The sequence below is a fragment of the Leopardus geoffroyi genome, chromosome D1 (assembly GCF_018350155.1).
Source record: "Leopardus geoffroyi isolate Oge1 chromosome D1, O.geoffroyi_Oge1_pat1.0, whole genome shotgun sequence".
NCBI classification, from domain to species: Eukaryota; Metazoa; Chordata; class Mammalia; order Carnivora; family Felidae; genus Leopardus; species Leopardus geoffroyi.
In genome coordinates, this window is record NC_059329.1 from 55,669,824 (window position 1) to 55,809,066 (window position 139,243).

Below are 139,243 nucleotides of genomic sequence, written 5' to 3' on the forward strand. Positions count from 1 at the left end.
CTCCTCACATCCTCCTCTAGCTTTTGTCCCCAGCTCCATCAAAATTGCTCTTTCCAACATCACCAATGACTTTACGTGAGTAAAGTCCTCCTGACCCTTATGTGCTTGACTGCACAGGGATTAGAATCTTGAACCCCTCTTCTACCTACCTAACTTGACTTCTCCACTTGATGTCTAATAGGAGTCTTTAATTTATCCCAAACTGAGCCCTTGATATTCTCCTTCAAAATTAGATCCTCCCACAGTCTTTCCTATGTCAGTTAATGGCTAGTGTACTCTTCCAAATTGCTCAGGACAAAACCTTAGTGTTGAGAATCATGTCAGCAAAATGGCAGAGTAGAGAGCTCCAAGCTCCTACCCTACCCACAGAAACTGAAATACAAGCAGAAACTGTCAGAACCAACTTTGTCAGAACTCTGGAGAACAGTCAAAGATTTATAGCAACAACCAAATGCTGAATCAAGAAAAAGACAACTTCAAAAGTGTAGGGTGGTTAGTAGGGACTGGGGGAAGGTGGAAAGGGAGAATTATTGTATTATGGCTACACAGTCTCAGTTTGGGATGATGAAAAGGTTCTGGAAATGGACAGTGGTGATGTTTGCACAACAAGATGAATGCACATAATGCCACTGAAGTGTGTGCTTAAAAATAGTTAAAATGGTAGGTTTTATCTTACGTATATTTTACCACATTAAAAAAATGAGACAGAAAAAAAACTACAGAAAAGCTTTGTGGCATTTCTACTAGCCTTCACCCTACCCTCTCCCCGGCTAAGCAATGATCTTAAAGATGCCTGTGTTGCCAGGGTAGGGCCCTGGTTCCTGCCTTTGAAAGGAACATGGCAGTTATTTGCAAATCATTGTGTACATTTATTCTAACTTACCTCAGGGCTATTTGAAGGACTGAAGCAAGGCAATCATCTCTGTTTCACCTAACTCAGAACTCAGTCAGGCTGGAAATGCCAGAATACATTGCTTGAAAACATGGTAAGGCTGACAAACAACCTGCAGACAGCTAAGGCAAAAGATTACGGTTGGGACAAAATAGACCACTTAAAGCCTGGGAGAAAAAGCTGAGGAGTTTCTTTGGGAAATTAGGGCATTCAAAAGCACTTGTATATGAAAAAGGAATTTGGAAAGCCATATACATGCTTAGAAAAGAACTGAGAGGACTTCAAGCTTTCACCTCAGGTCAGTCCCTAGGCTCAGTGGAAGTCTGGGTGATGCTGAAAGACCACAGAACAAGACCAAGAGGTGTGAGTGTATGTATGTGTATGTTTGCTTAGCTCCTGGGGTTCAAGGAGATCTCTGTCAAAACACTAGTTGAACACATGCTGAGGAATAGAGACTTCAGTGACCACATATGAAAAGGAATACAGTCTTGGGCGGGGGGCAGGGAACAGTGAGGAGGCATCAGTAGACAAATGAACCACAACAGCCTTTAACGGTCAGAAAAGAAGAAAAGAAAAAAGAAAAAAGAAAAAAACTGCAGCAAACCCTGCAGGGAAGGGAAAATCGGATTTCCAGTTACCATACCATAATATTCAAAGGTTCACTTTTCAACAAATCACAAAGTATACACATGAGAAAAATGAGTCATTAAAAGGAACTAAATCAATTGACTCACACAGTCCCCAAGAAAAGCCAGACATTGGACTTACTACACAATGACTTTAAAATAACTGCTTTAGGGGCGCCTGGGTGGCGCAGTCGGTTAAGCGTCCAACTTCAGCCAGGTCACGATCTCGCGGTCCGTGAGTTCGAGCCCCGCGTCAGGCTCTGGGCTGATGGCTCGGAGCCTGGAGCCTGTTTCCGATTCTGTGTCTCCCTCTCTCTCTGCCCCTCCCCCGTTCATGCTCTGTCTCTCTCTGTCCCAAAAATAAATAAACATTGCAAAAAAAAATTTATTAAAAAAAATAAATAAATAAAATAAAATAAAATAACTGCTTTATATGCACTCAACGAGCCAAAGGATAACATGGAAATACGGAAAAAAGAATAAAGGAAATACGGAAGGTGATATATGAACAAAATGAGGATATCAATAAAGATAAATTATAAAAAGGAACCAAAAAGGGGCGCCTGGGTGGCTCAGTCAGTTAAGTGTCCAACTTCGGCTCAGGTCATGATCTCATGGTTTGTGAGTTTGAGCCTTGCATCGGGCTGTGTGCTGACAGCTCAGAGCCTGGAGCCTGCTTCGGATTCTGTCTCCGCCTCTCTCTTTCTGCCCCTCCCCCACTCACGCTCTCTTTCTCTCAAAAATAAACATTAAAAAAATTAAAATTATATAAAAAGGAACCAAATGAAAAATCTAGACATGAAATGTATAATTATTGAAATGAAAACTTCACAGAAAAGAGTATAGAACCTCCTCAGGTAAATGAAGAAAAGAACTAGCATATCATCCAGCAATCCCACTTCTGGGTATATATTTATAGGAAATTAAATCAGCATCTCAAAGAGCTATCTGCACTCCCATGCTCACTGCAGCATTATTCATAATAGCCAAAATACAGAAGCAACCTGTCTGTCAATGGATTAATGGATAAAGAAAATATGGTATGTATATATAAAATGCAATATTACTCAGCCTTTAAAAAACAAGAAAATTGTGTCATTTCCAACAACATAGATGAATGTGGAGGACACCATGCTAAATGAAATAAGCTAGACACAGAAGACAAATACTGCATTATCTCACTTGTATGTGAAATCTTAAAAAGTGAAACTCACAGAAGAGAGTAGAATAGGTTGCCAAGGGCTGGAGAAATGAGGAGATGTTGGTAAATAAATTAAGAAAAAAACTTTACTACTACTAAAGGGGTTAAACAAAAAACTTGAGCATGCAGAAGACAGAATTCATGAACCTAAAGATAAGACAACTGAAATTATGCAGTCGAAGGAATAGGAAAAAATAAAGGAAGAAAAATTAACAGAACCTACGGAACCTGTCAGATACTATAAAAAGATCAATATATGCATTATGAGAATGCCAGAAGGAAAAGAGAGAAAGGGGCAGAAAGAATACTTGAAGAAACAATAACTGAAAACTTTCCAAGTTTGATGAAAGACATAAATCTACACATTCAATGAACTCCAGGTAGAATAAACTTATACACTGAGACACATTATAGTCAAACTGTCAAAAGATAAAAAGAGAATCTTGACAGAAGAGGGAAGCAAGCTGCCAGGTACCAGTGCTCCTCAATAAGGTAAACAGATATTTTCTCATCAGAAACCATGAAACTTAGAAGGCAGTGAGATGACATATTTAAAGTGTTGAAAGGGAAAAAAAAAAACAAAAACCTGTCAATCAAGAATTCAATACCCAGCAAAACTGTCCTTCAAATCTGAGGGAAAAATTAAGACATTCTCAGATAAACAAAAGCTCAGGGAGTTCATTACAACTAGATCTTCCCATAAAGAAATACTAAAAGGAGTCCTTCAGATTGAAACAAAAGGCCACTCAACAGTAAGTTGAAGCCATATGAAGAAATAAAGATCTCCAGTAAAGTTACCTACATGGGAAAATATAAGAGCCAATATTATTTGTAATTCCATTTTTTTAATTTCCTACATAACTGAAAAGACAAATGCATAAAAATAACTATAAATCTATTACTGGACACACAATGTCTAAAGATGCAATTTGTGATGACAACAACATAAAGAGGGATAAAGCTACATTGGGGCAAAGTTTTGTATGCTACTGAAGTTGACTGGTATCAATTCAAACTAGACTGCTATAAATTTAGGATGATAAATGTAATCTCCATGGTACCACAAATATCTAAATACAGAAAAACATTGGTTTGGGAGCATAATTTGCTTGTAACCCAAAGCACTGCACTTGTAATATCAAAGCATATTTCAAGAATCATTGGCTCAGTTGTGATCATGTACTACTCATATGGCAAGACACCACTTGTTTATCAAATTAAAATTTATTAGAAATGTTTGTTTGTCTTGTGGAACACTCAGAGACCAAGTTACTCGCAATCCAAAGTTTTACTGTACCTAAAAAATGTGCACAAAGGAAATGAGAAGGAAATCAAATATTTAAATAAAAAAAATCAATTAAACACAAAAGAAGGCTGTAATAGGGGAAATGAGGATTAAAAAGTATTAGACATGTAAAACAAATACCAAATGACATAAGTAAATCTTCCTTATTACTAGTTACAAGAATGAAACTCTCCAATCAAAAAGCAGAGACTGTCAGGGCACCTGGGTGGCTCAGTTGATTAAGCATCCGATTTTGTCTCAGGTCATAATCTCATGATTTGTGAGTTTGAGCCCCATGTTGGGCTCTGTGCTGACAGCTCGGAGCCTGAAGCCTGCTTCTGATTCTGTATCTCCCTCTCTCTGCCCCTCCCCTGCTTGCACTCTCTCTCTAAAAAATAATAAACATTAAAAAAAAATCTAAAAAAAAGCAGAAACTGCCAGATTGGATTAAAAAAAAAATCCAGTATGTTCTCCATAAGAGTTCATTTTAGATCCAAAGACATAGGTTGTAGGTTAGAGGATGGGAAAATATATTCCATGCAAATGGTAACCAAAAGAGAGCTGGGGTGACTGTACTAGTATCAGACAAAATAGTTTCAGTCAAAAACTGTTACAAGACACAAGGGACTATATACTGATAAAGGGGTTGATTCATCAAATAATAACAATTATAAACATGCATGTACCAAACAAAGCTCCAAAATATATGAGCCAGATATTAATAGGATTGAAGGGAGAAATGGCTCACAATAATAGGGACTTTTGGAGACTTCAGTACGCCACTTGCAATCATAGATAGAACATCCACAATGGAATGAAAATAGAAATCTGTAACAGAAGGAAAACTGGACATCTCACAAATGTGTGGAAATTAAACAACGAACTCTTAAACAACCAGTGATTGAAGAATCAATCATAAGAAAAACTAGAAAATACTGTGAGATGAGTCAAAAATAACACAAGATACCAAAATTTACGGGATGCAGCAAAAGCAGTGCTCAGAGGGAAATTTATAGATGTAAATGCCTACATTTTTAAAAAAGGAGAAAGACCTCAAATCAGTAACCTAACTTTACACCTTGAGGAACTAAAAAAAGGAAAACCACAAAAAACAAAAACCCGAACCCCAGAGCTAGCAAAAGGAAGAAAATAATAAAGAATAGAATGGAGGGGCGCCTGGGTAGCTCAGTTAGTTCAGCATCCGACTTCAGCTCAGGTCATGATCTCACAGTCCATGAGTTCCAGCCCCGCGTCAGGCTCTCTGCTGACAGCTCAGAGCCTGGATCCTCCTTTGGATTCTGTGTCTCCCTCTCTCTCTGCCCCTCCCCTGCTCATGCTCTGTCTCTCTCTGTCTCAAAAATAAATAAAAACATTAAAAAAGAAAAAGAATAGAATGGAGATAAATGAAATAGAGAATAGAAAAACAATAGAGAGAATCAATGAAACCAAAAGTCAGTTCTTGGAAAAGATCATCAAACTGATAACCCTTTAGGTACCAACAAAGAAAAGAGCAAGACACAAATATCTAAAATTAGAAATGAAAGTGGGGGACATTACTGTTGTCCTTGCAGAAATAAGAGGATTATAAGAATATTGTGAACAATTGTAGACCAACAAATAAGATTACCTAAGTGAAATGGACAAATTCCTAGAAACATACAAATTACCTAAACTGACTTAAGAGGAAATAGAAAATCTCAACAGATCTGTAAAAAGAAAAGAGACTGAATCAATAATCAAAAACTTCTCAACAAAGAAAAGTCAAGGACTTCACTGGTGAATTCTACAACATTTAAAGAATGAAGAGCAATCCTTCTCAAACTCTTCCAAAAAATAAGAGGGAACACTTTTTAACTCATTTTGTAATGCATTACCCTAATGCCAAAGCCAGCTAAAGACATCCTAAGAAAATTACAGACCAATATCCTTCATGAATATAGACACAAGAATCCTTAACAAAATACTAGCAAATTGAATCCAATAGCACATTAAAAGGATTATATACCATAACCAAGTGGGAATTATAACAGCACTGTAAGAGTGGTTCAACATAAGAAAGTCAATCAATTTACACATTTATAGAACAAAGGGGGAAAACCTACATAATCATCTCAATTGGTGCATAAAAAGCATTTCACAAAATCCAACACTTTCATAATAAAAACATTCAGAAAAGTAGGAATAGCTTCCAGTTCTCTTATCTGACCTTATATCCTACTACTACTCCCTACCTGCCTCCCCCTTCACTCTGACCCTATCTCACTATTCTCTTCACTGTTCTTTGAATATGCCAGGCACAGATCTCAGGGCCTTTGTACTTGCTGTCCCTTCCACTTTGAACACTTTCTGTAGACATCAGTCTGGCTGACTCCCTCACTTCCTGCAGTTTTTTTTTCCAATTCACCTTCTCAGTGGGAAATAGAACTTCATATTCTCCTTCCCCACTGGTTTTTAGTCTTAATTATCACTAAGATACCATTTATTTTTAATTTGTATTCATTGTCCACTTAGAATGTATGCTTCATATCACAGGTTGTTTTATTTTTCCATTATTTTGTTCACTGCTATATCCCTCGTAGCTAGAACAGTGCCTGGGTCAAAATAGCTGCTTAATATTTATCCAATGACTTAATTAATTAATCCACATATAGTGGAGGTCAAAGCAAGAGCATAAATTATAGACCCTGGTGAACTCTACCATGCAAGGAGATAGCAGTTGATTCTGTGGAGAACCAAATAGGATGCTACTGTCTTGAATATGAGAGTGAATCTTACCAAGATTATCAACAATCTCACTAAACTCTGGCAAATTTGAATACTAAGCCTTGATGTTCAAGGGCATAAGAGAAAAAAACAGAAATCTCAGCACGTCTTACTTTAGGCTGAAAGAATTTAGGACTCCTCAGAATACTGCATTTCAAGGATACTCTCTCTTGAGAGGCGCATTGTGAGAAACTACAAAGAATTCACAGTAGATAATTAATGTTAAGTAAACATGTGTTTGTACCCAAATGCTAGAGGAATGCAGCAGTGAGGTGGGATGAGTTTCTCTTGAACAGATCTGAGCAGTCCTGATGAAGGAGGTGGTTTTCAAACTGGGCTTTGAGGAATGAATAAGCTTTCTAAATGCAGAGCATAAACTGCGTGCATGGTGGGGGAGACATGCAGTAGGTCAGGGCAGTGAAATGGGTTATAAATCTAGAAATGTAGGTTGAAGCTTTGGCTAAGACCCTTGAATGCGATTCATACCACAGTATTAGGGAACCAGTGAAGATGTTTGAGAAAAGGACATAAGGAGAGGAGACTGGCATCAAAAAAGGAAATGTTAAACACATTTTTCCGTTCTAATGGGCCAACATACCTCCAGTATTTTGGAAATGTATTAATTCCTGTACATTCAGGTCCAGTGGCTTAAAACTTTTCAATGACTTCTCATTGTTCTAAGAATAAAACCTCAGGCGCGTCTGGGTGGTCAGTAGGTTAAGCATCCGACTTCGGCCCAGGTCATGATCTCACAGTTCGGAGTTGGAGCCCCATGTCGGGCTCTGTGCGAGCAAAAAATTCCTCTCTGAGCAAAACCTCCCTATGTATGTACGATCATGGCACTCCTTATTTCTCCATCATAGCACTTAGCAATGAATATGTTTAGTTGTAATCTTTAATTAATATATCTCCTACTAGGCTGAAGCTCCATGAGCACAGGGGCTTCTTTCCCTGGCTGGCAGTTATATCCCCAGTGTCCACACGTAGAAAGTACCCAGTAACTATTTGTTGGAAGGAAAAGAAAAAGGACACCAGAAAAACCCATGGTGGGGCTGGGGGAGGTGGTGGGGGGAGGAATTTGCTTATCTATTAGTCTTTTTTTTTTTTTTTTAATTTTTTTTTTTTTCCCAACGTTTTTATTTATTTTTGGGACAGAGAGAGACAGAGCATGAATGGGGGAGGGGCAGAGAGAGAGGGAGACACAGAATCGGAAACAGGCTCCAGGCTCTGAGCCATCAGCCCAGAGCCCGACGTGGGGCTCAAACTCACGGACCGTGAGATCGTGACCTGGCTGAAGTCGGACGCTTAACCGACTGCGCCACCCAGGCGCCCCACTCTATTAGTCTTTTTAAAAGTGGGAATTAGATAGGGGCACCTGGGTGGTTCAGTTGGTTAAGCACTGGACTCTTGGTTTCAACTCAGGGCATGATCTCTTGGTTCATGAGTTTGAGCCCCACATTGGGCTCTGTGCTGACAATGTGGAGCCTGCTTGGGATTCTCTCTCTCTGACCCTCTCCTGCTGGCACTTGCTCTCTACCTCTTAAAATAAATAACCTTAAAAAAACTCTTTTTAAAAAGGTAGGCATTAGATAACATAGCGTTATAAATCATCTGTCTTGTGCTATCCAAAGCCTCTTAGATCTTGCCTAATTCACATGGCTTGTCAGGATTCAAACCTAGGCTTATTTTTCTTGTTTTTTAAAAGTAAGCACCATGTTCCATTACAGTGTGTACATGTGAGCAAAGAAGAGGGAAGAAAACAGAGCAAGACTTCACACAAGCACAAATCTGATCCTATGGCATTTCAATCCTTTTTTCAATATATAGGTAGATCATCAAGCTTCACTTAAAGGCTTATAAACCTGTAAGCAGAGTCAGCAGACTGTTTTCGCACTATTTTCTTGGAAAGGCCTTGCTTATATGGTGCTTTGTCGCTCTACTTCCTGTTATCTGGGATTTGTGACACATAATTGAACTCAAAAAATAATCCTGTGTGTGAGCACCTGTGTGAAGGCACCTATGATTGGCAAAGAGATCAGGTTATGGGCCAATGCCAAGCTCCCCCATCTTTCCAAAGGCCAATCCTGTGTTTGGTGGCAAAAACATACTCCTGTATGGAAAATAGCAACTTGGGGATCAGCATGATGCCTATTAGCATTTAATCTGTGAGTTTGGATGCTTCATTTGTCTCGGAGCCCTCAGTTGCCTATGTATGTAGAGGGAATGATATAAATACTAGACTTAAAAAAATAGAGCCCCTAACTCTGTGCCTGGCATTTTTACAGGCACTATTTCATCCAGTCTTCACAATGATCCCATGGGGGTCAGAAACACTCACTTTGTATCATGGGGAATGGTAAAGTTCATACGATCCATTAACAGAGGAGCCTGGGTCCCAAATCCAGACCACTTAGCCACTACTTCCTTGTACTATGTCTCCTATTCTAGCAGGCCATTGAGAGAGCCTCAGAAAGAAATGTATTTAAAAGAACATGATAAAATTCTATGCAGTTTTAAGAGTTAAGCACTTCGTTACATTAGAGATGAAGAAGTAAAACCTGATTAAGATTTTAAGGGTGATGAATTAATTACCAGGGAACAGGTGACTTTTCTCTCAAGAGTGGTATTCTTTCCTATATTTGAAAAGTTCTCCATTTAAATAACAAAGTAGAAAAGAATTCCATTTAAAAATGGGCAAAGGACATTTCTCCAAAGATCTATGAATGGCCAATGAGCACATGAAAAGATTATCATCAGCCATCAGTGAAATGTAAATCAGAACCACAAGGAGGTACCACTAGGTAGTTTATAATAAAAAAAAAACAAAAAACAGATAATAGCAAGCATTGAGGAGGATGTAGAGAAACTGGGACTCTCCTATATTGCTGTAAAATTGCAATCCCTGTAGAAAAGAGTTTGGTAGTTTCTCACATCCTTAAACATAGTGACTGTATGCCCCAGCAATGACACTCCTAGATACATATCAAAGAGAACTGAAAACAGATGTGAAAACCATACACAAACGCTCACAGGGGTACTGTTCATAATAGTCAAAAAGTAGGAACAACCCAAACGCCCATCGACTAATGAATGGATAAATAAAATGTAGCCTCTCCATGCAATGAAATATTACTGAGCCATAAAAAGGAATGGAGGACTGAAACATGTTACAACCTTGAAAATACTATGTTAAGTGAAAGAAGCCAGTAACAGAAGACCACATATTATAGGATTCTATTTATATGAAATGTCCAGAAGAGGCGAATGAATCCATAAAGACAGAATGAATCCATAAAGAATGTAGTTTAGTGGTTGCCTAGGGCTAAGGTGGTGGGGTGGATTTCCAGGGTAATAGCTAAGAGCACAGGGTTCTTCAGGGTTATGCAAATGTTCTAAACTTGGCTGTAGTGATGGCTGCCCAACTACAGTGAAAACCACCGAACTGCACACTTTAAATGGGTGAATTGTATGGCGTGTGAATTGACTTCAATAAAGTGGGTTTTTAAGTTCTCTAAGTTCACCACAAACTGCATCTGCAATACAAAGCATCTATCAAAGTTTGCTTTAAACCAAATGGGTTTTTCTTATCACTGCCTGTAAGAGTTGTTAGGATCCTAATAATTTTGTAGCATTTGCAGCATAATCTCTGATATCCTTCACAAGGATTGACTTAAAATCACATTTAATTTGTGGACTTAAACATAGGTAATACCAATAGATAGAATGCTGAGACTTTCAGGAAAAGGATACTTGGAGATCCAAATATGGCATCACCACGCATCCACTGAATCAAGAAACCCAAGCGTGGCTCGTGTTTCCTCCTGCCTTTGGCCCTTGCACCCATTCCATCAGCAGGAAGCTCTGTTTGTAAACTCCGTAAGGGTAGGATTTTCTGTTTATTTACTATGGGATCCCTGGTGCTTAGAACAGCACCTGACACACAGTAGATGCTTAATTAATATTTGCTGAATAAACAGAAGAATTCATGCTCTCCTTTAAACGAATCCCTTTTAAAGAAAAAAAAAAGTTAAATCCCTCACTTGATAATTTGTGGGTTGTTTTTTTTTTTTTTTTAAGTACAGACTGTGGACGTTTTGTCTGCTATGCCAGTTGCTGAAACATATTAAGGCTAAATTCTCAAAAGGACACAGGTATGCTATGCTGCCAGAATATGTAGAAGTAGAACATAATAACTTTATTCAAGTTTGCTCCTGTTACCTGATCCATGAATATTTAAAAGATATTTTATTTTATAAAAACTTACATCTGTAAGTAATGGACTGACCATAACAGAGGGCTTAACCTTGAATACATGGATAGGCTTAGGGGCCCATGAACCCCTAAAATTGTATGCAAAATCTAACATGTATGTTGGCATATGTATCTTTTTGGTGAGAGTTCATAGTGTAATCATATTTTCAAAGAAGCCTATGACTGGAGAGGTTAAAAAAATTACTTAACTAGAAACAATCACAAGTCTTTTAAACATGAATTTGTACAAGAAAATAAAATCCAACAGCTCCATCTATGGGTAAGTCGTTACCGCTTAGGAGAAATAATGACAACTACCAGAGATCAGTGCATCTTATGAATGCTTGTGTTTAAATCTTCAGTGTCACTCTAGTGGGAATTTATTAACTACAGTATCACAGTTTTTTTTTCCTAGATATAGATGCAAAAGTTAGGAGACTGTTGATGAATTCTACTTACAGTACTTCAGCACCAAAAAATTGGGCAGTTATGCTGATATATGTATGTACAGTTCAACATCTGTCAGTCTTAAAATGCTTATTTATAGTGAAATCTATATAAAACCGTTAAAAACTTCTCTATTTACATTTTTTTAAAAACAAAAAGAATTGCTTCCTTTGCCACAACTTGTCAAAACTGTTGCCCTCCCCACCCTCTTACCCCTTGCTCTACTTGTGACAGACAGTGATCACAAGACCCAAACATATTGCTTAAACAAACTGTGTCCTAAAAGGCAGAATGCTTAAAAACATTACATTTAGAACTGTAAATGAATTTTTATACATTTCAAAGGGTGTTAAACGAAACTATGTAAAAGTTATTTTCAAAGTCTCAGTCCAACATGAATGTGCAATTTCAATGTTAAGATAGCATCATATGAATAATTTTTCCTGAACATAACTGAACAAAAGCTTCCTTTGGGCCAGAAAATGTTTCTTTTCCTCTCCTTCACAATGAAACATTTTCTCTTAACTTCTCTTTAAGTTTTCTTAAAGGTGCTGGGCAGAGTGGGAGGTGGAAAGGGCAGGCAATCCTGGTTTACAGGAAATTTGTCAGAAAGAATACGGCCTGCTTTGAAATGTTTACATTTAAATAAATAGAAGGCAAGTGTGCTGCCTTGAGCACAAAGGAACAACGACACAATAAATTAGCATACAATTGGTGAGAATGTACAAGCCATCCAAAAAGCACTTTCCCACTGGTTAGGGATCTGATTTCCACCATCTAAACAAGGATTCTTTAATGCCAGTATTTTTCTAGTTATTTTATAAACTATAAACTGAGCAAATGTAAAATGTTAATCAATTCAACACTTCCAGGGATTTGCAAAAACATACAAGATTTTTTAAAAAACCTGTTCCTGACACACCGTTTCAAAATATGAACTATTCACATTCTCCTTTTCTGATGGTGTTTTGCTCAGTAGAAACCAGTTGAGGAACATTCACAGGAAAAGTCTCTTTCCACTGCACGACAAACTTTTCCATCAGCCGTGGTCCAACGGAGAAATATCAGGTCTTACACGTCACTGTAGATGTGCATCTTTCCTTTTTTTTTTTTTTTTTTTTTTTCCTTTTTCTTTTAAAAGTACATTCCCCTGTGAGTTTTATCTTGTTTTAAAACGCTGCTCCTGCAGCAGTTTTGTTGAAACACTGCTATTTTGGGGTCCACAGCCTAAGCATGGGCAAAGTGCTCTCTTTAGACATCAAAAATCAAGGGCTTCCCTGGACACTTGGTAACCAAGTAGGTTTTAAAGTGCACTCCTGTGTCCAAAACACTTAGGACCGTTCAGCAGAACTCTGAGAGGGGCTGGGCTCGGTTCCATCTTCTGTGCTACTGTCTATGTCTTGCTCCATTGCCGTCTCATCGTCATCCAACTGCTGGCTAGTGAAGTTGTTGAGCTCAAGAAGCCCACTGGGCTCTACAACCACGTTGGAACTAGAGTGACAAGGAATAGCATACTGGGGAATGGCCTGGAAGAGAAGACAGGAGAGAGGCTTTACGGTAAGAAAAAGAACCAGAAGGATGTCCCCAACATCACTAAGGAAGGATAAGAGGAAACTGACATTTACTGGACAACTACTTCACATCAGGCGCTGTGCTGGGTGCTCTCACATATAATATTCTACTAAATCCCTTCAAGAACACTATAAGGAAAATAGGATTCCCATTTACAAATGAGGAAACTAAGAGGGTAAGTGACTTAATTGAGGTCGCACAGTTGGTCAAGGTTAAAGTGCCAGGATTCAAATCCAAGTTTTGTACAATTTAAAGTGATCTTTCCACTTCTTGATGGCACCACTTCTAGTAAAGGAGGCTGAAGTCTGTGCCTAATTCAAGAGACAGACATTAAAGGACATTTTCACTCGACCATTAAGCAAATTTTAAATGTAAATGTAGTCAGATTTCACTCATTATTATCTGCAAGATGAAGAATTAATTTGCTGACACCACAAAAAATTTTAAAACCTTCGGTAACCCTCTACTAGTTCAAAAGGAAGTTATTTATCTGGGTCACATAGTAATACTTTCTTGAAAATGAGAGAGGACAATACTGTCTTTTAAACAATAAAAACACCAGTAGACAAACACATATTATGGCCATATTCTTCTTTCTCAACTTTATTACCTTTTTAAAAGGTCTACCTGTTTATATCATACCCCTGCTTAAAGTTCTGCAATCGTTTCCTGTCGTACTTGCTATATAATATCAAACTTCTGATCGTGGCTCCAGGCATATGCCAAACTCACTTGTACCCTGGGCCTTCCCACTAGCTCTTCCCTTCTTCCTGGAGTACTTTTCTTCCAAGTCTCTCCATGGCTGGTTCCATGTTCTCATCTGCATCTTAGCTCCAATGCTTAGGGTAAAAGGCTTTGAGAAGCCTTGCTTCTATGACCATGCAACCAGATCACTGGGTAGGTCCCACCCCACCTCTATTACATTGTTAATTTTTCTTCATTGCATTTACTGTGTTTGTTAATCTTTCTTCTCGCTTTTAGAACGTAAACTCCATGAGAATATGTATCAGAGCACATATCTTGACTATCTTTTTCCATTGTTAGATGCCCAGAGCTCTGAACAGGGCTGTCATGCATTAGATGCTCAATAAACATTTGCCAAATGAATAACCTATCTTTAACATTAAAAGTCCCAGAGCAAAATTGAATATCATCATTTTAAAAATATACCTGACCAAAACAATCTTCTTTTGAGGGGGGATGTAAATTTAGTTTTAACATTGTCAAGAAAATATTGCAAGATGTCAAGGCACTGAATCTAGGATAGTGGAGTTTTGTGTTATTTGTTTTTCCTCACTCTGTCCCAGGGGAGTCAGAAAACCTGGATTTTAGTTCAGCTTTGGTTCAGACTTGCTGTGGACCTCTGAATAAGTCACTTCACCTCACTGAGTTTTAGTTTAACCTCGTGTAAAAGGAGATAGAGAAGATACACTCTAAAGATCCTCAAGATTCTAAAATTCTATTAATTCCACACATTCAGACTCCTTCAGAACAGAAGATACATTCATCTTATTTATTCTTCTAGTCTCTGCACCTAGCACAGTGCCTAGAACACAGAGGTTAAATAATACATGTGGCATGAATGAATGAATGAATGAACAAATGAATGAAATACAGATTACATGTCTACAAAGAACAATGCTTTTCACTCAAAGCACTTATTATTAAACATGTTGAATTTTTATAAAACATTTTTCAAGGGATCAAAGCACTTCTGCAGACTTCTTTCATTCATCCCCATGCTATTTTACCGAAACAGTAAAATCAATACTTCAGGTCAAAGCTAAGTATAATTAGTAAGATCTGAAAATATTCTAACAATATATTAATGATGATTATAGTAACAGGAGCTATCTTTACGGAGTATTCCTCTATAGCAGACACTTAACAAGCTGCATTATATACATTTTCCCACTTGATCCTCAAAACAACCTTGTGCGGTAATTGATATTGTTTCCATTTCATAGGCAATGAAATTGAAATACAGAGGTTAACTCCAAACCACAATGCTGGTAAGGGGGAGCATAGGTGAGATTCAAATCCAGGTATTTTTGACTCCAAAAGCTTGATTCTTAACCACTATACCACTGTCCCCTTCTCTCTGACATAGCTACCTAGCACATGGTATATGCTAAAAGTTAGTTGGCATATTCTGTAGAGAGCCCACTCATTAGGTACCATCCTTGATACATGAAGTATATTTTTAGCTGTGTTCATAAAGTGCAGAAAATCATTTCCAAATAAGCAATCCCAAATAATTTCCGATTTAGTGAGTATTCCAATTTAAACCCTCAGGAGCCACAGAAAATTTTAGCAGAAATAGTAATAAATAACTACCATGTATGGGGCAATCACTAAGAGCCAGGTACTGTGCTAGGCGCTTCATCTCACTTTGGTGTAATCCTTCCATCAGTGATGTAGAATAGGCATTCCTTATTTCCGTTTTACTGATGAGGAAACTGAGGCACAGCAGGGTTAAGCAGCCCTGCCCAAAGTTAAACAGTGAGTGGGGAAGCTAGGAACTCCCTCCTTTTCCACCACACTCTAACTTCTTCAGGGGAAAAAAACCCAACAAATCCTTTGTCAAGAATTCCTTAAGGTGTGCCTGGGTGGCTCAGCGAGTGAAGTGTCTGACTCTTGATTTCAGCCCAGGTCATGATCTCATGGTTCTTGAGATGCAGCCCCGAGTCAGGCTCCACGCTGACAGCATAGAGCCTGCTTGGGATTCTGTCTCTCCCTTTCTTTCTGCCCCTCCCCACCCCCTCAAAATAAACAAATAAATAAATAAATAAAAAGAATTACTTAATTCACTAACAACTATTTTTACAGGAGGAACAAATCATTTAATAATTCAACGGTCAGTTCTTTTTGCCTTTAAGCATTTCCCCCCTATATTTATATCATATTTGGATGAATATTGGTCGGTTTGCATTCTCTCATAGCCTGGCATCACGGCAAAGGGAAAGTTTGCCACAGAAACTTCCAAGTCACACAACAGTGAATTTATGGCAAGAAAACAACCCGATACCCTAACAAAGAGAAAAGGAAGTAAAACACAACTGCTAAGGGCTAGTCTGGACTCAATAATTCTTCAGTCTTGATCTATTATGCATGATGACAGATGAGTTTTAGAATGAGGGGAATGTGAGGCATAGGAAGACCTATTGCCAATGCATAATTCGTTACATTCACTTACCAAGGCAGGACAGTAACCATAACAAGATTTCTCAATAACAATGATTGAAATAAAAAAGCAAAACTTTATGGCTAATCCCAACTTAAATATAAAATTAAATCATATAGAAACATTTTCTTACAACATGTTTCTCCAGATACTGCAGTTAATTAAAGTTTTATTGTCCTGAAAACCATAAATCTGAATCAAGATAAAGAAGTGTGTTTTTCAAAGAAAAGGATCTCTAAAATTAACTTGAGATAAAATACAATCCAGTTATATCTTAGGAGTTTTTGAGCAAAGACCGGGGAGCCCAAAGTTTGACCCCATCAAGTTGCTGATCTTCTGGGCTGACTTTACTGAGTTAACACTGGCAAGTATGTTTTGAATCTATAATAACCAAGCTGACATATGGGCTTAGGGCTCTTGATTGTCTCTAAGGTGTGCCGTGATAATAGCCACCAATTTTCTAGGATTCTCTACCAGAAAATATACATTTTTATATTTGTAATAGGTATTAAACCAAATTTGTCAAATGCCATCTCAAAAATAATCACTTTGTCTTTTGCCATCTTGGCTTGACTCTTCCTGTGACATTCCCAAACATGCCAAACCCACAACCCCCAAGATGCCCAATGTTTCTCATGTTCCTTCCAATTCTTACCTGGATGATAATTTCTGCTGGGCTCTCTTCAGCTTTCTTTTGGCCTACATTCTGAATACGCATGAACTGGCCTGTTGTAGGCACTCCTGGTGCATCGATTTTCCTTGTCGTTAAGGGAGGGCCAACAGCAGATGGACTTGAACAGGACTCTCTACATTTCTGTTGCTGGGGAGTGGAATTCGCCATCCCTGCCACCACCACGTGGGTGGAGGGTAATGATCCTGCTTCACCAGTGAGCATACTAGTGGCAAGAGCCTTCTTTGGGGGATCCACTACCATATGCTCTACATTTGTATCAATCTGAGCTTCCATCAAAGACATTTTCAAAATGTCTGACACAGCTGTCTTCTCAGAAGCCTGAATGGGAGATATGCTTGTAACTGGTGATGTCAGCTTAGGCACAGAACTGCCACCAGTTATCTTTGTAACTGTGGGAGGCTGGCGCCCCTCAAAAGTTATCTTTGTAACAGAGGATCCTTGGGTTATAATTGGCTGCTCCACCTGAAAACAAATTGGGGTTGTGTGTGTTACAGCTACATCTCTTTGAGAAAACCTATCAAACACCCCAGATAATATGGCAAAAGAAACATTCGTGCGGTATACTAGGAGGACATTTTGAAGCTTGGTGTTTTAATACAAGGGCTGGATGGGAAAGTATCTGGTTACTTTTAAGAAACCTAGGGAAAGAGAAGGGGTTGAAAGAACCTCTGTCAAGCCAGCCAAGGTTCATAACATAAAGGAAAAAAAAGTCGCAGCAGCCTTGCTTCCCTTTGGGATTTATATCCCCATACAGTATACCTTCAACCCATTCTCAAATTATTTGTATCATCTTCAGCTTTTAAAAATAAAAAGCAGGGTTTTTCAATTTTTTTTTGCTTCCAATACATCTTACAAATATATTCTCTATATATGTATTTATAATATATACACACATATATACATTACTCTAAAGCCACTGGTTTTCCCTAATATAATTTTTCTTTCGAATATCCAGATAATTCCTCTGCAATCTAGAAGATAAATCTAGAAGATAAATTTATTAACTAGAGAGTGATGATGTAAACTGCAAAGGAAGATGTTCAATGAAGCTCCTTAAAAGACTGCGTTGTTTACTTAGCATTACTACCACAGATAAAAGAGTTTACAAGCATAGGAAAAAAAATTTTGTACCTAAAAAATAACAAATAACTTAGGGATCTTGCTTCTACGTGCTGCTGATCAATGCTGAAGTGATTTCATTTAAAAACTGCCTAGAAAATCAAGTTCTCAGTGCTACACTTTATTTGTCCTCCCTATATTAATGCGTGCATTTCTTCCCTAATGTCAACCTTCTGACGGGGTAAAGTAATACCAGCATAAATGAGGCTTTTGAGTTTCCTCTTGCCAGGAGAAAGCACTGCTAATCACGATAGGATCGTAATGTTCTCATTTTTTCCATCAACAGAGAAGCTTAACTTTGCATGCTACCAATATTCCGTTACCTGGCTTGCCGGCTGTTTCTCTGATGAGGCTGGGAGCGGCATTTGGCTCTGGGGGGTTTGGGGTTGCACGTAGATTTTTGGTTGGTTCGGAGCCTGCTGCAGTTTAGGGAGCTGCTGCGTGGTTTTCACTGCAAGCACCTGTACTACAGTTTGCGGGGGCTGTGCCATTAAGGTAGGAAGCTGCCTGTCTTTGGCCACCATGGGATGCTGTGTGTGCTGTACATCTGGCTTGGGCTGTGCTTGTTCTTGCTGGAGAGGGGTGAGTTTCTGATGCCTGATGGAAAGCTGGGGCATTTGCGGGAGTTTGTGCTGGAGCTGGTCTGCCTGCAGGTGGATGGTCTGCTTCTGTTTAGTCTGGAAGCACTGCAGAGTTTTCACTTGCAGCTGAGTCTGTTCCAGCTGGGGCTGGCTAAGTTTCTGCTGCTTAGCTGACTGTGACTGAGTCAGGGCAGATCGGTAAAACAGACCTGTCTGAGGGTCTAAAGTGTCCATCTCTTCAACCTCGCCCTCCTCAGTTCCAAGTTCCTCGCTGTGTTTGGTAAAAGCAGTGTGACTGCTTAATGCCTGAGTAAAAAAGGCACAAAGTAAGAATAAAGTAAAGGCACCTACATTGCTACATTTTCCTCAAACTGGAAAAGACTTGGTTATGAGATTCATTCAAAAATTTTCAGAAGAAAGAGCTTAAAAAGACCATGAAACCTCAAGTTTTCTAAATCTAAAGGGGGCTTTAAATTGAGACTCTTGTAATTTCAACTCTTAGAAATTAAGTACTGCAACAACTGGTCTATTCTTTTCTATAAGAAAAGTGGACCCAGAATTTATAGGTAAGAGGAATAAGGTTACCCTGTAAGCACAGCCCAACACAGAAAAAGAACAGGCTCCCTGACTCAGGACACAGCTGTCTAGCCTGGTCATCAGCGATACTGAGCCACCCAAAGAAAGAACACAGCCACCCAGCTATGAGGTGCCCAGAGAAAAGTCAAAGTTCAGAGAAGCCCACTTTGGCCATGCTGTCCAGTAAGTCAGAGTCGCTGTCTGAGGGACATGCCCATCCAGGTCCCCACAGAGGGCCTCTCCGGTCAGAGTGAAAACGGTTCATCAGGCTTCACCAAACCCGTGTGAACCACCCTCTGTACTAGTCCTCCTTGCCCCTTTGGTCATATTCCAGGCCCAGCAGGCAACAGTTTCCCAGAGGCTCGGCTGCCAGGAGGGAAGGAGACTGGGGAGGGACAAGAGCACTCCTGTCAGCGGCAAAGGAGACTCTCCCGTGTCAGTTTTAACAGCGAGGGGAGGAGGTATTGATCTTGAGCGACATGGTGAGAGCCAGTCTGTTTGACCTCTCTGGGTGCCTTGAAAAAGGTCAATGTCAGGACTGGCCAGGTGAGGGCCAGACTCCAGGCTGAGATCTGGTACCCACTTAAACCTCTGGCCACCTGGCTTCCCTCAGTGACACAAAGTCCACCCCAACCTCACCCTTCCCACTTCCTTGTCACGTTATTCCTTCATTCTAAACTTTAAACCTTTTTGAGGTTCCACTGAAACCCTCCCTTATCTCAGAACGACCTTGCACATACAGGTTTTTAATTCAACAATTTCTTTATTGCCTTTCAGGTTAATTTGCTTACAATTAGGATCAACTGCTACCAGTCAAACTGATGGTGATTTATGTGACAACTAAATGATACGTCACGCTTAAATCTGGTATCTATGATAATCACTTTGTATAGAGGCAGGATGCTTTGGGTTTAAATCCTAGCTCTGCCACCCAGAATAAGTTACTTATTTTTACTTAACTTCTGTGAACAGAGTTTCCTCATTTGTAAGAGGGATAATATACCCACCTTACAGGATCACAGTGAGATTTAAACAAATGAATGTATTTAAAGCTCAAAGCACAGTAGCTGACATAAAATTAGCTTATCCCCATTACCCTTGGTACCAGACCTTCTGTTTTATATTAACTCTTTCTCCTTCCCATTGGGTCTCTTCCTCCTATTTAATTGGTCACATATAATAAAAGTCAGATATTTATACCTACTTATTTGTAATGTTTCCCCATGAGAATTCATCATAAAAGCAAAAACCCAAGCAACAAACAGCTAAAGAAGCCAACTTCTATTTCATTTACAAAAATCTCACCTACGTGATAAATTCTTCTGTAACAATAAATATACAGAAACAGTGGCCACTTTTGAAGTCACAGATTCATCTAGAAAGTGCCACCCTTTGGAAATGTTCCAAGTTTGCAGAAGATCCAAGAATATGGTTTCTTAATTACTTTCCAGTGTTGAGACTCTCAATTCATTCCCTCTCCTCAGTCCCCACAGATGAAAGAACGACACAAATACTCTTCTTCAATTCAGTTATTTCCTTTCTTACAATAGATGAAACTAAACCTTATTTCAAAAAGGAGCAGTTATAGAAGGTAGGGAGAGAAAGAAGAGATACAACCTGCTGCATAATGTGGGTGATCGCTCCAGGGGAAGATGCCGGGATGGACTTCACCACCACCGAAGTCTGTGTTGCGGTCTGTGACTGAGCCACATGCTGGAGCAGGGTCCGCTGGGGCTGGGAGGGCTGTTGGGGCTGGGAGCGATGGCTGACTGAAAATAGAGGAGGTGATGATATTTCTCCAGAAATCACCACAGCATCTGTAACCAGTAGTCATTTTAAACAAATGTCTGTGAGATTGCGTCACAGAGAGAAAGTGTGGTACTGTGAACTAGGAGGCAGAAGACCAGAGTCTGCCCATCTATGAGCTGTGTGACTCTGAGAAAGTCACTTATCTTCTCTGAGACTCTGTGTTCTCATCTGTAAAATGGGAATAACAGAGCTATTATAAGGATGAGATGAGAAATGTGGAAGCACTTTGAAAACTGTCATCACAAAGGAGGAACAAACCCCTTAAAGTTACATCCTCCTGTGAGCCGCACTTACTTTCTCCAAGAACCTTCACCCCATTAAGGTAACAAAAACAATAATGAATTTCTGGAATCAAATCCCAGATTAGTATCTTTAAGGATACTAAGATAATACTTAAGTTACTAAGATGGTATTGTAATTTCTTGGTCCCAGTTCCAAATGCAATACAAAACCCAGAAACATTCGTTCTTTTACATGAAGTAGACACTGTCTTGCAGCCTTACAGTTCCTAAAGATATGAGAGGTCAAAATGATACTGCAGAAAGAACCGGACCAAGAGTCACACCTGGATTCTGTCCCACTCTGCCACCAACCAGCTATGCGAACTTGAAGAGGTCACTCAAATTCTATGAACCTCTAAAAAAACAAAACAAAATTCCATTAACCTCTAAAACTCAGAGGTTTTGCTTTTGTTTGTTTAATGGGACAATAAATTTTTTCTGCCTAGAAGAGGATCAAATGAAGTAACAAGCTGAAAATGTTAAGTATCAAAATATAAATTTAATTAAATTATTAAGTATTAAATTGTTAACTATCACAATATAAAGTTAACAAAAGAACAGAAAAATCGCTCTTCTCTCATCTTCTCCAACTTAGCTCATCTGACATAAACGGGTGAGAATTCAGTAAGGAAAATAACCCCATTTCTTATTCTCTTACAAAGGTACAAAGGTCCTTCTCTGGTACATAGGGCAAGTGGGGGTAAACTATACACTTATGTTTATATTGATAGATAGATGTAAAATGATACATCGACATTGGTGCCAATCTATCATCTTTTACCAGCCTCAACTTCAACTTTTTAAACAGTAAAACATTCACCACCTCTTAGTCTACAGAGCTTTAGAAATGCTTATGGTTACTGGGAAACAAACTTTCTGAAACAAGAACAGAGTACAATAAATCTGTAAAATTAGCTAAGGTTTTTGAGAATATAAAAATCCTCTCAATGACCCATGATTCCAGTGCTCATATATCTTGATCTGCAATTTCAAGTAGCTCCATATTCAAGTGGTTCCAGGTTTAGAAAAATCATAGTGGAATGTCCAAGGGTAAGATGATCACTACAGAAATCAATGTCAAAGTGCTACTTAGGTATTATGAGTACAGAACTAAAACTACCCAGTGAAATATAAATAAGCTTTATTTATTTTTTAACTCATTCTATCTATATTCTCAAACACAGTTTTTCTACTGTTGCTTATACACACGCCTACAGGTGATATAAGAGATTCTAGGCAGCATCACTGGTAAAAATGTAATGCAGTATCTTACTACTGCGTTTCACAGTATGCTTTATATGTACATTTTAAATTATATGAGTTAACCAAATCTTCCGTATGTGCTCAACCAAACGGAAAAAAAGGGCGTCAGTGTTGACATTAAAACAACTACTGCTGAAATCATTTATAATGTGACTGAGTAGGAGAAAAACAAATCACATAATATTAAAATTGAACAAGCAAATTCATAAAGTTTTTTACTGATGGAAGCATCATCAGAAATGAATGACACTTGAAAGATAATAAATAAAGAGAATTTCTCATGAAATTATCAGATTATATGGAACATTTCTGCTGTCCATACTCATCTTCATAATTATGACATTAGAATCTTATTAAGAAATGAAATGGATTTAACAGACGATCAACTAAAATCATTTAAAAATAATCCTCACTCAAGATACTACAAATCTCTTCACAGTAATTCCCCAGCATGCAGAAACGTCAGAGAAGACTAATACCCACTCCCGAATAATACAAGAGGTCAGGGCTAGGGAGCTGGGTTCGAAGTCAAAGAAAATGCTTAATGTGGCTGAGGATATGATGGGGAGAAGATCATGGAAGGAGGTCACAGAGTGAACATTCAGAAAACAGCTAAATTGACCTTAACTGGGCCATAAAAACAGGATAAAACAGTCATTTATTTCTGTAAACAACTTTTATTTTTTCCAATGTCAAACTGCTCACTTCTGAGAAAGGATCCCACTCTCCTGCAAAAGGAAAGTCTCCTTTTCACTGAGCGGAGCTTACCTTTCCTCTACCAGATCAGAGTAGAGCGCATCCATTTAACTGGTTCCCCCCCAAACAACAATATTTTACCTTCAGTTATGCTACAAATGGATGCACACCACTTACCTAGAAGGGGAAAAGCAACCTCTGTCCCCTCATCAGTGCGTTCTGAAAAGGATAAGTAAGGGAAGAAATCATAGGTCTTTTCTTCTATTTACCATCTGATAATCTAGTCTATCCCCAGAAGTTAATACTGATTTCCCCAACATACTGCCCTCTGCTTTATTTAGCTTTTTGCTAAGTATCTCTGAAGAAAGATGCTAGATGGCTTTCCATAGTCTTTAACTGGATTTTCCCTTTTGGCAATTTTAACCCGTTAGTCTTAAAAATATCTCCAAAAATGATACCATACAGTCCCTCTTCTGCTTTGGTATTTACATCCTTTAAGTATCTGTAACTTTATGTTCTCTTTTTTAATTACTGAAAACTAACTCAAGACAGGCATTCTTTATATATTGCCTTGTAAGTCATTTCTTCTAACCCCTAATTATTCGCATTACTATTCTCTGAACTATTTCAAATCTCAAGGTAACGAAGTGTCCAAAACAGAAGGCAGTATTCCAGGTGTGGTCTCGCCAGAACACGAGAGAAAGAATCTATTATCCTTCCTGTTCCACTTTTCTATCCATGCCATCCAAAACTCTCATTAGTGTTTTGCTGCCAGACCACATTTGAAACAAATGCCTAATTTGCCTTCCACCAGAACTCCTAAGTATTTACAGGGACTTAAAGTTTCCCACATTTTTTTTCTTTACATCAAAAAAGGTATTGAATTTTATACCTCCTTTCTCCCTTGACCCATCTCCCCTCCCCTCTCCCCTCCAAAACTAAAAAATTTAGATGCATCAAAATATTTATTCTTCTGTAAAAGGTATTTTATCCTCTCTCTACAACTGTCACCCTATATTCACAGACGTTATTTATGGCCAACTTGAAATTTTTTATTAGCTGCCAGTTTGTAACAACTGATTGGTTTTCTTCCCTAGTCATTAAAGACAGGGTTAAGTCCCAAGGACAATGAAAATTTGCTTTCAGAGCAAACTGGAAAAAGATCTAGAAATATAAAAACTATATTCTCCCCAAACAACCATCCCATCAAATCCAGAAAGGTAGCTCTCCTACCTTAATACTACTTTTTAAGAGGACACCTACCAGTAGTGATGTATTCAGCAACTAGTTCTGACTCTACCACAGCAATGGATGGACTCTCAGGAGAATGTCTCTTTTCCTGGGTCATCTGAATAGGCACTGCCATCTGACTCAAGTCAATAGTGGGTTGTCTTGGTTTAGATTCCAATTTTTCCTTTACTGCACAGAAAAGGCAGGGGAAAAGTTAACTTTTGTTACAAACAAGTATCAAAACCAGAGTTGTCCATGGGAATAACGAGCCAGACCTCTGGGGTGCCATGACTGGCAGTGACTAAGGAGACAGTGAATTGAAATGAAAAAAGCAGACTGCTCTATATGGTTGTATGGGCACAACTTATGCAACCATAACCAACAGCCTAGCAAGAAGGACATATGCAATCAGACTAAAATTCCCCATTATGACTAGGCTAAAAAATCGGTTTCCCTTGTACACACTCCTTTTAGAACTACCCTTCTTCAAGGTAGTTCCCGGTATTCTGGAGTTTACCAACCTGAAAACAAAGGGTGAATAGGCAGTATACAGCATGATTTGCTCTAGATCATACCTACCCAGAACAGACAATACAATGACTAGTTTAATGTGATCTATTAAAAATTTAAGATAATCCCCAAAGAAATGTTACCAAGTATTCAATGGCTCTTAAAGAACAAAAATCTTCAGTGTTAGGAAAAAATGACCTCTCTGTTCCTACAAAAATGTTTTATGGAGTGGTCTGGGATCAAGAATGGGTTCCATGGATAAATTTACTTTCTATCTTGTCATTTTTTCTATAAAATCTACTTACTCGGTTTTCACCCTCTGTGAGACATTAATGGAAATGGCTGAGTATGTCAAAAACAAGAAACTAAGGAAATGCCTAAGGCCAAAAGTAACACCAATAGAAAGATTAACCAAAGATACTAAGTGCGCATATTCTTTGGCTAGTGTAAGGTGGATGTTACAACAAATAGTTAGTTACCAGTAATTAAGTCCACTGAGTGATCATTCAGATTATTCCCACGAAGCATATAAAGTGACAAAATCAAGATAATCATTTAAACAAAGAAAGCAAAACCAAACCAAAATAATACCACAGTCACCCCACAAGTAGAGAGGACACTGAATTAGGAATCAAAAGACATGGAGTCTCACTCTGCCACTAACCAACTGGGTAACTTCTCTGGATCTCAGTTTACTTATGCATAAAATGAAAGGCTTGGATGAGATCATTGCTAAGGTCCCTTAAATACTCTAACAATCTTTGACTTATTGTAATAGAAAAGTCAGTAATAACTAACATGGGTTTTGCCTAGTTTATTGAAGATATTTAGTAACTAGAAATACTAGTGGGATCTTGTTAAATGAGGGCAGCTTTGCATGGAAGCTCAAGTGGTTAAATGATACAATGAAAATATAAAGATAAAACCAATTAGAATGCTAGCAAGGGCCATTAATGGTGTTTTATGACCACAAAATTGCCCCACCAATATCAAGGAGGATGGCAGGGGCCCTTCAATCTGCCTCCTACTCTTCTCAAATGGAACTGACATCTATGCTACATCTATCCTTGTGCTTAGAAATGATAGAAACTACTCCCTTCTGGTCAAAGAGGCAACAGGATTGCCCATTTCAAGCAGGAGACAGAAAAGAAAGGGCTCTGCCATTTTTTTTCCTCCCTAACTAGTCTATCCTTTAGTACTCCTGTGCACATCTTATTGAACTGACAAGTAAACAGACTGCAGCAATGATTATAGACCAGTCCAGAGGGGGGAAATGTGCTCAAATAATAACAAAGAAAATATAGCAGTGGTAGTATTTTAGCACAACCCATCTCTAGAGAAAACATGCTTCATTCAATTGAGCATGTGAATTCATACCTGTTGTCTGTTGGAGTTCTAATAGAGCTTTGATTGTTGAAGTAGCTGATTGTGATTCACTGGATACATCCTGATAAATTATGGTGGGGCTAGTCTCCATTGCAATCTCATGTTCTGACCAATCCTGACGCCGGGAAGCAATTACATGAACTACAGGCTGGGAATCTGTTTTATATTAGTTAAAAAAAAAAAAAACCCTATAAACAAAGTTTCTCTTAAAAAAAAACAATTTGTTTTTTTTTTTTTTTTAATCTTTGTATTTATTGTAAACTTCATGCTTTATCTCCCCAAGAGGAATGTAAGCCCCCACAGGGCATATCTTTCATGTCTGTATTCACTTACTCATTCATTCATTCACTGACTCAACAAACTGGGCACCTATATGCAGGAGTCTATATTTGGCATTGAGGATATAAAGGAGCTTACAGAGTAATCAGAGGATGCTCAAGAAGCACACAATCTGGTTGGGGAGACAGACATGTAAAAAGACAAATTACAATTCAATGTGATAATTGCTATAATAAATAGGTGTGCATTTGTCTAAGTAGATGTATGTTTGTGTATAGTAAGAACAAAATGCTGTAGGAGTCTTTATTTTCCCCAATGCATCTGAAAATGTGTTTTGTATTACAACCTGAGCATCCAGTCAACATTACTTATTTTTGGATGGCTGAACTACTGAAAAGAAATCCTGTCCGCCAATAACAAGAATGGATAGATGATCTAGAAGCAGGATGATATAATAGCACACGTATAACATCAGAGTTCAAAGTCTTAGGTTACAGCCCCAGCTCTATCAATTATTCGCAGGTTGAGTCCTTGGGTTTTAGTGTCATTATTTCTAAGTTGGCAATGATAAAATTACCTATCTACCTCACAGGACTTCTTGAGGATATAATGAAATAATATATGTAAAAGAGCTTCATAAACTATGAAGGACAACAGAAATGTTATTGTTGTTGTGTCCTAAAAGTTCTCGATTCTGAGATGTTGTGTTAGTTTCAAAATAAATTAAGGCCCTAATTCAAGGCTTATTATATTTATGCTAAAGGTAGGCAAGTAAATACTAAATGTGCATCAAACGAAGCAACAAATTATTGAGTTTTCCATCTGCAGAATAATCAGGTTGGACTAGACTATTATTAAGCTCCTAAACTCCTTTGTCCAGGACACCATACAGGACAAAAATTATGGAGGATATAGAGGCACAATCCCCACCGCCAAGTTTAGATTACAATGGAGGAGACCTAGAACAAACATACATATTGCTTTGTATTCTTGAGAAAAATCAAATGACTAGGGCAAACAAGACAAATATATAGAAAGAAAAAGACTGCTTTGAATTGGATTAGTCAGTGAAAGCATCACAGAAGAATGAAAAAAATTCATATAAACGAGAATAAATTCAACAGAAGTTCAACCTTCTTTGAACCTTATATTTTTGAAAACCACAAAGCTGTCCAAACAGATTGGGGAAGGCAAAATGACTCTTAAAAAGAAAAAAGCCTTCCCAAAGAAAACAAAATCAATATACAATAGCACTGGAATTTTTAATTACCATTAACAAACTGTATTCTCTGCCCCTCAAACACTGAGTAGAATATATGCCACACCAGGGAGGTATACCCTCCCCCCAAATTCTAGAAGACTGAAGGACACTATCCTACAATGCCAAATGTCATGTGATGCACATAACAATTTTTCTTTACTCATTCTAAGTAGACAATAGAACTTACACCTAAAAGAACTAATTTTATTAGGGAATCATTCTTTTTATAAAACCTACGTTCTCAAATTTAAGAAATTCTCATGGCAATGTAAGTATTCCTTGGCTAGGTGAGAGAACCTACAGGCACGGAATGACTGCAACCCAATACTGTAACATTCACTGAAAATCCAAAAGAAAGCAAGAATTGCATCTGTAGAGAGATAAGGTAGAAATAGACTGAGAAAGGAAAACAAATTTCCACATGGGAGCACCTGTCAGAGACATCAGCGCACATAACATTATCCTGTGGGGAGGGACTGGGGAGATGGTTCACTCTTTCTGCCCACACCCAGAGAATAGCCAACCATCACACAGTATCACTGCGGCAACTTTAACAGCTGAGACAAAGAATGAGTGTGTGAACCTAGATGTGAAAACCATTCCTTGAGTGATTTTCCTCTCTACTCTTGGCTTCTTCTTAGACTAGATAAATCTACGGCCTATTGAGTCTGATGCTGAGGTCAGGGTGCAAAAACCGAGACACCAAGAGCCTGATCTCACAGTACCATTTGATCATGAGGATGGTGGCCCGCTAACCCTCACATGTCTTTCCCCATGGGTCATTTAACAAATATTTCCTGGACATCTACTACCTGTTAGGTACCAGAAATACACACTGTACTGTTATATGCAGAGGCAGATCAGGCATCTCTGTGGAAGAATGCCTCCTGTGACTTTACCATAAAAGGCCTATAACACACTTTCATAGACTAGTAAGACCTCTCAGCTAGCAGGGATCTAACAGTTCACTTAATGCTATCACCAATCCTATACTAAAATCTTCACATATCCCCCACCAATCAAGAAATTGCCACACCAGGGGCACCTGAGTGGCTCAGTCTGTTGAGCGTCCGACTTCAGCTCAGGTCATGATCTCGCACTCTGTGAGTTCGAGCCCTGCATTGGGCTCTGTGCTGACAGCTCAGAGCCTGGAGCCTGCTTCAGATTCTGTGTCTCCCTCTCTTTCTGCCCCTTCCCTGCTCATGCTCTGTCTCTCTCTGTCTCAAAAATAAATAAAAACTTTAAAAAAAAGAAACTGCCACACCAGAGAACTCACTACTTTCTAATATAGTTTCCTTCCATTTCTGCAGTTATGACAATGAGAAAATTTTCTTATATGAAATGGAAAACAGGTCTTCCTGTCTACCCAGTGGTTCTAGTTTCCATCCACATATCCACAAAGATCAATTCTTTTCCCTCTTCCACATCACAGTTCTCAGGAAAACTGACAACCCCCATGTCCCCAACCCAATCCTCATCTTCTCTTCTCCATGAGAAATGTCCTGTTTCCACTGACCATTCCTCATATAAAATGATTCCCAGATGCCTTACGCATCTAAATCATCCCTTCTAAACTAAACCTAAGATGTCTATGTCCCTTCTATGATATAATATATACCTTCCCTCTGAAGTACTGTCCTAAAACCCAAGGCCTTCACAGTACGTAACTGCCTAGACAGCATCACTCAAAATGTTTCAGAGAACATTAGTTCCTCAAGATGTTCTGCAAAAGGTTCTATGGTCAAAAAAGTTGGGGAGTGTTTTACATTATATACACCACTCTTCATTTTTCACAATATATATTAGCACATAACGGCTCTGAAAAGTTCTGTAGTAAGTATGTTTTGCCTAACCTGGATTTATTCCCCACCCTCACCGTAATCTACTGAGATCATAAAGCTTCTGGAAAAATCACCCTAGAAACAAATTTGTGACCTCCTTAAAGTGATGTCTTATGTATTTTTTAAAGTGATGTCTTTTGGGGCGCCTGGGTGGCGCAGTTGGTTAAGCGTCCGACTTCAGCCAGGTCACGATCTCGCGGTCCGTGAGTTCGAGCCCCGCGTCAGGCTCTGGGCTGATGGCTCAGAGCCTGGAGCCTGTTTCCGATTCTGTGTCTCCCTCTCTCTCTGCCCCTCCCCCGTTCATGCTCTGTCTCTCTCTGTCCCAAAAATAAATAAACGTTGAAAAAAAAAAAAAATTAAAAAAATAAATAAATAAAGTGATGTCTTTTATATAGGATACAGGATGCATTTCTGTATTTACCTCATACCTTAAATCCATCTTAAATCCCTACTCTTGGTTTTCTCTCCTTGTTCTCTTTCATTTTACTTCATATAATCTTGTATTCTACCCAATCCACCTTAAAACCTTCTGGAAATAAACAAAATATAAATAATCTTTATATTTTTCTTTCTTTTTTTAAAATCTGGGGGGCACGATCTTGGGGTCATGAGTTCAAGCCCCACGTCAGGTGTAGAGATTACTTTAAAACAAAATCTTGGGGCACCTTGGGGCGCCTAGGTGGCTCAGTCGGTTGAGCCTCCGACTTCGGCTCAGGTCATGATCTCACGGTTCGTGAGTTCAAGCCCCACATGAGGCTCCCTAGTGTCAGTGCAGAGCCCATTTTGCATCCTCTGTCTTCTTTCTGACCCTCCCCTGCTTGCGTGCTCTCTCTCTCAAAAATAAACATTAAAAAAAAAAATCTTAAAAAAAAAAAACATCACAGGAGTTCTTTTTAACTCTTCTTACAACATTTTTGTAAGTCTCAAATTACATTAAAAGAAAAAGTTACCAAAGCAGGGGAGGGGCAAAAACTACAAAAGCAATATAAAGGAAAAATGAACTGCTATGTAGTGCTTACATTTCCATTAGGTTTGATCCTCGTATAGTTTGAAAACCAGCATGATCTTAGACTGACCAAAATCTTTATCCCTTTCTTTCACTTTAAATCATAGCATATATATTCCCAGCTCCTGGTCTTTGTGAGAATGCACTAAAGACAGTAGCAGGGGGGTGTGGAGGGGGGAGGAATGTAGATTATAATAACTGGCTTTATAGTCAACTATATTAGATATACCTATTCTGAACTGAAATTTTTCCATATTACAGAATATTCTTAAAAGAAAAAATGTGATGATATAGAACAAATAAAAATACATGAAACCATGTATAATAACAGACTGAACAGCAGAAAACCTTAGACAGAATTACTTCCAAAAATAGCCAAACTTTTGTCCCATTCTTAGAATGAAAACTGAAGACTGCCTAATGAAATGGCATGTTTGGGAAGTAATGATTGGCTCATAGCTCCCTCAGATAAAGACTAGCAAATTCAAAGGAGAACCCTAGATTATGGATATAAAAACATCTACTGTTCATGTTCCCCTCTTAGCACCAACTCATGAGCTAAATATTTTACCTACTCTCTATAAAAATATTTCTCAAGGGAAAAAATGGCTAGTATTATTCAAGGAACCAGAGGCTTAAAAATAAAAGAGGGAAATGCAGCTGATGTGTTGAAGTAAGAATGGAATCTGTAAATATCAAATCATTAAGAAATAAAGACAGAATGAAATAGATAATAAGCATCACTCCATGGTGACTAGTACAGAGACTAATTTATAATCAGTATAGAATGATAAACTAAATCTCAGTAAACTGATTCAGAAAATATTACTATCATTGATAATATGCTGAAGAAAACTATCTACTTTGTAAAATGAGTGCCATATAGTTTGTTAAAATCAACGTTTTTATTTATTTTTAATTGATGAGTTTTCAAAGACCATTTCAAATGCTATCTCTTTTGTGAAGCTTTCTTATCCTTTTCTCACTGGAATGTGAATTTTTAGCCTTCGGCATTTTTGTTTGTTACTAATAAACTTATTAAACTACTACTGAAGTTATACATGTGTATTTTTTAATCCCCTACTCTAGATTTTAACAAGAACTATATTTTACTCAATGTTTACAGGGCCTAGCACAATGCTTAGTATGTAGTATAAACTAATAAGTAACTGTCAAATTGAATTAATGGATTAATGGAATAATCAGCAATATGAACCATGTAAGCAATCTGAATTTCCCACTAATCTGGGAAGACTCCTTTAAAGAATTAAAAAAATAAAAGTGCACAATATGAAGAATCTGCAGTAGAAAAATGAAGATACCTAGAAAGCACTCCTGAGAGAATAATGGGGAGGTGAGGAGAGGGAATGGAGTGAGAGAGTGATGACCAGGGGAAGATAAACAGCTTTGCTTATTAGATGCATCCGAGCATACAAACAAGCATAGGCATAAATACACCCACCACCTGACAATAAGGGCGGTTAAGGTAACTGATAGACATGAGTATGAGATTTGCAGGTCTCAAAGCTTATGATTAAAAATTTATTTCAAGAGACTTCCTAGATGAACAACATAATTAAGACAGCACTGAGGATAAAGAGCTTCCCTACTCTGGAGTCTGGCTTCATAGCTCCTTTCTTATAATTAGGACAACCATACAGTATCATCTAAATTAGGAAACCTGTGAGAGCGGAAAGGCATGCTATTAATAATTAGGCTAGAACAGATATAAACTAGGACTTGTGCTATGCAAACTGCAATGTATGGTCACTCTATTTATAGCCCACTCATGGCCCACCTCTGGCCACTCTGATTCTTTCTCAAGGTTCAACAATAACCATTCAAAAGACACATTTACTTTCCTGCATACTTCTTCTTACCCAGAAGGAAACAAAAAGAATCACAGCACTAGCCAGTTTGATAATACCTACCTGTCAAAATCATCATCTAAAGTTTACCAATTATTTGATGAACATCATGCCATGCCATCATGAACACAACGGTAAGCCTTACCAAAAACAAAACTTCAGCTCACTGATTACGTATCAAACAAAAGAAAGTAAATCAAAAGACTCCACAAGTCAAAGCACACGTTTGTTTGAAATCCCTATATGCAACTATTTCGGAACTAGGGTACTATGTTGGTAATAATTACGATAAGTCAGGAGTAAAATGGATCTTACCTTGGGAACTTTGGGAGGACTCTGTAGAAGAGGAACTACTATCTGTATAACTCTGTGGGTCTTCTTTTCCCTCTTGAATAGATGAATTACCAGCTTCTGCTACCCTAGATGCTTGCTGTAATGTTTCTGTGACCAGCTGCCTTGTTTGTTCACTAACAACTGTGGCTTGAAATGTCACTGGTTTGGGTTTAATAAGAACCTAGAAGAAAAGCAGAAATATACCCAGTTTAAATTTTAGAGCACTATTTAAAATGCTAAACTTCTAGTCATGAACTAATATTTTCCCGACATGGGAAAACAGCATTCTGTACATTAATTATGCTTTGGGCACAGCATTGTTTATCAAAGACTAATTCCATCTATGAACAAATTACAGTCAAGCCACATACAACATTTTAAATGGTACATGCCAGAATGGAACAGCCATAATTCTGACAAGAGGCTCTGTCCCTGTTTTTTCTTGTCTATAATGACTTCAGAAGTCATTTACAGTCTGTTGGCTATACACTAGAATGACAGCCAGCCACCCTCCATGGATTTCAGAATGCCTAGATTCCCAATGGCACATAACAGTCCAGAATTTCTTCCTTCTGAACATTTATTTTATTTTTTTGAGAGAAAGAGTGAGAGGCAGACAGACAGCGCATGAGCAGGGCAGGGGCAGAGAGAGAGGGGGACAGAGGATCCAAAGCCCAATCATTTGGGCTCTGTACTGACAGCAGACAGCCCGATGTGGGGCTCGAACCCATGAACCATAAAATCGTGACCTGAGCAGAAGTCGGGAACTTAACCAAGTGAGCCACCCAGGCACCCCCTGAATATTTATTAACATAATAAAAACAAAACCCTAGTTTGTTTAAACCACCATTCTTCAGGTTTCTTTTCATTAGCAACCAAATGAAATTCATAATTGAGACACCTGTGCAAAGTAAATATGGTTGGGACATAAGTCACCTTTGAAGAAATCCCAGGAGAAACACTGACTTACACAACTATCATTAGAAGCAATACGGTACAATAGATCAACTCCTGGCAAAGGTCAAAACCATAGACACTAAAACAAATAAAATGGGAGAAAAATTTCAAACTGAACTATTCTACTTCAAAATTTGAACTCTAGGAGTTGACTTCAATTGGGTGCCTGGAATGAAAATGTTAACTCACCACAATTATTTTTATTCTCCATATGTAAGATTCTAAACCTTTCTGGACTCTTATTAAGTCACTCATTCAAGAATTCAAGAATGAAAACATGGATTATACTATGACTTAGATGATGGAGCAAATGAAAATTGTTACAGTTGAAACTTAAAGGCAATTTGGACTTATTTCTAATCACAAAACTTATTTGTTTAGATATGCAAACTATTTGATTATGATTCTGAGGGAATGCATTCTAAAAGCAAATTAATACCTTTTACAAAAATTCTAGGATACCATTTCTCAACCAAAGCTGACATTACTTCCTTTCATATTCTCACAAAATAAATAGTACCCTGGCAATGTAAGATTAAATCCTGAGCCTCAATTTTCTAGGCAAATTTCCAGAAAAATTCCCTTATCTTCTATTGCTTGACAATTGAGCAGTTCTCTAGCTTCTTCATTATTTAGGTTTCAAGTAAAATAAATTTTATAAGTAAATAAAGTGCTTTCAAAGGCCATATTAGCTTATAAAAAACACTTTTCTTTGAGAGATTCCAAACAACTACCACTCTCTCTCAAACACCTACTTCTCAAATAACAATACCTTCAGCAAATTTTATTCTAAGGGAGTTTTTTTTCTCCAATCTTTGCTTATGACATGGCACAAATATTCAGATACCCACCACCCCCCAAAAAGTACTGAAGAGAAAAACACACATTTTGAAAACAGACAATTACACACATTTGGTCATAACTTTTAACAATCTTATTTTTTTAAAGATTACTGATCTTTTCATTCAAATTTCTAACATGGAATTTTATAAGTTTGAAATATACCAGAGCCAAGAAAATTCATCATATCTTACAGCATACCTGTGTTTTCCCTTGCTGCCCATAAACAATTTTTGTCGGGATGATTTTAGCTGCTGGTTGAACTGTGGAACCTATTCCTTTTGGCTGAGTTACAATCATTTTGGTGATGGGTCTTGTAGCAGTGATAATAGCTGGCTTTGCTCCTGTTGGTACCGTCTGAATAGTCTTTTCTCCCTAAATTAAAGTCAGTGAATATATGAGATTTCTATGTATTTCAATCACAAAAACTGTCCTTTTACTGAAAAATCGCAGAGAGGTTTTACCAGGATGATAGGAACAGGAATGTAAATGAAACAGCAAAGTACAATGTTTCCAGGTGATCACAAATCCTAGACTTAGTTGAGATGGTCCTAGAAGTCCTCTGCCCAATTTTCTGTCCAAAGAAGGCACTAATCGTTTCCTGATGAGTGAATTTTAAAAATTATCTCACACGGGAATACTTACTACACCATTCCATTCATAGAATATATACATTAGAGTAGTCAGGAAATTATAAAAGAATAATTATAGAGATTATAGGTCTCCCTCACCCCAACATTATCTTCATTTTCTAATTTACCCGAAATAAACACTCATGTAACAAAAAATTACTGTGCATTATACCAGTAGCTAAATGTACACATATAAATAAACTAAGCTCCCCAAATACAAAATTATAAGGCTAAATAGCAGAATGTCTATGTGTAAAAGCATGGGCAAGAGAGGAAATTAGCACATATTAACAATCTTTCTGAGGTTATATGGGAAAATTAAAAAAAACAACAGTGCATTTCCCACATTTTACTATTAGCATGTTACTAATATCACTTTAGTCTATTAACTAGGTAGCTTAAGCCCATTAACTTTTCACCATTTTTTGTACTTTTGTCTGCTTTATTCTTAAGTACCATCTTCTGGTCATTTATAGAATCAATACTTGAGCTTTCTTAAATTAAATTCAAAGACAGTGATTTTACTAAATTATTAAAATTTTACAAGTTAAAATCCATAAAACTGAAAGGAAAAATGTTCACCTTTTTAGTTTGTAACTTTCAGTCATCATCATCTAAATGTGTGGCCATCCAACTTAGTAGCCATAAAAACAAAGCACCCAGGTGAGCTGGCCAAAGGTAATCAATTTAGAACGAAATATGATTATAAAAATCACAAGTTTAACTATCTGCTATAATAATCTAAGGAAAATATAAAGTGCCTGTCAATCATATTATTACTTATTTTAATACACACACACCCTTCACAGCAGCTTCTTTGGGAGGAGCTCTAATTCATTTGCCAACAGCCACTAGTTTTCAAGTGGCTGTGCCTATCTATTAAACACCTTGACGGGCTTGGTCCAACTATAATGACCCATTCAAAGCCTATCAAAACCAACTAGCAGGCTATTTTTAAAAAAATCTCTTCTGATGTATGTGTGTGGACATGCCCAGGTGAGCAAGCTGTTGAGTAGAGGAGAATATACATATGTGTAGTCTTATGCTCTGATCTGCTTGTTTTACTATCATTTCCTGTGTCAAACTGTTGCTCTTAGGTATCATGTGGCAGCTAGGATTCATACACAACTCTTCAATGTTTGTGACCACAGGACTTAGAGTACATGGCATCCCATCTTATATATCAAATTCTATGAAGTTGCCAAAAAAACTATAAAAGGGTTCTGAAAATCTGAATTCTCATCCAGGCTTTACTATTGGCTTACCATGTGAACTCACACTAGGAACAATCTGTGTTTTCCAGCATGATGGAACTATCTAATGCCAACATTTTAAAGACTGTGATGCCTAGGAAACTACCAGAGATCTGCAATGAAGTACAACATTCTTTTTTTCTAGCAAAGTAGGGACATTACCAAGCCTAAATAGTTAAGCACCACAAGTAATAACAATAAGAGAAAAACTATTTATTGGTGACGTCCTATGTGCCAGGCACTGTCCTAAGCACTTTCAAAACAGCTCCCAGTTACTGAACAAACTCACTGGTAAAGATCATAATCACCAATTTACCAATGAGGAAATTAAGGATGAGAGAAGTTGAATAAATTTGCCAAAAGTCAAACTACAATACAAGAGACAAAGCCCAGGTTTGTCTAACTCCAAACCTCTGCACAATTGCCTTCAGAACTATAAATTAATCTGTTATTTGCTATTTTTTTTGACTAGCTCAAAGAGGTAAAATGAAAGTAAAACCCTCTCAATTAATTTTCTTAATCCTAAATATCTCACTTGGCCCAGCCGAGGCCCATACTAGGCTTATGTCTACTGGCCAGAGGCAGGAGTAAAATTGTCCTCTAACAGAGGTTTCCCTGTAGTTAAGGCAGTGGAATCTTCCATTTGGACCAAGCTAAGCATCTAAATCATGGTCATAAGCAACCCAGTTATGAGCAACGTGTTTTAGGAATTACTGTGAAAAATGGCATCAGTTAGTGGTGCTTTAACAGTTATTACATCACAGTAGTGGTAAATCAAGCATACAGGCCATTGTGGGGTTCTGAAGTCCTTAGGCAAATATTTGTATAGCTGGTTTTTAAAATCCTCAGTGGACTGCTGAGTCTGCAGTACAAGCTCTTACTTACTCCAGCATTTAGCAATGTTGTGACAACGTTTTTGCCCGGGAGGCCTTGAATGGTCGTTCCTTTTCCTGTAGTCTTTTGCACAACAATCACATTGGGCTTGGAAGTCATTGGGATTGTAGTGATTTTGGTAGTCGTTCCTTAGAGAAGGGGGGAGAAAAGGAGGCCTGAGTTAAGGACTAGTGATATTTGGTTATTTCTGTTTATGTTGTACACAATTAACACACGTAGTCCGTGTCATCCCGAGATGACATGAAGGCTGTCATGAGGATGAAAATGAAGGCTCGGAACAATAAGCACAAGTTGTCCTAGAATGAGAGAGTGTTAAGAATTGACTTTTACAGCGGTCATCTTTTTGGAATTTGAAAACCTACACACCAAAATCAGAATCTAAAAATATCACTATCATTTTCCCCATCAATATTCCTCCCCTAACTAGTTAACTGAAATCTAAATCTGTATTCTTTGGGGCGCCTGGGTGGCGCAGTCGGTTGAGCGTCCGACTTCAGCCAGGTCACGATCTCACGGTCCGTGAGTTCGAGCCCCGCGTCGGGCTCTGGGCTGATGGCTCAGAGCCTGGAGCCTGTTTCCGATTCTGTGTCTCCCTCTCTCTCTGCCCCTCCCCCGTTCATGCTCTGTTTCTCTCTCTGTCCCAAAAATAAATAAAACGTTGAAAAAAAAAAAAATTTTTTTTAAATAAATCTGTATTCTTTGACAAACACTTCCCCAAACCCAGTATTATATCTATTTTTGACTGGTGTGATGGGAAAACTCTTCTAAAAGAATATAAAGAGAGAGGTAAATACTTATCAAAATTCACATAACATTGGACTCTTGAGAAAATTTATGAGAATAAGCCATTTATATTTGTGTGATCAAAAAAAATAAACACTCAAAGACCAAGTCACAGATTAAACATGTGCTCTTGTTATCTGCAGCACTCTGAAGAGTCTGAGGATGACATCCCAATGTGTATATTTATACAAAAAAATTTATATTTTCAACAATTAAGATCTATTTCATAGACCTGTATCTACTGAGCCAAACATATTATCACGCCCTCTTCCCCACATCCTTCCACAATCTGCTTCTCTTATACCTATCAAATTTGTACCCTATATTCTTCTGACTAGCATGGCTGGAAATCCTGGTACAAATCTTGCCTTGTCTTCCCTGTATCACCCAAGAAAACAAAAGCCCCTTGTACTCCACACTCTATCTTTTTGTATCACCAATTCCTCAGTGCTTAGCACATACTGTATGGCAATTACTCAGTAATAGTTGTTCAGTCGAGTATGTGAATGAACTCAATCTGTCACCAACACGTCTTCTTTCAAAATGTTATTGATGTTGACTCAATAGACCCTCATCTCTTTTAGTTTCCCATATTTTCTCCCTATTGCAAGTTTCATACAAATAGATCTGAAGCTCCTGTTATATCAAACATCCTGAAAAAAATTTTTTTTGTCATGTCAAGAACCCAGAACATTGGTCAAATTGGTCAAAAACCTTCCTAGGGCAACTGGCTGGCTCAGCTGGCAGAGCAGGTGACTCTTGATCTCAGGGGGTGTAAATTCAAGCTCCACGCTGGGTATAGAGATTACTCAAAAAAGCGAAAAGCAAAACGTCTTCCTAATCCCTATTTTATCTAGTTCTAACTTTCCCTCTTAGGTTTCAAAACCCTGTATGAACTGACCCTTAATCTAAAAATTTGATCTTAACCCATGGAGGAGGGGAAGGGAAAAAAAAAAAAAAAAAAAAAAAAAAGAGGTTAGAGTGGGAGAGAGCCAAAGCATAAGAGACTCTTAAAAACTGAGAACAAACTGAGGGTTGATGGGGGGTGGGAGGGAGGGGAGAGTGGGTGATGGGTATTGAGGAGGGCACCTTTTGGGATGAGCACTGGGTGTTGTATGGAAACCAATTTGACAATAAATTTCATATATTGAAAATAAGTAAGTAAATAAATAAATAAATAAATAAATAAATAAATAAAAATTTGATCTTATTTGTTCCAACTCTTACCCTACAATACATGCCACACACTAGTCTAACAAGTAACTTCTTCACTATGGCTTCCTATTATCTGTCACACAGAGCCCAAATTCCTCTTAGGTTTCCAGGTTCTGTCAGACTTTAATTTGCAGGATTATCCAATATATACCTCTCCTTCAGTATGTTGGTTTCCACATTGGTCCTTGAGTGTATGAGTCGCAATGCTACCTCTGTGCCTGTGATTTCCTCTGCCCATGAAAACAGGCAAGTCACATTGTTCTTCTATAGGCTTGCACATCATTTATCAAATGACTAAGCACATAACAGGTACTCATTAAAAACATGACTGATTAATATGTTCCTAAGAAGAAAAGTTAAACAAAATTTTATTCTTTTCTACCGGAAAAATTTAGCATTCCTTACTAGAGTTTTAGTAATGAGACTGCACCAAGAATAAGAATATTCTAGTCAATTGTTGGCAATTTTATTACTTCATATATCATTTTAATATATTTGCCATCATCTGATGTCTTGTCAGTCCAAGGCAACACAGTCAGGTTACATAAAAACGCACTTTTATCCACACACTAGCTTCACGAATGTTTTTCCCTGTATCTGTAGTTTCTGAACTGTAAGCTGTTAAGAGCCACAAAAACCACACTGCCCATTATTCACATCTATCAACTTCAACTCTTAATTAACTCCAATCCCTCATACATGATTGATTGTAATGACTCCTTCAATAATACAGCCTCATTAAATACTTGGTTAATAAGGGGTGCCTGGGTGGCTCAGTCAGTTAAGCATCTGACTTCGGCTCGGGCCATGATTTCACATTTTGTGGTTTTGAGCCCCTCTGTGCTGACAGCTCAGAGCCTGGAGCCTGCTTCGGATTCCATGTCTCCCTCTCTCTCTGTCCCTCCCCTGCTTGTACTCTGTCTCTCTTTCTCTCTCAAAACTAAATAAAGATTAAAATATATATATATATATATATATATATATATATATATATATATATATATTTGGTTAATAAAAGAAAGGGTTTTTAGAAAGTAAGCATTAAAAACTATCTCAAGAAGTGCCCCTGGGTGGCTCAGTTGGTTAAGCATCCAACTTCAGCCTAGGTCATGATCTCTCAGTTCCCAGGTTTGAGCCTCGCATCAAGATCTGTGCTGACAGCTCAGAGCCTGGAGCCTGCTTCAGATTCTATGTCTCCCTCTCTCTCTCCACCCTGCCTCCACTCATGCTCTGTCTCTGTCTCTCTCAAAAATAAATAAACTTGGAAAAAAAAAAGCTATCTCAAGGAAATGTTAGCCAAGCTTTAACCAAAGTACAAGGACCACTTTTTTGGCAAACCTTGCTTAACAAGTGAATTACATTTGTATCTAAGTCACCATCTAATCCTTTCCATTGCAGGGATCTATCAATTTTTGAGACAGTTGCAAACCAAGTTTACCAGCTTTAACAAAATGAGGGGGGAGGATGTTAGAAAACAGAAGAAAAAGGCATAACATAAGGAAAAGCAAATACAGTGTCATTTTAAAATGGAAAAGTTTATAACTAGAATTATCAAATTATAAAAATCTAAAGTTCCAGTGAGCATATTTCTATATTTCAATTGATAACTATGTTATAGTTATTCATTTTTTTAAAAAGGTCTTCCTCTACACTTTCACAGTAGTCCAACTACAGTTCTCACATCACAACAGAATGTATAAAAATTCATTTGTTTAGCATTGCATAGGGCAGAGAATGCATCTCATGTGCATCCCCTATGTATCACAGCCCCCTGCCCAGAATTTGGCTCATAGACTATCAGAGAACCCACTGTCTATACAGTCTCCACTTACAAAGACTTAAGATACAATGGGTGCAAATTACTCTTAAGTCACATTTGGATCATGGACTATGATACTGGATGCGTTCCAGGGATTTCTATTTAAAAATACAATTCCTGTAAAAATGTGAGCAGTATGGTAGGATCGCTTAAAGAAACTAATTTAATGGCCCAGATTTTACTATTCAGAGATTTTTTTTTACATCACCCTGACAATTTGGTCTCCTGGGTAATGGTTTATGTTGCTTTGCTCAAAGAATGAGCAAACGAACGAACGAATGCAAAAGATATATAAACACCAGCTCCTTGCCTGAACATTGTACTAAAGATCAAAAGAAGAATAAAAATCAAGTCTTGCCATTGCCAAAGGTTCTCATAATGTCCTTAGAGTCAAGGACTCAATGTCCTAATGAGTTCATCTCCAAAGGATCCAATCTTCTACATAAAATAGGCATGGTTCCTTTACCAACCAACCCTCAACAAAACTCACAAAAAAACTTACATATCTGAAAAGCCTATCTATATTTACACATAAGTATCTGACATGAAGGAGTTAAATAACTGAAAAAATAGTTCATATCTTCCATTTAATTGCTTATTCTGATGAAAAGAAAAACTTGACCTTTCTAGAAAGCACTCTGGAAGCATGACCTTGCTTTCCAGAGGAAAGGAAGTAAGGACTTCACATAATAATTTACGTATAATGATGCTCATTGCAGGATTATTTATAATGACAAAAAAAATAGAAACAATCTAAAACATTCAACAATGAGAAAATGGCTAAATATGGTGCATCAGATAAGGAAACCCCGTGCAGCCATTAAGTGGGGGCAGAGGAGGTGTCAAGATCCATTTAAAAGAATAGGAAAATAATCCTATCCCATGAAAAAAAGGCAAAAGCTGATTATATTAGATCTCAATATAATTTTAAAAACATACATATGACATATATACACACATTTATAACCAAAATAAATGAATAGAAAAAGGAATGAACAGAAATATATACACATATTTTAACATACTTCTCTGGATGGTAAAAATTGTGGGTTTTTAATTTTCTTTGTATCTTTCTGTATTTTCCAATTACCCACAATGAGAGGAAAGTATCATTTTTTCTTTTTAAAGCCTTCTATTCTTACAGGTAGATGTCTGGGTATATTTTAAGAAAACCATTTCATTTTTGTTCAGGGGGTAGGGGAGTGGGGTAGGCATAGATTCTAGAATGCAGCCTTTAATTATGAATTATCTAAACTCATCCAACTAGGTTTACCAGCTTACTAAGAATAGACAAGCAGGGACTGAAAACTACTATGAACTAACCTGTAATCCCACAATCATGGAATAACAAAATATTATAAAATAAGAGAACTATCTTTATAAAGAATATTGCTATGTAACATAAGGATCAGTTTAGAGCAGTCAGAAATGAGAAATTCCTTAAAATAAAAGGGTCAAACAGTGAAGCAGAGACAGACACAAAACAAGCTCGATGCAATGAACAGCACTGTTTGAACTGTGTGCCAAGTATATCCTACGGTGCAGAAAAGTTTAAGAACTCTTCTCATGTATACCCAATGTACTTGAAATACCAACTAACCAGGAGTTGCTTAATATTTACATGCAAATGTGGATAAAATGTATACATGTACAGGGTATACATCTCACCACCTCTCTAGGAAAATGTGCTTTCTTGTGCTGCTCTAACCTGGTACAAAAGCCTCTAAATCCTAAAGAAGGTCTGAAAACAGCAGCCTCATGATATCTAGACATTCCTTCAAGCTGTAAGTTATTATGAATTCATATATGAGGGGGCGCCTGGGTGGTGCAGTCGGTTAAGTGTCCTACTTCAGCCAGGTCACGATCTCGCTGAGTTCGAGCCCCGCGTCGGGCTCTGGGCTGATGGCTCAGAGCCTGGAGCCTGTTTCTGATTCTGTGTCTCCCTCTCTCTCTGCCCCTCCCCCGTTCATGCTCTGTCTCTCTCTGTCCCAAAAATAAATAAACGTTGAAAAAAAAATTAAAAAAAAAAAAAATTCATATACGAGTAAAGAAAAACCATTACGGTCATAAAAAGTTACACACCAATGAAAAATGATCACTTTTTGAAAAATGTTTTAGAGAATGTGCTCTATACCATTTAAGATACTGTCATAATAAATCATAATTTGAATTTTCACTGTATTATTTAAAAAATCCTCTTAAAGCTAGAGTATGATTCTTTCCCTACTGGTTTCACCCTCCTCAGTTTGGCAAACGTTGGATTTTCTCACTTACACTAAAAAATAGAGCCAAAATTAGCAGCTTTAAATATAGTGCGTTACGCCAATACCATGCCCTGCTTTGTTTTTGTGGCTTTTTTCCTTTTCTTTTTTTCACTCCCTCAATTATCAGCAATATCGTATACTGCCAGGAATGTCAATCCCTTCACTTTAAACTGTTAGAACAACTCACCTGGGGCATACAAAATATGGCTAGTCTACAAAAATGGCAGACAAAGTCCACAGGGCTTACTTGATGAAAGATTATTTACATCATTTTAATTAAAAAATAATAATGAAAACAGATGCTGTGTTAACATTCTACTTCAGAGTCTACAACCCAAATACTCCAGGAATTAATGAGCTGATAAAAACCAGGTAAGATTTCTGAATACTAATAAATATTAGCTTTCACTATCTGGGTAAATTGTTTTTTAAAAGTAAACTATCAATATAATGGTGAAAAGAAAAGCATTGAAATATTTTTATTTTTAATAAGCTAAAGTGACATTAGTAATTGAAATGATGAGATATGGTTCCCTCAAACATATTTAGATGAATAAACCCTAGTTCTTTCGTCCACTATGTGGCTTGTGTGGTCTTGAAGAGGTCAATTTCCTCTCTCTAAACTTAAAATCTGTCTGTATCTGTAAAGTGCAGGTGAAACCAACTTTTCGGATTTATCAGTTTGGAAAGGAGTGACAAATGGGAGAACACTTTGTAAATGAAAAATCACTATGCAAATGCAAATCATAGTATTTCTATTCTGATTGAAAAAAATTAAATGTTCTTTCTGTTTTAAAACTATCAAAAGCTTAATGTATGAAGATTTAATATTAGAAATAAAAACTATACTTAAACACTAAACATCACGACTAAAAACACAGCTCCAGATTTCTAAGCAGAAAACTGAGATCAGACAGAATCCTTGAACAGTGAAATATGGTTTTTCCTCTTACTGTTACCTATACCTTCAACATATTTCAGATATACCTACCAGAAACTATATTACTGCTAATTATCTTGCCCCCCAAGGTAGCTAATGATTTGGGTACTACTGTAATGATGCTACCACTGGTAGTTTTCACATAGGTTGCAGCTCCTGGGGTTGCAGCCATCCGACCTATGGATGGGCTCACTGTTGGCCGGGTATAGGTTGCCTGTGTGCCTATAAAAAGGGAAAAGCCAAAAGAAAAACTTGTCATTACTTATAGAAGAATGACAATTTACACAGTTTAACTATAATTCAATGTAATCTATATTGCTTTAACTTGAAAATGGAATTTCAAGGTGTCAAGACATTAAGTAACAATTTATAGCCAATTTTCAATGCACATAGCAGGAACTACAGCCAAGTCAATTTGAATTAACTTTACACATAAAATTTTGTGATGTGTCGCATCAAATTACTAACCCCAAGAAAAAATATAACTAACTCTATTCCTTTCTTCCACTACCCTTCTTCCACTAGTTTTATGCCAAAAGAAACTTAAATTTAATCATCTTTCCTGCCAGAGCGTTTTAGATATTTCTGTTATAGATTTTAAGGTCTCTGCATCTGTTTCATACTGTCTCAGTGCCAAACCCAATGTCAGCACTCAGCAAATAAGGCAGTATTGTTTGCTTAAAATTTTATAAACTTTTACTATTTTGTACTCTGCTACTCTCTAAATATATTTCCATCTTTTAAAGAGTTATTCCATCATTTTACTAGAGATTAAAGTTCAAGCTGCCAAGAGTTGCCAGGAATATTTCTTTTAGTCTAAAAAGTTCACTATTTACATATTTCCTCAACTCTAACTGACCCATTAGAGTATTTTTCTTCATGTCTCTCAAAGGATTTTACACTCTTTCCCACTATTCCAAAGACTTTTTTCTTTTCCCAAACAGGAATTAAAAACTAAGCAGATGAGCCCATTGTAGTTTCCTACAAATACAGTAACTCAGAACTACTATTCCTAAGCAAAGAACTACTAGTCTGGGGGAGAATGAAGATGACTGAGACTAACATCTTCAACAGAAAAAAAAGTTTCATAATAATGGTCATTGTGATAACCATTCTCAACAAACCCCACCCCACAAAAATGCTTTTTAGCAAGACATTTAAAAATTTTTAAATACAATCACTGCCCAAAAAAGGCGGAGGGGAAGAAGTTAGGTAGAATTAGTTTAAATTCCTTATAAACATACATCTGCATCCAAAAAAAAAATCTAGTGCAAAGTAAACATGCTACAAATGTAAGGTGAATCAGTTGAATTATAATAACAAAAAATTTTCCATTTAAGCTTTTGCTCTAAAAATAGGAATACTTTTTCTAACGTAGATACAAAGGCACAGACAGACACATTATTATTTTTCACTACCTTTCGCTAATGGAAAGAATCATACATATATAACACTACTATCTTTATACCAAATGGGAAAAAGTTTTGGGGGAAGTATGATAAATGTAATGCAAGAATAGTGTTTTTTAAGCCAAGGCTTTGTAGAGACAGCAAGTAGAATTGTTGTTGGGATGAGGGGGGAGTGGGTGGAGGGGAGATGGAGAGTTACTGTTTAATGGGTAGTTTCAGTTTGGGAAGATGAAAAGGTTCTGGAGCCAGATGGTGAGGATGGTTACAAAATAATGTGAATGCAATGAATGCCAATGAACCATTCATTTAAAATGGTAAATCTCATGCATGTTCTCTATATACCACAATTAAAAAAAAAAAAAAAAAAAAAAAGCACATCTGAGAGTCAAACAGATCTGACTGAGTTCAAACCCCAGATCTGCCTTTTATTGGCTGTGTGACTTTGGGCAAGTTTCTTAACATAAGTCTGTTTTGCTGCTAAAAGTGGAGATATTAAAGTCTAAGGGAAATTAAGTGTAATGTCTATACAAACCTTTACATCCTGGCCCATAAATGGTATCTTTATAAACTTGAGACAGATACCATTTTACACTCTTTAGATTCTATCATCTAAATATTGGCTCTTCTCAAAAAAATCTGGTAAGAGTTACACAAATTTAAAATAACAGTAATGACTAATTCTAATATAAATTAATAGTAATTACTATTGAGCACTCTGCTGGGGACTTTACATACCTGATTTCCTCTCATTCTTATAATAACCTATAGTACAAGTATTGTTGTCCCATTTAAATAGACCACGGAAAAGATTACAGGGATTAGTAACCTGCTCAAGAACACAAAGGATGGTACTATCTAAAATGTCCTACACTGTCACTTCCTTGGGCATAGCCTGGTTGCTCCCATATCTGAGCAATACGGCATCTTGTGCTTCTCTCAGTCTGAGCAATGTTTACTACATGGCAATGTAATAGACTCTCAACAGTGAGATCCTTGTGGGCTAGGAGACCGTGTTTCCATTCCCTCAACAAATCCTGACTAAACATATACTCCAAGACCAGCTCTCTCTATATACGGTGAATAAAACAGAGATGGTCCCTTATCATGGATCTTATGGTCTAATTAAGTAAACAAATCAACAAACAAGTAGTGAAGTACTTAGAAACTGTAGTATGTGCTATAAAGGAAAAGAACAGAGGACCATGACAATAATAAGAGAGAGCTAATTTTCACTGGGGGTAAAAGGGGAGTCAAGAAAAGCTCTTAAAGAATGGTCTCATTATCTCTATATCCCCAGTGTAGCACATTGTTGCTACAAAGAAATTACTCAATGAACGTATGATGAATGAATGGACTAATGCTCAAGCAAACTTACCAGTAGGAGTGGTTACCAGTTTAGTTGTCATAATTGCACCATTACTGCTAACCACCATAATAGGGGAATTGCTACTGGTGGGCAGAGTTGCTGTCACTGGCTTAGGTAAGATTTTACTTGGCTGAACTTGTTGTGTGATGATTTTAACACCTTTGAAAGAAGAAAGGGAAATCTCAGTACAATTATTTTCGAAAACATATTCCTTATACCAACCCAAGAGGGCAGCAGTTACACACAGTCACTCAGTCTTGCCGAAAGAGAAGCTTTTTCCATAATGATGAAACTCTCAATTTGTATTCCTCAAATTCCCATCTTTCTTAATTTCTCATTCAAGAATATAATTAAGGTATTATAGAAGCTATTAACAACTTCTTTAAAAAAAAAAGTTTTTCCTCTTGTCTATGATTTATGTTATATAAAGAGCTTTCAAACCCAATTAGTGTAGTGATGTGGATTTTTTTACATTTTTCAAAATTTTTATTTAAATGTTATAATTGTTACATTCACTTTCCAAATGTAAAATACCCATTTAAAAGAAATCTCTCAAAAACAATAAAATAAAAAATAAAATGAATCTCTCATGCAAACTACAAATTTAAGTACAAATAACTGTTTGAGGAAATTCTGGTAACACTTTTCCCCTGCTAAACTTCATTGAAATAATCTACATAACAGTGTATTGCACTGGCAAATAAAAATTATATTACTTTATGGATGGTGATTGAGACATTAGAAAGCAAACAAATCTGTTCATTTAACAACCTTAAATAATTTTAAATTTCTTGTAGTCAATTAAGAAGTTAAAATTATGACACCTAGGAATAACTGGGGGCAAATTATTTAGTCTCTATAACTCAATTTTTTCATCTGTAAAGACAATATCAGTATATAAATCAAAATTATAAAGTGCCTAATACATAGCAAGAATTCAATAAACTATTATTATTGTAGAGATAAAGAAACTATTATTTATTATAATAAATGATAACCAGTGAAGTTGCATGGAAAAAATTTTTTATAGTATTACCCTATAAGTGAATTAGAATAATGCTTAAGACACATAAAAAGAAGCCCCCCAAAATAACAGAAAAAACACAATGGAATCATTAGAGATTACATGGCTTAGTCCTATATAAATAAGTTGAAAATTTAGATCAAACAGATAATTTTCTAGAAAAATATTGTTTATCAAAATGGACCTCAGAAAAGACAAGTATCTACACAGACAAATTTCCTTAAAATAAATTTTTAGGAGCTCCTTCCCCTTCACCAATAAATAGCAGGAGGCCCAGACGATTTCACAAGACAATTCTACAGTCCTGTAAAAAGAAGGTAATTACAATGTATTTAAAACCATTCCTCTTCAAAGTTCTCATCCTCAGGAAAAAAAAAAAAAAAAAAAAAAAAATTAGATGTTAACTCAATTTGTTGGGATAATATTTTATAATATATACATATATCAAATCATTACATTGTACACCTAAAACTAGATTAGCTCGGCTAATCTGCTCACCTAATGGAACCAGTAAAATGATAACCAATGAAAAGCTCTGGAAACAGTCCCAAGGACAAAAGAAGAAACATCTATTCAACACGTAGAAAAATTCAGTAAGAAAGGAGAGATCTGTGGTTTTTAAACCAAGATCTGTTTCTTGTTACCCACTACGAGTGAGGCAAAGACTCCTCTCCAGAGGAGAGAACTTGACTTGCCTCGACTGCAGAACACAAAGTTTCCTTTCACTGAAGCTCCCTGTTGGAGGGCTTTCTTCTGAGGAGCAGCAGGACTTCAGCTTACCTCATCCTGGCCCCAGGTACATATTGCTAAGTCCCAGGCAAGTGATGTCAAGAGATGGGTGTTCCCTTCTTCTGACAATCCCCCAATTTGTGGAACAAAGGCTATACCTTGGACACAATGCCACTGAGAAAACTGGAGTCCTGATCACAATTGCCCTGCCTTGTGAGGTGGTGGTTCCACCAGTAGGAGAAGCAAGCCAAGAGGATAACAGGCTCCTGCCCAGCCTCCCACTCTTGCCTTCATTGAGTGCTCAGCTTCTAGAGCAGGGGTGTCATTCAGAGAGAGGCTTGCCATTGACCTTATTACCCCCAGAGCTCCAGAGCTACCTGAGGGTAGAAACAGGTAATTAACAGTTTGTAATCTCTTCCCAAAGGAACTGATTTCACTTGCAATAGAGCATGGAGAAGTTCAAGCTCTCGAGAACTGTGGAGGATGTGATGAAAGGCAACTGGAAGAAGATTTCTGGATTTAATAAAAATACAACCTAGATAATAGGCCAGACAGCTTACAGGAAAGAACTGAGACATAAATAAGCTGAGAGGAACCCTCCTATGGTCAGAACAAAAATACTAAAAGTAGACCCCCGGAACTATTCCTTCAAAGAAGCCACAATCAGGAGTGCCTGGGTGGCTCAGTTGGTTGAGCGGCTAACTCTTGATTTCAGCTCAGGTCATGATCTCACGATTCATGAGATCAAGCCCCTCACTGGTCTCTGTGCTGAGCACGGATTCTGTTTGGGATTCTCTCCCTCTCTCCCTCTGTCCCTCTGTCCCTGTGTCCCTCTCTCTCTCTCTTTCAATGCCCCCCCCCCCGCCTTGTGCACTTTCTCTCTCTCCCTCAAAATAAACATTAAACAACAACAAAAAAACAAACAAGAATCCAATAATCAGCAAAGCTATCTTTCAGAAATGCAGTCAAAATAAAGTCTTTACCAGATAAACAAAAATGGAGAGAATTTGTTGCCAAAGTTCCTTATAAAAAGGAAGAAAAAGAAACAAAACAATGATGTCCACTCTTGAAAGCTATTTTACTAGAGGCTCTAATGAGGGAAATTAAGAAGAAAAAGAAATACAAGGCATCCAGACTGTAACAGCAGCAATCATCTCTATGTAGATGACATGATCGTTTATATAGCAAATCCTAAGAAATTTACCTACAACTATTAGAACTAAATAATGAGTTCAGCAAAGGTGCAGGATATCAAATCAACAGAAAAATCAGTTGCATTTACATAAATTACCAATGAACAATCCAAAAAATGAAATTAACAATTCCATTTACAATAGCTTAAAAAAAATGCTTAGGAATAATTTTAACAAAAGAAGTGCCAAGTTTATACTCTAGAAACCACACAACATTGTTGAAATAAAGAAGGTCTAAATAAATGGGAAAACATCTCGTGTCCATGGATCAAAAGATTTAACACATCATTAAGATGGTAATACTCCTAAACTGACCTATACATTCAATGCAATCCCTATCAGAATCTCATTGGACTTCTTTATAGAAACTGATAAGCTGAATTCCAAAATTCATGTGGAATTATAAGGGACCCAAATAGTCAAAACAATCTTTAAAAAATAGAACAAAATAATAGTAATGACACTTCCTGGTTTCAAAACTTATTACAAATCAATAGTAACCAAAACAGTGTGATTGGCATATGCAAAGACATACAAATTAATGGAACAGAATGGAAAGTACAGAAAAAACCTACACAGTGGTCAACTGATTTTCAAATGGGTGCCAGAACCATTCAATGGGGGGGGAAATGGTCTTTTCAACAAATGGTACTGGAACAAATGGATAGCCATATGCTAAAGAATGAAAATGGGAGGCTTACCTTACATCATAACAAAATTGACTCAAAATGGATCAAAGACCTAAAGTTAAGAGGTTAAACTATCAAACACTTAGAAAAAGATATAGAGATAAATCTTTATGATCAAAGGTTTGGTAAAAGATTCTTAAATACGACAGCAAAAGCACAAACAACATTAAAAATAAAGTGGACCTCACCAAAATTAAAAACTCATGCTTCAGGGACCCCTGAGTGGCTCAGTTGGTTAAGTGTCCAACTTCAGCTCAGGTCATGATCTCACAGCTCCTGAGTTGGAAACCTGTGTCGTGCTCTGTGCTGACAGCTCAGAGCCTGGATTCTGTGTCTCTCTCTCTGACCCTCTCCCGCTCATGCTCTGTCTCTCTCAAAAATAAATAAACATTTAAAAAAATTTTTTGTAAATACTTAAAAAAAGGGGTGCCTGGGTGGCTCAGTCGGTTGGGCATCCGACTTCGGCTCAGGTTATGATCTCGCAGTCTGTGAGTTTGAGCCCTGCGTCGGGCTCTGTGCTGACAGCTGACAGCTTAGAGCCTGGAGCCTGCTTCAGATTCTGTGTCCATCTCTCTCTGCCCCTCCCCCGCTCTCACTGTGTGTCTCTCTCTCAAAAATAAAAACGTAAAAAGAAAAATTTTAAATACTTAAAGAACTTGTACTTCATAGGGCAATCATCAAGAAAGTGAAAAGACAACAAAAAACAATGGCAGGAAATATTTGCAAATCATATATATAACAAGGGTTTAATATCTAATATATATAAACTGAAAAAAAACTCTTTACAACTCAATGATAAAAGACAAATAACTCAATTTAAAAGTGGGCAAAGAGGGGCGCCTGGATGGCTCTGCTGGTTGAGTGTCTGACTCTTGATTTCAGCTCGGGTCATGATCTCAAGGTTTGTGGGATGAAGCCCTCTGTCAGGCTCTGTGCTGACAATGTGGAGCCTGGTTGGGATTTTCTCTCTCGCTCTCTCTTACCCCTCCCTGACATGCGCACACACGTGTTTTCTCTCTCTCTCTCAAAATACATAAACATTAAAAAAAAAAAAGTGGGCAAAGGATGTAAATCTTTCTTTCTTTCCTCCCTCCCTCCCTTCCATTTTCTTTCTTTTTTCTTTCTTTCTTGCTTTCTTTCTTTCCTTCCTTCCTTCCTTCCTTCAAGGAGGATAAATGGTCAATATGCACAGGAAAAGATGCTTGACATTATCAGTCATCAAAGAAATGCGAATCAAAACCACAATGAAATACCACTTCACACAAACTAAGAGGTCTAGAATCTTAAAGTCAGAGAATAACAAGTATTGGAAAGGATGCAGAGAAATTGAAACCCTCATACACTAATGGTGGAAATGTAAAATGGTGTAGTCATTTTGGGAAACAGTCTGTAGCTTCTCAAACAATTATACACAGAGTTACCATACAACCGGGCAATCCCTCTCCAAGGTATATACACAAGGGAATTGAATACCTAAAAACTTATACACGAATGTTTTCCACAGAATTATTCTTAACAGCCAACAGGCAGAAAAAATCCAAATGTACATCAATGGACAAATGGATAAACAAAACGGGAAATATTATTTGGCCATAAAAAGGAATGAAGTACTAATACATGTGTGAATCTTGAAAACATTGTTAAGTGAAAGAAACCAGTCACAAGAGGCCACATATTATAGGAGACCATTTATATGAAAATCTAGAATACAGAAATCTAGAGATAGTAGATTAGTGGTTGTTTAGAGCTGGAGAGGTTGCCTTAGGGAGTAATGAATGATAGCTAAAGGTTACAGAGTTTTTTTTCGAAGTGATGAAACTGTTCTAAAATCAACGGTAGTGATGGTCACACATATCTTTGACTATACTAAAATACCTTACTCTGAATGGGTTATTTCAATGTATGTGAATTATATCTCAATAAACCTGCTTTTAAAAATTCCAGAATATTTTTAAAAAGGAAAACATTATCATTCTTTCTTGAAAGCACACATAACATTAAACTAAAGCCTAATAAAGACTGAACGCAAAAATAAAACTACAGACCAACCTCCCAAGACTACCAATACATTGTATTATTAATACCTCATACTAGGATAAATTCCAAAATATTTAAATATGAAAAATGTGACCTGTGACTAAAAATCTAGAAGCGGTAAAGATTACACAGATAAATTCAACTATATAGAAACAAAAAAGATCTACACAGCAGAAGTCCCCACAAATAAAGTCAACAGACAGACAAACTTGGAAGAAAATCTCTGCAAGTCATGAAACACACAAAAGTCTTGCTAATTACCCTAATAAAATTCCCAGAAACTGATGAGAAAAATACCACAGTAGTGGTATGAATGAATGAATACAGACTGTACACAAAAACATATAAATAGTTGAAACATACAGTTGTTCAAATTCATGCTCGATATGAGAAATGAAAATAAAACAACACTGAGAAGATGAAATACTTAAGTATAAAACAAAACACGTACAAAATTTGTACTGTACTGTAAAACACTGATGAAAGAAGTGAAAGAAGACCTAAAGAAATGGAGAGACACACTGTTCATGAACTGGACAACTCAACTCGATTTCAATTCTTCCCAAACTGATCTACAGGTTTAATGGAATTTCTAGGAAAATCCCAGTAAGGTTTTAGTACACACAGGAACATTTAATCTTAAATTTATACAGAAAGGCAATAAAACTAGCATAGCTAGAATAATTTTGAAATAGAAAGATAAAGTGGAAGAAATCACTCTATATACGTTACAGCTTACTATATAGCTATAGTAATCAAGACAGTATGGTACTAACAGAGAGATAAACACAAAGATCAATGGAACAAATGGAGTACCTAGAAATAAACCTACACATATGCCAAACTGATTTCTAACAAAGACGCTTTGCAAAACAAGAGTTTTGATAGCCTTTTCAACAAAGGGTGCTAAAGCAATTATACCCGCAGGCAAAAAAATAATCTTATCTAAACCCCATACTTTATACAAAAATTAACTCAAAATAGATCATGATTTAAATATAAAAAATAAAACTATGTGACTCTTAGAGAAAAAAAATAGAAAAATGTTAAAACCTAGAACTAGGCAAAGTTCTTTGAGTTGATACCAAAAACATAATCCATAAAAGGAAAAATTAACAAACTGGACTGAATCAAAATCTATTATGAGTGAACAACCCAGAGCTATTATTGGGATTTTGTTAATAACACATTCCTCCTATAACTATGTTGGTTAGATTTCTTAAAGCAGTCATGGCATAAGACTCCACAACTGAGGAACTGAAGACTCACGGGGAAAATAGGGTTAAAAGACTAAGGTTTGAGTCACTCTAGAAAAGCTTTTATATTAAAAGCATTTTTACATGAAGTAAGAGAATCCAAACAACATAATATATAATATCTTACAGCTTTTATTAGCCATACTAGATTCTGTATAATTAACCATACCTTGCTCCCCAGAAATTTTTTAGTATCTCCCACCACTCCTATTCAAAGAAATGATTACAAATTCACTTTTGGAATAAGATAAGCATTACCCTGATACCAAAACCAGGCAAAGACACCAGAAAAAAAATTCTGATGAACATGGATGCAAAAATCCTCAATAAAATACTAGCAAACTGAATCCAACAATACATTAAAAAAGTCATTCACCACCATCAAGTGGGATTCATTCCCTGGGATGCCAGAGCAATTCAACATTCGCAAATCAATGTGATACATCACATCAATAAGAGAAAGGATAAGAACCATATAATCATCTCAAAGACGCAGAAAAAGCACACCATCCATTCATGAGAAAAGCCCTCAGCATAATAAAGGCCATTATGTGAAAAACCCACAGCGAACATCATCCTCAGTGGGGAAAAACTGAAAGCTTTCCCTGTAAGGTCAGGAACAAGACAAGGATGTCCACTCTCCCCACTTTTATTCAACATAATCCTGGAAGTCGTAGCCACAGCAATTAGACAACAAAAAGAAATAAAAGGTATCTAAATCGGTAAGAAAGAAGTCAAACTTTCATTATGTGCAGATGACATGACCCTCTGAAAAACTGCACCAAAACAACAGCTAGAACTGATAAACAATTCAGTACAGTCACAGGATACAAAATCAGTTTATAAAAATCTGTTGCATTTCTAAATACCAATAATGAAGCTGCAGAAAAAGAAATTAACAAAACAATCTCATTTATAATTTCACCAAAAACAGTAAGATAACTAGCAACAAACCTACCCAAAGAGGTGAAAAACCTATACTCTGAAAACATAAAACACTGATGAAAGAAACTGAAGACACAAAGAAATGGAAAGACATTCCATGCTCATGGATTGAAAGAACAAATATTGCTAAAATGTCTTTACTACTCATAGCAATCTGCACACTTAATGCAATCCCTATCAAAATACCAACAGCATTTTTCACAGAACTAGAACAATCCTAAAATTTGTATAGAACCACAAAAGATTCCTAATAGCCAAAGTAGTCTTGAAAAGGAAAAAAAAGCAAAGCCAGAGGCTTCACAATGAATTCATAACTCAAGTTATATTACAAAACTGTAGTTATCAAAACAGTATAGTACTGGCACAATAGAGACACATAGATCAATGGAACAGAATAGAAAACTCCAAAATAAACCCACAATTATATGGCCAATCAATCTTTGGCAAAGAAGGAAAGAATATCCAATGAGAAAAAAGTCTCTTCCTCAAATGATATTGGGAAAACTGGACAGGAACATGCAAAAGAATAAAACTGGACCACATTCTTAAATCATACACAAAAATAAATTGAAACAAATTGAGGACCTAAATGTGACAACTGAAACCATAAAAATCCTAGAAGGGAACACAGGCAGCAACTTCTTTGACATCAGCTGTAGCAACTTTTTCTAGATAGGTCTCCTGAGGCAATGGAAACAAAAGCAAAAATAAACTTGGGGACTACATCAAATTAAAAAGCTTCTGCACAGTGAAGGAAACAACAAAACTAAAAGGCGGCCTACAGAATGAGAGAAGATATTTGCAAATGACATATCTGATAAAGGGTTAATATCCAAAATATATAAAGAAGTTCTAAAACTCAGTACCCAAAAATCAAATAATCCAATTAAAAAATGGGCAGAAGACATGAACACTTCTCCAAAGATATCCAGACAGCCAAAAGACACATGAAAAGATGCTCATCGTCACTTATCATCAGGGAAATGAAATATTTCCTCACTACAATGAGGTATCACCTCATGCCTGTCAGAATGGCTAAACTAAAAATGCAAGAAACACCAACTGTTGGTGAGGATGTGGAAAAAAGAACTTTTGTGCACTACTGGTAGGAATGCAAACTGGTGCAGCCACTGTGGAAAACAGTATGTGAGTTCCTCAAAAAATTAAAAAAAGAACTAAAAAATTAAAAGAAGAAAAAAAAAAAAAAAAGAACCCTAGGGTCTAGTAATCACACTATTGGGGGTTTTTAACCAAAGAATACAAAATCCTAACTGTAAAAGGATACATGCACTCCCTCCCATGTTTACTGCAGTATTATTTTCCATAACTGTGGAAGCAGCCCAAGTGTCCACTGATACATGAATGGATGAAGGAAGTGTACAAACACACACACACACACACACACACACACACACACACACACAGGAATATTATCCAGCCATAAAGAAGAATGAACTCTTGCATTTACAACATGGATGGAGCTAGGAAATATAATGCTAAACAAAATAAGTTAGTCGGAGAAAGATAAATGCTGTATGATTTCACTGAAATGTGGAATTTAAGAAACAAATCAATAAAGGGAAAAAGACAAACTAAGAAACAGACTGTTCATTATAGAGAACAAACTGATGGTTACCACAGTGGAGGGAGGGTAGGTGGATGGGTTAAATAGATCTTGGAGATTAAAGAGTACACTTGCTGTGATAAGCACTGGGTGATGTATGGAACTGGAGAATCACCATATTGTAGACCTGAAACTAATATTACACTGTATGCTAACTAACTGGAGTTAAAATAAAAACTTAAAGAGGGCACCTGGGTGGCTCAGTTAAGCGTCTGACTCTTGATTTCAGCTCAGGTCATGACATCGTTGTTCATGAGATTGAGCCCCTTGTCGGGCTCTATGCTGACAGTGAGGAACCTGCTTGGGATTCTCTCTCTCCCTCTCTCTGTGCCTCTCCCTGCTATCTCTTTTTCTCTCTCTCTCAGAATAAATAAATACACTTTAAAATAAAAAAAAACATAAAACCTCTTTAAAAATAATAATAAAAACTTAAAAAAAAAAGAAACCCCGCCACTTGCAACAACATGGATGGACTTTGAGGGCATTATGCTAAGTGAAATAAGACACAGAAAGACACACACTGCATGATCTTACTTATATGTAGAATCTTTTTAAAAAAATGGATTCATACATATAAAGAATATTGGTGATTGCCAGAGGCAGGGGGTGGAAAGTTGGCCAAAATGTAGTCAAAAGGTCTAAGCTTCCAGTTATAAGGTAAATAAATCCTGAGGATGTAACATACCGTATGGTGACTGTAGTTAACAATACTATAGTTACTGCAGTAACTATACCGTACTAACTGTACTGTATTTGAAAGTTGCTTAGAGAATAAATCTTTTTTTTTTTTTTTTTTTTTTTTTTTTTAAATTTTTTTTTTTTCAACGTTTATTTATTTTTGGGACAGAGAGAGACAGAGCATGAACGGGGGAGGGGCAGAGAGAGAGGGAGACACAGAATCGGAAACAGGCTCCAGGCTCTGAGCCATCAGCCCAGAGCCCGACGCGGGGCTCAAACTCACGGACCGCGAGATCGTGACCTGGCTGAAGTCGGACGCTCAACCGACTGCGCCACCCAGGCGCCCCGAGAATAAATCTTAAAAGTTCTCATCACAAGAAAAAAATGCGTAACTATGTTTGATAATGGATGTTAACTAAATTCATTGTAATCACTTTGAAATATATAAATAAATCATTATGTTGTATATCTATAAGTAATACAATGTTGTATGTCAATTATATCTCAAAAACTAATAATAAAATATTCCCATCAAAAACCAAAACAAAGCTGAAAATGTTGGCATCTTCCAAATGCTTCTTCTACCACCAAATAAAGTCCAGATTCATTGGAGGAAAAAAACCATCCACTTTCATTTCTTAAAGATGTACCTATTAACAGTCTTTTTAATTTCCCTGTGTTTAAGCCTCCACCCTACCTGCCTTTTTATTCAATACTTTTATGATTCAATAACTTCAAATAATTGATTCTTACTTCTGAGTTCCCACTGCCCTGGAGATGCTTTCAGTAAACTGCTAAACTGTTATTCCACAAACCACAAAGTTCTTCTCTGTACACAATGTCCTACAATCTCAGCAACTCTGCTTGTACAATTTTATGCCAAATTCATAAAATGGCATTCTAACACAGAACTCTCCAGACTAATTTTTCAACTGCCTACTTTCTATAATCCCAATGCATCCAGAGTATAATTTTAAAAACTGGGTTGTTTCCTCAGCTTCTTTATCTCCCTGGAGAGTCCAGGGGAAATAACTGCTACGGCTGAGCAAACTGCTTTTTTTCTCATTTCTATTCCCAAGCTCCAGTTCTTTCTACATATGTATTTCCAACAGGAGGCTCTCAAAATATATTTTAGAATTAAAATTCTGGGGCTTGAGGAAACTATATCCATGTAAACGAGCAGTCTTCAGAGAAGTAGCGATTGGGGAAGAATTACATATTGTAAACATTTTCCAGTTACCTGACTCCTGTTTGATTTGAATGGTAGGCTTGATACCAGGTGGCAAAGGAGACTGCTGAGGCTGTTGCTGATGAGATACTGGAGCAGGCTGGGCCACCTGCTGCTGGGTCTGTTGCTGCACTTGATGTAACTGCTGCTTAGGAGACTGTTGATGCTGTTTAGGAAACTGTGCAAGAATCTGAGTTGGGGCACCCACTAAACTTTTGGGGGAAGGAAGTCTGGTCGATGCCATTTTGATCGCTGATGTAGATACGCCTGTAGAAGAGTAAGGGGAAAAGAACTTATTTAACAGTAAAGCATACTTAAAGATACTTCTTTTTAAAAAATTTTTTAATACATTTAAAAAAAATTTTTTTTTAATGTTTATTTATTTTTGAGAGAGAGGCAGAGCATGGGCAAGGGGGAGGGACAGAGAAGAGGAGACACAGAATCTGAAGCAGGCTCCAGGCTCTGAGCTGTCAGCACAGAGCCCGACGCGGGGCTCGAACTCACGAACTGTGAGATCATGACCTGAGCTGAAGTCGGACCCTCAACCGACCGAGCCACCCAGGCGCCACTGAGATACTTCTTATACTAGGTAAACCGATAAAAACAGTGACTTATTAAGCACCTATTAAATGTCATATATAATATATGGTATTTTATATATTCGCTGTACAGTCCTCAAACCTTGCAAGGGAGGCATGATTGCTCTCACACTCAAAAAAACTGATTTCCCTTGGTGGACAGTTAAAATGAAAGAAACACAGTATCAGGAAGGATATTCACACATGTCTCTCGGGACATTTTCTGTTAGAAAACACAGGTTCTTAATGTGAATAATAAAAGAATAAATCAAACTAAGTTTTGAATTTTATTTGTAATACATTTTTTTTAAATATTACTTTTCAAGTTCTGGTAAGTCAATCTAAACAAGACATGAGAAAATATCTCACACTGAAACATTCATCTTTTGAACTTTTCAGCATGACAAAGTAGTTTTTCTAGGTCTCATTTCTGATAATCTATAAATTAAAGTCATTTCTTGAGAACTCTGTCATTAAATAATCTGTGAAAATTACAAGTGGGCGTACTCAATACATCCACAGAAAAAAAAATTCTTTTTTTTTTTCATATTTATTTATTTATTTATTATTTTATTTATTTATTTATTTTTTAATTTACATCCAAGTTAGCGTATAGCGCAACAATGATTTCAGGGGTAGATTTCTTAACACAGCAACAAGATTCTGATTGATATAAGGTAGTAAGACATTGCTTCTCAGTATAATGCTAATATTAGCAGTATGCATAGGTAAGGAGTACCAGTAATCAGTAATTTTCTTATAATTCTTCAACAACTCAACAGGACTTTTATCTGTAAATGAATTAATTTTCCTAATGACCTGGAATATAACTCATCATATCAACTTTTTGAGCACTGCTGGAATGAAATGAAACTCATAAATAGCCGAATTACCAAATTCTTAGGCTATTTCACACCTTCTTCTTTCACACCCCCAACATGACAACTACTTTGTATTACAGAAAAAATTTTAAATACCACATTCTTATGTAAAATGCTTGTGGAGAATGACAAAGACAGAAAAGATACCTTGAAAAGTGATTCTGACTCCTAGGACCACAGCTTCCCCCATTTGTTGAATTGCCCTACAAGTCTCCAAGCAGGAGACTGTTGCTGTGCTATCAGATAAAATCACAGATAGAGGACTGACAGGCAAAAGGTGTAATTAGAATCCCCTGGAGGGCTTAACCACATTACTTACACATTCTCCCACCTCACTCAACCCTATCCATCCCCAAATACTAATATTTTGGTGACATATGTGTGTTATACTGCTTAGTTGTGCTGAACTAGATTATCTCTGGAGCCCCATTCAGCACCAACATTTTATGATTCAAGGAGCATAATGTTTTATACGAGTGATAGATACTATTTTTAAAAGCTCTAACCTTTATATTGAATTTATAATGAACTCTTGTATTAACTGTGGTAAATTGTGCACATGAGAAACTCCCTATGTTCTCCATATAGTTTTTTATGGTAAAAGTATCTGGTATAAAAGTAGTCAGGATAACTTTAGAATCAGAGAATTATGTTCACATTGTACCTTCAACTCACAAACACATTAACAGCCGTATGATCTGATTAAAGTACTTAAACTCTCTGAGTATGTGTTCATTCAGTAAAAACTTACTGAGCATATACCTTATGGTAGATCTTCGGGACACTAAATTGTATCCATGAAACAGTCCCTACCTTCAGAAAGGTTACAAGAGAAGATAATCAAATGATTATACAGATTTACCATTACAAACTATAATAAATGCTATTTTTGTTTTAACAAGTAGAAAATTCTCTTTATTTTGTCCTTGCTTCCCAAACAATTCAGTGCTAAAGCCATCAGCTGGTACAACGCAGCTAAGCAGAAGAGTGGCTTATCATGAAATGTCAGAGCCCATTGCAGAAACTGGACTAGCATGGAAGTCAATAAGATGAGGAGGGTGTCAATGCTGGGGAAACTCAGGGGATACCATGCATATAGCTTTAGAGCCCAAGTAAGATACAGAGGGGTTCCATGAGTGTGAGCCACCTAATTGTCTCAAAGCTTGAGCAGAATGTCCACAGGAAGGGGTGGCTAAGGTAACGTCAGAACCCAAACTAAGTGAAAAGGTCTTCTGGATGGGAAGGCAGCCTGCCATAGGTGTCAGCCTGCCTTAGGTGTCAGTTGAGTAGGGTGAGAGTGGCATCCATGCAAAAGGGTGACATGGGCAGGGTGTCAGAAACAGGTGTGGTGATGCAGGACTTTGCAGAATGTCAGAGCCTGAGTGAAGATAGGAAGGCATATGCAAAAGCATAGAGGTGGGGGCAGTAACAGCAATGACAGACTGGTTGCATACTGGGAAACTGACAAAATAAGTACATATATGAAAGATAATGGAAATTAGGTTTTTCACTATCAAAGAAGGGAATGGAGAAAACTAGAGTTGTTTAATTAAAATTAGACATAGCAATATGAACCCATAGTTTTCCATATATAGAAATAAATATAGATGTAAACATGTGAGTGTGAATATAAATGTACACACAGGTGATTTTGCACGTGTGCACATACACGCATGCCCATACTTGCACACACACACAACATAGTAGTAGCATATCTAGCACCGAGATTTTAGCTTCTAATTATCACTTTCCATGAAGAGGAATCACGGTTCCTTGGAAAAATGGCTCACCCAGGGCTAGAGTAGGAAAAGTACAAGACGAGCTTGCTAAATATAAAAGACTTTTTACTCCTCGTATGTAATTTCTTTAAAAGAAAATTGTTTAAAGCAAAAATAGTCAACAATGCAATCTGGGGCTTATAACATATAGAATTTAAATGTAGGACAACCATAGCACAGTATGAGAGAGAAAAAAAAGTATACTATTCTAAGATTCTAATACAATATGGGAAGTGGTATATTACCTGAAGACAGGCTGTTATAAATTAAAAATCCATATTGTAAGCTCTAGAGCTCAGTTCTCAACTAAGGGCAGCCTGCCCCCTCCTACCCCCAAAGCTGGCAATTACTAAAGACACTTTTCACTGTCATGACAGGGGGTGTGCTTAGTATCTAGTAAGCAGAGGTCAGAAATGCTGTTAAACATCCTCTAATGTACAGGTCAGCCTTTCATAGCAAAGAATTATCTGGTCCAAAATGTCCATATGTGGAGGTTGAGACCCAACTCTAGAGAAATTATTTAAAAAGTATATATTAAAAAAAAGTAAATATACACACATGTATATTTAAGAAGCCAACAGAGGACATAAAATGGAATCCTTTTTTTAAAAAAAATCAATAAACCTAAAAGATGAGAAAAAAGGGAAAAGGAAACAAAGAACAGAGGATGAATAAAAAACAATTACCAAGATAGTAGACTTGAACTCAATCATATTGATAATTACATTAAATGTAAATGGACTAAATAATTCAATTAAAAGGCAGAGATGGCCAAATTGGATTAAAAAAAAGACAACTATACAATGTTCATGAGATGCATTTTATTTTTTATATGTTTAATTTTGAGAGAGAGAGAGAGAGAGAGAGAGCGCAAGAGAGTGTGTGTGTGCAGGACAGGAGCAGAGAGAGAGAGGGAGAGAATTCCAAGCAAGCTCCACACTGTCAGCAGAGCCCGATGCAGGGCTGGATCCCACCAAGTGTGAGATCACAACCTGAACTGAAATCAAGAGTAGGACACTTAACCAGCTGAGCCAACCCAGGCACTCCAAGAGATGCATTTTAAATGCAAAGGGCGGACGGGTTAAAAGTAAAAGGATGAGAAAAGATATATTGTGCAAACGCTAATTATAAGAAACCTGGAGTGGCTACAGAAAAGGTAGACATCAAAACAAGAGGTATTACCAGAGAAAAAGAGCAATGCTTTATAATAAAAAGGAGGTCATTTCATCAAGATACCAAAGTCAACTACACTTCAATAATAAATTTTTTTTTTAAGAAAGACAACAATCCTGGGGCGCCGGGGTGGCTCTGTCAGTTGAGCAGCTAGCTTTGGCTCAGGTCATGATCTCACAGTTTGTGAGTTCAGGCTCCACTTTGGGCTCGCTGCTGTCAGTGCAGAGCCTGCTTCAGATCCTCTGTCCCCTTCTCTCTCTGCCCCTATCCTGCTCACTCTCTCTCAAATGTTTCTTTAAATAAACACTAAAAAAAAAAAAAACAACAACAATCCTAAATGTGCATGCATCTACCTAATAGCAGCTCAAAATACAAAAAATAAAAAATGACAGTGTTACAAAGAGAAATGCACAAGGCCACAATTATAGCTGGAGATATTTACACTCCTCTCTCAGTAAGTGATATTATAAGCAGACCAAAAAAAAAAAAAAAAGATAAAAGATTATTTGAACAATTCTATGAATCAATTTAATCTTATTGATGTGTGTAACATAAGACCAAGTGAAAAACTAATTGTTCTAAAATCATTTATTAAATGATCTAATGCAATATACATGCTTGGTTGTCTGATTAATTTTTTTTCCTCCTCCTTCCTCTTTTCTAACAAAAACCTATTTCTCCTCTCAAAAGGATCTACCTTCCTGGGCACTGGAATGTATTTTTATGGAAGGCTGGCCCCACACCAGCTCTAAAGGGCAATTTCTAATTGATCTAATAAGTCAGTCATGATGGCCCCATTCCTCTCACCAGGGATTACTTTAGGCTAGGTGTATGACAGTTGTGGCCAAAAAGACATGAAGGGAATCTTCTGGGAAAGGTTTTCTCTTTCCTAAGAGAGACTCACAAAAGGGGACTGTCTCTTATTCCTTTGCTGGTTGTTGTATATGCATGTGGTACATGGAATTGCTGCACTCATGCTGCAACCACGATATGAGCTACCTGAGAAAAAAGCTGATACACCAAGGAAAGAAGAGAAGAAAGGTGAAAAGAAATTTCTTGATATAACCTAACTGGAATTTCTCTGCTTCTGGACTTTTACTTTTATGAGATAATAAATTTTCTTCTTTTAAAAACCACTCAGTCAGATTTACGTAAAGTAATTTAATTACTTATCAAATTTTGTAATTCAATTTATATATTAATAATCCAGGGCTCTGTAAAATGTATTAAACATCTGAATGCGGAAGAATATAGACTGCTGTGAATACCACTGACATAACAGTCCACATTTGGAGGAATTAAATATAGTTCAGGCCACACTGGTAATTCTGAATAAACGTGAAATACTTAAGAGTCTTAACATGAGCCCCAAAGAAAGTGAAGCCCAAAACACATCAAAATACCAAAGTCATACAAGTGAAGGGGAAAGAAGATACATAACTGTAGGAATATTACCTGTGTTTTGTCTTATAGGGATTAAAGGGGAAAAAAGGTATTAAACAACTGGCTAGTTAAATAGTATGCCATTCAAAAATTTGTTTAATCTTAGAAGTTATACTCCCTCGCCCCCATTTTTTATAAACAGGAGGAACAAAAACTTAATAGTGGACACATACTAGTGAACTATTCCAAGAGGATATAGTTCAGGGAGCTAAAATATAACACTTAGCAACCTCTATAAAAAACAAAACAAAACTGCAACCTTCTGATTTGGTAATCCTGCTCCTGAAAGCTGGTTCTAATAAAAGAGAGGGTTCAATTAAATTCACAAAGGTGTATAGGTAAAAAAGGCTATAGGTAGATCTCTAACATCAAAATCTAGAAATACTCTAAATATCCAACATTAAGAGAATAATTTAATAAACTGTAATAGTAATAGAAATATTAAATAGTATTGAAAAAAATTAGGATAGTTTAGAAAAACAGAAGAATATTATATGGAAAAATGTATGATTCCAAATGGAATACAGGTTTTTTATTCCAAATAAATAAAAAATATTATTCAAATAAGTAAAAAGGCATTAATAAATACATAAAATTGAAAGTGCTATTGTGGTAGGTTTTAAAAAATTTAAATGATAAACGAGGACCACATTTGAATTGACGGGGTTGAGGGATTTCCTAAAGAAAGGGTTTCATGAAACAGAAATGGAAAACAGGATCTGCATTCAGGATGAGTCTAAAGAAAATAAATACAGTGAAGAGAAGAGCAGTATTTAGTGGATACAACTGAAAACAATATGTTATTTAGGTTAAAGTGGGGTCAAGGACAGAAAATAAAAGGTCAGTGGAAGACAGACACAGTATTGGGTAAATAATTCATGAAGTCCACAAAAGAATATGAGGAGAAGAATGAGACGAAAGAAAATTTCTCTCACCAAAATATGAGAAAAGACAATGGCAATAGGATTTAACTGAAAAATAGGTAGAATAAAAGGTAGAAAGGTCACAGTAATCAACCTGTGTAATAAACAATAGCCTACTTTGCCTTAAGAGGAACAAGATTTTAAGAGATATAAATCATATAGATTTAAGAGATAACAAATAAAAAGCTATGCAATTTACAGGAGAAAAAAGGGGAGGAATCAAATATGAAGCAGTCATCTAAAATAAACTACTTCATTCTATACACATAAGGCATATTTTAACTACCACCTTTTTTGGTATTACCAGCACCAGACTTACAACTACCAAATAAAAATTCTCTCTCCCAACACTAAAGTGTCCAGGTGTCTATATATATGTTACCTTTTATCAAACAAAGAGGGAATATGATATATACAAATTTGCTTACATATTTAAAAAATGGAAGGATAAATAAAAAACTAACTGAAGGAAAAAAAGGTTACCAATCAGGGAAGGACAAAACAGGGTGTAAGAACCATAAATAACAGAGAGATTTCTAAAAACACACCTTGTTTTGTGGATTTGACTCTGGAACATAAACTTCTATGCAATTATAAATTACGGAAAAATATTTTAAATTGCAATCAGTAAAAACGAAACAAAATGAAACAAATTAACCTAACCGTATATTAAATTAGAGGTTAAGTATAAGGAAAAAAGTCATTTCAAGTGACTTTAAAATACACTAATTTGACTATATATCCTTAGTGAGGATATCCTAAGAACCAAAAGAACCATAATAATCTTAAATTCTGTTCAATGACTGTATTGTTAGTCATATTGATTTTGTTATTCTGAAACTATATTACAGGATAAATCAAATATATAACTTTACTGTCAGAAACCAGGATTTTCAGTAAAAGGAGAAAAAAGATACAATTATACAAACAAAAACAAAGTAGTTAAAAATCCTTAATTCTAAATTGGAATTGACAATATCAGTATAAACTGATGATGTATTTCCTCCTTAAAAAAAGGACTCTAGTTCTGTCCACAGAAAAGATTTAGAAATAATGACCAATCCAGTAGCAATGATCATCCCCATGGTGCCCAGACTATGGTATCTAACCACCATTTCTCACTAAGAAACGAGGCCTCCTTAAAAAATGTGTAATTCCAGGGGCGCCTGGGTGGCTCGGTCGGTTGAGCGTCCGACTTCGGCTCAGGTCACGATCTCACGGTCCGTGAGTTCGAGCCCCGCGTCGGGCTCTGGGCTGATGGCTCAGAGCCTGGAGCCTGCTTCTGATTCTGTGTCTCCCTCTCTCTCTGTCCCTCCCCGTTCATGCTCTGTCTCTCTCTGTCTCAAAAATAAATAAAAACGTTAAAAAAAAAAAAATGTGTAATTCCAAATCTGGGGCAGAAAATGTAGAAGATGAACCCAGAACATCTTGTCATATCACAAAATAAGGGCTATTAAGGACTACTGTGGTTGTGTCAAAAGAATTCAGGAACCAACTTAAAGAAATTCCCACTGTAATGATGGGAAAATTTGAGCACCAAAATTTAACATCTGCAACTGAGGTGCCTGCGTGGCTCAGTCGGTGGAGCATCTGACTTCGGTAAGGTCATGATCTTGTGGTTCGTGGGTTTGAGCCCCATGTTGGGCTTTGTGCTGACAGTAAGAAGCTTGCTTTGGATTCTCTGTCTCCCTCTCTCTCTGCCCCTCCCTTGCTCATGCTCACTCTCTCTCAAAAATAAATAAGTATTAAAAAAAAGAATATCTGTAATAGATTAATAGACATGAAAAATCTTAACATGGAGAAAAAAAATTTCACTGATCACTGAACCTACTCATCTGAAAACAAAAAATAGAAGGAAATACTCAGGCATTTATCCTGCTTTTCCTATATGAACTATACTCAGAGTAACCAATGGTAATAAGGCAAAGTTCTTCTTTAAGAATTCCACCTAATAAATGAAGAAAATAAAGATAAAATACATTTTGCAAATACCAATAAAATAATGAATGAGGCAAAGACTATCAATAGCTGTTTTAATAAACAGTTGGTAATACTTATACCTACTGATCAATGTTAATATCGTTAAAGAAAGAAATCAGACATTACGTGCCTCCTAAAGGGATACAACAGGAAGTACACGATACCACTTATAAAATGTTTAATCCCCCATCTCCAGAAACAATCAGACTTAAATCTGATCAAGCTTCTGGATTAACTACTAGTTTTATAGAAATACATGGAACAGGAAAACTTTTTGAACCATATCATGGGGATAAATATCAGCAAAATCCAGACTATGGGAAACTCTCAGGAAAAATGACCGATTTCTTCAACAAATGAATTGCAAAGGAAAAAAAAAAAAAACAAAACACAGACTTATTAAGTTAAAAAAGACATAACCATATCAACCAATATGTGGACCCTGTTTGGATCCCAATTAAAATTTGGGGGGGGGGGTGGGGAGCGCTTGGGTGGCTCAGTTGGTTAAGCATCCAACTCTTGATTTCGGCTGAGGTCATGATCTCACAGTTCATGAGTTCGAGTCCTGTTTCAGGCTCTGTGCTGACAGTACAGAGCCTGCTTGGGATTCTCCGTCTCCCTTTCTCTCTGCCCCTCCCCTGCTCATGCTGTCTGTCTTCTGTCTTTCTTTCTCTGTCTCTCTCAAAATGAATAAATGAACTTAAAAAAAATTTTTATGACATAATCAAGAAAATTAGGAGAGGAACTGAGTATTTTATTATATCAAGAAATAACTGTTAAAAATTCTAGGTGACAGTAGCACTGTGAGTGTGATCTTTTTTTAGGGATACATCAGAATTTATAGCTGAATTTATGTAGTATCTGGGATCTGCTTCCAAACATTCCAGGTCAAGGGTGTATGAAGAAAAACAGTGGATTCAGGTGAAACAAGACTGACCATATTCTGCCCATCTCTGAAGCTGGGCAATGGGCACATGCAGGTTCATTTTACTAGTCTCTCTACTTCAATATGACTGGAATTTTCCATAATAAAAAATGTTTTAAATTTTCCTTTCTTCAGATAACAAACTCAAAATAACCATTCTAATCAGAAGAATTTTCAGAATTCCCATATTATAAATATTAAGGAGTTCCTTTTCCTTCCCAGAGCATAAGCCAATCATACACAACCCCCCTACTCCCTACCTTTGGAACCACCTCTATACTTATAAACATGGAATCACCCGCCAAGTTACTGCTACTAAACTCTTACCCACTCCACCACCAGCTGCCTCTACAAGAATAACCAGAGACAGATACATCAACTCTAAAACAGCCTGTCTCCTGTCTCCAGTCTCCAACAGAAGCAGACACTGAATGCCCTTGTTTCCCAGGTACACACAGAGAAGCTGCTACAGAAGCCCTACAGAAGCCCTATAGTTTGAATGACAACTCCAGTCTGTATATTACCACTTCCACTAACATTTATCTTTTTTAAAAGAAAATGACAACTTTTTAGCACTAATAAGTAAGTTAAATATCTCAAAGGCTCAAAAGAATCATGTAACTATATGATTATCTACATCCTTGAGTATCTACATTCACATAGTTTACTTTTATAGCTCTCATCATCTATTGAATTTCAGTGAATTTCCAAGAAATCTCTGAGAAGCCTTGTCCAGCTCCCCTATGACTACTTGAAGCTCAAAAAGATATAGGATGCTAAGAAGCAAAAGAGAAAACAGGGAAGTCCAAAATTCCCAAGAGTTTCAGAGGATACCTGAAAAAAACAGAGTGAAAAACAGAAGCATGGAATATTCATTTTGCCTAAAGACATTTCATTAGTAGCCAAGAGAAATACCCCTTTTATTTAAAAAAATAACATGTTCCTTTGAAGAACAGTAATATTTCTAACAGTACAATAAAACTTCAGCAAACTGTGTGATGAGTACTGGAAGAGAAAAATGTTTATCATTGGATGACAGTTTTGACACAGGTGTCACCCAGGTGCAGAGACAGGTGGCCTTTCCTTCTCTCATCTTCAAATTTTAAAATAATGAATTTGGATCATGTGTGCAACCAACATTTTCAATAAATTTTCTGTATAAAAATTCTTTCTATTTTTAATAATGCTATATTATAGTTTACTGCTGTGCAAATAGAGAGGTTGGAATTTTTTTAATTACTTAAAGTAACAAAAGAAAACTTCAAGCCTGCTATTTTCCTATTGTTGATGGAGACATTAAATAGGTGTTAGAGCCAGGAAACAATGACAGATAATTTCATATCCTAGCATTAGGGCTGTAAAGAATACTGACTGCATTGCATCTACATTATAGCCTCTTCCTTGCCTACACAGTTATACAGAACACACTAAACATTACTAAAACAATTATGAAAAATACTTGTGTTTTTCCTATTCTAGTGCTTATATTCACTACTAGTTCATAAACTAGGATATTTCCAAGTCCCACTCTATCTTAGGTACGTAATGTTCAAGTAAAACTTAATGAAAACGAATACTAAGTCCCATTCTGTATTGCTTCTGTGCTCCCTTTGAGAGATTACGATGATGGGTATGAATTCTGTACGGTACATGGTTCTCTCCCATCCCCACTTTAAGATTCATTAACACTAAGAAGAAAATTTCTGACAGTGTGCTATTTGCCTTTCATAGGGAGAAATACAAGGATATGAAAGAGAGCCAAACTTATTTAGGCTAACATGGAATTGAGATTTCTACATTTCCTTTCCTCTGCTATTATTAAGCAGCAATGGTCCTTCAGTTCAGTCTTAGTTCCCCTTAATATCTCCCATCATCCACCAATAGAGAAAAATTTAGGAGACTGGAGAAAAGGTGAATGCCATGTCCCTGAAATCATCCTCTTCCTCCTGCTTCTTATCACTGGGTAACCTACTCATAATGTTCCTCTGAAAAACCTTGAGTAAAATATGGCTGACTTAAACAACGGAGGTTTGAACCGCATTGGGTCCATATACACATAGATTTTTTTCGATAAATACAATATAATATGATAAATGTATTTTCTTTTCCTTATGATTTTCTGAATAACATTTTCTGTTCTCTAGCTTACTCCGCTGTAATACAGTACATAACTGTGCCTCTAACCCCTACGGTACTCAAAGGTCAATATTGCAATTTCAAGTTCTTCTTTTAAAAATTTCATTAGAGGCACCTGGCTGGCTCAGTCAGTACAGCATGTGACTCTTGATCTCAGGGTTCTAAGTCTAAGCCCCACGTTGGTTGTAGACATTACTCAAAAAATAACAAAACTCTTTTAAAATAAATAACAAATAAAACCTTCATTCTATTCAAGATATTTGCTTATTATGCCTTTGAAATCTGTTGTGACAGAGTTAACCTACATTTTGTGAATGTTAATTGCCTAGGTGACTAGGTACTATGCATGTGAATAAAAATATCTTGGAGCAAGCATGTTACTAAAAGAAAATAGTAAGCAACTATCTTGACATTCTCAAACTAAGGAAAGAGGAGTGGTAAATTTCTGATATAAAAGCAGGGACCTTCATACCCAAAGCAGAAAAATACACTCACACGGTTTTCTTCAAAATTCCCATATATACCACAGGGACAGAATTACATGGTGGGTCACCACTCACCTTGTGCTACTGTTGACATGACCACTGATGGCGTGGAAGAAACCACAGCTGTTACTGCAACTGTACTAGGAATAGGTGATGGTGTAGAACTGCTGCTGCCACTGCTGCTACTACTGACCAGGGAGGACTGTGAAGCAGTTATAACCACTGGTGGCTTCTGGGTTGTGGAAGCAATGACTGATGTCGGTACAAGCTTAGTGACTGCTGCATAGTTATGGGATTTGGAGAGAATGTTGGGCACGAAGGTTGAACTTGGTGATGTGGTCACTATAATAACCTAAGGAAGGAAAAATAAGTTATTTTCATGAACCTACTATACTGCTAATGTATCTAGGCCCATAGTTACACATAATTCAAAAATAGCTTATGAAATACGAAGAAACAATTCATCAAAGAGAAATCTACAGCTAAAAATACATGAAAGTTTTTCTTTACTAGTAATCATCAAAATGTATTTAAAAGAAAAAACAATTTTACCAATGAAATATTTTTAAAAACAACATTCAATGCTGTAAAGATATGGTGAAATAAGCATTTCAATATACTACTTAGGGAGTATAATGGGCACAATCTTTCTAGAAAGTAATTTGGATAATCATTCCTTTATAAATATTTGTTGAGCATCTACTATGTGCCAGGCATGGTTCTAGATGCTGGGGATAGTGGAATGAACAAAACAGACAAAGCTCATACTTTCATGAGGCTAAATTCTAACAAGTAGGGAGGGAAACAATAAACAAATTAGAAAAGTAAATATATGTCACGTAGAAAATGGAAGAGACAATAAAGCAGGGTGGGAAAGAAAGAATATTGGGAGCACTGTGTTACTTTTTATAAAGTGTTCAATAAAATCTCTCTGATAAGGTAATATTTGAGCAGAAACTAGGAGGAGTGTAAACAATGTTGCCACCTTGAGGAAGTGCATCCAATGGCACAGAAAGCAGCAAATAAAATGGCCCTGAGGCATAAGCAAGCTTGGTATAGTCAATAAACTCCAAGGACCTAATGAACAGGATTAGAATTTATGACAGAGAAAGTAGCAGGAGATAGAATCAAGGAAGCCATGGTGGACTAGAGGATGTAAGCTCCTGTTGATACTATATACCCTTGGTAGATTATGATGAAAATGGCACTTTATCTCTATAGTCTCCCTTCCGAAAACCCAAAACCCTAGTCTAATCATGAGAAAAACATCAGACAAATTCCAGTCGTGGGGCATCCTACAAAATATTTGACCAATATTCTTCAAGACTGCCAAACAAGAGAAGTCTGAGAAACTTTCACAGCCAAGAGGAACCTAAGAAGACATGACAAGTAAATGTACCGTGGTATCCTGGAAGAAAAAAAAGACAATAGGTAAAGAAATCTGAGTGAACCATGGATTTTAGTTAATCTTAATGCATCAATACTAGTTCATTAATGATAACTAATGTACCATGCTAATATAAAATGTTAAGAGTAGTAGAAACTGAGTGCAGTGTATATGAGAACTCTCTGTACTATCCTCTCAATTTTTCTGTAAATCTAAAACAGTTCTCAAAAATATTTTTCAAAAAGAATTATTACTCTATCTGCTAGATGAAAAGTACAGTAGGGAAGAGGGAGTAGAAACAGGAAGACAAATAAGGACATTCCTGGTTTAAACCAAGAAGAGAGGATCACTGGCTGCAGAGGTGGTGAAAAGGAAACAGATTCTAAATATATTTAAAGGTAAAACCAACAGGATTTGCTCATATAGCTTGATACAGGAAATGGGAGGGGAAAAAAGAGGCAGGAAAGAGACTTCAAGGTTAGCCTGTATGGCTGGAAAAGTTTAAGACATAGGGAGGCAAAGCACTTCAGATGAGAAAGAACAGGATGGAGCAAAGGAGAATCAGCTTGATGTATTCAAAGACAGAAAGAAAGCCAATGTAACAAAAAGCATATAGAGTAAGGAGGGGCTGGCAAAGGAAGTAGGGGCTAGATCAAATTTATAAGCCATAGTAAAGGATTTAAATTTTATATTAAGTACAATAGGAAGCCATAGGGGGATTTTAAGTGGGGAAACAACAAAATTTGACTTATATTTTAAAAGATCATTCTAGCTGCTATGCTATTCCAGCAAGAATGGAAGCAGTGAGACTAGTAAAGAAACTACTGCGGTAGACCAGGAATAATAGAGGCTGCTTGGACTGGGGTGTTAGTAGCAGAAATAAAGAGAAGTGATCGCATTCAGATTATTTTCAGAGGTAGTCAATAGGACTTGTTGACGTAGGGAAATGGTAGGCCTAAGGAAACTAACGAAATCAAGATGAACTCCTAGAGCTAATGTGCACTAGCTAATTTAAATCTCCCCCAAATCCTATGACACGGATGCTATTATTATCCCCATTTTACAGTTGAGGACACAAAAATCATTTACAAATCTATAGTATCACAGTTTTATTCTGGGGGACTATAATGGTGGTATGGTGATACCCAAAACAGAGCAGAGTGTCTTTTTCTTCTTTCACCAAAATTACCTTTACCTACCTAGGGCAGAAAATTGTTTTAAAAATCCAAAGAAATTAAGGGAGAAATTCTCTTTTATTTTCCTATTAATCCTAAAGAAGGCCCAATGTTAAATCAGTCAAAATTTACTGAGTATGTCCGTACTCAGTACCTACATATCAAAGAAGCTCTGACTATATCATCATTATGTATTTGCAGTATCACAGAGAATTATATGATGTAACTACATTAGCAGTTTGTTAATTATTTGACGAGTCAAGAGAGATATCTAAGTCTTGACAAGCAAACACCTATACACAGTTGACTAGGATACTTCTACATAGACTTGATCAGCAAATACCTATATAGCATTATTATGAAAACAATCATAAACCACCACATACACTGAGAAGAAGTAAACCAATATGGTAAAAAGTCCAGAAGTTTAAGAATCAGATGAGCCTGAGCTTAATCCTGCTGCAGCCACTGACAAATGGCAGGCCCCTGGACATGTTAAAATCTCTAGGCTCCAATTTTCATCTATAAAATAGGGATAATAATACCTACCTTGCAAATCATTACAAGGATTGAACGAGATAATGATGTGAAGCATCTAACATAGTGCTAGGCACATAGCAGGTGGTCAATATTTGGCGGTCAGCAAGCAGTAGTTATTAGCTTACTATTACTACTTAATAAATGTTAAAAAGATATTAGTAAAGGTATTATAGATCAATTCAATCTGGAAGTATATTGTAATGTACTCTATTTTTGTTTCATTAAAAAAATGTTACATAGCTTTCCCTCAAATTCTGATACCCCGAAGAATCCAAAGAACTCACAGCTACTACCACAGTCAAACCAACTGTAGTGGTAATGGCAATGAGGATTCATATTTGCCAATTCTGAACTAATAGTAGTAGCTTTCTGGAACAGCATTTATAAGGACTCTGTGGCACAGATAAGGATTCACCAAGGCTTGGCAGGAAAGTATGCCACAGTCAATTAGCAATGTCTGTCATGGATAAGGGAAGGGGAAGTATTCACCCTTGTGTCAAATATTTCCCATTTTAAAATTAGAGTATGCATGTAGGCTTCCAACATTAAGACAAAATTTCAGCAAAATAAATCTAGAAGTCTTTAAGAGCATGTTTTAGATTATAGATACAAATGATAAAACATATTTTGAGATTTCAGTCTGAATGTTAATTTCTGATCTGAAAAAGGGTTATCCAAAATTAAAGATCCACCTTAAAGAAAATTTACTTGTACTTTTAAAGTTACTTATTACAACAGGGGAAATAAAGGGATTTTGAAACCAAGTGAACCAAACAGTGTTTATTCAGGCCATAATTCAAATTACTGACCTTCTAGCACTCACAAAAACTCCTTAAGAGTGCTGGGACTTGCACCCTAAGGATAAAATGAAAAATATCAATCAAGCACGTGAAAGCATAAAGCTGTATTTTGTTGCTTTGTTTATATAAGTGCTGTACCAATGTTATACTTAAAATGAAGGCACCACATTAACATAGGTGGAAATTTGTCTATCCTGAAAATATATGACCTATTTGAATTTGAATCAAGTCCACAAATTCATAAGTAATTATATTTAATATAAAAGTCACTTTACCTAAAATAATTCCTAAGTTGACTTACACAGGATTTATGACAAATCCAAGGTGAATGCAATAATGAAAACAGCCTTACAGAGATTTCAAAGAAATCCAATTACCCAGCAGAAGGAAAAGAAAAAAAAAAAACCAAAATCACAAAGAATATCTCTTAGCGCTACCACACACAGCTTGTCCAAAAAGCAACAAAACTAAACAGCATTGAGTATACATGAAGTAAAAGAGTAGAGTTTTGCCTCCAGAACATAGTAGATACTCAGTAAACATTTGTGGAATGAATGAGTCTTATTTTTAATTTAATTTGTTTTAAATGCTTATTTTTTAGGTACAGTAGGACAAATCTAAGGTTCTGAGCTTGGAATCTCATGGTATGGTTTATACAGGACTTTGGAGATAAATATGCCCTCTAACAAGCATCATATGTCTAATGACCTCAACTATCCATTCTCACTTGGCAATTCAGAAGCAAAAACAAAAATAATGAGAAAGTCAATAAACAAAAAAAAATTGCCAACTTTACTTACTGGTGAGCCTTCCATCTTTTACAAGTATTTTTATATATGTCTACCAAAGAAGATTGGAAAGTTAGTAATGTTAGGTGACATTTACTAAGCATTCATCATATACACTATGTTAAGTACTTTCCATGAATCATCTCATGTAATTATCTTGATAACTCTAGGAAGTAAGTTCTATTCTTTGTTTTTTAAGAACCTGAGGCTCAAGACAGGTAGCAGAGCCAGATCTATTTATTCATTTTTTCATTCATTCATTCATTCAACAAACATAAATTAAGACCTTCTATATTTCATAAACTATTCTAAATACTAGGGAATACAGTGATGAACAAGATAAAGTCCCTACCCTCAACAACATCTACTCTATGGAAGAAACAGAAAATGAACAAATATGTAATATGATGTTAACGAGAAATAGAAAATGAACAAATATGTAATATGATGTTAACTAGTTATAAGTATAACAAAAATAAAATAGAGTAAGGGAACAGAAAGACATGGATGGGAAATGGGTGCCATTTTAGCTATAACTCTGCTACACTATTTCCCAAATACCAAATCAAAAGAATAGATAAGAAGGGAGAAGATAGAAGAATGACTGATAAAATAAGTCCCAGAAAAAAAAGGCAGTAAAAAATTACAATAAGTAGACTTATAATCTCATAGAGTATAGCAGACTGGTAACACTTAATACAGGGCTAACCCAGAAAGCAATAACTATATTATAATATTGTATGAAAAGTGATACTCAGAAGGATTACCTTGGAGTCCTCATATACAAATGCAAAAAGTATGTTCAGTGTTAACATTCACAAAGTTATCAAAAATAGTCAATTTCTATATATTAAGGAATAAGCTTCAGTTAACTGATGAATTCACTTTTTGGAAGAGCTCATTCTCAACAGTGCAAATAAATAAAACACTGCTTTACATAAAATACTGGCAAGGGAAGGAACCTAATTTTTTTGAGTATATACCTATTACTGCACTTTAAAATATACAGTCTCAGGGCACCTGGGTGGCTCAGTCAGTTAAGCATCCGATTCTTGGTTTCAACTCAGGTTATGATTTCACGGTTTGTAGATTCAAGCTCTGCATCAGGTTCTGCACTGGCAGTACAGAGCCTGCTTGGGATTTTCTCTCTTTTCCTCTCTCTCTCCGCCCTCCCTGACTCATGCTCTCTCGAAATAAATAAACTTTAAAAAATAAAATAAAATAAAATAAAATAAAATACCCAGTTTCATTTAATCCTTACAATAACTTTTTAAGATTGGCATTATTCTCATCTTACAGATGGGAAAACAGATTTAGAAAGACTAATTTATCTCAGGTCATACTGGAAGAGCTGGGGTTCCAATCCAGGCCTCTTTGACTACAAAAATCCTTGCTTGATTTTAACACTATACCATAATGCTTCATCCTAAAACTGAAAATAGAATTATATTCCACAGATCAGCTCACTATCACTTCTAGTTCACTAAGAAAATAATTTTTCATATATTAGGTAATGATATCTTTCCAGGAAAATTCAAGGAGGTTCTTTAAATGGAAGTTACCATGAATCTAAAGATTCAAAAGTGGTAAAGATCACCTGCTGAAGACAAGAATGTACCTCCATTCCTTCCCCAAAATGCCTCTAAGACATTATGGAGAGATTTTTTAAAAGGGGAAGAGGCACATAAACCCATAAGGTCAAAACAGAAAGAAAATAACAGCTGTGAAGTTTTATAAACTAGAAAACAGACAAGTAGTAATCAATCAAATATACTCTCAAAGGTGGAAACTAGAGAATCCCAGAAAGATTAAGGAATAGAGAGCAGATAAGTCCTTTTTTTTTTTTTTAAAGTAGACTTCACGCCCAGTGTGGAGCCCAACCCAACACGGGGCTTGAACTCACGACCCTGAGATGATCAATGCCCTAGCTGAGATCAAGAGTTGGAGACTTAACTGATTGAGTCACCCAAGCGCCCCAGAGCACGAGATACGTTTTACGTGGGAATAAAAGTGGCACTAGAGAGAGGAAAATTAGTTGAAAATCTATTTAGGCAGCATTTAGATCCACAGCTATCCTCCCCCATCCTAAAGGAAGACTAGGAATTTACTCTCTTGAGGGAGAGATTCAATCCAAGGGAATCTTAGAATACTGGGCTGGGGGGTAGAGGGCGGGGGGTGAGTGCTGTGCTACAAACAGAGGTGTTCTTAAAGTCTATATACTGAATGGTGAGACTATCCAGCCCAGTCCCTCCATTTACTCCCCAAATCCTGGCAGACTGGCTTACCACTACTTTAGAAAGGAGACTGGAAAATTCTTCTCTGAGGAAATCTGACTAGTCCATGAAAATGCCCTACTGAGAGTGATAACTGATAGAGGTAAAAGGGTAGTGGGTTTTTCTCAACACAACAGCCGAGCTAGCTCAACCTACAATGAAAATCACCAGCCAACATGCCCCACCCTACACATACAGCTTTCTGTCAATTTTTAGCACCCACGATCATATACAAGAAGACAGCCAGCATTTATTTCTGAAATGAAACAGAGATCAAAACAAATAAATAAACTTACAGGTAAGAGAGAAAACATGAAAGAATAAAACATCAAGAAAAAAAGTCATGAATATCATCAGAATATAGTGATTTTATGAAAGAATAGGATGCTATTTAAAAAAAAAAAAAAAAAAAAAAGGAACTTCCAGAGAATAAGAGCTACTAGAAATTTAAAGTATGACCACAAAATTGACAAATCCAGAGAAGTAGTGAAGGATGACATTAAAGGATAAAGAAAATAATACTTACAGAGCATTTACTATGTGCTAGGCTCTATTCTAACAGTTTTACATTTATTATCTTATTTATACCCCAAAACCCTATATTGTTTTCCCTATTTTTCAAATGAGAAAACTTAATTCCAGAATTTAGTTTTCCACAGTCACAAAACTAGTAAGTGGCAAAAACTGGGATTCAAACTCAGAAAGTCTAGTTCCAAAATCCAGGCTTTTATTTTTTTTTTTTAAATGTTTATTCATTTTTGAGAGAGAGCACAAGTGGGGAAGGGGCAGAGACAGAGGGGGACAGAGGATCCAAAGCAGGCTCTGCATTGACAGCAGTGAGCCCAACACAGGGCTTGAACTCATGAACTGTGAGATCATGACCTAAGCTGAAGTTGGACGCTCAACCAACTGAGCCACCCAAGTGCCCCCAAATCCAGGACTTTTTAAATAGTATATTATAGCAGGAAAAAAAAATGGAAAATGGGAATGAGAAAAGATACGAAAGCTAAAAAGGATCAATCCAGGCAGTTTCAACATCCTGAATAGATGATCCACAAAGAAAGAACATAGAAAAACCTAGGAAATAATTCAAGAAATTTCCCAGAACTGAAGGACATGAGTATCTAGAGTGAAAGCAACCACTGAATGTGCAACCCAATGGATAAAATAAAGACTCACACTGAGGAAAATTACCTTGAAATTTCAGAACTCTGAAAGTTACCAAGAGTTTTCAAAGAGAAAAAGAGGATATTAGAATGCCATTGGGGCTTCTCAAAAACAGTACTGAAGCCAACAGCCAATGGAGCAATATCTTCAAAATTCTCAGGAAAAATTACCTCCAGCCTAAAAAATGCTTTAAGCGATCAAGAAAGTGGGAGAGTAAAATAAAGAACTTTTCAGTCCACCAATGCAAGGTCTCAAAAAGTTTACCTTCCATCCACCCATATACCAAGAAGCTACCAGAGGATGTTCCAGCAAATGCATAAATAAACGAAGGAGGAAGATCAGAATGATGGTGAAGGGGAATCCCAGGTGTGCAACAAGCCTAAGGTGCCGTCAGCATCCAGGTCAGTGTGGAAAGTGAGAGGGTTCTAGTAACATAAAACTGAGAATTCTGATGATCTGAACATACTGAGAAGAGTTTAGGAAAGAACTAACCTTAGCATACAAAGAATAAAAAAACAAAGCAACAATAATCACGTAATCATATCCTTCCCTTCTTCTATGAAACACCCAATTCTGACAACTTTGTTACTCTGGCAAAGAAAAAACTGAGTTCCTAACGGTAAAATTATCCAAACACAGGTTAAAAAATCTTATATTTTAATTGTCTCCATATGGCATTATAATAATAAAATAAAACCAAAGACTTAGAAGTATGAGAGCTGCTGTGTCATATTAGACAAGTCATTTGACGTCGCTGAGCCTCATCTACAAAAAGTGAAATAATAATGCCTATCCCAAAGTTTTCTGTGCAGAATTAAAGTAAGAGACCCAAACATTCCCAGCATAATGCCAAGCACATAGTAAGCACTCAGAACATGTTTGTTAAATCTGAATCATACTGCCTGAAAGAGATGGAAACAGCAATTGGCAGACAGACACTCCCTCCCCCACATACCTTCTGTGTTGTTGTGTTTGTCGTCTGTGTTGATGGTTTGGTGAAGGTTATTTTCACAGGAGACATGTGGGGCGGTAAGGAGTTGGCAATGCTCTGCATGATGTTGCTCATCTTGGGACTGCCACTCACAGGCACAGTGATCGTCTTTGAGACCGGAACAACAGCCTTTGGAACTTCCTTTAGGACAACGGGGGACGAGCTAGAAGAATTTGTTCGCCTTCGTTTTCTGGGTTTTTCATCTTCATCTGAACAGCTAACACCTGAAAGGCAATGAAAATTTTGATTTTTAGATCACAATCTAACCTCGCATTTTATACTTCATTTTAAATCTCTGTGTCATCAGTCATCCTTGACTTCTCCCTCTGCCTCATGCCCAAACAGTAAGTCCTATCAATCTTCCCTCAGAAGTTTTCTCTGAATGCCTTTCCTCCTTTCTTTAACCCTGTGGCTCTATCAGGCCTTCTTATCTCCTGCCTATATTTTAGCAAGCTCCTAAACAGTGTCCTTGCTTCCAATCACTCCACTTCTACCCTCCATCCTACTGCCAGTTATAGAATCTCACATCTAATTGTGCCAATGCCTTACCTTAAATCCTTAAGTAGTTTTTATCTCCCTACAAGATGAGGCACTTAAATCATCACTACATCATTCAAGGTTCTGTATCTTTCTAAGAACACAATACAGTTGACCTTCAAACACAGGTTTGAACTGTGCAGGTCCACTAATATGTGGACTTTTTTTCAGTAAATACAATAACAGTACTGTAAATTTTTCTCTTTTCCTCCATAACATTTTCTCAGTAACATTTTCTTTGTCCAACTTACTATATTGTAAGAAAACTATAATACATACACAAAATACATGTTAGTTGACTGTTTATGTTATCAGTAAGACTTCTGGCCCACGATAAACTATTAGTAGTTAAGTTTTTGGGAAGTCAAGTTACATGCAGACTTTCAACTGCACAGGGAGTCAGTGCCCCTAAGCCCCACACTGTCTAAGGGTCAACTACACCCTGTTCCACCCAACCCTGTGCCCTCCTATAATCCTCCTTTATAATCCTCATACACCAAACTGCTCATCATTCCCCAAAGCCACCTTACCACATTCTATCCATTTAGAGTCTCTGTATATTATTGGTCTACTATTATACCACCTACCATCAATGACCTCTTCATCATCCTACAATTATCATCCTGCAAACCATCTCCTCAGTGAAGCTTTCTTTCCCTTACTCCTCTAAGTAAAGCTAATCCACATCCTTCTGTTTCACTTACCCCATGGCAATGTGGCCAATCAGCCTGCACATCTCCCCTTATTAAGGGGCTTCCAGAGGGCAATGACTAAGACTTATTGGTTTGTTTCCCTAGTACACTGCCTTGCACATATGAAGATAGATTAATGAATAATTCTATCTCAAACTAATGTTGTTCGTGTGACTTCTCAAAATAAAGCAATAAACTTCTTATTATTTGAAACTGTATATTATGTGAAAAGGTTTCTTCGTGTTTGAGATTCACTTTCAGGTTTTTTTTAATGTTTAATTATTTATTTTTAAGAGAGAGAGAGAGAGAGCACGTGAACACATGAGTGGTGGATGGGCAGAGGGGCAGAGATCTATAAGATCATGACCTGAGCTGAAGTCGGAGGCTTACCCAACTGAGCCAGCCAGGAGCCCCCCACTTTCCATGTTTTAAAAAATGATCAAAAAACAGCTCTTGGGTCACCTGGCTGGCTCAGTCAGAAGAACATGTGACTCTTGATCTCAGGGTCATGAGTTCGAGCCCCACGTTGGGTGTAGAGATTATCAAAAATAAATAAACTTAAAAAAAAGAATAATTAAAAAAAATAGATCTCTTACAGTCACCTTGGCTAAATCTGCAGAAATCAGATATAACCTTAAAAATAGTTTCAGATTTTTAGCTTTTTCTTTATGAACTAAAGCCTCAACTGTTTTTGTAGACTTTTTAAAAAAAAAATAAGTGAGAAATGTAAAACCTTGCAACATACATAGAAAATCTCTAGAGAGCAGACATAAAAAAAAAAAAAAGTGTACAGCATGACTCATGGAATTGGTAATAAAACAGAACTCACACCTTCAATTTTTAGACTTTAATTTAAACAAGGTTGACAATGACCTAAAATCATTCCTAAAACAGCAAACTCTACATCTAAAAGTTACAAAGAAATCAAGTTTATAACTATGTTGAGAAAAATGAAAATCAAATATTAATAATCTCCAGTTGATAAAACAAAAACAAAAATAATATTGGAATAACAGGCATTAAAACCAAAAAATGACCTGGTCATTAAACTGCTCCACGGAATAGAACCGAAAGGTTAAAAACTGCAAATAAACTTCAAAAACTTATAGTTAACTAGAAATATAAAAGATGGGCTCTCTAGAATGTATCACTGAATCTAACAGTTGGATGATATGTTATATAAACAATTTTTAAAACAACATTACAAAGATTACAATTATAGGAGTAAACACTGAATAAATCACCTAAGTACATTTTGTCAGTTTCCATTCCCATTTCTATTCCATGACAATCAAAAACAAGTGAATTCTTGAAAGACAGTTCAAGGCAGATTTCCCACAGAGAACAAAAAAGAAGTAATTTCTCAACCCCCAGAAATGATTAAAAAGCAATAAATACTAGTCACGTGTAAAGAAAGGAATTCTTTAGAACCTTCAAAAACTAACCACTGCTAATAGCCAGTGGACCGATGATTTAATCCAGGAAGGAAGATCTAATCAGAGCCTATGTTGCAGCATTTAGCCAAGATGGCCCTGATAACACTGAGAATATCACTTACTTTTGACATAAACAGTACTTCCACTTGGCAAGACAACTACATTGGAGGCAGGACTGGCAGGTCTTGGAGACTTAACCGTTGCTATGCTGCCACTTGGAACAGGGGTAGAGGTTGGGGTTGACGTGGTACTTGTGTAGGAATAGCAAACCACTACTGAAGAACGATAAAAAAGTTTGCTGTTAACTTTCACCAAAACTGTCCACGCATATACAGAAAAATTATTTTTTTACTGCAGGCCAATTTTAACATTTTCATGTGATCAGAAGTTAGAGGCCATTAGGTCCATTAAATTAAAAGGTATAATAACCTTTCCTGAAAATCATCATTTCACTGGGTTTTCCTCAAATATTTAATAGCTGTCTACAGGTGACATTGCCAATGGAGAAGAGCACAGTTACAAAGAAATCAAGTTTAAAACTACACTGAGAAAAATAAAAATAATTTTTTATTCATGGAAGGAGTTAGACAATAGGCAAATACTTGTATTCCCTTTTAATAGTGATAGCAGCACCAATGATGGATAATTTTTCCCTAACCATAGCAATTTCCAACTTGGCTACTGGGGGGAACCACGGCAAGATTACTTTATTGTAAAACAACTTACTAGTCCCTTGCCATTGAAGCAGTGCAACACTAACTCAATAATGACATCATATGTCAATTTCTTGAATAACAACAACAAGCAAGAATAGTTCATAGGCACCATTTACTGAGTTCCATGCACTATGCTAAATCCTTTCCATATATTATCACTAATTCTCACAACACATGCTCATTTTAAAGATGAGAAACCTTAAGGTTCACAGAGTTGCTGGACATCACACAACTAGGAAATGGCTAACTAGGACTCCAACACAGATTTGACTACTGGAAATCCTATATTCTTTTCACTCTACCACAAAGTAGGTGGATAGAAAAAGTAAAAGTGGGAAGAAAAGAAAGATACCTCTCCTACAACAAAGGAAACAAACTCAACACAGGCCCAGGTTGCATATTAATACCTGTCTCTCTCTAAATACAGCTTCTTTCAGCCTAAAACAGAGCCTGGCATGCATGAAGAGTGTCTTATCCACTCCAAAACCCACTGCCAGTCAAGAAAAGACAATTCCCCAAAGTAATCTGACAACTGCATATTCAGGGTTATTTTCAAGCAACACACAACTAAGCTACTAGAATCAACATGCACTCTTGAATTTAATATTACTCTTGGTGACTTCAAGAGAATTCAAGAATTTTTACAGCATGTGCCAATTACTAGATTAAGTAACAATGAGAAAGCCTTCTCCATCTGCCAGGCAATCCCTAAAGGATTTAGAACCCTTGACTAGAACTGAGAAGCACCAATAGCATTGATTCCCGAAGATAAAAAACAGAGTTTTATTTTCGAAGTAATCAGTTAGGCATCTTTCTCCAGCAGGTAAATGACTTCTATCATTTATTTTCCATGTCACCCATCAAGCTCTTTTATCCACTTCTAACAAGACACACTGATATCAAGAATTCATTCCAAGAAGGCTTTTTGCAATTTTGTTATTAATATAATTCACATTTTGAACAAACAAGAGATTTTTTTTTCGCTGAACTAAAAACTTGGCAGTTTCTAGTTTCAGAATAAGAGTTGCTCACTATGTTTTTCAAGCTTCATACAGTGGGATTAAAAACAGATGAAAATCAAGACAACTGTTCTTGAAGAATCTGAGAAAAGTCTTCTTTACACACAGAAATAGTTTTCTACTCACCTTCCTTGCTTCCTGTTTCTGCAGGCACTGGAAGAGATGCATTGTGCTGGATAGCTGCATTGGCAACAGCATTAGCTGTTACAGTGAAGGCGGTTTGGGGAACCAACCGGGGCATCAGTGGGACCAATCGACGACCTTCAATGGACCATTCTGAAGAGCTATTAGGTCCAGACATACTAAACAAAAAAGAAAACGCTGCTACAAGGGTTCTCAATCACTAAAAATGAATCAACTATTTTCTCAAACAAATATAAGTTTTGAAATTATCAAAAGTATCCTGAGTGAATAGGAAAGGCTTAACTTTAAGCAAGCAAAATCAAAATTATGGATAATTATTAGAATTCAAGGGATTTCACATACACTTAAGTTTTTACACATTTTATTCTATTATCTGAATCTTAGAATGAACACAAATGAAACTATGAAAAATTTTCCTATGCCTTCTAAATACTGACATCATTTTCATTAGTTTAAATCTGGTATTGCTAACGAAAACTAGTGTATCTACTAACTTTTAGAACTTAATTTTGTAATTCAACTAAAAAGGTAAAACGTACTAATTTATTTTTAAAATCAGATTTTCCTTAACAATTAAGGATAGAATTCACTGAACCTTTGCAAAATTATCTAACTGCCTGCATGGCCAGAGGTTCTAAGGCTTTCAAACAAGGGAAACTGAGGCAGTAAACGAGGGAGACCAAGTATGGAGGGATAGAAAAGGACTATGTGCATATATACATATATATATGGATATATATCTATATATCTATATATCACTGCATGTATCACTGTCAATGTGTTATATTAGTATGCTTCCTGTTAAAAAACAGACTAGATCTGAGGTTACTGGAAGAAACCTGTCACTATTTTAATTTTACTTATACCACTCTTCACTCTAAGAAGTATTTGAAGCCATTGAACTATACCCCTAAGCAGACACTATTCTGTTTCTCCACTCTAAACTTCTTGAGCAAATTTTATCCCAGGAATCCAATTTAAATATGGTTGAAATACAAAAGGACAGTTGTGTCACTTCTCTTGATTTGACTCCACAAAAAGTAGTTGTGTCACTTCTCCTAGTGATTAGTGTCAAGGTTTAAAATTCACCCAGAATCAATTAATCAATCTCTTTACTAAGTCAGAAATATTTCTGCACCTTTTCCAAACCAAAGATTCTATAACCCAATCTAGGGCTTAAGAGTCTGAATGTCCACTGATTCTTCATATTTAGACAGCATACACAAAAGCCCATAATGGGATGATGATGATGATGATGATGGTGGTGGTGGTAGTGGTGGTAGTTAACATCAACTAAGCACTTACTCCATGTCAGGCATTGCTTTAAACATTTTCTATGCATTAACTCATATAATTCTCTCAATAAATTGGCAATTATTATCTCCATTTTTGTGGATGGGGAAATTGAATCACTGAGAGGTTAAATAACTTCCCTAAGGTCACACAGCCACTAAACGTTTCCTTCAACAAGCATACATCACACTACTGACATTACTTGCCATACAACAAGTAGAAGGTACACAATTTTTCAAAAGGGTTTTATGCCTAACATTTGCTTTGACTTATACTAATCGAGCACTGTTGTCTAATTACTACCAACCTTCACCAAATGGAACAAATAAATTACAACTTGAGAAAGATTTACATTCAGTTCAGAAAGGAATCTCTAGTAGTTGATGAATCTAGTTGGGTTACTACTACAAGAAATCTGCAAAGTGTTTAACATAATCCTACCTAATAAAACAAGGGAAAGAGGAATTCCTAAGATCCCAATTAACTCCACAAATTTGTTATATAATGCAATTTATTGTCTGCATAATCTCCAATTTGACAGTAGTTCTGAAACAGAGAATGGTATAAATAAGAGAAACCGAAATGGGCGACACTGACTGTCAAAGGAAAAATTCTAAGAACTATTTAGCATTTTCTTGGCTTACTCCTCTTTTGGTATCATTTTATTAGAATATCACCAGTAAATTTGCTTGGTGAGTTTACACACATATAATGTCTACACTTACCTGGTGCATTGTTTAAATGGTGGCAGAAATTTGGAAGATTAGTAATTTGAAACACATGAATATTTGTTATTGAAAAGATAGAATTTGCAGTGCAAAAGATACAACTGCAATTTTTTTAAAAATCTAGAAATCTTCCAAATTTCTACTCATGCCATCATGCTCAAACTTTTTTTTAAGTGAGTGAAAAATTATGTTAGAATTAGATTAAAAATTCCTATTTGCTTAGTAATGAGGGTGTGAATATGCATTAGTTGCACAAATCATTTAAACTGAATTTTACAGATTTTTGTAAAACTCTCACTCCAGGACTTCCCTGGAATTCCTAAGTTTCAACGTAAGGATCACTTCTCTATTTATATTAAGTATGGCAAGGGAGGGTAGAAACCTTGCTCTAGCTCCTTTCCTGAGAAATCTAACATGATACTAATGAAACTATCTTGGCCCTCACATCCTGTGGTGTGTAGGGCACCAACAAAAACTCCTTACTCTCATATAGAAATTCACAAAGTATCCTATGAATGTTTTTGGCTTATGTGGAAGGAGTTTAAGAGAACAGTAATTCCAGACAGCCACTTTTTTCCAACACTAGAGACAATGCTGGCAAGAATGGTGCAATTAAAAATTTTGGAGCCCCTTGACACTCCAGGCTTTGCTATTATAACATTCTGACATGTTTCAAAACTGGATTAGAGTACCAAACTTAATAAATGATATGGTGCCAAATAATAAACGCGTGTTATACTTGGAGCCATAAGCAAGGCTTTTCTTTGATCCCAGACACCCTGCTCCTTTTGTTTCCACTTCCTTTGTGCTCAGTCTTCTCGGCTTTCTCTTCACCTTTCAACCACATTCCTTCTGGCCTAAGCTGCTGTTTGGAGTGGGGGAGGGACGGGAGAGGAGAAAGGGAATGCAGTCAGTTCAGATGCATCCCTCTTGGGCTCCAGTTGCTTTTTTCAGGCTCAGGGTATGAAGACTTCCTATAAATAATCTTTGGATCTAGGTTCTGGTGCTACTTCTGAGGGAAAGAGGGCAGAGGAGATGTCGAGAATAAGGAATCTATGCCTTCCTCACCAATCCACACTCCCCGACCCTTGGGCTCAACAAGTAAAATACGACACCTAGTCAAACTAAAACCATGGCATAAAATATTAAAACAGGAGTATGGAAAGACCTAAGAAGCTTAAAATTATACGCTGAAGGAAACTCTTCAGAAAATTAAATTCATGTATTAAAGAAATCAGAAAGGAGAGAAAAAAAGGAAACAGGCAGATAAAAGCCAACTCTCAATTATCCATGCTAATAGAGAGAGGAGGGAAAGGGAGAGGTCAAACAGATTAAAGAAATCCACATATTATCCAAAAATACTTTGGCATACTTGTAAATTCCTCCACCAAACCATTTTCAGGATAACTAACAAGTAGTAAAATGACTAATTACAATTTTCACCTCCTCTCCCTTCCCACCCTCTGGCTAGAGGGACTCCCAAGCAGCAAAATGGCTAAAAGGTGGGCAGTATTAGGAGGGGGAGGAAGGGAAGAGAAGGGAAAGCAGAGGGCACGGTTAATTCGTAAATGGGAACATGTGCCCGTGAATAATTGAGAGCTTCAATTTTGAAATAAATACAAGAAAAAGCCTGAAATAATAATAACCTATTTGCATACCTGTAACTTGGTCTTTCACCCAAATATAAGGATAAATTCATTCTTTAAAGGGGAAAAAAGGAAAAGGAGACTAAATAAATGTTATCCTTTAAGTATGAAACTGATGCATCAACTTACAACTAATTGTCCCACAATACTGTTCCAATGCTTTTAAAGTACTAGCTTTGCCTCTAAGTGCCTCTGAATGTAAGCGATTGTTTACTACTTTATTATCTAGCACATAAGCATCCTATTACTTTCTCAAACTAGAATCTAGGCTCAGTTATTATTTTGAGAGCATCCCAATTCAAAAGTTTAGAGCAAATTAAAGAAGGAACACATTAATATTTGAATGTTTCAACCATGTTGGCCTGACAACTAAATACTTAACGTCTATAGTGGAAAAATTCCAAACTTCTACAGTGCATACATACCTACCACTGAAAAATCTCAAAATTCAAATACCTAATCCTTCAAACTACACAGTTAAAAAGGTAGCACCCCATTTTATAAGTTAAATAAAATGAGGAACAGTAAAGCACAACATGAAGCTAATGGATCTACAGGGCCAATTCAAATACTGCCAATTGGTTTAAACATACCATTTATCACATTATGGAAATGCACTGAATTTTTTCCTTTAGTTTTATTTCACATTAAGACATAAAAATAAAAAACAAATGAGTTATACTCTAATGTATCTTATTTTATGAAATGTTCCTGTCATCCTGCATAAACATTTAAAGGATAATTTCTGCTCCTCTCTATTCTGTAGGAGGCACTGTCTCCATAAGCACTCTCCTAATGTTTGATCCCTGCCCTTCGTCCTCTACCACCCTCCACCCCATCTATCAAATAGTTATAATGATCTGAAAACAATTTTGATAAGAATTGTTTATAACTTTATTTTGTTGGCTTTTTAACGTAAACTAAGTAAGATACATTCATAATTCTTAAAAAATGCAGAACATAAATTTTTACTATCTTTTTTCTGAATCTCAAAATACATGAAATATTAGTCAGTTATAAAAAAATTTATAATGCCTATTTACAAAGCAATATACATACCAAATACCATTACAAAGAACCTCTAAGGGGCTGCTGAATTAGGGGAGCATACTACTTTATTATTGAACTTTGCTTCAAGTTAAGTGAATCATCTGCTGAACTGTGGTGGCCTTTAGTTATGCAGAGATTACACTGTAGTGGGATTTGACCTCGGTACTTAAAGCTTGCCTGACCAAATGCAAAAACATAACCAAGTGAATAAACAGGTAACACCTCTATGGTCAGGATCCCTGAGTACAGAAATAATTACTATTAAGATAAAAGACTCAGGAATCTGCTATACAATCGGAAGACTATTTCAAAACTATGTTATACTACGTAATAAAAAATCAGGGGTTGTATGACTAATGGCTTACTTATGTGCAATTGTTGTTAACCGTTCATCGTTTACTGCTCTCCGAACTTCAGCACGGTGGCGCTCTGTTGAGATGCTATGAAAAAAAATAGCCATTATAGAACTCTGCCAAGCAGGCAGCTCTTTTCTATACTTTTATTAATGTTCTAAGTCAACATTCTGCTTGGGGAAGAGTGGGGACAAGATTGATTTGTGAAAAGATATAGACAGGGGCCTAATATACACCTTCAGATGCTTTAATTAAAATCACAAGGAAGGGTTCATAATGATTCGGTGTAACTGCAGGATTAGTTGCAAATTAGGAATCACAGGAAGACAAATCAGCTTGATATCAAGTCATTACTTCCAAAACTCAGAAATGTCAGACCGTGTTCAAGATTAGCAGAGGTTCCTGTTATCTAAATACGCAAACAGCCACTGAATGACCCCTAATCGTGGTTACTAAGAGGATTCTGGCACTTGGAAGAAAGTCTTCTGAAGTTTTTTCTAAAGCTTAAGAGTCTATAATTTTATGTTTAGTAAATATAATAAAGAAACAAAAGTGGCAGGATAAGCTATCTTTTTCCGGTGGCTATATGCTACGTTCGGTGAACATATTCAGTGAATTTTATGTTCAGTGAATATAATAAAGAAACAAAAGTGGCAGGATAAGCTATCTTTTTCTGGTGGCTATATGCTACGAAATTTGACACCAGGACATTACTCCCTTATTACTCAACACTTCACCTGTATGTCTTCTACCTCACGTTACCATTACGGTAAAAATGCGCTTATATTGACCCTGATTAAATACATGTAAGGTTAACACCAAACAAGTGAAAAAAAAGTTATCCCCATTCCATTCATAAATACTCAATAAAATGAGTATCACTCTTCAATTGTAATCTTTGCTGCTTAAACTAAATCCATAACATGGGTTAAAATATTTAAAGGGCTAGAAAGCAGATTTACGAGGAAATATAAACAACAAACAGAAAATATATAAATTGTTAAACATGAAGACAGTAAGATTAAGGATTTCACTTAAATTAAATTTAAATCCCTAAATTAATGGCAGCTAAATATAGGAAAAGCCTCTTCCCTATTTTCATTTAAAAAAAGAATAGGACAAAATGGTTTTATATGTAGAAAGGTAACTTCCATTAAAACAGAGTATTTTCTGAAAAAACTCAAGATGTCAGAATGGATCAAGACAAGGTATCTAAGAATTCCATTCACTAGAATTTTTTTAACAAATTTAAAGTGCCATTCTAGCAGGAAGCTAGGGGGTAAACTATCCTTAGGGCTATGACTATATAAAACCACCCATTTCTCTAAATTAAGACAACAACTAAGAAGTCTCCTTCTTCCCTCCCAACAAATGCCACTGGGCCACTCTAGGTCTTCAGATCTTGTTGCTACCAGCCCTTCTTTCCTTCACCCAGGTCAAAACTACCTCCCCTTCCCAGGTGACCCAAACCTAAAACTGTCTGCCTTAAACCCTTTCTGATTATAGAATAAATGATAAATTATATAACTCTCTGTAACAAAGCCTCCACAACTGGGATGGGATACCTAAGCACCAACAACTTGAATACCTCTGTCTTCAACTTGAGAGTAAAAAGTACTAAAACCCCTCAAAATGAAATTTCTAGAGTCATGTCTCACAAATTTTTATGATAATTTACCTAAGAACTTTTGAGAGTTCTCCAAGAAGATCTTTCTTTTCCTTGGTGAGATCCCCCTGTGCCCGAAGTGCACTGATAACTCCAGCATATGCCTCCAATTCTAGAAGAAGAAAATTATTTTATCAAGATAGGCCTTCAATATTTTAAAACTATGGCTACATATAGTGAAACTTCAGGGCAAAAAACCTAGAAATCAATAAAAAAAAATCAATATGCAAAATTTTAAAAATTCCTCTCAAAAATCCTATCTAAGAACGTAGATTAAAATGTGGCTTTTATAATGTTTGTATATTTTTTTGCTGTTGTTATTATCTCACAGAAGTCACATATATAAGATGCTTAGGTAGAAAAATCCAATGGTAAATACTATCTTGCACATTATCACTGAAGAACACTTAACTCAGATGCTACCAACAATTAGGAATAGGCTCCAAGTGATGTAAGGCTGATAAGATAAATTTTTAGCTTTACTGACAGGTACCTACACTGACCAATCCTTAAAACAATTCCTTAGGCCTGCCTGAAATTCAAACTACATTCTACCTCCCTCCTGGGGTTGAGAATACCATGAGCACTGTCCAGTAGAAAAACTCCTAGAACAAGAGTCAAATGACCAGATTCTGGCTCCAGCACTACCACTCACTCACTAGTTGTGTGACCTTGGACAAGTCTCTTCTCATCTCTGAACCTCAATTTCTTTATCTAGAAGAGACTCTGAAGTTATCTTCCAGATCTAAGATCCTCTGCATCTACCATCAAAATGACTAAGGCAAGTTAGGAAACATGAGTTGCTCTTATAGCAACAAGGATATTATACACTGAACCCTAATGCCAGACAGTTTCGTTTCACTATTTTTCCACAACAACCATTATGAAATGAAACTGTCGGGGCGCCTGGGTGGCGTGGTCGGTTAAGCGTCCGACTTCAGCTCAGGTCACGATCTCGCGGTCCGTGAGTTCAAGCCCCACGTCGGGCTCTGGGCTGATGGCTCAGAGCCTGGAGCCTGCTTCCGATTCTGTGTCTCCCTCTCTCTCTGCCCCTCCCTCGTTCATGCTCTGTCTCTCTCTGTCTCAAAAATAAATAAATGTTAAAAAAAAAAAAATTAAAAAAAAAAAAAAAAAAGAAATGAAACTGTCAATCTCTGACACTTGTTAGACTCTTGATATCATCTCAGGTCATGATCTCCTGGTCCTCAAGCTGTGATCTCAAGGTTGTGAGATCAAGCCTTAAACTGGGAATGGTGCCTGCTTGGGATTTTCTCTCTCTGCCGCTTCCCCTACTCTTCCTTGGTCTCTGTCTCAAAATATACAAATTAAAAAAAAAAAAAAGACAAGGGCGCCTGGGTGGCTCAATCAGTTAAGCATCTGACTTCAGCTCAGGTCATGATCTCACAATTCGTGGGTTCGAGCCCTGCATCAGGCTCTGTGCTGACAGGTCAGAGCCTGGAGCCTGCTTCAAATTCTATGTCTCCCTTCTCTCTCTGCCCCTCCCCTGCTCTATCTCTCTCTCCCTCTCTCAAAAATAAACAAACATGAAAAAAAATATATATGGGGCACCTGAATGGCTCAGTTGGTTGAGCATTCGACCTTGGCTTGGGTCATGATCTCACGGTTTGTGAGTTCGAGCCCCACATTGGGCTCTGTACTGACAGCTCAGAGCCTGGAGCCTGCTTCAGATTCTGTGTCTCCCTCTCTCTCTGTCCCTTCCCTGCTCATGCTCTGTCTCTGTCTCTCTAACTCTCTCAAAAAATGAATAAATGTTAAAAAAAATTTTTTTTAAAAGACAAAATAAGATATACAACCAAAAACTCCTCATTGGCTCCCAATAAGCCATGCCTGCCTCCCAGCACACTCCATGGAAGTTGTACTACTTTGTATAGTCCTCTCCCACACTGACTCTGGGCTTGGCATGTGCCTTGCCTTGGCCAGTGGAACATCAGCATACCTGATGCAAACAGAAGCTCAATACGCATTTGCCCACAGGGCCTTGCTACCTTGAGATAACCAAGATGCAAAGAAGCCCAGGATGAAAAGCCACATGGAGAGACAGGCCCAGCCATCTCAGCTGAGCCCAGTCAACCATCTAAGCTACCAGTTGAATACAACCACGTGACAGAATTCAGAATTCACTCAATCGGTTAAGTGTGTTAAGTGTCAACTTTGGCTCAGGTCATGATCTTGCAGTTTGTGAGTTCAAGCCCTGTATTGAGCTCTCTCTACTGTCAGTGCACAGCCTGCTTCAGATCCTTTGTCCCCCACCCTCACCCCTCCCCTGCTCACGCTTGTTCTCTCTCAAAAATAAATAAACACATACACACAAAATGAAAGAAAACCCCCCAGCATCCATAGCATCAAAAATAATAATAAAATAGTTGTCTTAAACTATGAGACGAGTATACCTGAGCAAAACTGAATGATGGGAAATAAGTGTCCAAACTACATTTATCTTCTTACTCAATTCAAGTTGCTACTAGTTAGTATTTGCTACTTCCTAATGCCGGACACCCAAATAATAAAGGCATGCATATCTGCATCCTAAGTACTACACCAATAATAAACTAATAGCCTCATTTAGTTCATGTTATTCATAGTTCTGACAATCAAAAAAAGACCTTTATATAGTAGAGTAAGTGAGTTGACTATATTAAACAGAAATGTCTGGTCCAACTGAATTATCCCATGTGTAAACACCCTGTATATTCAATCTATGCTGAATACTATGTAGATGTTTCATGGGGTCTCTCTGGAAGGAAAAAGCTTTCCCATTCTGGAGAAGTGAAGAAAATACTTAGTCACAGGAAACATGTATTTCAGCTTTTATCATGACCCAAAGTAGAGTTCAGAAAGGCACTGGGGATAACCAACTAAGAAATCACTATACTAAAAGCTTATGCCTCATTTATGGAATATTTTATTCAACAAATCAGTACTGAGTCCTATTATAGATATCAGATAGTATGCTAAATTCTACCTTCAAGGAGTTAACCTTAGAATAAAGCTACAGTGAAACAAGTCATCAGACAATTATGATACAGTTTATAATACAGTGGTAAAAGCACAGAGGGGAAACACATCATCTGATCTAGAAGCATAAGCTTTAATCAGAAGTGTGCTCTAAGCAAGCAAAGGAGAAAAAATGCAAATGTGCAAAAGGAATAGGAAGAGTAAAAGCAAATAATATCTCATATAGACATCAAACTTCCAATAACAGTCAGTGAGCATTTTCAGAGTTTTACTCTAGGGAAAGTAAAAACATGTCTGTACTCGGACAGTCATTAATTCAAACCAAACTATTAATTGCACATGACTACTATTACAAGGTACCATGGAGAATGATTATATAAATAAAACAAAGTGCCTATCTTCAAGGTAATTAAAATCCAACAAGAGATACATATACAGGAATAAAGAAAGATAAAAATGGAAAAGTAGTTTGGGGCCAGACTAAGCCTCTAATTCCAGGCTAAAATGCTTTTATTTGATAGGACTCTGTAATTGACTGAATGTGGAAATAACAGCAGAAGGAAAGGAACGAAGTTTTACAGTCTGCAAGATATTTAGGAGAAGGGCAATACCATACAAAGAAATGGAGAGGTCAGAGAGAGGAAGTGGCATGAGGACAAAGAAAAAGTTCACTTTCGGCCTATGCAGTTTATGGTGATCAAGATACTACTTCAAAAAGAGTGAAATTAACTAAAGAAATGTGGCAAAGATTTTTGACATTTCAAGTGTCATTCCAAGTCTAACTAAAAAATCATAGACAAAAGTATGAGGTGGCAACCTCACACAAAACTGGGACTCAGACAACAGTTATCATAGGTACATAATTCGAGGCACTTCCTCCCTCCTCCAGAAATTCACTCATCGTAAAGAACCTTCACTGGCTTCCCAACCTCCTTCACATTTGATTTCCATTTTGATGGGTATCCTCAGATCCTGACAAATATCAAACTTAGTTGAATTTCTGGCATTATTTTTGGTGCCATTCTACTGTAGTGCTAACTCTAATGATACATAAATATATGCAAACACCACAGAAAACAAAAAGATTCGCCAAACCACTTTTATAAAGTCCTCAACGCATTCCATTTAAACAAATCAGTCATAAACAACATAGTCCGTAAAGCCTCAAGTTGGAGTTGTAGCTCAGGAATGGTTTTAAAAAAAATAAGGCAGAGGAAAAGCAGGCTAGAAGGAGGGAAGGAAGCATTTATCTATTACTGGTCTGTTTAACGTATCATAAAAAATTCTCTATCCCAGTTTCTTTTTATTTAAGTAAAATCTCAATGTTTAACATTTTATGTTATATGATTTATAACTATTTTTGGAAGGACAAACCTAATTCTTAAAATATTTTAAGTTAATTCCTAAATACAGTACTTTCTCTAAACTTTGGACCTAGAGCTACTATTTGAAGGCAATTCAAAGGTTTCATTGTTATGATAATAGGCCAACGGGTGGGGAGGAAGTCTTTCTGCAAATCACTACCAAGGCTCACCTCCCAAAGTGAAGGGTCATTGAAGACGACATTACCCTGCAGGAAGGCTGTTTTCTTTTGTACAGAAACAGCTCTCTAGCAACAGTACCCACACAGCTCTGGCTAAAGTTAAAGATAAATTTAGACTTACAGGTTACCATTTTTATATTTAAACATAATCTCTTGACTCAAGGCCCCCAAAGCCCAAAAACTCTAAACCAGTCTACTATACTTGGGATCTGTTCCTCCGCAATTATTTTAGCTATAAAATTAATACAAGTCCAACTTTATAAATGGTAGCTAGCAAATTATAGCAGTTGCATGTAAGTGTGTAGAAAATCATCCTCAAATTAGTACTAAAAGTTGGATGTAAGGTTAAAGGAAAAATATGATAAAAGAATGATTGCCTCAAAAAACTCTCTAAACATGCTAAAATACAATGCAAAAAGGTAGTTTAAAATAAGAGAAATCCTCGTAGTGCTCTGAGGGAAAATAAAAAGGGTAAATGTTACTAGCAGGCAGCGCCAGGGCAGCTATGATTCAGATTTACATACAGGAATTCCCAACAAAAATTTCCTTTGAAGATTCACCTGCAACTACATTAACGTCTGAAAGCAACTGCTCTAAAACACTATACCCTCAGATGTCAAGCACTGTGATAGGCCCCTTTTATATACAACTAATCCACATAACAAATCTATGAGGCAGATATTATTATGCTTCTTTTACAAAAATGTCAACAGATTTATGGAGATTAAATAAATTGATCTTGCGGGTCATCAGTGATAAGACAAAGACCCCAGGTCTCTCTGAAATCAAAGCCCACCCTTTACCCTTCAAAATGACAGATATCCAAATAACTCATATCCACTTCCAAAACATTTAATGTTCTTTTTTCAAATAATTTTTTCATTTGATGAACATCTACTATGTGCTAGCCTGCAACGATGGTGGTAAAGAAGACAACAAGGTCCTTCTTGGACCTTACAGGCTAAGGCGGCAGTTCTCAGCCAAGGATCCTCATCTGAACCACAGAATACAGAAAATAATTCGAGTAACTCTTTTTCTCAATTTTCCCAAGAACAGTACATAACGATTACAATTCTAAATACATAAGTTAGTTCATTACATACAATGGATTAGGTTCAGCATTAGTACTTAATTCTCTCCCTAAAATGCTAGTTGAGAAAGGCTGCTCTAAAGGAAAAAAAGCTCAAAATAATTAATTATAAATACAAAGAATGTCTTATTACTGACAGTAAAATATAATTTAGAGAAGTCAGCATAGCTAACATTTACTTAGAATTTAGAAACAGTATGTAATTCACACATACATTCATGAAGGTTAAAAGTATGCTAAAGTGATATTGGAATCATATTCCCTGGGTTACAATCCTGACTCCAGCATCACCTTGGGCTCTAAGCTTCAGTTCTGTCATCTGTAAAATGGAAACAGACAAAAAAAAAAAAACAAAAAAAACCTACCTTTTCCATTTGAGTGAGGATTAAGTGAGATGCTGAAAGAGTAAAAACCTCACAACAGCCCAGTACCCCTCGAGAACTCTTAGCTACTATTTTTATTATTATGGTTCATGCACCTACTAAGTACAGAGCACTATGCTAGGCACTAGGGAAATAACGAGTAAGATGGGGAATACACCTCCAAAAAATTTCTAACGCAGCATGAGATAGGACATCCAGGCAAACAGCCATGACAAAAAAAAAAAAAAAAAAAAGAGAAAAGTAACATAGAAAGTCATAAAACATCAAAAATGAAAACCGTACCCAATTTTCGAAGAATCCTTTTGCATTCATCCCTGCTGAGATCCAAAAGGGTTGGCCACACAACAGGCATTGCTGCTTCTTTTTGGTAGCCCCAAAGAGCTTGTCTTCCCTAACAAAACAAAACAAAACAAAACAAAAATCAAATTAACAAAGTACATTCAAAAGGCCACTTGCCTGGAGATCCTCACCCTAAGAAGTAAAAACAGTAAGAACAATCCTATTTCACCACCACAGTTTTCAACTTTTGACAAATGAAGAACTAAACAGCCATTCCGGAGCTTATTATTCAATCGGCATAAAACAGTGGAAAGAGCACAGGCTTTAGGGTCAGACACCTCTAGGTTCTAGTTCTAGCCTTCAACTCACTGGCTGAGCGATCCTGGGTGAAGGGGCCTATCTGAGCAAAAGTTTTCCCCATCTGGAAAACAAAGGTATTCTCATCCAATTCGTCATGAGGATTAAAGGACAGTATGTGAAGTTCTTATCACAGTGGCTGGCATGTTGTTTAATAAATAGGTGCTACTACTTGATTTGGGCAAGTCACTTGATTTCTGTTGGCTTTCTCATTCACGACTTACAAGAGAGAAAACACATAAAGCTGCCAGCTCGTTACAAGGGCTAATGGAACTTCAAAAACTGTCTTCTCAAGTCTGAACAATGAACGATGAATTTACACCCAGTAGTCCTTAGACAATCATTTACCAAAATTTCAGATGTCAGGAATTTACTTTGTACTGGGAATTGCCTGGTTCAGAGGATAAAAAGACAACTTAGCGCTGAGGGCTTGAACAATACCTGCTTAGCACACAGCAGATCCACTGTAAATATTGGTTAAGTAGGTGAATGAAGACAGAGGAGAGTAGAATGAATGAGTGAGTGAGTGAATGAATGAATGAATGAATGAGCGAGCTCACTCCCCAGTTGAGGAGTCAGGCACCGAACCGTAATAACTGCTATATCCCGTTCCAGGCACTGGGGCTGCTAACTCCAACTCTGCGCCCGGAGTTGACTGCCCCCCCCCCCCCCCCCCCCGCCTCCGACTTCCCATAGTCCTCTCAGCTACGAACCAACCCAGAGCTAGGAGAACTGGACTGCGCGCCCCAGCCGGCAGGATGACATAAAGAAAAGGGGTGGGGAGGAGGAAGAAGGGGCAGAGCCAAAGGAATCCGCTCCCTCCACAAGCCAGTCCCCGCCTCCCGACAGGATCTTGGAGGCGGCCGGCGACCGCCCGAACAAGCACCACGTCACGGCATCCCGACGCGTCCCCGCCAGCGCACCCCACCGCGGGGACGCAGCGCACTGGAAATCTAAGCAGCAGTAGCGGGAGCCCGCTCCGGCAGCCGGGATCTCGTGCAATCCTTCCCCCACTCAAGTGTCAAGGAGGCAAGCCCGCCCCGCCCCCTCCCCAAACACGCACTCTCTCACAGCACCACAACAAGAGCAGCCCGCCCACCCTCCTCACTGGTGCCGCTCAGCGCCAACCCCAATGTCAAGCCCACTACCCAAGCCCTTCAGGACCAGTAGCCGGTGTCAGGGGCCACGGTCGGCATCAGCGCCTCGCTCCCTCCTCAGCGGAGAGGACAACGGAGAGAAACTAGGCGCGCGGACAGCCAGGCAGGCGACCGAGACTCACCGGGAGGCGCCCAGAGCTGAACCCCCAGGATCCCAGCACCAGGCCTGCCAAAGTCCCCCTCAGCCCACCTCAGGGAGCCCCACGATCCCGTTAGGAGACAACGGAGGATGGGGCTGGGCGCCCCAAGCCGGGGACCAAATGCTTGGCCCGGCGCTCCTCCAGCCCGGCTAACCTGCCAGCTCTTCCCGGCACCCTGTCCGAGAGTCACCCACCTGCCCGGCCTTTCGGGGCTCATCTAAAAGGCTCCTCCGCCAAGACTAGGGAACACCAGGAATTGGGTTTGTTTGCGGTGCCTCAGAAGGGGCAAGATGGCGACAGGCATCAGGGCGCAGGCGCAGCCGCGCGCTGCCAGTCGGGAGGTGTAGTTCGCCTTTCCCGCCTTTCGGAGAACAGGCTCCAGAAAGCTTCCATTCTCCCAGTTCCTCTTTTCCTCCGCGTTTTGAAAGGAAAGAAGAGACATCGCGGGAGGTGCTGGGAGTTGTGGTCCCGACCCAACTCCCTCCTCTTTCGTTGTCGGTATGCTGTCGCAGGCGCAAGGAAGGCCGGGATTGTAGTTTCCCTGGCTTCTCCTCCATACCCTCCTTCTCCGGCTTCGCGCGCCTCTCCTCCAGCTGCCGTCTCCCGACCAATCGGCTGCGCTCTCTGCTACGTGTGGCGTCACACGTAGAGGCCAAGATGGCGTCGGTAGCTGGAGCTGGGGCTTTGCCGCGACCTTTACTCTAGGCGAGGTTAGGGACGGTAGGAAAGCAGCTTTGTCCCTGAAGCGCTGTTGAGGATTAGGATCGGATTCCTCAGAGTCATGGGAGCAATTGTCCGCGGCCTCCACAGCCCCCACCAGACGCAAGTCAAGGAGAGAGAATCCACGCTACGAGAACCGACATAGCGGACGTTGCGATTGCCAGAGCCCAGGCTGGCGGTTGCCGAGCTGCCAGTGGAGACGTGGAACCCGAGCGTTCTTCACTTCGGGTCTCTCTCCACGTGTGAAGTGGGAATGATAGTGATATCTCGTGCTTTAGCTGTCAAAGGCAAGAAGGAGAAGGTATTTGTTAGAGGCCCTACGACGTGGTAGGTTCATCCTTCAGCCTTTGTTCTTATTTAATCACAGAACAATTGTGGGACGAAGGTATTGTTGCCCCTATTACACGTATGAGAAGGGGGGCCCAGTGTGTAGCTACTCGCGGCCATAAAACCGAAACCAGTGCTTGGTATTGTTGAAGAGTCAATCAAGTGTTGTGATTGCCCTTCCTCCTAAATTGTGTACTTTGGGAAATCTCGGATCTGGTAAAAATGCCCAAGTCAAAGGGGGTTTTTAATATGCTTTCTGGTATTGACAAAGTTTTCTTGTAAAATGGGGTTGATACCACCCTATGGGGATATTGTGATACACAACGTAGGGAAGAGTTATTTGTGGATTGCGAACCTTTGTGCAAACGTGTGAGACTGGTCATATCCTTGAATGGAGCAGTAGATTAGGAAGAGAAAATAAATAACAGCACTTAAGTTTCTTACTACTGTTTACTCATTAGCTAAAAATACTCTGTAAGGTCCCAGAAAATTGTTATTGTTGAAACCCAAGCCTGCCCCTCCAGAAAGTCATGAAGTGGGACAGATGACCTCCAGGCCCTCTTCTCCCTCCCTTATCTTGTAATGCGTTCTCTTCCATCTATTTCCCAGTAAATTTAGGTGCCACCTGTTTTCAGGTCAATGACTTAACTTTTGGAAAGATGGCAAAAGAAACTTTAAAATATTTTGTTGTTTAACATACTTTCTTTGATTTGAGCCTTAATAGTATCTGAGGTAGATACAGTTTAGATCTTCCCTACTCCCCACCCCCACCCCCCCACCCCCCAACACACACACTATGAATGAGGATAACACAGAAATTGATGAACTCACCCAATTTCACAAAGCTAGGAATTGAAGGGAGCTGGGCTTTTTGATCCCAGGTCTTCTGACTTCCAACTGTCTTCTATACAATAAATGTCAAGGTGACAAGTAATGGAGTGGAAATGGAAAGCCAAGCTGCTTATAAAACTGGCACTGACCACAATCAGTAGCATATAAATCAAGAATTATAGCTTACTCCTATGTTTACTTAATGTTAAGTATTGCTGTAAGCGTCTCACATACTAATTCATTTAGTCCTTAAAATTTTATGAGGTAGAAACTATTATGTCTAATTACAAATGAGAAAACTGAGGCAGAGAAAGGAGGTTAAATAGCTTGCCTAGAGTCACACATTATAAATAAATGGTAAAGCCAGGACTTAAACATAAGCAGCTTGACTCCAGTGTATGCTCTAGACTAGTGGTTCTCAAACTTTCATGTTCAGTAGGAACCCCTGAGGATCTTGTTAAAATGCATCTTGAGTGTTTCTGGATAGGTTCTAAGATTCTATATTTCTAACAAACTCTCAGTCTTCCACACATCCTCCCTTTCTTCCTAACTATATTTGTATTTTGTGACCAGAATCTGCCTTCCCCGTACTGCCTCTGATTGCTCCATATTCCCAAATATTCCCAATATTAAATTCTCTTCCTTAAGGGTCAGAGTCATACTTCACCCTCAAGAAGCTTATCCTGCCCCTGACTTTTCCTTCTAAGACAGGCATTCCTGCCTCTGCTTCTACACATTGTATTACAAAATTCAGAACATTTGATTTATGGTCATTTGTTTGAAAATCTTTCTGACTAGACAATGGGCTCTTCAAGGAGAGATCTTTGCACTCTAGTACCTAGCACATAAAAATAATAGCTAATACTTATCCAGGGCTTTCTCTGTTCCAGATACTGTTTTATACATTAACTCTTTAGTGTCCACAAAACCCTTTTGAGAATACTATTACCATTTTATGGATGAAGAAACTGAGGCACAGAGACATTAAGTAGTTTCCCCAAGACAACACACTAGTTAGTAGCAGAGCCACGATTTCAAGTTAAGGCACTTTGCGCTTTGAGTCCACGAAATGTGGGATAAATAAAATGAGAGCCATCCTCCAATTCCACAAAAGAAAAACCAAGACTTATTGTCCTACTAGACATAACTATCTCTAGTCTGGGGAGATGTATTGGAGTACAATATCTGTCTCAAACTTTATTCCACTATTGACCAAGCAGGTTTCTTGAAACAAACTTCTTCAAGGGGCCTACCATCCACCATTCAGATTTTGTGGTGCTATATTGGAGAAGGTGGATTTCACCATTATCATCAAAATAATCTATCAGAAGATCAGAAGTGCTTTGAACAGCTCAGAAAGGAGGTGAAAGATCGGGACACTGCCTCGTCAACTGACAACTCCTCTTCCTCATTGTCCATGGAACGCTGTAGTCTCTACTTCCTAAATAGCTGGCCCCATTGTTTTAGTGGGATGATGGTGAGGCCTCATCACCTGTGTGGAGTGGACTTTTTTTCCCAGCCCTATTCTTCCGAAAGAACCTCTCCACACTCCTTGCCTAGTACGTCTATCATACTGCCACTGCTGTCAGGGTGAGCTTACAAAAATTCAAAGCTCACCATGTCAGTCGCCGGCATAAGACTTTCCAGTGGTTCCCAGTTGCCAATAGAGTAGTAAAGTTCCAGCTTTTTTACAAGCAAACCCATGCCAATGCAAAGAAATTTCCTTGCATACCTAATATTTTCCTAGAACGCTGCCATCACTTCTTTATCTTGCCAAAAATCTGATATTGTCCTAAAGTTAACTGTTTCTGTTGAAGCCCTTGCAAATGGAGTTCTTCCTTCTATCCCCATCTTCAATATCTTGAACCAGAAGGAAAGGATGGTATTCTCCTCACCTTGTAACTACCAACTTCCAGACCGGCTACCCTTGCAGTGAGGCTTTCAAACCCTGCAAACTCCATTTAACTGTCATTCCATCTCTCTAGGGATGATGGGATTTTTTTAGGGAGAAGTTTTTAAGTCTGCTATCATCAGCTTGTGTTGCCCTGTTGTCCCTTCTGCCCTTGTCCTCACCAGAAAGATTTTAAAAACCTTCCCCCAGCACTGCCATTCAACCACCCATTTCTTTGATCCTGTGCTTTGTTCTCCAGAACTATTCCACCTCTGAAATCAGTAACTAAGGTATTCCACCTTCTAAACAAGACCTTCTTTTATTCCAGAGTTTTTTTACTCCTTTACCCTCACCAAACCTGTTCTTCAACTTCAGTGAAATCTACAGTTTACAGTCTACCAGTTCCAGGTTTGTTCCCTCCTCTAGCTCTATTTTCTTCTCTTTCTACGCAGGGCCCTGTGATCATTCAAACTCTGTCTCATTGGCACTTCCAAGTTCATTCAGCTGTCTCTGTTTCCACATAGACCCTAAAACAACCCTCTACCTTGGATCAGTTTCTCCCCTATAATCCTCCCCATGTTGATGTAGCTGTTAGTTAACTATTGGTACATAAGAAATTATCCCAAACCTTGGCTTTAAAACAAAATAAGGTTTTGGTGGTTGTGGTTGTTGTTGTTGTTGTTTTAATTTCATACAGGTTTTGCAGTTTCTGTGGGAATCAAGTTAGCTGATTCTGGCTTGAAATCTCTAAGAGGTTGCATTCATGACGTCAGCTAGGACAGCTGTCATCTGAAGACTGGGGCTAAAGGATCAGCTTCCTAGGTACAGTAAAAATGTGGTTTGCGAGCATAATTCATTCCAGAAATGTGCTTGTAATCCAAAGCACTTGTATATCTAAGCAAATTTCCCCCATAAGAAATAATGGAAACTCAGATGATTCGTTCTATAACCCAAAAAATCCATATAAAAATGATTACAATACTGTTATATAAAACGAAATAATAAAGAAAAATAAAAACCTGCACTTACCTTTGAAAACCTTTGTGGCTGGTGTCAGGGAGACGAGAGAGGAGGATTATTGTGTAGGACGACTTTCAGTATCACTAGCAGAATCACTGCTATGTCTTGGCTCAATGGAATCTTTTCTGCCTGGGGGCCATTGTATACGCTCACCTGGATGTTGATTACAGTAAAATATTAATAAACTCTTGTCATATAATGTAATTGGCAATAAGGCAGCAGAGGTCTATATCTGCAGGCAGCCAGACCTAGAATGAAGTGAAGCATTCTTAAGCTTACTCGTGTACAGAAAGGCAAAGGACTGTCCATAGGTGCTTTGAAGTGACAAAAATACACCAGTACCAGTTGTGGGCACCTTCCAACGTTCTGAAAAATCACCGATTTCTGCTAAACACCATGGCCTGAGACTGAGCATCCAAGCATGGGAGACGATAACCCACAATCCTGCAGAGAGAGAAGAATCATTGGCTCAGTTGTGATCATGTGATGCATGTGACATTCAGCGTCATGTACTACTCGTATTGCAAGACATCACTTGTTTATCAACTTAAAATTTATTAGAAATGTTTGCTCATCTTGCAGAACACTTGCAGAACAACTTACAATCCAAGGTTTTACTGTAACTTGTTCACATGGTTGGCAAGTTAGTGAGGGAAGAGGTCTGTTTCTTACTCTGGACCTCCCTATAAGGCTGCTTGAGCGTCCTCACAACATAAGTAATGGGAGAGAGCAGTGTGGAAGCTGTAAAGTTGCAATGTGCCTATCCGTGTGTGTGTGTATAAAATCAGGTTTTAGGAATTTATACAAAGCAGCAAATCTAGGACAACTTGATGGAAGTAAGTTGAAATAATATTAAGTAGCATTTATTGAAATTCCATTATAAAAAGCACCTGTGTGCGTTATCTCGTTTAAACTTCACAACATTCCCATGGTATAGTAATTGTCCATTTCATAGCTGAGGAAACCAGGGCCTAGAGAGAAAAATAATTTGTGCAATGTCAAATATCACAAGACTCTTCCCAGGAACACACAGATATTACAGAGTTCTGGTTATTTGTGGTTGCATAACAAAGCATTGCTATAGCTTATACAATTTATTTTTGCTCACAGATCTTCAAATTGGTAGGGCTTAAGAACACAGTTCATCTCTACTCCTCTGGAGTCCACTGGGACAGCCTAATGGCTAAAATCTGGAATCATCTGAGGTCTCATTCATTCATATGACCAGCAATTGATGTTGCCTGGAATCTTTGCTGGGATTATCAGCAGAAACATCAGTGTGTGGCATCTCCATGTGGCCTATGCTTCCTTACAACATGTGGCCAGATTCCAAGGCAAGTGACTAGAGAGAAAAGAGACAAAAGAAAACTGGAAGTTTTTGTCATCAAACTATGGAAGCCATGCCATTATTTCTGCAATACTCTTGATTGGAACAGTCAAGCCCACCCAGGTTCAAGGGGAACCTAACAGAAGAATGGTAGAGTTCTGAAAGAACACATGGAACCAGAAATACTGCTGTGGTCATTTTTGAAAAACATCATCTGCTGTAGTCAGTCCTGGTCACAATTCATCTCTCTCTCACATGGCAAAACATATTCATTCCTTCCTCCCCAAACCCCCAGTCTCTTCCCATTGTGATAGCAGAATCAGGCTGCTAAGAGGCTAAGAGGCTGCAGTCAAACTGTGAGATTCCATTTATATAAAGTTCAAAAGCAGCAAAAGTAATCTATATTGCTAGAAGTCTGGATAGTAAATAACTTTAGAGGAGCAACTACTTGGAGCAGGTAGGAACCGTGGAACTATGAATGTTCTAGCTCTTGATCTGGGTAGGGGTTACGTGAATAGATAGGCCTAGGTAAAAGCTTATCAAGCTATATGTGTAAGATTGTATCCTTTATGTAGTTTATACCTCAATAAAAAGTAAAAAGGTGCTGTAATGGTGGATACACATCATTATACATTTGTCAAAACCCATAGAATGTACACCACCAGGGGTGAACACTTATGTAACCTTTAGACGTTAGGTGATAATGACACATCAGTGTAGGTTCATCACTTGTAACAAATGTACTACTCTGGTGTGGGATGTTGATAGATCATATATGAGAGGCACGGGGCTGGGTAGGAGTGGAGGTATGTGGGAACTTTTTATACAGTTTGAACCTAAAAGTGGTCTAAAAAATAAAATTTATGGGGCGCCTGGGTGGCGCAGTCGGTTGAGCGTCCGACTTCAGCCAGGTCACGATCTCGCGGTCCGTGAGTTCGAGCCCCGCGTCGGGCTCTGGGCTGATGGCTCAGAGCCTGGAGCCTGTTTCCGATTCTGTGTCTCCCTCTCTCTCTGCCCCTCCCCCGTTCATGCTCTGTCTCTCTGTGTACCAAAAATAAATAAAAACGTTGAAAAAAAAAATAAAATAAAATTTATTACTTAAAAAATGCCAGTAAAAAGGATTTTTAAAAATCCTATTTGTACCAGTTAGGAATGTGTGGGTGTGTGGGCATGGATGGATGGATGGATGGATGAATGAAATGGTTTAAGGAATAATGAAAATTTGGGGTTCACTTTAAGTCCTAGAGTAGTTCTGGCTACAGGCATTACTGAATCTAGAGTATCTCTCCATCCCTCAGCTGTTTTCTACTGTGTCGGCTCCCAGCAGTTCCAGGCTTATATCATCCTTCCTGCTTATAGCCCCAGCAGAAAAGAGGCACATGCTATCTCTTCCGACGATCTTATTAAAAGTCTCACCCTGTTGCTGTTGTCTCCATCTGGGGCATGTGCCCATCCCTAAACTGTGGCCAGGAGAATGTAATGCCCTGATTTGCCTTATCCACATATTACTCTCTGGAAAGGAGGAAGCTGAGTGGTAAAGTCAATTATTCCAAAGTACATGGAGTGAGGGTGGGGGTGAGCTTGGCTTCCCTTAGGAAAATTAGGGTACTGTTGTCAGAGGTCAGTGAAAGAATGTTACACAGCAAAATCAGATGCTTACTAAAATAAGCCAGGGCACTGTGTGAGTCATAAAAATGTTCATACCCTTTGATATAGGATTCCCATTTGTGGGAATAATCTAAAATATGAGAAAAGTTATATTTACAGAAATTTTAATTTCAATGCTATCAAAAAATTGACAACCTAATCATCTTACAATAGAAAAGTATTTACATACCCCACATATCTACACAGACTAAATGTAATTTAAAATGAAAATTACAGGGGCATCTGACTGGATCAGTTGGTAAAGCGTGTGACTCTAAATCTCAGGGTTGTGAGTTCGAGCCCCATGTTGGGTGTAGAGATCACTTAATAAATAAAACTTTTTAAAAAATGAAAATTCTGAGTAGTTAACATTAAGGAATATGTTTATGATAAGTGGAAAAATCACATACATATGTGTATATACATACCTTTATGTAAAAGGACATATATAAATATGAAAAAAATTGGAAGAAAACATGCCAAAACAGTAACTTACTAGAGTAAGTTCTACCCCTAGAGTGGTAGAACTATGGATGATTTTTTTTCCTTTATTTTTCAATTTTCCTTTTTGGTATTTATATTATTGTTATGATTTATTAATGCACTTTGTAAAACTTAGTATCTTAAGAATAGTCCCTTCTCGGGGCGCCTGGGTGGCGCAGTCGGTTAAGCGTCCGACTTCAGCCAGGTCACGATCTCACGGTCTGGGAGTTCGAGCCCCGCATCAGGCTCTGGGCTGATGGCTCAGAGCCTGGAGCCTGTTTCCGATTCTGTGTCTCCCTCTCTCTCTGCCCCTCCCCCGTTCATGCTCTGTCTCTCTCTGTCCCAAAAATAAATAAACATTGAAAAAAAAAAAAAAAAAAAAAGAATAGTCCCTTCTCCTAAGTACTATGGAGTAGAACCAAATAAACTTTTACATCAGTTGACTAATGATTCTGGTAAAGGTCATAAAACATTAGAGTTAGAAGAAATCTCAGAGGTATTCGGTTTAATCTCCCATTTTACAGCAGAGATATTTGAGACCCAGAGAGTCAAAGTAACTTACACAAAGTCACACAGGAACCAAGGGCAGGTCTCACGATTTTCAGGCTAACATTTCCTATCCTGATTGAACCAATCAATTAAGATTTGGATTTTTGGGGTACCTGGGTGTCTTAGTTGGTTGAGCGTCTGACTGTTTTGGCTCAGGTCACAATCCCAGGGTTGTGGGATCAAGCCCCACATTGAGCTCTGCGCTGAGCATGGAACATTCTTAAAATTCTCTCTCTCTCTCTCTCTCTCTCTCTCTCTCTCTCTCTCTCTCCCTCCCTCCCCCCCCTTCCCCCCTCCCCTCTCCCCTGTTCTCTCCCTCTGTCTCTGTCTCTCTGTCTAAAAATTGAAAAATAAAGATTTGGATTTTTGCCCGCTTTCCTGAAAACACATCCTCAAGTTCAAGTTGATATGCAGCCTTTCATTACTAATTCAAATTAAAGCAGCTATTGTCATTTGCTGGGAAAGTGATATTTTTAAAAGGATATTAAAAACTAACATTATGGCCCTTTAGTTCCTTGCCTTGCACATGCTTGCGTATCTTTTTTTTGTAAGCAACTTAGTCAATAAATACCGAGGACGCCCAGATCTGGCTAAATTAAATGGACCAGTGTACGGTCTACTTCTTTTGGGTGTCAGCCTCCTCATTTATTCTTTGAATGAGTGTTGGGCCCCATGCCGGGCTTTGGGATGAGAAGATGCATAAGGTTCCACCATTATCCTCCTGGAGCTCACAGTTGAGTGGGGAGGTTAGACACATGCAGATAGCTCTATATACCATAGGGGAACATGATAACACACGATGTTCATAAAGGTGTTTAAGAAGATGCTATGGATCAAGGAGAAAAAGGTTGTCATCACAGAAGGGCTCATAGCAGAGGTAGCATTTGGGCTGGCCTCTTGAGTGAACAGCCATTACCAGGCAGAGAAGTGGGGCAGGAGTATCAAGGGTATCACAGCAGAGGTAATAAGCAAAGCTTGGAAGTATAAAGGGGCACATAGAATGGCCTCAAGGAGTGAAATGAGGGATGTTAGACTCTTAGTGGTGCTCAACTAGAAGTGCTTGTTGGACTAACTTAGCTCTATCAAATTTCAGAAGATTATAATGTATACCTTTGGCTAAAAACCTTAGATGTCTGCTGAGATCTTACATATACCCTCAAAGTTTTGGGGTCTGTGGTTGCCACAGTACCTCATGAGAGAGCACCAGACCTAATGACACAAGTTATTGCCATTTAATCCACGTTGGAACCCAAGTGGCAAAAATACTGTCTGCTCTGTATGATTTGACACTGATTGATGACTTGATCATTAGAAAACCAAAGGGAATTGCAAATGAAAATAGAAATAAAGACATAATCTCACACACTGAGTTTTCCCTAGTTCATTTTTGGGGAAAAAAAGTCTTTTCAGGTTCACCCAAATGCTAAGGCATCTCAGGTGAGGAGCTGATGATAATCAGTAATTATCCAAGGTGAGATCCAAGATATTTCATAAAGATGGAAATAATAACCCTGTCGGAAATGGAAATCAACTATCATGGGGGAGGGGGCTATAAATCCAAACATAATATTCAACTTGTCTTCACCTCAGAGAGTTTCCAGCTGTTTATGACGTTTTGCTGTGATTCGCCAGAGATGAGATGCATTTTTTAAAACTCTGCTCCAGCCAGCTGAACGAAAGGCTTGGGAGCCACATTCTCTTCCAAGAAGTGTTGAACACTTGTGAAGTCTGCAGAGAAATGGTAGAAGGTGTATGCTTTCTTGTCAGTTCCAATGAAGATTTTTTCCTTGCAACCCTAGGACTAATCATTATTTTCTAAGAGAACTAGAGAAGCCCAGGTCTCTCTTGGGTTGAAAGGGTACTTGCTGCGATGCTATGAGCTTTAAACTTACCACGTCAAGGCCAGCGGTTCAAATCCAAGCTTTGCTAAAGGCAGAGGTAATAAGCGAATGCATGCTTACTGAGAGCCTGGGGAATGTATTTGTTGAGAAACGATTGGGGGAAGGAAATGGTCCAAATGATGCTTGTGTGAGTATGTGCCCGTACACACACACACACACACACACACACACACACACACGCACATCCTGAGCTGAAGTGTAGAAGGCAGTCTGTGGTGAAAGCACTTAATCTCACCAGACTGATGGGAGACTTCTTGAGAGCAAGGACAGAGGTTGATTTCTAAATTCCCAGCACTGTTGACTAAATTACTGAATGACATGTTGAACCTGAGAAGACAGTGGTGTGGCCATGTGGCAGTGTCTTCCCACAGTCACTCCAGATTGCCTAAGCTTCCCCAGACAAACCTTGCACCTTCATGTCCTGCCCTGGGGCTGTTCTCCTCCCATTCTTCCTCTGTCTGGAATGCTTTTATGCCATCTCTTCTTCCACGCCCCAGCTTTTTGAAGCTTATTAAAACTGTCATTCTTTATAGTCCATCTTAAATGTCTTTTAAAAATAATTTTCCACACACAGATGGGAGCAGGGAATGTTCCTGGACGTTAAAAAGATCTGGGTTTGAATCCCAAGTCTACCTCTTTCAAGTTCTGGAGCAAGTTACCTGTTTCCTCTAGATGGGTTTGGGGAAAGTTTAATGTGATAACATAAGTACAGGGCCTAGCTCAGTGACCAGCATTGGATAGACGGTGACTGAGTGTTAGCTCTTTCCATTCATTCACCTTCCTCCGTGAAACCCAGCTCTGTGCTTAAAAGACGTTGCCTCTCTCTGCCTATACATTCTTTAACACTTCTTCCTCTCGCCCCACCACCAATTCTATCCTCAGATATAATTGCCACCTCCTCTGTCCCATAGTGCTTTGCTTAATGCCTCTTTTCTAGCACTTATTATGGGCTGACTTGTGCTATAACTCATTGTGTTTCTCTCCCACTCTGGCTGAAAACACCTCAAGAGCAGTATCTCCAGAAACTAGCATAGGGACTAGTTTAGGACGGACATTCCATACGTGGTTGTCTAATTGAAACAACATTTAGCCCAGCTTTCCAGGAGGCAAAGTGAGCATGTAACATGTCTTCTCCCAACAAGTGCTGAATGGTCTAAGTAGCAAGGAGGAAATTCCCCTGCAATTAAGTGGTTCAAAGTTGATTGCTGTCTGTCCAGCCCAAGTGAGCAGAGCCTCCATTTCCAGATGTCTTTGTTTCCCCCACTTCCAACTCAGCCAAGCCAGAAGAGTATTCCCATAAGGGTAACCCAATATACCTTTTTTCACTGATTTGATTAGGGTGTGAAATACTTTCTTTGGAGAAAATGCACAAGAGTGAGGTTTTTCTCTGTTTTTGCAAGGGACAGAAGGTGAAGGAGAGAGAGGGAAATCGAAGCCAGAGGAAAATCTATTGTACCCCAGGAGATGAAGAACACATGTAGCCAACACAACAGATACTGTCCTGGGAAGGAACTTAAGAGCCTGAGCCATAAATGACTCCATATCTTACACCGATCTTAGGGAAAGAGTTAAAAAGAAGAAAAAACCGAAATAAAAAAAAAAATCTTCTTCCCCAGAAACTGATCTTTGCAGTGATATACGTACTAATGAAGAACTGGAAGCAACCTAAAAATTCAATTCAATGAATATTTACTGAACTACTAAGTGCAAGGGGGCACTGGAGTTACGGAGATACTGGTGAAGCTAGATTTCTAAACTCAGTCTCTTCGCTCCACTCAATTATTTTCACCTTTGGGGAAAGCGCGCTCTATCAGTCAGCATTCAACTAAAGAAGCAGAGGTGCTAGGGGTTGTGGGATAGGAGATTTATTATAGAAATTAGAATTTATACAATCGTGGGAGGGATTGGAGCAGTGCAGCTCTGAAAAGGGGGAACGTTCAATGGAGTCACCAACCAGTCGATCCCAAAAGCCAAGCGTACCAGCTGATTTGGAGCTGTGAAGGAGGAGCTGATGGGAGAAGCCTACAGGAGAAGGCTGTGAGTCCACAGCTGGATGGCTGGTGGTGGGCTTAAAGCTTCGACTGGCCAGCAGAGTTAGCAGTTAGGAAGAGTGGGGTGTGGAGTGGAGGAGAGTGAAGACAAGCTGGAACCCGCTGGCCCCTCCACGTCTGTCCATGACTTCAGTGATCAATGGCTGCTGATTCACTTCTGCTTTCCAAATCTCAAACAACTTTCTTTTTAAACCAACTGTAACCTACAACCATGCAATTGGCAACTTAACCAAACTGACACACATAAATTTCCTCCATCGCCATGAAGTCATTTCTGTCTCCTCCCAATTTCCTACAATGGAGAACGAGTGGGCTTTTAAGTCTGACAGGCCTAGGTTCTAATCCTGGGTCTGCTCCAAACTAGCTGTATGACCTCAGGTAAATCACCATTTCCGGACCTTAATGGATTAGGAGTCCTTCCTCTGTGCTACTGTAGCCCCTGTGCTTCTCTCGGTGGTATCCTTTAACGCCTTTTCTTGTCATTATCTATTTATGTGTCCATTTCTTCCACCAGACTACAAGCTTGAGCACAGGGATCATATCTGATTCTGCTTTATAGTTATGGTGCCTAACAGTGCCTGACACAGAATAAGATGCTCAATAGATGCTGGCTGAGGATGATGAATCCTTGAGATGGAGAAGAGAAACTCCCCAGACTATCAAGCTAACAGTGGAGCCCAATACTAAGACATTACAGGAGTGAGACCCACCTCTGTATAGAGGTACGCTCAGTACCCTCTATAAAAACAGTCTCCAGACACCCTTACCTCATCTATAGCTTCTATCTTAAACCATTCCACTTTCCAACCTATTGTAATCATCCTTCCTGGGTCTTGGGCTTGTCTTCTCTTTATCATCTGCTATCACCTCTTGGACCTATTACTTTAAATGTTCGAGCCCCTGGCTATCTTGCTTGAATTTTTATTTTCCCTTTGATTAAACTATTTTCCCTTTCTTGGCATATTTCCCACCCTCCTCCCTGAGGTTCTTAGGTCAGAGACCACGAAAGTCCCTGCCCTCAGGGAGTTCTCAGGCTGGTGAACAAAAGACAAGGAAACCAGCAATTCCAGGACAGTGTGGTAAGAGGTCTGTTGAAGTATGTTCAGGGTACTGTGAGAGCGTAGAGAGGAATAGCACCTAATCTTACGAAGACAAGGAAATCTACATTGATCTGAGTTTGAGAAATTGTTTAAGAGATTCCCAGGCAGGGGGCACCTGGGTGGCTCAGTCAGTTAAGCATCCGACTTCCCCTTAGGTCGTGGTCTCATGGTTCAAGAGTTGAAGCCCTGCGTTGGGCTCTGTGCTGACAGCTCAGAGCCTGGAGCCTGCTTTGGATTCTGTGTCTCCTTCTCTCTCTCTGCCCCTCCCCCGTTCATGCTCGCCCTCTCTCTTTGCTCTCAAAAATAAACAAACATTAAAATAAATAATAATAATAATAATAATAATAATAATAATAATAATAAAGGAGATTGCCAGGCAGAGAAAGGGAGGACATGTTTTGCAGACAGAGCCAAGCAGAGGTGTGAAGACAGGGGAGACAGGGTCCGGGAGGCTGCAGGTGGGTTGGTGGTGGAAAAGCATGCAAGCACAGTTGGGAAGTGGAGGGAAATGAGCCAACATTGTAAAGTTGGGAGCTTTCACGTGAAATTCTGGATCTCCCATTTCTGTTGAAAACTCAGAAGATCTGGCCATACTGAGCTCTCCCTCTCGTATGAGCTGAGAGTTCTTCATCCTTGTTAGATGCCATATGTGCTTTTTGCTGTTGTTTAAAGAGTGGATCGATTATTTATTTATTTATTTATTTATAAAGTAAGCTCTAGGTCCAAAGTGGGGCTTAAACTCACAACTCTGAGACCAAAAGTTGCATGCGCCACCAACTGAGCCAACCAGGGGCCCCACCATATGTGCTTTGTAACTTGCTTGTCTCCGCCACACTATTTTGTCATCATACTTACACTCTTGTTTTTCTTTAAGGAGAGAAATATTTCTTGGTACCTGGGTCTCTGTGAAAAGTGGGGAAGTGGTGGTTAGACACAAGAGGCAGGCATTCCAAAAATTGGGAATAGCATGTTTCTTGTGGACGTGAAGAAACAAATGTATCTGTTGTAGGACTGCACCTTTCACTTAAACTTAGTCCCCTTCACTCATTTATGTTACCTGCAAGGTTTGCTCCATAAAGAGTGATGACTTCATGGGGCCGCCTTACTTTTCATAAAGCTTTGCAGTGTTCACAGACCATCAAGAAGGAATGTGCCAGGGGCGTTAGTCTTAAAGAAGGTGTAGGAGACATGCACATGTCTGGTTTGTCGAAGGGACGCCAACGCTGACTCTCAGAGCCTCAAATAGGTGATGAATCAAGTAGAAAGAAATTGAGAGGACTCAGAAAAGGACTTGTCCGTGTCCCCAGAGCAGCTAATGGCAGGAGTTCTCCACAGCCAGTCACAACGTGGAGAAAATGCAGTGCAACCCTCCCTTCCAGATCCAGAGCCAAAAGACCAGGGTGCTCCCAGTAATGGTGCAGAACTGGCCCAGCTTCTCAGTAAGAGAGTTACTTTAGAAACCCCCTTGGTTCTCACATCATAGGATAGATAGCACTGCACCGTAGCTAAGGCCTCCAGCCTTCCCAGAGCCTAGAAATCCTGCTTCGAGGTCTGAGCTCCTTGCAGCTGGCTGAGTGAGAAGAGGCTGCCTTGGGCTCCTTTGGGGCCTCTTGTTTTCACTGATGATTCTCTGCAGCTCGGCTCTGGCAGTCTTACCTCCTCCCCCCCCCCCCCCCCCCCCCCGTCCCCGTGTAACTGATCCCTGTCCTCTGGCTCTGTCAGCACCTCGGCTATGTACACCATGACATGCAGGAGTCTCGAGCCAGGCAGGAGCCCTCAGAGTGAGGTGTAAGTTTCTTTGCAAGCCATTGAAGCTGCCTTTTTGCAGTATGCTAGACATTTGGGCTCTGCTAGTCAGAAAGCAGTGCCTTCACTAGGTGATCGGGGAGAAGGGGTCCCCGAAGTCTTCACATTGGAGTCCCCATTCCCCATCTTTTCCCACATCGATTCTGCATGTACCTACCTGCTGAATTCACGTACATTAAAGCATAATGCTAAGTATGTTATATTTCTGATGAAAAGCTTTCATTGGCTCCTCATTTCCCACCAAATTCAAACCAAGTCACCTGCCCTGGCATTTTGGACCTTTCCCAGGAAGCCCCTAAATGCTTTTTCTAGGCCTGTCTCCCACTATAAACACCAAATACTCCAGCCAGAATGATACTTGCCTTTCTCTGCAGACACAGAGTTTTCTTGCCTTTGTTCTTCTCTTCCTTCCTCCCTGATCATTTCCACCTGCCCAAAGCCTACCCATTCTACAGATCTCATCTCAAGGCCACCTTCAATGTTCCTAATGGCTCCAGTCACATGTCACCTCTTCTTGCTTGAGGTTCCTATCACACATTGTGTTTTTCTTGTTAAACTCTGGGCATAGTCTCCTTATTTTAATTACATGGTCCCATGCCTCAGCCTTCTTGCTTAAACTGAGATTAGATGGCAGGGGTTATGTATGTTCCTCTATATCACCATGTCCTAGACAGGGCCTGGTACATGTGATATACTCAGAAATACTTATTTGAATTGATTGTGTAGATTGAATTGAATTTGTAGATTCAGAAAAGAGCCTCCTGGTACCTCCTGGAAACCTAGACTCTTCAGCAAAGGAATGGATCTTAGCTGTCATTTTTCTCAGTCCTGAATTTGATGATAGGAATTTCTTCTTGACATCCCTGCCAGGAGCTAGTACCAAGTAATTTTCCACTGGGGCAGTTGGACAGTGATTAGGTCCATCCCTCTGGAAATAAATACCTGGGCCAAGAGAGGGATTTCATGTATAAAAGCACCAGCTTTGTGTCTCACTGGGAGCCAGGCTGTCCATTTCAACACATGTTCTCAAGCCCTAGAGAAGGCCCAGTCTCTAGTAATAGGGGACCCAGGTCAAACCAACCCATGTGCCTGGGCCCCTCTCACTTGCAACAATCCTTCTGTGCATCCTGTGGCTGCCCCTCCTCATCCTAATGGAGGCCATCATTTTTTAAATGCCATACGTCATGGAGTCCAGTTTCTAGAATTTCATTCCAGAAATGTGGAGGGGGACCTGAGTGGCTCAGTTGGTTAAGTGTCCAACTCTTGATTTTGGCTCAAGTCGTGATCTCAGGGGCATGATCTCAGATCGAGCCCTGTGTCAGGCTCTGCACTGAGTGTGGAGCCTGCTTAGGATTCTCTCCCTCTCTCCTTCTGCCCCTCCCCCACTTGCACTTGCTTACTTGCTCTCATGTTTTCTCTCTCTCTCACTCAAAAAAAAAAAAACAAAATTGTGGAGGAAAGATATGATCTTTGGAACCAGCCATACTAGGTTCCATTTTCATTGTCTTGCTTAGTATGATGTGGTTAAGAACTTTGGCTTTGGAGTTACGCAGAACTAGGTTCAAATACTTTTCTGCCATTTCCTGTCTCTGTGACTTTAGACAAATTACCCAACTTCTCGATGAGTTCACTTTCTAGTATGTAAAATAGGGACAGTAACACCATCCTCATTGATTTTTTTTAAACAATTAAATAATAAAATGCATGTGTATCAGCTAGAATGTCTTCAGCTGTAAGTAACAAATAAGAACTGATTTGTTAATAATAAGGAAATGTATTATCTGAAATAATAAGGATAATGTATTATCTCATATAACAAGAAGTCCAGAAGTAGGGAAGTTTCAAGATTGGTTAATTCATTAAGTGCCTAAATTCATTCTGTCTTTATGCTCTTCTAACCTTAGCTTGTAGGCTCTCCTAGGCTGGCTTTCCTCGTGATCCTAAGATGGCTGCCACAGTTCCAGGCATCACATCCAGACACTTTCTCTTGTGTTTTTTCAACAATGAGAAAATATTTCCCTGGTGTTCTCACAGAACACACTGTCTCTCCCTTCACTTTACATATGCTCACTGATGACCCTCCCACATCTTTGGCTGGAGCTGATTCACAAGCCCAACTCCATAAACCTGCAGGAGCTGGGTCACAAGTGATTTAATCCAATCACAGACAAAATAGAATAGACTACAATGATCGTTTTGGGCAGTCACACTGGAGATAGAGTCCTTTTTCTTGAGGGATGGGTATCTGAACAAAATTAGGATTCTGTGAGCAGAAAGATGGGATGGTTGTTGAGTGTGTAACCAACAGAGTCTGCTGCAACATGGAATCTAGCACATAGTAAGCATTAAATATATGTTAGCTATTGTTGTTATTAACTCTTACTAGCTATGTGAACTTACTCAAATCACATATCTCTTAGAGCCCCAATTTCCTCATCTGTAAAATTGGAATAGGATTATCTAATTTGTTGGATGGTTATACAATGAAATGAAATGACATAGGTAAAGTCTTAGGTGCTTAGTAAATGATGACTATTTATTATAGTTGTAATGATTATTGCCAAAATACTGGGCAGCAGGTTGAGGTCTTCAACAGAGACCGAAGTTTCCTAAGATTAACCTCAGCCTGAAAAGGTCAAAAGCATGAGCACTAGAAGCAGTTCATACTTAATGCTCTATAGTTGTGGTTGTGAGTATCAATTTGCCAGACCCTAATAATCCATCAGGACACAGTTGCCACCACCCAATAGTTCCTTGGTTTCAGGAGACCCAGTAAGACAAGGATTCCTGCTAGAGGGCCCACTCTCCTGGTGCTCTTGCCCCTAGACGCAATCTCACCTCCCTTGCTGCAGGGATTTGATGGCCTAAGACCAACAACTCATCCAAAAGAAGATGTCACTTCTTGGCCTTTGAGTCCTCAGCTTAGGACGGGAGATTGATGGGTATGAACCATCTATAGCCTCTTTTCCTTCTCCACAGCACCTGGGACTATAGCTTTGTAAGATCCAGGTTCCCATCGAGCTCTGCCACTTACTTGTAGTGTGACCTTAAGCAAAGCTCTTTATCTCTCTTTGAATATCATTTTCCTCACCTGTAAAGTAGGGATGATAATATAATATCTACTTCATAGAGTTATATTAAGGATTCAATTAGATGATGACTATACACAATGCTTATCAAATTGAGCGACCCTCAGTAAATGGTGGCTGTGTTCTTGTAGTTACCTAGCAACTATTTGCTGGTTGATTGTAGAGGGTGAATTCATGTACATAGGCACTTGAACAAGACAGTGGTAATTAACATAGATCCAATGCTAACACTTTTACAAATTAAGTTTTTCCCATAGAAATAGAAATTAGCCTTATCCTAATCTTTACACATGATGATACTGAGGTTCAGAGGATAAGAACTTGGTCCAAATTACACAACAAGTTAGTGACAGAGCAGGGATTTGAACCCATGTATCTCTGGTTCCAAAACTCCGTACTCTTCCACTGACCCCTCTTTCTTTCTTAATCTGCTCATTTAACATCTTCTCTGAAATCAGAGACCCTCACTGACCACACCTCCCACATCCTTTCCCACCGTGGTCTCTCTAGCCTCTGAGTTCCTAGAGCACATGCTTGAACCTCTCATTGGTCCATACTTAGGAGCACATCCAGCTAGCCATGCCATAAAGCTGAGCTCACCCTTGACCTTTCCATCTCTCTCCCTCCTCATGTCTAATGGGCTAATAAGGTCTGTCAGTTCTACCTTTTAAATAACCCTGAAATTGTGACATACTCCTCTCTTCCTACTATTGTCACCCTGTTTTAGACCCACAACATCTCTTGGAATGATGCAGAAGCCTCCTAACTGATCTCTCCGTCCCCAAGTCACCCTCCAGAATGACATTTCTCATAAAGAAAGTTGACCATGCTGTTCATGCACTTGAAACTCTTTCAGAACAGGTGGCCCTGCTCTCCCCCGCAGCCTCATCTTTAGTCACCTTCCCTTCGAGTTCTGTTCACTGGTCACTTGGAATGACCCATTGTGTCTGTGCAGACCACACTGTCTCTCCCCCCCCCCCCGTTCCCCCGCCAAGCCTTTAAACATGCTACTTCCTCTGCCAGGATCAATGCCAGGCCCACTCCCATCCTTGCCTGGAAACCCCTCCTCACCCTTCAGGATGGGTTCAGGAAAGTATCTCCTCTTTCTCTACCTCTTACCCATAGCTCAATTGATCCTGAAGCCCATTATTTCTTCCACTGCACTTCCAAAGCACTTATTTCTTCCATTGCATTTCTGTTGTTGCTGGATTATAACTGTCTTTTACTTTATCTTTACCACTAGATTGTAAGACTGTGAGTAGAGAGCAGGGTCCCCCAATGTATTCACTGCTCTAGCTTCAGATATATAGAGTGTTAAAGCATTATCACTACACTGAAGTCTTATCAATGGAGGGAAGTTCTGCCATTTCCAGTGAAGTTGCCATGGGTGTTGTGTGGAGTTCCAAACAGCACCACAGAATCATTCACCATCCCTCCCTCGGTACCCCCCAAATCCCAATCACAACAAAACAGCATGATGACTTACTTCTTTGGGAGACTTCCAGCAAGCGGAGCATTTCAATAAACAAACAATAAAAGTGTGGGACAAATGGTAGAGGGAAATGTAGTTCCCCAAGAGGAAGATTGGAATTGGACTTGGCAAGAGACTATGAATGCATCTAAGGCTGTCAGATTTATGATTGAGAATTTTGTGTTTCTACATGGACCTTCTCTGCCTTTAGTATACTAACAAGCAGGGCTGGACATGGAGTCAAAGTGATTTGGAGGACATAGGGACCCTAGATTCATTTGACTTGGAAAGAGCTTTGAATTTTTATATTCTGTCTTCAAACATGGAGGTGCCGAATGGGCTTAGTTGGGTACAGGTGCCTTTACGCACATATGTGCTTACTCTCTGCTCTCCCTCTCTTTCTCTGTCAACACACACACACACACACACACACACACACACACACACACACTTCTGTATGTGAGGTTTTTTTTTTTTTTAAATCTTGATCATACTTCCATGTTTCCCCAAGAAATTAGGTAGATAGAAAAAAGACCCATAAGCTTCTTTTATTTGTCTGCATCTCAAAGATTTAGGCATTCAGATTCTCCTGTTTGTCTGTGTCAAACCAAGTGTCTCTATTCCAAGTTCCAGGGTCCCATTTTTCCCCATTCATGCCTTAACTTTCATCTAAGAAATTTAGGAACTTGTGAATCCTACTAACATTATAATTCTGCAGCAACAGTATCAAAGCTTGGGTATGATGTTCAATTATATTAGTCCTGAAGCTATAATAGGTTTAAAAAATACTTTAGAGCTATAGTAGAAACTCTCAGATTCTTGGACTGTGTATAGAGCTTGAGAGTTTTGAATTCTGAACTTGTCATTTTCTTCCAAAAAGTCCTCCAGTGCAGTCAGAAGCAGCCAATCCCTCTCAGAATCTTTGTAGTCAAACTTCCTACCATAACAGTCCATTTCAGCAGCAACTTGATCCCCCAAAGACTTGCTTTTTGATAAACATACCATCCCAGGTATCCACAGGTGATACTTTTTAAGTAACTCTTTTCCCTTTCGCTGTTGCATTCCATGGATTACTAGTTATTGGGAGAGGCAGTCCACCAGAGACTCCAAGTGCCCTTGTTGAGTGTCAAACTATAAGACTTAACCATGCTCTGACCCGGAGTCATTTCTATAACTAGTCTCAAAGACAATCAAGTAGGTCGAGGTGATCACAGCATGACTAGTGTATAACTATTCACTCCCCAGGAGAAGGAGACTGGCCTGTTGACTGCTTGTTATAAAAGGTTCTGAGCCCTTGGCTCAGGATTCCTCAGCTATGGTGCAACCACATTACATGGGTTGTAACCACATTACATAGCTGCCATCTGGGCCCGTTGCATTGCCCCCATGGGACTTGAGGGCTAGGAGACCAGCCGTACCATGGTGTTGCCCCTGCTGTTGGTGGTGCTGTGAAATAAACTGTCTTTCTCCAATCTGCTGAATCTTGTTGTCTACTTTCAGCACCTATAGAGTGTGGCAAGCCAACCTGGAGTCCTGTTACTCTTTGCCATCTTCCATGAGGTTGGGGCTCTTCCCTGACACAGTATCCTATTTTCTACTGGCAGTGAGGTCACTGCTGAATTCCAGGCAATCAGGTCATATAACGGTCTTAGGGTTCTCTCTTTGAGGATCAGTTTCCCACAGTTACTTTCCATATCAACTACTGTATCAGTCAGTGTCCCGTGATATGAAAAACAGATAATTTTAGATATGTACTGTTCAGTACAGTAGCCGTTAACCACACGTGGCTATTTACATTTAAATTATTAAAATTAAACATAATTAAAAAGTCAGTTCCTTAGTCACACTAGCCACATTTCGAGAGCTCAGTAGCCACATATGGTTAGAAGGCACTGTTTTGGCCAGCATGTTAGGACATTTCTGTCATCACAGAACATTCTATAGGGCAGCACTACTCTAGATCTTTCTCTTTTTTTTTTTTTTTTAATTTATTTATTTACTCTGAAAGAGGAGAGGGGAGGGGAGGGGGCAGAGAGAGAGAATACCAAGCAGGCTCCACACTGTCAGCACAGAGCCCAATGCAGGGCTCGATCTCAGGAACCGTGAGATCATGACCTGAGCGGAGATCAAGAGTCAGACGCTCAACTGACTGAGTGACCCAGGTGCCCCTACTCTGGATCATTTCAAGAAGAAAAGGATTTAAATCAGGCAATTGTTTACAGAGATGTTGGGCAGATGGGAGTAGCCCAAGAAAAAAAAGGCTTAGAAGAGTTAGAAGACAAAAAAGGAGGTTACAAAGGTGCTGCTACCCTGAGTAAAGGCCAGCCCACAGTAGGTACTGATCTGTTAGGGGTGCTACTTCTGAGAAGGAACCCAAGAGCCTGTGCTTGGTGCTGCTGCTGGACACACCACCAAAAAGCAAGACAAAACAACAGCTTCTTCCTACCACACATCCTTCAGTCTCCTGCCACACTTTCCATCTGGCAAAAGAGTCTTTAACAATGTAATTTTCGGGGCGCCTGGGTGGCGCAGTCGGTTAAGCGTCCGACTTCAGCCAGGTCACGATCTCGCGGTCCGTGAGTTCGAGCCCCGCGTCAGGCTCTGGGCTGATGGCTCGGAGCCTGGAGCCTGTTTCCGATTCTGTGTCTCCCTCTCTCTCTGCCCCTCCCCTGTTCATGCTCTGTCTCTCTCTGTCCCAAAAATAAATAAACGTTGGAAAAAAAAAAAAAAAACAATGTAATTTTCAAGTTTCCGTATGTCCTATAATACTACAGAGAGCAAAGAATGTGGGAATGTATCTTAAGATAGACAAATTACTGAAGAGTGGGGATTTTTATCAATAATAATATTATTAAGGGTGGTAGGGCTCCCACTCTGTAGCTTACATCCATTCTCTTATTTCTGGCAACTGTCCCTTGCCCTGTATGTTCCAGCCATATGGAACTACTTTCTTTTTCTTTTTTTTTTTTTTAATATTTATTTATTTTTGAGAGACAGAAAGAGACAGAGCATGAGTGGGGGAAAGGGAGAGAGACAGAGACACAGAGTCCAAAGCAGGCTCCAGGCTCTGAGCTGTCAGCACAGAGCCCCATGTGGGGCTTGAACCCATGAATTGTGAGATCATGACCTGAGCCAAAGTTGGATGCTTAACGAACTGAGCCACCCAGGCGCCCCCAGTATGGAACTCCTTTCAATTCTGCTCTGAAACCTTACGCTCTTTCTCCTCCTCCAATCTTGCAGATACTGTTCCCTCTGCCTGGAACATGTCTTTCCTTGCTTTTCACATAGTTGACTATAGATATCAGATCAGATGTCACCTTCTCAGATGTTTGGTGACCTTGTCAATCTGCCTAAAATAGCTTAATCTCCCTGACCTCCTGCCCTAGTCATTCCCCATCAAGCCACCCTGTTTGTTTTATAGGTCTTGTTTCTGTTGAAAAGTATCCTCTGTGTTCATTATCTGTCTTGCCTCACTAGAATGTAAGCTCAAGGAAGGGAGAGGCCTTGTCTGTATTGTTTGGTGCTGTGTTCTCAGAATTTAGAACATGTCCTGGCATGTAAGAAAACTTCAGTAAATGTATGCTGCCTGAGTGAATAGTTTCTATCAAGTTTTCAGGTCTGATCTTTCCTGTCTCTAACTGGATGAGAGTTAGAATCCATTCTTCTCCCATTGTGACACTTAGAGCAGCTATAATTACTTATATCTGATCCCTTGCTAGACTATAAACTCAATGGAAGCAGGGACCATGTCTGTCTTGTTCACGGTTGAGTCCCCAGTGCTTAGCACAGTGCCTGAGATAAAGCTGGAATTAAGAGATTATTTGATGGATTTGGTGATCATATTACTCTATCAAAGAGTTTGGGAGATGATTTAGTGATAAGTACATTGAAACTAAGCAAAAGAAAACAATGAGGAAACTAGGAAAAACTAAAATGCTAACAAAAATAGAAATATAATCACAAAGCCCTACCTACATTACCTGGCTGTGAATGATATTTACATAGTCATAGTCAGGACCAACAGGACTGTATTAGTTATATTAGACTTTATGGGTTGTTGTCATTTTTCTATACTGGTTAATACCCCCAAGCTCCCTGAGTACCCCATTGCTACAGTTCCAATTGCCCTAGCTCCCCAGCTTAGAACTCCCTGAACCTTCCCAGGATCGAGCAACTAAAGAGACAATATATGGCATAGCCAGGGGCTCCAGAAACCTGCTGGAAAGGCCAGCATCTCTTTGGATCAGTTAGTACTTGTGCCAACCAGCAGCCTCCAGCCCCTCCTGGGCATTGCCTTTGGCTCCCCCGAAGGTTGACCTCAGCCCTGCTTGCTATACCTCCCTGGGCCCAGGGAGCCAGCCCTGCATGGGAACCATCCAGAGACACCAGGCTGCCAGCCAATGGCTGGCCTGCATCACCTCCCCCACATCAGCCCCTTCCCCAAGTGTTCTGCCTTCCCCCAGCAGGCTCTGACCTCACCAGGAGAAACAACAGTCCTGGAAGCGGGCAAATATTTTTAATGGTACTTCTGGTCATAATATGTAAGCACCATATGATGATTTAACCCAAAACTGATACAATTATATCAGAAGATGGGGCAGGGAGGTCGTATTAGAGAAATCTTCCATTTCTCAAAGTCAGTAGGTAATGTCTGAACTTAAAAATCACAAAACAGGGACTCCTGGGTGGCTCAGTCAGTTGAGTGTCTGACTCTTGGTTTCAACTCAGGTCATGATCTCACGGTTTGTGGGATAGAGCCCCATGTTGGATGCCTCACTGACAGCACAGAGCCTGCTTGGGATTCTCTCTCTTCTCTCTCTGCTGCTCCCCTGCTCACGCTCTCTCTCTCTTTCTCTTAAAATAAATAAACTTAAAAAAAATCACAAAACAGCAGTATAGGCTGTTGGAGAATTATTTGGAGAATGAAAATAAATACCAAAAGCTGGAAGAAGTGAAAGTGGCTAGTTGAGTGTGAGGAGCAGGGCTTGGGGTGGGGACGGATGGGACAGGAATCTACTTACAAGCCTTGGAGAAATTTTGACTTTCTTATTATTTTAATTTTTTTTAAGTTTATTTTTGAGAGAGAGAGAGAGAGAGAGCGAGAGCGGGGGAGGGGCAGAGAGGGAGACACAGAATCTCAAGCCTGCTCCAGGCTCCGAGCTGTCAGCACAGAGCCCAACGTGGGGCTCAAACTCAGGAGCCGTGAGATCATGACCTGAGCCAAAGTCAGACACTTAATCAACTGAGCTACCCAGATGGTCCAAGAAATTTTGACTTTTGAACCATGTACATATTACTCTTTTATTATTATTATTTTATTTTAGAAGACTATTGCAGGAATCCTGATGAGAGGTTATGGCCAATGGTGATGGCAATGAGAGAGAGATAAGTGGATCCAGCAGTATGATTAGATTATCAATTTGTGTAAGTTGGTAACTGCCTGGTGCAGAGAGTGAAAGAGGGGGAGAGAGAGAATCATACAGATTTGGGCAGGTAGCTGGGGTTAGAGAATGACTTTCTTGGTGAGCACTTGGATGCCAAAGGTCCCTCCAGCAGGAGTGACTAACTCTGCGTGGGAGAATTGGAATTAGTTCACGGACAAAGGGGTATTTAAGCTGGGTCTTGAAGATAGTATGAAAGTTCCCAGTTCCATAAAGGGTGAGCTCTATGGTGAGAGGGCATGTTAAGGGAAGAATATTCTCTGGTCAGGGTGATAGAGAATAATAGAAAGTACAAAGGCACAAAGGCATGGGGATATAATTTTGGGGGTGAAAATGAGTTGTCCCGTGTAGCTGCAGTATGGGAGAGATGTTGGGGGAGAAAATAGAGGGAAATGAAGCAGGACCAACAGTTTTTGAAGAGCCTAACAGCCTATAATGTAGTCCAAGTGGTCCTCTCCCTCGAGTTGGTGGCAAAATAATAGGTACAAACCTTCTGAAAAATAATTTGGAAATGCGTATCAGAAACCATTAAAATGACTCTCACCTCTGTCCTAGTGATCCTGATTCCTGGGGATTGTTCCCAACGGATTACTTTTTATAAAGGATCAAGTGAGCAATATTCATTAAGGTGTTTGTTGCATCATTATGGCAACAGTGAAAAATTGGGAAACAACCAATGTTCCCATCAAAGGAGAATGCTTAAGTAAAAGATGGTGTATTCGTCCAATGAATAAGAAATATGGTATGTCTGTCAGAGTTTAGATGGGCTTGTGCAGGAGGCCTGGTGGGCTCAGGGAAGGGGAGAAGGTCCAATGTGGTCAAGAGAGGAAGGGTGAAAGTAGAGTGGACCCTAGGTCAGCCCCAGCAAACGTTCAGGAAGGGGAGCTACCATTGATTGGGCATTTCCCTTTTGGTATCCCATCACATCCTCCCAGCAGTCCTATGAGGTGGTATTAAATACAATCCTTATTTTTCAGGCAAGGACCTGAGGCTCAGAGAGATGCAGTGATCTGCTCAGGCCACCTGGCTTTGAGACTGCAGTCAATTTCTATGTGATGACACAGCAGTCAATATTTTTCCTCTGCACCATGATGCCAGTTGTCGATGATGATAATGTTACGTAGGGGGCATCCCTTATTCATGCCCCAGGCATCTTTCTTCAGTCTTGGGGAAACTGGGCCAAGCCTGGGTGGACACCAGGAGTTGGCAATAAGTAGCAAAATGGAAAAAGCTGTATGATACAATTCTGAGCAATAAAAAATAGAATATGTAATTGTATCAGCGATGAAAGCAGCCAAAAAAACCCAAACCAAAACAAAACCCACACATTCACACGAACAGACATCAGCAGGAAAGGGCAAGGAGAAATGGAAAAAGATAACCTGTGAGCAGGTGTTCTTTCCCCGTTCTCTTATTTTTGGGGTTTCCGTTCTTATCACTATATTATTTGCACAATAAAAACCAATTTACAATGAAAAATGGAAAGACTGAGAAAATATGAGCCCCTGGGGTGGGCCCATGGCCATGCCTTAAGTCCAGCTGCAGCTCCAAGCCTTCCAAGCCATTCTGACGGCAGCACTCATAAAAGAAGATGCTGGCTTCTTCTGGATGAAGGAGGAAAGGAGAGAAACTTAGCACGTGACCATGCCAAGGGGCTTTGGGTCTTTGCCATCATGCTCCAGATGTTGGTGTCGTTGCTACATCCCGGGTAGAACTTTCCCCTGAGTTGGGGAAGTGTGGCTGTGACCAGCATTTTCCAGCCCCAGCCTCTTTGCATCTGATGGCTGTTGTGGTTCCCTGTTCCTCCGCAGTTGGCTCTCCTGGCTGGGGGTTAGGTTCAGCCTCGCTGGAGGAAGGGCTAGTATGGGATTTCGCTCTGACTGAGGGACAGAGGCCAAGGTGACCTAGCCAACAAAGAGAACAGTGAAACAGCAGTGTCCATGACTGGGTTTCAGAGCTGGGACCCAGTGATTTTTCTTTTGTTCATGCTCACATCCCATACCTCACTTGATTTCATTGTGACGCCTAGACCACCGTTCCTTTCAGAATTCCATGCATTTGCCTGTGCTGTTCCCTCAGTCTGGAGTGCTGTTTCTTCCACTTCCTGACAGAGCTAAATCATTCCTTCACCTGCCTCCTACAGCACTTGATTTGTATCTTTCCTTTGGCAGGTTCTTCTTCTGTAGCAGGTTATAGTTTTTTGTGTCCACATCTGTTTCTCCCACTAAATGGTGAGCTTCTCAAGGTGGCCAAGGAACTTGTCTTATCCAACTCTGACTTCTCGTACAGCGTGGCCCACCTCTGTCATATGGTGGGTGCTCAATAAATGCGTGGAATGACATGAAATTACAGTGGCCAAGTTCTTCTACTTTCTATATCGTGACTCTCTGGGAAAGCAGTTGAGATGGTAGGCAGATGACCAACTGGTTTTATATTCATTTCTCTCCTGTGCATCTTGAAAGGGGCAGGAAGAGGAAGAGAGTTAAAGCTATCTGTGGATCCATATTCTAGAGATTTCAGCCAGGGATCCTGAGAAGGGGTAATAATATATATAACAGCTAACATGTGCAGATTCTTACTTATACTTTCACACCCATTAACTCTGCTGGGTCTCACCAGGACTCTGGAAAGTAGGCTGGGTGGCAGCATTTGGCTTGTCCCCAAAGTTTCAGGTGAGAAAACCAAGGCTCAGAAAAATGAAGTGATTTGCTCAAGATTCCATCAATTCAAAGTAGAGCTGGGACTCAAACCCGGACCTGTGGACTCCAAATGCCATGTTCTTGATATTGTAGAGGTGACAAGGACACCGGCTATCCTTCTCTTGATAAACATTTGCAGAAGGAAACCCATGGCTTAAGCTTGATAAGGTGTATCTGCACCAGGCCTCAGTTTTTACGCTCATGAATGTTTCTCTGCTTATCTAGCAGTTTAGCTCCTCGAGGGTAAGGGCCATGCCTATTCCTTTATTTCTTTCCCCCCAAAGCCTCCGGTCTTTGGCAAACCCCACACCGTTGCTGGATCTCGGTTTCCATGTCTGTAAAATGAGGAGTCTGAGCTAGAAGTTTAAATTGGGTCACACTCCCACCAGTGCCCAGGGCAGAGCCCGGCCCACAGGGTCCAGCACCTTCTCGGTGGACGACTCCCAGCTCCAACACTAGAGGCCTCCAGGACTCCAGCTGACATGGTGGAGTGTGTACCCTGCACGTTGTAGCCTCTTTCCAGGCTGGCTGCGGAAACTGAGCCTCCTCCAGACAGCAGGGCTGCTCCGCTCACACGGATCAAGTTGGGAGCCTCATTAGTCATGTCAGATGACATAGTTAACACTTGGGGCCGGCACGGCCAGTTCATCAAAAGCTCCTATGTGCCTGGCTCCATCGCTGCAGCTGAGGAACTACTGTATGTGGAGCAGGCAGCACATCAGAGGAGCAGGGCCAGAGTGCTTCCAAATTGGTTTTGATTAATTGCATAGACATGTCTTTAATTGGTGCCAGGGTAGCAGCCAGAGAACTTATGGGAAAGCAGGATGTTATGCTTTCATTCCCTGAAGTCCCATAAAGCAGTGAAAGATGAGGAACAGAATCACTGCTCGTTGAAAATTTATTGACCGTGCAGACCCAGAAAACACAAATAACTATCTGAATCGAAACCTAACCTCATTTTCCCAACTCATTGGAAGCCATGCATGTTCCTCTCTGCACCCCCGCCTGCCTGCTGAGATGTACAACTGAGCAAAAGGTGTGATTTCTAAGAAGTGAGTGCCTTAGTACAGCGACAGCACACTCAGCTTTCCCAGATGGGCGCAGAGGTACCTGGGAAGGCCCCTCCCCTTGGAAATATCTCTCCCTCCAGCCCATCATCCTCCTAGGAACTGAGATTAGAGGCTGATTCACTTTGGATGACACATTCGTTCACATATTCATTCTTTCTTTTCCACCTCTTGGAGATTTAAGTCACATGTACTGAGTGTGTGCTAAATACAAAACACTTCTGGTGCCAGGAGGACTATAGAAGGGAGTGAACTAGAGACCTTCTGTCAGGGAAATGGTCACCCAGAAGAAAAGAGAGGACAGATCCCCAGACGAACTAACAACACGTGGTGAGCGCGTCACATTGAAGATGAAGCTTTGGGCTTTGGCACCAAGAGGACTTGAGTTCAAATCCTAGCTCTGATTCTGACTACCGAGACACCTCGCAAGTCACTTTTGATGCTCTGAGTTTTAACTACAAAATGGGATAATAACACTTACCATAGATGGCGGTTGTGAGGCTTATGAGAGCAGAACTGAAAGGCCCCCAGCACAGGGCCTGGCACTGATCAATAAGTGGTCGCTAATTCTGAAGAAGTGTCACCAGGGAGGTTCTGCCAGAGTACTACGTGAGCGTTCACATATTTGAGGAACACGTAAATGTTTACTGATCACAGACTCTGGGCCAGGCTCTGTCCTGGGCAGTAGGAGTTTAAACAGGGTGCGCTGCCCTTGATGAGACTGAGGTCCACAGGGGAGTAGCGATGCTGTAGTATGGAAGGAATGGCAAATTGTTACAGGTATGCTGACAGACACGTACTTGGACTTGGCGTCAATGGGGAGGAAAGGAGACAGTCACTTTGATCTGGGAAAATTAGGGTAGAGTTGCCTAAACACGAGATGCTTGAGCCAAGTCCTAAAAGATAAAAAGATTTTCATCTGCAGATAAAGCGAGAGCAAGTATTTCACACACAAGGCCAGTTTCCTTTTGTTCCTAGAGCAAGCAAAGGTTATCCCCTTGGATCTTGGAATCAGCTGCTCTCTTTGTATGGAAAGTTCTTCCCTTAGATATTCACAAAGCTGCCTCCTTCTTGACCTGGTATTTTCCTATTTGTTCCTTTGTTTATTGTATGTCTCCCCCACTAGAATGACAGGTCCATGAGATCATGAGATCTTGGCTGTCTTTTTCTCCACTCTATTAGAACATTGTTTGGCATAGTGTAGGTGTCGAATGTATGTTTGTTGCAGGAATAAACAAAAGGACGCAGAGGAGGGCATATTGCAATCAAGGAACTATAAGCACCGTGCGTGGTGCACAGTGGACACTGAATTCTTTTCTCATAAAGTTGAACAATGAGGAATGCCTGCAGCATAGCCCGGAGGAATTGAGGTGGGGGGTAATAGAAGAGGTGGCCTCTGAGCTGTGCCCTGACGGCAGAGAAGGATGGCAACGTGATGGGAATGTTAGGAACGGGATCAGCAGGATTAAATCAGATAACTTACAAATCTTTTCCAACCTTGAGCCTCTAAGGATTTCTCCCAAACAAATAATCTCCTGCCACCTTTCCTGGTCCCCTCACCCACACCCCTCCTTTCCACTCCACCCTGTCTGGAGGCTGTAAGGGCATCTGACACACCATTTCCTGCCAATGTAAATCATGGACCGATGTATGATGCTCATTCTTGGTTTTTACCATCCCCCAGGTGGAGATGGTCCCATAACTCAGGGTGGAGGCCACAAGCAAAGCCAGCCTTTCCACAGGGTGGCAAATAAGGGGGAACTGTTTACCCACCAGCACCTTCCTGGCCCTGCTCCCAGATAATTTTATGTCCTCTGGTCCTGGATCTGCTCCTTAGTTGGATGCACCCCAGTTCACTTGCTGGAGCACTGATGTGTGACTGTTTAACTGCTGCTTCCTGTCCCAAGGATCCTGGGCTTCAGGGAGCATGGGAAAGAGACAAGAAAGGGAGCTTTATATGAGGTAAGCTTTGACAGTAATAACAAAGGCCAAAAACCTAACTTATGCTTACATAGTGCTTAACAATTTACAAAGCCCTAGAGAACTCCTATTCATCCTTCAAGACCCTGCACAAATGTTACCTCTTTTCACCAGCCTTCAACTTTCCCAGGCAGAGCTAATCCTTCCCTCCACACTTTGTAAAACCTCCATTATACCCCTAACTACCTTGTAATAAATTTATTTGTGTACATGTCTCATTTCCTCCATTAAACCATCAACCCCTCAGGGGCAGATCTCTTCTCTCCTACTAAAACCCATTTTTTTCTTTCTTACAAAGTAATTTTCATTACACATATTTTTCTAATTATAAAAGCAACACTTATAGTAACAATGATCAAAAATTGTATGTATAAAAGTATAGTGAAGAAAATTTTAAATCACCTGTAATTTCACCCAGATAAAACCACTGATAACATTTTGAGTACACCTTGAGCCTTTTTTTTAGCATATAGAAAGTAAAAATGGGAATATAGAATGCATGAAGTTTTACAGTCATATTTGTTCACTTATTCTATTGTGATTGTATTTATTTATTTGTTTGTTTGTTTATTTAGAGAGGGCGCAAGTGAGCGAGAGGCAGAGAGAGAGAATCCCACAAGGGGCAGAGAGAGAGTGAGAGAGAGAGAGAAAGAGAGAGAAATGGGGCTCACCTGAAGCAGGGCTTGGGCTCACCCGAAGCAGGGCTATTGTGAACATCTTTAAACATCATTGATGGGGGCGCCTGGGTGGCTCAGTTGGTTAGGCGTCCAACTTTGGCTCAGGGCATGATCTCACGGTTCGTGGGTTCGAGCCTCACGTCAGGTTCTGTGCTGACAGCACGGAGCCTGGAGCCTGCTTCAGATTCTGTGTCTCCCTGTCTCTGTGCCCCTCTCCAGCTCATGCCCTGTCTCTCTCTTTCTCTCAAAGATAGATAAACATTAAAATTAAATTTAAAAACATCTGATGATTCTTCAAAAACATCATTTTTAATGATTGCCTTATTTAATTTAATGAATATACCACAATTTACTTGACAGTTTCCCCATTGCGGGACATTTGGGCTAGTGACTTCTTTTCACTATTTTGCAAATAAAATGAATAGCCGTATACGTAAAGATTCCTAGAGGGGGAATTTCTAGGTCAACTGGTTTAAACTCCTTAAAGCTTCCCGATGCCCACTGCCAAATTGCTCTGAGAAAGCAATACCAGTTTACAATTCCACCATTACTTGGAGTGGACCCACGTCTGGTGCCTTAACTTGCATTAAGTATATCCCATTGGTATATATTTACCAAGTCTAGTGGTCTTCTCACAATGCCTCTCAAGGTGAGTAATTTAAAAAAAAAATTTTTTTTAATGTTTTTATTTATTTTTGAGAAACAGAGAGAGACAGAGCACGAGTGGGGTAGGGGCAGAGAGAGAAGGAGACAGAGAATTCGAAGCAAGCTCCAGGCTCTGAGCTGTCAGCACGAACTGTGAGATCACAACCTGAGCCAAAGTCGGACACTTAAGCGACCGAGCCACCCAGGAGCCCTTCTTTCTTCTTCTTCTTCTTCTTTTTTTTTTTTTAACGTTTATTTATCTTTGAGAGAGAGAGCAAGAGCAGGGGAGGGGCAGAGAGAGAGGGGAACAGAAGGTCTGAAGCAGGATCCTCGTTGACAGCAGTGAGCTTGACGCAGGGCTCAAACTCACAAACCGCGAGATCATGACCTGAGCTGAAGTTGGGCACTCAACTGACTGAGTCACCCAGGTGCCCTGAGTAATTTTTCTTAAACACAGCAGAAATGATACAGCCAACCTAAGAGTTGTCTTCTTCTAAGATGTCAACCTGGGAGAGCATATTTATTGCAAGAGTGCTTCAGCTATTTTAAACATTTCTGTAACTTAATTTGAAAATTGCCTGAGGGGGCACCTGGGTGGCTCAGTCGGTCGAGCTTCCGACTTCGGCTCAGGTCACGATCTCATGGTCCGTGAGTTCGAGCCCCGCGTCAGGCTCTGTGCTGACAGCTCGGAGCCTGGAGCCTGCTTCAGATTCCGTGTCTCCCTCTCTCTCTGCCCCTCCCCTGCTCACGCTTTGTCTCACTCTGTTTCTCAAAAATAAATAAATGTAAAAAAAAGAAAAAAAGAAAAGAAAATTGCCTGAGAAGCCGACAGTCCATGCTTTTACATCTAAATTGCAATACAGGGGCTCCTGGGTGGCTCAGTCAGTTAAGTGACTCTTGATTTTGGCTCAGATCATGCTCTCACAGTTTGTGGATTCCAGCCCTGTGTCAGGCTCTGCATTGAAAACATGGATCCTGCTTGGGATTCTCTCTGTACCTCTCTCTCTGTCCCTCCTTGAGAGTGTGTGCTCTCTCTCTCTCTCAAAATAAATAAACATTAAAAAAAAATAAATTGCAATACAGTTGTCTTTGGGGCATGATTTAATTTTAAGTTTATTTATTTTGAAAGAGAGAGAGAGAGCAGGGGAGGAGCAAAGAGAGAGAGGAAGAGAGAGAATCCCAAGCAGGCTCCACACTGTGTCAGTGCAGAGCCTGATGCAGGGCTTGAACTCACAAACTGTGAGATCAAGGCCTGAGCTGAAGTCAGATGCTTAACTGACTGAGCCACTCAGGCGCACCTGGGAAATGATTTTTAAAATTTTTGGCACTAGTCATAAGTCATTAGGAACTGATGGTAAATGAGACGAGGAGCTAGGACTAGGGTTGGAGTCAGAAATGAGGTGTAATTTTACAGTAATGATTGAGGTCTTTTTATGACTTGTGAAGGCGAATCCCACTGGAATCCCGGGCAGTGGTGGTATCATCAGGACAAGTGCTGAGCCTGCTGAGGCTCCCAGCGTGACTGTTCCAAAGTGGCTGCATTCAGACAGAGGCATGGGTCTAGCATGTGGAATTATGGAAACTTTTCCCATGACTTCATGGTTGCTCCACGTACAGCCCCAGGGTTAGGCATCAACTTATTTAAAGCTAATCTCTTTTCACCTTCTCTCTTCATCAAGCCCACTTGGGCCTGATGTGTCTCCAAAAGCAAGACCTTAAGGGCCGGTTTAGTGTGGAGGGGGTGCATGGCGAGAGAATGGAAAGAGCCTCAGAATGCCATCAGAGGGTCTGCATTCTGGGTCTGAGGCCTGGCTCTGCCTTTTACCAGCTGTGTATTAGGTCTCATTTGTAAAAGATCCTACTTCACAGGATTGTTAGGAGAAACGGATGGGTGCCTGGGTGGCTCAGTCAGTTAAGCTTCCGACTTTGGCTCAGGTTATGATCTCACGGTTTGTGAGTTTGAGCCCACATCAGGCTCTGTGCTGACAGCTCAGAGCTTGGAGCCTGCTTCGGATTCTGTCTCCCTCTCTCTCTCTGCCCCTCCCCTACTCACTTTCTGCCTCTCTCTCAAATATAAATAAACCTTAAAAAATTAAAAAGAAATGAAGAACACATATAAACCACACACAGATACACAGAGGCACATACAACATGCATTGAGCACTTTTACTCTGTGCCAAGTACTGTGTTTTATATGCATGCAACACAACCTGTCATTGGTCAGCCAGAAGCCATTTCTCCTATGTTACCTCCCACCACCTCTCCCTTGTTGTTATGAGTGGCCGTGTGGCCCAGTTCTGGTCAAAGAGATTTAGGTAGAACTGGGAATTTAGGTAGAGCTGCCTGGGAATCAACAGGGGAGATTTTGCTTTCCTAATGAAACAAGACAGCTGAGTTTGAACTGTCCTTTCACCTCAACCCTTTCTTGCCTTGAACTTGGAGGTGAAGGCCAAGCATTGCAGTCATCTTGTAATTCAGACGGAAAGGGCAAAGGATCACCTCTGGAATTCTTGGTATGCCAGAAAATAACTACCTATTTGTTCAAGTCATTGCTCATTATCATTACTTGCAGCTAAAAATATTCCAATGGGCATCCACAGAAACTATCCATACATAATAGATGCTTAATAAAGGGTTTCTATAAAAAAATTTTTTTTTTAATCTTTATTTTTGAGAGAGAGAGACAGAATGCAGAGTGTGAGCAGGGGAGGAACAGAGAGAGTGTGAGACATAGAATCCAAAGCAGGCTCCAGGCTCTGAGCTGTCAGCACAAAGCCCGATGTGGGGCTCGAATTCACAGACTGTGAGATCATGACCTGAGCCCTGGACACTCAGCTGACTGAGCCACCCAAGCATCCCAAGGATTTCTATTTAAACTCATGTTTACCTACATTTCCTCCCTCTAAAGCACTAATGATATTAATGATGGTTATCTCATATTTATGCATTAGTTCATAATTTTCATAAGCTTTTCACATCCATTTTCTCATTTGATCCTCACAACTCTGCAAGGAAGGCAACTTTTTATCCTAAAGACTTTTTTTTTTTTTTCAACGTTTATTTATTTTTGGGACAGAGAGAGACAGAGCATGAACGGGGGAGGGGCAGAGAGAGAGGGAGACACAGAATCGGAAACGGGCTCCAGGCTCTGAGCCATCAGCCCAGAGCCTGACGCGGGGCTCGAACTCACCGACCGCGAGATCGTGACCTGGCTGAAGTCGGACGCTTAACCGACTGCGCCACCCAGGCGCCCCTGTTTTTTAAATTTTAGTTAACATACAGTGCAATATCGGTTTCAGGAGCAGAATTCATTGATTCAGCACTTATATACAACCCCCAGTGCTCATCACAAGTACCCTTCTTAATACCTATCATCCATCTAGCCCACCCCTCACCCACCTCCCTCCATCAACCCTCAGTTCGTTCTCTATTGTTAAGAGTCTCTTGTGGTTTGTATCCCTCTCTCTCTTCCCCTCCCCCAAATCCCCTTTGTTCATCTGTTTTGTTTCTTAAATTCCACATATGTGTGAAGTGATACAGTATTTGTCTTTCTCTGATTGATTTATTTTGCTTAGCATAATACATTCTAGCTCCATCCACGACATTGCAAATTTCATTCTTTTTGATGACTGAGTAGTATTCCATTGCATATATATATATATATATATATATATATATATATATATATATATCACATCTTCTTTATCCATTCATCAGTCGATGGACGTTTGGGTTCTCTCCACAGTTCGGTTATTGTTGATAATGCTGCTATAAATGGGGTGCATGTACCCCTTCAAATCAGTATTTTTGTATCCTTTGGGTAATTACCTAATAGTGTAATTGCTAGATCATAGGGTAGTTCTATTTTTAGTTTTTTGAGGAACCTCCATACTGTTCCACAGTGGCTGCACCGGTTTGTATCCCCACCAGCAGTGCAAGAGGGTTCCCCTTTCTCAGCATCCTCGCCATCTCCTGTTGTTTCTTATGTTGTTAATTTTAGCCATTCTGACAGGTGTGAGGTGGTATCTCATTTTGATTTGTTTTTCCCTGATGATGAGTGATGTTGAGATTTTTTTCATGTTTCTATTAGCCATCTAGATGCCTTTTTAATTGCACAAGGATATGTAAAACGTATTCTAGAATGCTTCTATGTTACATATAGGCTTCTCTCCTCTCCTCTTCTTTCTTTTTTCTTCTTTCCTGCCCACCTTCCCTGCCAGTCCTGGGCCTGTTTTTCCTAGACCGATTCCCTGAGCCTTCTCCTGCTCTGTTCTGTTTTGTAACACAGGGAAGTAGATCCATTCAGCCTGTGAATCCAGGCTCTAGGACATTTGGCTTCCAGCTGAGTTTGGCCAAAGTTTGGGCCTGATGTGTCTCCAAAAGTACTAGCCAGAGATTGGGAGTAGGTATAGGGGGAGAAAAAGCCAGGGTGTTTCTTTTCCTCCCCATCTGCCTCAGGTGGCATCTCCATTGCTCCTGCTCCCATGGACAGGCCTGCTAGGGCTCAAGCTGCTCATCACCTGGCTCCTGGGCCCTGGTGACACTGGCTTCCCACTCTGCCCCTTTGCCTTATGCGTGGCAGTGGTTCCTGCTCTTGCTAAGTTCTGGGATGCCTCTCCATCTCCTGTCCCGCCACCCATGTAACCAATCCATCTCATTAAGGCTCCTCTACTATAAATAATTGAAGTGTCTTCCTTCTGCTCAGATCTGAACTGATCTGCATCAATCTACCAAACCTTGGCTGGGTGCCCACTCATGGCTGGGCTCCATGCAGGATGCACAGGGAAAGAGGTGCTCCCAGGTTAAGGGAGCTAAGTGAAAAGCCTCAGAGTATTCCCAAACCCAGCAGAACTTACAGGTAAGTTCTGCCATGACCCGGGCTTCCTCCTTCTTTCAGAGGCAAGCCAAAAACAGTGCACAAGACCCTTGGTATGTCCCGTTCACTGTCCATTGCACAAGTAATTTTGGGGATGCTTCTGGATGGAGAGGGAAATGCCTGTTGGCTTTCACATTCTCCCAGCCAAATGCTACTACCAGGGGTTCTCAGTTTTAAGAAAGCCCAGCTTCCACAAATTGTTTTTTACTCCCTCTTTTTCTCCCCCAAACAGCCTTACCTAGGAAGCAGGAGGAATCTTTTCCAGAGTATTTGCTTCAGCAAAATGCCATGGGTGAATTGCCCATAAAGGCTAACAACGGAGAAAAGTCAGAGGTACCAAGTGCCTTCTAGATGCCTAGATATCTTGCATGAGATTTGGAGACAACTTGAACACAAAACCTATTTCCCCACTTAAAAGTTTATGGCTTTGGCAATTTAGACAATTATTCTGAGCTTCACTTTTCTTATGTGTGTAATGGCAACAATAAGTGTCTTCTTCAGGGAATTATTGTTTCTCATTATTGCAACATCCAGAAACATGACCAACTATGTTAACATAGATAGGTGCCCCATCCCACTCCCTGCTACAGACACACAGAGATGCTAGATGAACTCCAGCAGAAATGTTTTATTTTTACCACCAGATCTGAAAAATGTAAAGAGAAGGCCCAAGATGTCAGAAATGAAAAAGAAATGAAAACTCGAAGCCAGAACAGGGTACAGGGGATGTGGCTTAGCAGCACACAGGGTTTTCACACTTAGCTATCCATCCTGCGGGCTGCGGGCTAGGGTTCCACCGTACATTAAGGAGTGGGAGATGAGGTTTCAGTCCCAGCCAGGTGAGGAAGCTGGAACAGAGACCCCTGAATAAAGCCCTGACATTGGAAGATCTGCCCCCTTCCACGCAAAGGACTGGGAAACTGTACTCCAGCGTTAGCGAACTTGTAAGGAAGCCTCATGTCTAAAGAGGCTGTAGGTGGGGGAAAAGGACACTCATGAGAAACGAGAACCCTAATCTCTGCCAAATGCATATGGGGGAGGTGTTAAATTTACTTTGCCTATATGCACAGGCACCTACTGAGATAAAGTGACATAAAAATTGGTCCAGGCCATTAAAATTCTTAGGTTAGGACTGAAGTCAGACCTATTAAAATTCTTAGGTTAGGGCTGAAAGGTATATTCAAAATAGCTCTGTGGGGATGCTTAACAATCCAGGGCTTGAGGAAGTCACTAGGAAAAACAATCCCTGATGAAGAGACTCACAAAACATAACAAACCACATGTGGAAAGAAATGACCAAAATGGAGTGTCAAAGCACATAACAAACTAGATAGAAAAGGGGTAAAAATAGAACCATCTGAAAGAGACTCTGAATTAGGATGATTAAAATAGAGATAAGAAAAGGAATAGAAGCCATAATAATAATAATAATAATAATAATAATAATAATAATAAAACAGAATAGTAGGAGAAAAGAGTTGGGAGATTTGAAAAACATCCACATAGAACTTCCAGAAATGAAAAGCAGCCCCTGAAATTACAAACTCAACGGATGAGTCAAACTACATATTAGATGTAGTTGAAGAGGTATTAGAAGAGAGATTTGAGGAAATCACCCCAAATGGAGTAAAGACAGAAAAGGATAGAAGCCTTCAATAAGAGCTTAAGAGATATGAAGGATAAAAAGAAAAATTCAAGCATCGGAGTTCCAGAAAGATTTAATAGAGGGAATGGTAGAAAATCATTACTTAAAATATTATAGCTGTATTAGTAAGGGTTCTCCAGAGAAACAGAACCAACATATGTGTGTAGGGATATGTATATGTGTATACATGCACACACACACACACACACACACACACACACACAGAAATTCATTATAAGGAATTGGCTTACACAACCATGGCAGCTGACAAGTCCCAAGGTTTGCAGTTGGCAAGCTGGACACCCACGAGACCCAATGGTATATTTCCAGTCTGAGTATGAAGGCCTGAGAACCTTGAGAGCCAGTGGTGTAAGTTCTAGTCTGGAAGCCAGCAGGCTTGAGACCCAAGAGAAGCTGATGTTTCAGTTTGAATCTGGAGGCCAGAGAGGGCAAATATCTCAACTCAAACAGCTAGGCAGGAAGAGTTCTTTCTTACCCGTCGGGAGAGTCAGTCTTTTTGTTCTAGTCAGGACTGATCTGATGAGGGCCACCCACATTAGGGAGGGCAATCTGTTACGTGTCACCCCAAAATGCCCTCACAGACACACCCAGGATAATGTTTGACCAAATACCTGGGTGCCCC

General features: G+C 39.0%; 1 protein-coding gene and 1 long non-coding RNA gene across 32 annotated transcripts; one reads left to right on the forward strand and one right to left on the reverse strand.

Annotated features, from left to right (window-relative positions):
* Positions 1-10,941: 10,941 nt before the first annotated feature.
* EMSY (EMSY transcriptional repressor, BRCA2 interacting) lies at positions 10,942-99,943 on the reverse strand. Of its 31 annotated transcripts, none has more exons than XM_045483920.1 (22): positions 99,552-99,943; positions 97,707-97,815; positions 91,445-91,544; positions 89,779-89,853; positions 88,376-88,417; positions 84,679-84,854; positions 82,940-83,092; positions 80,117-80,376; positions 71,107-71,383; positions 58,742-58,996; positions 47,336-47,485; positions 44,603-44,773; positions 37,522-37,658; positions 34,953-35,126; positions 32,937-33,135; positions 26,358-26,522; positions 24,504-24,659; positions 23,418-23,459; positions 20,809-20,960; positions 18,358-18,921; positions 16,877-17,377; positions 10,942-12,991 (listed from the first exon to the last, which is right to left on the reverse strand). In XM_045483920.1, the coding sequence occupies exons 2-22, from the start codon at positions 97,774-97,776 to the stop codon at positions 12,797-12,799; spliced, it is 4,014 nt and encodes a 1,337-aa protein (XP_045339876.1). In that variant the 5' UTR covers positions 97,777-97,815; positions 99,552-99,943; the 3' UTR covers positions 10,942-12,796. The 31 variants fall into 31 exon arrangements, with proteins under 31 accessions (XP_045339876.1, XP_045339873.1, XP_045339874.1 ...); XM_045483917.1 differs by having other exon boundaries at positions 20,809-21,008; XM_045483918.1 differs by having other exon boundaries at positions 20,809-21,008; positions 82,940-83,089; positions 99,552-99,668.
* LOC123601133 lies at positions 99,799-106,083 on the forward strand. Its single transcript, XR_006713984.1, has 2 exons — positions 99,799-100,404; positions 105,257-106,083. It is a non-coding gene; the product is annotated as an uncharacterized LOC123601133 (long non-coding RNA).
* The last annotated feature ends 33,160 nt before the right edge of the window (positions 106,084-139,243 follow it).

Coding starts and splice junctions, on each gene's coding strand:
- EMSY (XM_045483917.1), bottom strand. CDS start 97,776: ATGCCTGTTGTGTGGCCAACCCTTTTGGATCTCAGCAGGGATGAATGC. Junction 91,545..97,706: donor AAGGATTCTTCGAAAATTGG/GTACGGTTTTCA, acceptor TTCTTCTTCTAG/AATTGGAGGCATATGCTGGA. Junction 21,009..23,417: donor GGTTGCTTTTCCCCTTCTAG/GTAAGTGGTGTG, acceptor TACTGGTTACAG/ATGCTGTGGTGATTTCTGGA.